This window comes from Photinus pyralis, unplaced genomic scaffold, assembly GCF_008802855.1.
Source record: "Photinus pyralis isolate 1611_PpyrPB1 unplaced genomic scaffold, Ppyr1.3 Ppyr1.4_LG6, whole genome shotgun sequence".
Lineage (NCBI taxonomy): Eukaryota > Metazoa > Arthropoda > Insecta > Coleoptera > Lampyridae > Photinus > Photinus pyralis.
Genome location: NW_022170663.1, coordinates 32,573,770 through 32,717,948, shown reverse-complemented (window position 1 = coordinate 32,717,948; position 144,179 = coordinate 32,573,770). Strand labels below are relative to the sequence as shown.

At 35.5% G+C, this 144,179-nt stretch overlaps 10 protein-coding genes and 1 long non-coding RNA gene across 18 annotated transcripts in view; 7 read left to right on the top strand and 4 right to left on the bottom strand.

The window, feature by feature from the left end:
- The first annotated feature begins 27,137 nt into the window (after positions 1 to 27,137).
- LOC116175082 lies at positions 27,138 to 28,058 on the top strand. The gene is made up of 3 exons (XR_004146240.1): positions 27,138 to 27,280; positions 27,336 to 27,794; positions 27,891 to 28,058. It is a non-coding gene; the product is annotated as an uncharacterized LOC116175082 (long non-coding RNA).
- Positions 28,059 to 43,378: 15,320 nt separating this feature from the next.
- Positions 43,379 to 48,479, top strand: LOC116174601 (dipeptidase 1-like). Its single transcript, XM_031492542.1, has 6 exons — positions 43,379 to 43,529; positions 44,686 to 44,836; positions 44,890 to 44,959; positions 46,163 to 46,424; positions 46,798 to 46,873; positions 47,035 to 48,479. The coding sequence occupies exons 1-6, from the start codon at positions 43,379 to 43,381 to the stop codon at positions 47,270 to 47,272; spliced, it is 948 nt and encodes a 315-aa protein (XP_031348402.1). The 3' UTR covers positions 47,273 to 48,479.
- A 2,576-nt stretch (positions 48,480 to 51,055) lies between these two features.
- LOC116174984 (cysteine desulfurase, mitochondrial) lies at positions 51,056 to 53,391 on the top strand. Of its 2 annotated transcripts, none has more exons than XM_031493022.1 (6): positions 51,056 to 51,259; positions 51,313 to 51,389; positions 51,438 to 51,692; positions 51,737 to 52,361; positions 52,749 to 52,881; positions 52,927 to 53,391. In XM_031493022.1, exons 1-6 carry the CDS (start codon positions 51,157 to 51,159, stop codon positions 53,078 to 53,080), a joined length of 1,347 nt encoding a protein of 448 aa, XP_031348882.1. In that variant the 5' UTR covers positions 51,056 to 51,156; the 3' UTR covers positions 53,081 to 53,391. The 2 variants fall into 2 exon arrangements, with proteins under 2 accessions (XP_031348882.1, XP_031348881.1); XM_031493021.1 differs by having other exon boundaries at positions 51,307 to 51,389.
- A 977-nt stretch (positions 53,392 to 54,368) lies between these two features.
- Positions 54,369 to 56,197, bottom strand: LOC116174987 (ras-related protein Rab-30-like). The gene is made up of 3 exons (XM_031493026.1): positions 55,703 to 56,197; positions 55,411 to 55,655; positions 54,369 to 55,363 (listed from the first exon to the last, which is right to left on the bottom strand). The coding sequence occupies exons 1-3, from the start codon at positions 55,880 to 55,882 to the stop codon at positions 55,162 to 55,164; spliced, it is 627 nt and encodes a 208-aa protein (XP_031348886.1). The 5' UTR covers positions 55,883 to 56,197; the 3' UTR covers positions 54,369 to 55,161.
- A 953-nt stretch (positions 56,198 to 57,150) lies between these two features.
- On the bottom strand, positions 57,151 to 60,957 carry LOC116174986 (activating signal cointegrator 1 complex subunit 1-like). The gene is made up of 6 exons (XM_031493025.1): positions 58,712 to 60,957; positions 58,574 to 58,664; positions 58,266 to 58,521; positions 57,697 to 57,860; positions 57,474 to 57,649; positions 57,151 to 57,419 (listed from the first exon to the last, which is right to left on the bottom strand). Exons 1-6 carry the CDS (start codon positions 58,863 to 58,865, stop codon positions 57,163 to 57,165), a joined length of 1,098 nt encoding a protein of 365 aa, XP_031348885.1. The 5' UTR covers positions 58,866 to 60,957; the 3' UTR covers positions 57,151 to 57,162.
- A 2,685-nt stretch (positions 60,958 to 63,642) lies between these two features.
- On the top strand, positions 63,643 to 69,546 carry LOC116174985. Of its 2 annotated transcripts, none has more exons than XM_031493023.1 (2): positions 63,643 to 64,045; positions 66,593 to 69,546. In XM_031493023.1, the coding sequence occupies exons 1-2, from the start codon at positions 63,973 to 63,975 to the stop codon at positions 67,840 to 67,842; spliced, it is 1,323 nt and encodes a 440-aa protein (XP_031348883.1). In that variant the 5' UTR covers positions 63,643 to 63,972; the 3' UTR covers positions 67,843 to 69,546. The 2 variants fall into 2 exon arrangements, with proteins under 2 accessions (XP_031348883.1, XP_031348884.1); XM_031493024.1 differs by lacking the exon at positions 63,643 to 64,045 and adding an exon at positions 66,098 to 66,539.
- Positions 69,547 to 76,354: 6,808 nt separating this feature from the next.
- Positions 76,355 to 84,449, top strand: LOC116173385 (eukaryotic initiation factor 4A-I). 3 transcript variants are annotated; one of them, XM_031490826.1, is made up of 4 exons: positions 76,360 to 76,551; positions 77,089 to 78,186; positions 83,624 to 83,813; positions 84,389 to 84,449. In XM_031490826.1, exons 1-3 carry the CDS (start codon positions 76,529 to 76,531, stop codon positions 83,766 to 83,768), a joined length of 1,266 nt encoding a protein of 421 aa, XP_031346686.1. In that variant the 5' UTR covers positions 76,360 to 76,528; the 3' UTR covers positions 83,769 to 83,813; positions 84,389 to 84,449. The 3 variants fall into 3 exon arrangements, with proteins under 3 accessions (XP_031346687.1, XP_031346686.1, XP_031346685.1); XM_031490827.1 differs by lacking the exons at positions 83,624 to 83,813; positions 84,389 to 84,449 and having other exon boundaries at positions 76,355 to 76,551; positions 77,089 to 77,962; positions 78,012 to 78,183; XM_031490825.1 differs by lacking the exon at positions 76,360 to 76,551 and having other exon boundaries at positions 77,045 to 78,186.
- Positions 84,450 to 111,538: 27,089 nt separating this feature from the next.
- On the top strand, positions 111,539 to 112,803 carry LOC116174900. Its single transcript, XM_031492925.1, has 2 exons — positions 111,539 to 112,198; positions 112,255 to 112,803. Exons 1-2 carry the CDS (start codon positions 112,004 to 112,006, stop codon positions 112,549 to 112,551), a joined length of 492 nt encoding a protein of 163 aa, XP_031348785.1. The 5' UTR covers positions 111,539 to 112,003; the 3' UTR covers positions 112,552 to 112,803.
- A 1,916-nt stretch (positions 112,804 to 114,719) lies between these two features.
- On the bottom strand, positions 114,720 to 115,998 carry LOC116174742 (corepressor interacting with RBPJ 1). Its single transcript, XM_031492716.1, has 4 exons — positions 115,825 to 115,998; positions 115,428 to 115,773; positions 115,136 to 115,376; positions 114,720 to 115,075 (listed from the first exon to the last, which is right to left on the bottom strand). The coding sequence occupies exons 1-4, from the start codon at positions 115,894 to 115,896 to the stop codon at positions 114,904 to 114,906; spliced, it is 831 nt and encodes a 276-aa protein (XP_031348576.1). The 5' UTR covers positions 115,897 to 115,998; the 3' UTR covers positions 114,720 to 114,903.
- Positions 115,999 to 119,389: 3,391 nt separating this feature from the next.
- On the top strand, positions 119,390 to 120,471 carry LOC116174600 (cytochrome b ascorbate-dependent protein 3-like). The gene is made up of 6 exons (XM_031492541.1): positions 119,390 to 119,417; positions 119,485 to 119,590; positions 119,637 to 119,724; positions 119,776 to 119,848; positions 119,936 to 120,113; positions 120,160 to 120,471. Exons 5-6 carry the CDS (start codon positions 119,940 to 119,942, stop codon positions 120,469 to 120,471), a joined length of 486 nt encoding a protein of 161 aa, XP_031348401.1. The 5' UTR covers positions 119,390 to 119,417; positions 119,485 to 119,590; positions 119,637 to 119,724; positions 119,776 to 119,848; positions 119,936 to 119,939.
- Positions 120,472 to 125,639: 5,168 nt separating this feature from the next.
- The window catches only part of LOC116173806 (cytochrome b ascorbate-dependent protein 3-like), a 96,839-nt gene continuing 78,299 nt past the window's right edge, over positions 125,640 to 144,179 (bottom strand). For 2 of the 4 annotated variants that reach the window (XM_031491511.1, XM_031491514.1), the window contains 4 exons: positions 133,832 to 134,061; positions 127,719 to 127,921; positions 127,107 to 127,276; positions 126,563 to 127,032 (listed from right to left, as the gene is read on the bottom strand). In XM_031491511.1, the coding sequence (XP_031347371.1) occupies positions 126,879 to 127,032; positions 127,107 to 127,276; positions 127,719 to 127,921; positions 133,832 to 134,061 (757 nt within the window). In that variant the 3' untranslated portion in view covers positions 126,563 to 126,878. Of the gene's footprint in view, positions 126,246 to 126,562; positions 127,033 to 127,106; positions 127,277 to 127,718; positions 127,922 to 133,831; positions 134,062 to 144,179 lie in introns of those variants that run through there. The other 2 variants (XM_031491512.1, XM_031491513.1) reach the window with 2 other exon arrangements.

The following is a 144,179-nucleotide window of genomic DNA, read 5'->3' as shown; positions in this document are numbered from 1 at the left end:
TTTTCCTTCTCGAAATTCGCGGCAGCGCCTATATACAAAATACAAAAAAATGGATTACGTAAATACAAAAGTTATCGGGCACACGGATAGATAGACGGACAGACAGACAGGAACGAAATACAATCTCGAGGATCGTTAATAAACGGCAAAAGTGTGAAATTATGGTACATTCTGCATATATGACAAAAAAATTGATCTTTACCATAACTGTTTTCGTAAGCGGCACTTCGTTGGTACAAACCTCGACACCATAACGACCAAATAGCGAAAAAAGTAGAATAATAGCTCTTCAGATAGAGAACTAGTAGCGACCGAACGGCGGTAGGGGCCACAATAGCACATTTTTTGTTTTTGTAAATGCGCTAAAAAAATGTCCATCCATGTTGTATTATGCGATTTTTTACTTGCATCCGTTAGGTGCGCTCTTAAAAAACTTAAATTTTGACATCAATCCCGTATTTTTAAGACGTCTGGGATGGACGTAATTAATTACAAACGGTTTTAATTTCCAGCGCTATCGCAAGGACATGCCGTAGAGCAGGAAAAACCATCGATCCCGCCACGGCATAGCCGAACTTTATATAAGGTAAACGGTTAATTTTGCCATTCTTACCCGAGCTCGATGTTCCATTTTCTTACCTTTATTAAATGTCATTTTGTAATTATACCATTTATTTTTTTGTGTAAAAAAGAACCGAAACCACCGTTGGTGCACGAACTTCCGGCAAAAATTCGTCGCATCTTTTAAATTTGCACTCATGTTGTCGTATACGATTTTTGGGCTTCCTAATAAAAAAACGCCAATTCCAATGGAATTTTCGCGAAACTCGAGACACCTGTGTTTCGAATTTGGGACCCATGTGTGTCCAAACGCATTTTTTCTAATAAAAAAACTATCAAAGTCCTCGTGTGAGATCGAAGGGACTTTACCGCATTTTTGTGGTGGATCAGTATTCTGTTAGCCACTTTTGACTCAACTATCAATAAAATCTTGTCGAAGGCTATCACATTCCCTTTATAGGCTTTCGACTTTTGATATCCCGTTCACTCGTAATTCGCGTTTGAAGTTTTTACTCCACTATCAGTAAAATCGCCCACATGAAATAATAGTGCTCATTTTTTGGGGCATATCTCATAGCCCTTGGCGACACGAGAAAAAGAGACCGCGATTCAAGCCCTAAGAAACTTTTAGGCACACACACAGTCGACTTACACAACCTTTCCGACGGCCAATTTGAAAAAAATCGGATCAAACCTGTAGAAGATAGGAAAGGACTTAAAAATCACACCGTTAGTACACGCTCAGGGATGGCGCCCAGGTGTCGCCGACCGCACATCATGTAGCCCCCGCTCCTAAAGTTGTTAATTACACGGCCCCGGTAGGGACAAGTACACTCCTCGTTTTTTTACAATAACGAAAATTCCACGGAAAATTCAAATGAAATTTCCGCGAAATCGTGACGCTTATGTGTCGAATTGGGCATCCCACAGCCTTTTTTTTTGTGAAAAAAAACTCTTTCTGTTAAAATTCGAATTTTCATCCATGTCATATGCTATTTTTGGGCTTTTTAATAACAAAAACGAATATTTAAAGGAAAGCCCCGAGGAACTCAAGAAGCTTCTGTTTCAAATTTTGAACCCGTTTGCGCCCACCAGATTTTTTTCGTAAAAAAAACCTTTCCTGTTAAAATTCGAATTTTCATTCATGCTGTCATATGCGATTTTTGGGCTTTCTAATAAAAAAACGAAAATTCAAAAGGAATTTTTGCGGAACTCGGGATGTCCACAAGACTGCGTTATTGTGATGATATTGTGAATAACAAAAAAAATTGTTTAATCAAAAATGCGACACCAATAGATACTGCTCATTCAGACCTTCCATTTCCTGTTTAAGAATACCCTCTTGTGGCAATGCGCTGGGCCTGTTTTGAGTCTTCCTGAATGTGAACCGTTGTCGGTCTATTCGTTACAGATTCCAAAAATAACTTTATGATACTAGAAACTAGTTTTTCCTTAAAGCGGTCGTTAAATTTCTCCTATTCCTATACGAAATAAGTAACGTTATTTCTTTCAAAATTGTCATATACCTATTTTTGAAAATTTTCTCGTCCGGAGATCAAAGCACTGAAAGTAGTAAGAAACCTGGTAATTAAAAGCTCTCCCTCGTCCAGTTTCGTTCACATCTTCGCCTACAAATTTGATCACAATTTCTATTCATTAACCGATTTTGTCACGAAAACGATAAAACGCATGTAGCGAAGATTTCGACTATCCGAATAACATAATTTCGCTCTTCGAAGCAGCATTTGTATTGCGAGCCTGAAACAATATACATTTATCGATCTCGCTTCATGGAAAAGCCTATAGCGAACCAATCCCATTGCTATTTTAGGCGGACTGGCGGAAAGTAATTGGCTTTCGGTATCTGTTTGTTCGTAACCCTCGCATTGACACAATTTACAACGGGCAACCTTACATTTTAGCGGTGATATTTAATTACATAATTAAAGATAAATATTGTTGTAGTATATTTTGTGTGGTGGAAATATTAATAACGTATGATTGATGGAAACTGTAGATTTATGTTTTGAAATTAACCAGCATCGCGTGCCGAGACGTAGGAGCAAGCAAATGATTGATAGGCAACTGAAAATTGTGTATTTTCGAGAGACGAAAGTTTTCCGGTAATTTTTAGCCGGCGGCGGCGGCGGTCTGTTTTATTTTCCATACGAATGTGTAGGTCGGATATACGCACGTGTGGGGATGTCACAAAACATAACAGGCATAACAGGATACATACCTTTATGTCAGAAATAACATTTAAATTCATGAGTTTGTGTATGCAACGTACGTGACGATAGCTGGAATTTTATTGACTGAATGCAACGCACGGCAGGGAAAGTTCCCGAAGGTACCTTTTTTTTAAAAATTAAATCAACTGGTATTTCCACTGACACACATCTTGAGGGGGGGAAAACGATAGGTAGCGGGGACATTTTCGTAGGTTTAAGTAAAACAATCACTTTTTATCACGGCGGCACAAAGTACGGTCGGATAAAAGTTCCGGTCGAATTATCTCGGTTTTATGATAAGTGACCACGAAGCCACCGATTATGGTGTGGACTGGTACGCTTGGCGTACGACAACTTTTTTTTAAATGTTGGTGCGTTTACACAGTTAAATTGAGGACGTCTTTAATTTTCAAGCAAATCCATTTGCATCCCAAAATTTGTATACCTAATTCATTATTTCTAACCCAAAGTTAGGAATGTACTTTATCTTGAACTGACGTAAGTTCCGTTGCGATTTCAGACGTAATGAACCCCGGTATTTTATTAGTTCCATCATTTACGGGTGCGTGAAGTAAGTATTTGAAACCACCAACAGAATATCTCTTACCCAATTTTGGGATAACTGGTAATCTGAACAGCGCTCTAGCGTCTTCTGGGTGCTTATCAGAGCATTCTAGCACTTAAAGGTCGGTTTACACGCTCAAGCCATTTGCACAAACTGGGTTGTGCAAGCCGGTTTGTGAAAACAAATTGAATAAAAATATCGCCGTTTACATGCTCAGTTCGGTTTGCACAACTGTGAAGTGAGGAATCCAGAATTGTTTTATCAGTATTTCAGTTTTTTCTGTTTTTGTTGTGTTTTCCATTTTGTAGATATGGTAAATTCGGACGAAGAAATGATCATGCTTGCCACGACTGCGTTATGCATAATAAAAAAAGCTAAATTGAAAGAGAAAAAGGAAATGGTCAAAACCATGGTTGCTAATAAGAGATACGTTTTCCCATACAAATTTAATAGCTCCCTGTTAGCTTCTGGGTCCAAAGGTCGCAATTTCTCTACTAATTCCTGATACGCCGGGGATTTAGCATTGCGGTCGCTGTATTCCCTACTCTTTACTTTCCACAAGCAAGGGAATGACTTGTACCTATGCTTCTATGAAATCACAAAGATATTCTTTTTCGTTCGGCATTTTGAAACACAACAACACAACTAATTAATAATGCAACACGAACTATTAAAATAATGAAGTGAAAACACTGCTCGCGGTAACAATTGATTAGGTTGAGTAGAACACGTGGTGGAAGATTACGTCACCAATGCTTCATGCGCATGCTCAAATTGGAACTGAGGTTTGAACATCGTTCAGACGCACAATCTTAACACCAACCGCAAGCCGATTTTTTTTTGGCTTGTGCAAACTTCAAACCTGTGTTCATATGCTCAAATAATTTGCACAAACCAGTTTGCGCAAGTCAGTTTGTGCAAATTATTTGAGCGTGTAAACCGACCTTAAGACACTTATCAGCGCTTCGCAACCTTAGCTTAGACAAATCGCTAAAACCCAAAGAATGTTCAGGAATAGAAGATTCTAATAAACCGAAGAATATGTTAACGTGTCTAAAAAATCTGAAGAAACAGTACCTGTATGTTGAAGCAGAATAATTAGAAGCAAGGGAAAGGGAAGCAGGGAATGTCCGAAATTAAATTTTCGTACAAAATATATACAAATATACAGTATGTTTCAAACAAAATGATATTTTGCTTTTATGTTTACTTCTTCCTACCGTTGGATCTGTAATAATAATAATAATAATATTGGCTTTATTTGAGGAAATAGAGAAAAAATAACAAAAGGACTTTCAAGCAAGGGCGAAGTTCAGTGCAGCAGAAAAAAACCGCTGCCTGTTTTTACACTTAACCCTAGAAATTATTCCGATACCTAGTATAGACATATTCTATTTGGTATGAAAACTAATTAGAATTACTAAATTAAAATAAATAAAAAAGTATGAATGTGAACTAGAAAAAAAAAATAAATGTAACAAACAAAAAAAATAATATTTGAAGTTTAGGCACGTGACTGATTTTCAAGCAGGAATTTCCGTAGCTTACACTTGAATGAAATTAAAGAAAGTTTTTTAAGGTTTTCGGGTAAGTTATTGTAAATATTTGCAATGCAATAAGAAAAGGAACGTTTAAAAAATTGAGTAACATGTGTTGGCGGTGTTAATAGCCCCTTAAACCTTAAATTCAGATTATGGACATCCGTCCTAAAGGTAATCTTTTCATACAGATAAGATGGCGACCTGTTGATTATAATATTATGGAATACCGTGGCAGCATGCAAAAACCTCCGATTTTTCATATTAAGCCATTTTAATTCCTTTAATTTGTAACTAATTGGTTCAAATTTCCTGACTCCAAATATAAGTCTTAGACAGGAATTTTGCAGCAATTGTATCTTTCTTATATCTGCTGAGTCAAGGAAGGGGCCATAGACAGTATCACAATAATTTAGACCAGACAGCACCATGCCGTTACATAGAGTAGCTTTCGGCATACGAGTAAGCAAGTGTCTAGTGCGGTAAATAATCTTCAAACTCGCATAACCACGTTGTATACATCGGGATATATGATTTTTAAACCGCAGATTTGAATCAACCACTAATCCCAAATTGTTTACACAATCTTCTATGGATATTGCCTTTCCACCTATGGCTATTTGTACGTAACCCTTCGCTTCTAATCTATGTTTATCCCTACCAAAGAGAATCGCTTGCGTTTTGACCGAATTAAGGAAGAGTCCATGATCCTTCGAAACATTAGCAATACGCGTTAGATCTTCATTAATTCTATGGCATGCTAACTGTACTTCCGATGGGTCAAAAGAGTAGTATAACTGCGCATCATCCGCATAGAAATGAGAAGTACAATGCTTTAGTGCAAGGGGAAACGTAGAAATATAGATGTTGAACAAGATTGGACCCAATACGGAGCCTTGCGGTACACCGCAACTAGTGTGAAGAAATTTAGACATAATACCTGCAGTCGACACCGCTTGGACTCTATCCTCCAAATAACTAATCATAAACTTCCTGGCTGTATGTGATAGTCCCGAGTAATGTAAGATGGAAATGAGCAGTTTGTGGTTAATTGTGTCGAAAGCTTTCGTAAAATCTAACAACACCAGAGTAGTCAAGTGTCCCTTATCTGAAGCAATCATTATGTCGTCCACTATTTTTAGCAAGGCTGTATTGCAACTGTGACCAACTTTAAAGCCTGACTGTACGTTGGGAATAATTTTATTGAAACACAAATGCGACGAAAGTTGCAGGGCAATTACTCTCTCCATAACTTTAGATAAGGTAGGCAATATACTAATCGGGCGCAGGTGTTTAAGTAAAGTGGGGTTTGAAATTTTAGGCAACGGAATTATTCGTGCCTGCTTCCAACATTTTGGAAAAGTGGAATGCGTAATACAAAAATTTATTAAATGCGTAATTATTGGAAGCAGATACGGAATACACCAGTTAATCAGATTAATCCCAATCCCATCAATACCAATTGCCTTTGATTTAATTGACCGGATTATCCTAAAGATTTCATCCTCGGAAACCGTGTTGAAACTGAAAATTGTGGATATAGAACTTGCTCTATGTCCTTCATAAAACGTTTCCAAAGCGGTAGTGTCACCAAGTAGTCTAGCTGCTGAATTTGTGAAGTACTGATTCAATTTCTCTACGTCGGACAACTCGTTGGGTATGGGTTTTGATTTATTTGTTTTATTTAAATTACGAAACTCTTTCCAGAGATTATTATGATGTTCACTGAAACGCTCTTGGTAATATTTGCGTTGCTGCTTTTTAACAGCTACGGTAACAAAGTTTCGGATAGATTTATAGACGTTCCAATCAACTTGATGCCTTGACTTTTTATAATTATTAAGAGCAACCTGCCTAATTGCAAATAATTGCCTTATACCGTCAGTGAGCCAAGGAGCATGTGGTTTTGAAAACCTAGACGTTTTCAGAGGCACGTGCAAGTTAAAAAGTGTCAGTAGATTCTCATTGAAAATGTCTACTTTCGTATTTATATCTGACGCCTCAATTACACATTTCCATGGAATCGACATAAGATCGCCTTTAAACCGGGTGTAACTAAACTGTGTAATATCTCTGTAAGTGTATATGTTTTGAGCAGAAGTCACCCTTTGCACGGGTATGTGGCAATAAATCAATTCATGGTCAGATACACTTGGCAAGTGAATTGTCCCTTTAATTTTAATATCATTACATGTAGTTATAATAACATCTATTAGCGTGATTGATCGATGCGAGATACGCGTCGGTTCATCAATTACTTGTACCAAACCCATATTTTTAAGAAGCGACCTCAGATCCCTATAGCTGATTTATTATTACAATCAAGTATGTTAATGTTAAGGTCACCTAAGCAAAACAATTCATTGCAAGTAGGGAGTAGTAGAGACAAATCTCCTTCAAGATAGTGGAAAAATTCTCCACAGTTACCGTTAGGCGGTCGATAGACTACACCAAATTACACCAATATGGTTCTACGAATTGCAATTTTTACCCACAATTGCTCTATTAGATTATTGGTTCTCAAAACCGTATAATTAGTAAATTGCTTTTTTATATACAAACAAACACCACCTCCTCTACTCAGCCGATCTTTCCTACACAGCACATAATTCGGTATACTTACAGTAGCATCATCGGTATTGGAATTAAGCCATGATTCAGTAACAGCTACAATATCATAATCATTACCAGTCACACAATCTCTAAAATCTTCAAAATTAGATGTTAGCGATCTGACATTCAAGTGCGCGCATTTGATGTTATTCATGCCTTAAAAAAATGCCAAATAATAATTTTGAATAGGAAGATGTGAAAAAGAAGTAAAAAAAAATAAAAAATTAGTACCCAATTGTTACATTCATGTTTGAAGAAATGGAATGAGCATCATGAATTATAAACATAAGTAAATGATTGCGAACATTATTGTTACAGGTAATCGATAAATTGCTTTATGCTGATATCACTTCATAATACATAGAATACACAAAAATTACAAAATAGAAACACGTTCCTGTTATACGAGTAAGTATATACAATTCAACGAAAAAATGCAAATCAAGGATTACAATATTTCTATCTCAACAAGTTGCTTGTAAGAATGCACAAAGAAAAAAAAAACGTAACTCTAATTAATGTAATAGAAAATCTAATTACTGTTGTGTGAATATAACTAAAAAAAACGAAATATAACTCTAATACAATATAGTAGGCAAAAAATTTGATTGTCTGTGACACCAAAGGATTAGGTATAGACACGTATAACCGTATGCGCGCGTGATGAGCACCTATTCTTTTATCTTATCCAGCTCTTCTGATGACGTTACGACGTACAGCTTGTTCTTCAACTTGATAAATATTTTTCCATCATATGTCCACACATTTTTATAATTGAATTTGTTTATAGCGGATTTTAAAACATTTGCTCTTAGTTGAGTGAGATTTTCGCGTATTATAACACCTGAACTTTTTAACAATTTTTTATTTTAAAAAACTTTTTTATTATACCTGAATCACAATCTCCGTTTTAAACACTCAAATGCGTGCGAAAAAGAGCTTTTAAAACACACGTGCTTTAAAGTTGCTAAGTAACGATACTTCAAGTATGACTTTTGAAACTGTCATCTGGATGAAATAAAAAATCCTCTTAGGTCGCTTTCTGTAAATGCGGAACATTTCTTTGGCTTTTGTACCTATCCTTTGGTTGAAGGTTTCACAAACGAGCGTAATTTAGGGTATGCTTCCAAATCTGTTCCACTTTTTAATCGCAGCATTGCTTTGAGTTTTGAATGAATGCACCAAAATATAGAAGATTTAAATACCTTTGACATTTCCTTCATATATGCCAGCATTATGGATGCATTTAAGACTTTATTCGTAAGTAACTTCCTATTCATCCATGGAAACAACTTTTCATATTCTTTATAATAGGCTTTACTGGAGTTGGATTTTATACCTACCAACGTTTGTTTAGACTTTACAACAATCGATTTAATGGACGGTGTATTATCTTTTTCAACGGAAATCGTTTAATTCACAAAGACGATGATTTTTTAAGCAAACGTCAAGTGACATTTCCATGGCAATCGTGAAATTACGAACACCCAGCCCACTTAATTAGACATGTATTCGAGTATAACGTCAATATGACTTCATTGTATTTCCTATATTTAAATTATACTGCAGGTATAATAAAAAATACTATAAGATACACGTGTATAATTGGTCTTTAAAGCACTTGAAACGTTAAAGGCACTCCGCTTTGCGTCGTGCCCTTAAACTCGTTGCGCGTGCTTTAAAGACTTGATTATACACTTGTATCTTAATATACTATTTCCCTCGCATTATAGGAGGTAAATTTGACAATTATGGGGCGGCATTTAACCTTGGAATTGGAGCGCGTTTGTATGCTGTCCATGCGTCCTGTGCGATGTGACCTATCAATATCACTCGGCGAAATTGATAAGTGCATATGATTTTTAAAGAGGTCTAACAGGACCTCATCTGTATTTTCTTGTGGTGTTTCTGGTAAACCAAAAACCTTCAAACAATTACGTCTAGAATATTGCTCCATGTTATCAATAGCGATGTTTAGGTTGGCATTCATTTTCCTGAGGTCTTTGTTTTCCTCTTCTAAAACTTCCACTTTTTTTGTTATTTGCTCCAACTCCGCATCTAAGTCCTGAAGGATTAGTGATGATACGCCTTTCACAACTTCGTTTAAAAATGTCTCTTAGTTTGTAACTAAAGACAGAAATAATTCAAAATTAAGTAGAACTGGAATTAACTTTTATTAAAAGCTCACGCAGCGCACGAAATACACGTCTACTCTTGATGACCGCACATATCGGAATCGACCGCACATATCGGAATATAGAGACGAGACAACAAAAACGTCACCCTCTTAGCTTAGCAACCATCATACATTTTCTATTTCCCAATTAATTGCTTAAGTGGTCGACGTTGTCCTTACGTAATGTATTCGCCTTTGGTATCTTTGCAATCTGGATACATTGTCCTTTTTAGAGCGCGATAAGGTTTATTAAATGTCTAAAATTTAACTTCTAATAATCTGTATGTACCTATGTCAGTCATTGACAAAAGTAATAATCACCGAATGGGTACATCCTGCAGTATACCCATCAACCAACGTTTGAATATATTCCGCAACTTTGAAATGTGGACAAACAAATGAAGGTATCTCTCCTCCTTGAAGAAACCTACGGAACCCAATAATAGCCATGTTGGTTGCTTATGCTGCAAAGTTTACCTATTAGGTGATCATTACTTTTGTCAATGACCATATATTACCACTTCATCTAAGTAGGTACTTGTAATTGATCTATTTCTGAGATGTGACGGTAGAAAAAAGTCCGCATGGAGTTATATCGCAGGATATAGTAGTATGAACATCTTTCCCGACTTCATTCCCACACATTGTTATACTGAATGGAAATAAAAATATATTGGTTACCATCAAAAAGTACGGGTCCAATTATCCTCCTTAAACTAATTGCACCCAGACGCCTATATTTTTTCAGAATATGTAAGGTGTTCCAATGATCGCATTGGGCCATTGGGGTCTTCACACTTCAGCGCTCCATATGTTCATATTCTGTAGGTTTATATAACCAGTTTTGTGGAACCACGCTTTATCGTTAAAAAATGTTACTGCAAAAAGGTCGTACAAATTTTGCATAACGCATTGGGAATAAATAAGAGAGCGCAGGGATAAATCTAAAAGCTCCAACTCTTGCACTGCCGTCATTTTTTTAAGCATGAGGTCATAATGGAGGGTTTATACGATCATTATCATTAGTTCATGATAATTCCATTCAAACGACTTTTTATAAGTACAGTCATTATCATTAAGGAATTACCAGTAGAAACAAATGTACCTGCGCATATCATTTTTGTGTACACATCACTAACCTCAATTTCCAAGTCTATGGATGCCGATTTTTAAGAAATTGAAGATCGATATGAATCGAAAATAAAGCAATCCAAGAAAATGGACTACTTGCAATACTTTACAATAATAAGTAATATACAGAATGTTCAGCGAGGAATGGGACAGCGCGATATCTCGGGAATGACACCAGATTTTAACATTCTTTAAACTTTTACATGTAAGCTAGGGCCATATATTTTGTGACAAAAGGTTTTTTAATTAAGTGCGTCACCGTCAGGTGGCGCTGTCTAACTTAATACTTTTACATGGAGTACCTATTTGTTTTTGGAATTTACCACATATTTGTGATAACTTTACTTATAAGTGCAACCTATCTTGCTCTGCTGTGATGCTGTGATCAGCTGCTAAACTCAATGCTACGAATATAAAGTTGACTTACCAGAGGGATTTGGTTTATAAAAGGAATAGTTATAATCTTCCTTCGTAATATCATTACCAAATTGAGTCATATCGCAGATTGCATGAACGCATCCCAAAATGCTTGTGGGTTTTCATTATTGCTAATTTTGCTATAATAAACAGCCCAAAGTAATTAATTTAAGTTTTTCTCAATAATCGTTAATTAAAACAAAAGTTATGACGTTATAGTAAAAAAAAGTGAAAATCGGTAACCAATTTCAAAGATGGCGGCCGAAGCACAGAATGCAAGAGTGTTGATTTTTGATATGTTGACAACATATCAAAAATCATAATGTTGTTCATGGGTACTAGTACAGCACATATGCAAGGTAAGGAATTATTTCTAAGGAATTTCGTAACATGACGACTATATGTGGAAATTTTAAGGAAATGCGAGAATATTCTGGTGAAATACCAAGGAATCCTAGGGAAATGTGAACAACGATTTGAAAAATAAATTAGGAGATATAGTACGAGAAGCTTTGACGATGTTACGGGAATTTTGGAGAAGATGGTTAGGATGTATTGGGGGAACTTAGAGAAATTATGTGGTAAGAGCACATAATTTGGTGACTGGAGAATTACATAACGCGTAATAGAAACAGGCATTTTAATGAGTCATCCCCTTTAATATGCTAAGTTGGCCCCACCCAAACCACATCTGTTTATGGCAACTAAATTTGTTATCGACACCTAATTAGTACTCAATTAGCATCTAATTAGAAAACATTTAAGAAAAAGATGTATGTGTAGTAAACAAACAAGCAGGACGAAATTGTTACGAAGACAATCACGATTGCAATGGCCTGTCGGCCTCTAAACCCGGGAACCCAATGTTGTGGTTCAAAACACGTTTAATGTGTCTTTTGCACACATCTTTTGTTCAAGATGGTTCGTAGAAACCATTAACTTTGTTCATAAATCAAGTCGTTAAACCTCGTTTTTGGTTTCTCTTAATTTTTTCTAAGCAGCAAAGGGAGGTGGGACAATTATGAACGGATAGGCCTCCCAGTTTCGTCGCTGAATATCTCCTTTCATATCTACCAGGTCAAAGAACGCCAGCCCACTCACGCCTTTTAATCATGATACTTGCTCAATTAAATTACCATAGTATCCTTCCCAAGGCGCAATATGCAACTCCGTGGGGATATTTGTTTCAATGGAAAATAAACAAATTTAAATTAACTTTCGCCGTAGAATAGCGGGCCAGAATTTCGATGTTTTTTTATCACAACTGTAAAGATTTTTTCGCCATTGTCAAATAATAACATAGATTGGATTAATTTGACTATCCAGACTACAAACCTGGCCCTTCTCTCAAAGAAGTTGTCGAAACAATAGGTTTTGAATACACCTAACAAAATCGGTTTACTATATTCACCGTTTACTAGGTTCATAGTCTCCAAAAGTTAGGGAAGCACCTTGAAGCCAATCGGCATTGAATACAACTGCCTTAAGATTATAAACAGCGTTAGGATTAATCAGTTATTAATCATCTGCATAAGAAATTTGGCTATAAATACCTACACCTTTCCACTATGACTATAGTAGTATCGAAAAAGCAGGATGTAGTTGTAGTCATTGGGCACTCCAAACGAATGTACATTTTGGAGAGAGTCGGTGGTTGCATCTAAAAGGTATCTAAAACCGTATGTCGAGAAATAATTTGTGAGATTATTAGATCTTTTGAGTTTCGACACACAAATTTAAAGGGGGAAAAGTATAAACGAAATAAATTAGTTCAGGGCTATGGCAGAATTCCTCTAAAAGTAGTTCAAAACCACTAAAGTGGGACAGAGCAAAAAAATCGGCACGTTATATCAAATATCAGAATTTGAAAAAACCTACATTTAGAAAATTTACGCACTTACGTCTAGATAAAGTACATAGCAGCTGCGTCAGCATTTGTTTGACCTTGAATTAATCACATATTTAGGAAAGTAAGTGGATTCCACGTGATAAATAAGATTTCTGATCAATGGGTATCAGCTGTTGCGGCGTGCGTATCGTCACGTTTTCCTAATGCTGGATTATTTCCAATTTTTATTCGAGAAATTAGCAAAACGATAAACGAATCGCGTCTGCCGTAGTATTCTAAACTAATGACGTTTCACACGTGCTCTCAGTGTTGATGTAGGTATAATAACTGTATTAAATTTTAAAAAATGTGTCACCTAATTAAGCAAATTTTATTCCAGGATTTCTTGATTTTTTTAATTCGGAACAAAAACAAAAACATTGGTGAAAATTAGGCATCACATCACCAATGTGAAATTGTGGCACCCTTCATTCTAGTGAACCTCAATCTGATTGTGACTGTGTCGCTACTATGGACAGGCCATGCAAATTATTTGACCTTGCATGTCTTAATTGCCTGACCACATTCTTTCGTCCTTTGTTATAAACGAGGCAGGTACCTACCCTTTGTTAGGTACCGCATTTTTGAGTCACTTGTCATTTAGACTTGCAAACAACTTACATTGTCTGTTCGTCAATCAATATAAAGATTTGGTTTGGTGCAGCCATGGCCGGCTCGTGGGGTGAGGCGCCATAATCTTAGGGGCGGCATTTTTGAAATTTAAAAATAAAAAATCATGTTTATTATAATTAATGTAGTATAATAATAAATCTTTGTAATGTCAATTGAGTGAAAGCGATTATAAAATTGTAGTATCATGATGCACCAGTGTCGCTGCTTCGCTTATTACTGCTTAATCGTTATGGACGGGAAGTCAAGGAATCGTGCAAAGCCACAGAGGTAAAAAAAACCTAGAAAAAACCTTTAGAAATACTTCAAATACTGAACTATATAAAGCGAGTGATAGCATTCCTATTATAGTAGTATCATCATCATTGAATTTATAGATACCTAGTTATAAATTCAATGGTAGTATCTCTCTTACTCTCATATTAATTTAATAAAAGAATTAGCAAATGAACCAGACGTTTCTATCCCTGAGCTGTTTGGATTTAGGGTTACCATCGTATAATTTTAGAAACTAGAATTTCAAAATGTAAAAACCCGGACATTTTACTATATACCCCGGACAGGCAAAAAAAAGTCAAATTTTTGTCTTATGACGTTTTTTTATTAAACATATATGATAAATAGATATGCCAACCTATCTAAATAAAAATAACATACAAAGAATATAAAAATAATTGTAAATTACTTATTTAATTCAACATTATATTTAAGTGAACTGCCTATGTTTTTAAGGACATTTTTGTCTCCTTTTAAAAGGTAATCATAAAATTGTTGACATGTCATGTCAAAATTATATTTGGTTTTTAAAATATCTGCTATAGTTTCAGGTAAAAGTTTATTTCGTTCAGCGCTCCACTGAGACTTAATGAGCGAAAATACTCGCTCCACGTTGGCGTTGTGAGCTGGTAGACAAAAGAAAAATGAAGCTATCCTTTTAAGCAAAATACAGCATGAATCACGAATCACGATTCGCGCGCGCGCCGCACCGCGTCGCGCTAATCACGAAAAAAATGAGAGGTTAACGGCGTTACTCTTATAAAGGACCGTAAACTTGATCACTGTTGAGTCATTGATGGTTGATTTATCAATATTTTTGATCAAGTTTTCTGTTTGTTAAATCCCGGACAAATCAAAATGTTTCCCCGGACATACCCGACGCGCAAAAAAAAGAGGACAGTGTCCGGGGAAAAGAGACGGAGCAACGCTGTTTGGATTTAACTTTCCAAAGACAAGGAAAGGATTTATAAAGCTCAATAAACTGTACCATGAACTCTTTCTCTTTCTTTGACATTATTATCACTAGGGCTAGGATTTTAATGACTTTAAAAATCAGCGAAAATGCAAAATAAAAAATGCAATTATGACTTAAAAATCTGGCAAAAATGACATAAAAATTTAACAAGTTAAAAAGTAATCGTAAACGATTTACATAAAGCGCATTTCCACTTGCATTCATTTCCCATTTGTAAGATGCAACTTCTGTTAAAATCGTAAAAATCTGGCCACAAATATGAAAGATAGCGTTGCACATGGGCAATCCATTATTGACGTGCTACTTCAATTTCAGTTTAGGAGAAGAATTTCATTTCAATGCTTGTCTAAATAAGAAAGTTGGAACTGCGCATGCGCAAACCTAAATTTTATAACTAATGTTATTTCCTTTGTTCCAAGCGCCTAAGTATCAAATTTCACTTAAATGGTTCCATAGATAAAAAAGTTGGCACTGCGCATGCGCAAAATAAAATTTTGAAACTGGCGCTAGATTTTCCTTTATTCCAAGTGCCTATGTATCACATTTCATTTAAATTCTTCCATAAATAAAAAAGTTGGCACTGCCCATGCGCAAAGCCAAATTTTGAAACTGGCGTTTGATTTTCCCTTATCCCAAGTGCCTATGTATCAATATTTCGTTTAAATTCTTCCATAAATAAAAAAGGTGGCACTGCGCATGCGCAAAACCAAATTTTGAAACTGGCGTTTGATTTTCTTTTATTCCATGTGCCTATGTATCAAATTTCATTCAAATACTTTTATAAATAAAAAAGTTTGCAATTCTGTTTATAAATGGCCGAGATGCGAAAAGGGCACTGTGAATTTTGAATCGATTCGATTCAACTTTTGGCATTGCGTATTATATGGCTAAAGCTATGCCCATATTGAATATCATGCAATTCAGTTCATAACTAACGGAGATGTAAAAGCGATCGAACATTTCTAAACAAAGTTATCGTTCACACGGACAGATAGATGGACAGACAGACAAAGGAAGAGACGGACAGACCAACCGGCAGGCGACAGATAGCAATGCAAAATTATAAACGATCTCTAGGATCGTTAATAAACGGCAAAAGTGTAAATTGACGGTTTTTTGTTTTTTTTACAATAACTTTTTTTGTAAGCGGTACAGAAAAAATTCCTTCCTTGGTGCAAGACGACACCATAACGAACCAAATAGCGAAAAAAGTAGAACAATAGCTCTTAAGATAAAGAACTAGTAGCGCCGCAAAACGAGCGGACGGACGGACGGACGGACAAAGTGGCCACAATAGCGCATTTTTTTTATTTTTGTGGAAATGCGCTAAAAAGATGACATTTTAAATAACAAATAAATTTATTGATGAAACTGAATCAGACCGCAAAATTATGTTAAGAAGCAATTAGGTAAGATAAGAGAATTTCATTGGTGGTTCATTACCACTCTCTGCAGGCCAGTCGTAAAAACTAGAAATTTAATCCCTTAGTGGGCATTCGTTTGTGGATGACTTAAGCAGTTAAGCACGTTCCAAGAAAACGTTAACTATGCATTTAGCTTATAATGGAGGTTTTAGGCTTCATTCCTAAACAGGTAAAGATACCCGGAACTACCGAGAACAGACAAATATTGCATTGTGTTTTAGAAATCTAAAACTGCATGAAAAATAAAACTTTAACAAAGGTTTATAAGTTCACCAAGAGAAATACCGTAAAATATCAAAAAAATTAGCGCTATTCATGAAAAATTCAAAGTAAAACACACAAAAACTTCAAAAAATGCTAAAAATACCGTAAAAATTAGCAAAAAATGACCCATTGCTCACAAATGGCAAATAATGCAAAAAATGCACAAACAAGTTGCTGTCATTTCATTCAATTTATCCTGAAACACGTTTATATATAACAGAGCAATGTCTCAGACTTTCATAAAAAAAGATACAAAATTATCAAAATCCTAGCCCTAGTTATCACAAATAAAACACAAAATAACGTACAACACAGTCTATTAAAGCCACGTGCACGTCGGAACAACAATTCGGTTTACTATTATTCACCCTCTAAGCATGCGTCGAATTGGTGTGTCGTTTACACGTTCATGGATTTGCACCAACCACAAGCAAATTATCTGACCATTCACATTTTACTCAAACCAAATTTTCTGGCTTGCGCAAGTATACAGTTTTCGTTTTCATGCACCAATTTACTTGCACAAATTGGCATGCAGAAGTCAATTTGTGCAAATTGCATGAGCGTGAAAACGCACCATACTTTTAACTACTACTATCTGTGGTCAGTGGAGAACGTTCTTTCTAAAAAAAATGAAAAATTATTTATGTTCAACAATGACACAGGACAGATTAACGGATCTGGCCCTTGAAAATGAACTATGTTCTAAAATAGACCTCGATGGTATTGTTAACATTTGCAAATGAGAAGTTAAGAAAAGTTCCTATATAAATATAGATATTATTACACTGTTTTGGTATTTTTGTTTGAATTTCCGTTTTTTGTATGCTCATGTAAACGTCATTTTTTGATTTCTACGATCTCGTTGTTTGGTTGTACCTACTTATATTAAAGAACCAATTAACAAACAATTTCATTCGGGCGGCAAAGTCAGTGCTTGCCTGGCCTCACCCGGCAGTTACCCCAGCGACAAAGTAAATTTCTCGATGCCTCACCCATTTTTTTTTCGACGAGCCAGCACTGGGTGGAGTAGCACACATATGTAGTGTATCATTTACTTATGCAATTAAACAATCACCTCAAATGAAAGAAGTTCATTTACGAGGCACTATAGTAAGACTCATTTAAAATTTAAAAACTTGGAAAGTACTCGTCATTTGTTAGTATTGACAGCCGATTACTATGACAATGGGCGAGGCGATCGTGGGTAAATTGATCTGTCCAAGCGTTGCGTGTTAAGGATACTCTGTTTTTTAACGTAAGTGATTTATGAACGCGAAGATAAAACCAGATATATACCACGAGAGCAAAGTAATAAGTATAATTTCCTCCCTTGGTCACTTACGACCCACCGCTTCGCGTCTGGTCGCAAACTTGACTGGGGGAGGAAATTATATACTTTGGTCTTTTGATATACAGGGTGGTGACTTGCGTAACGCATCATAGGGATTTCAATGTAAAATTCATATCATGCGAATATTTGCCCCCCAAAAATGTATTAAAGTTTTTTGTAGAAAAATTTTTTTACGCCAATCGGCCGTATTAGTTTTCAATTTTTGCATAATACTAACAATTGACGAGTAGGTACTTTCCAAGTTTTCAATGTACATTTATAGTCCAGTGAAATTAACTCCAAAAGTAGTCTAAACTGGATGTTGTTACTACTTCACTCAACGAGACCAAGTGTATTCTATGTAAAAAAATTCGCTGAATCCGAAAATCATTGTCTCCCTGGCCGGAAACTCCCGGAACTCATTGTTATAAAGAAAAAACGAAGAAAAAATGGAAAAACCTCGTTTTTTTCGCATTTCACTTTATTTTTTATTAAGTATTTATTTTTGCCTTTATTTTTATTATTCAATTATCTCGTTAACTATTGCTCTAAGTGAAAAAATGAAGAGAAATGAATTTGTTTAGAATGGAATGGAATGGAAGCGTTCATTTTCAAATGTTATTGTGTTTACGGAAAAATTCAAAAAGGAATCCCGAAAGTTAACAATCTTTACAAGTAAAATTCATCCGATATTTTTCAAAATCCGCGTGTCACTTCTTTTGATGACAAAACAATATTACAAACCCGATTAGCGTAGCTAAGTCATTGATTAATTAAATAAACAAATTAAAAAAACTATGCTTTGTCTCACACTAAGCGACTCCCAGAGTGTTCTCAATTTTTATACATGTGGTCGAACCCTAAGACAACAATAAATTGAAGTCAAATGCGACATTTTGCCATTTTTTCTTCGTTTTTTTTTATAACAATATGTTCCGGGAGTTTCCGACCAGGGGGATTATGATTTTCGGTTTCAGCGGATTATTTTACATACAACACACTTGGTTTCGTTGCGTGAAATGACAACATCCAGCCCAAACCGTAATTTGACTGGACTATTAAAGTAACCCGAGTAGTTTGGAAATCTTTTAATAGCGACAAAAGGGATTTTTCTGGACTCTGACTCAAAATAGGATAGGATGCTCAACATGCAAAATAATTCATCACGTGCACACTTCCGCAATCCACGCAATGAATCCTCGTGATTAGCAGAAAAGGTACCTAAGTTAATTATAGCCGGACATGTCACGATACCGCGAAAACCTCATTCTTCCTGTCCAAGATCTTTTTGCGGTTGATTCTCCTAACTTGACAGTTCCAAAAGTAAAGTATCTGGCAAATATGTTCAATTGTTTACCACAAGGCTTACCTATCATTGTAGTAATGCTTCAAATGGAATTTCGTCAAACTGATGCATTGAGTAATATATATAAATTTGTTGTTATTGTTTATACTTCTACCGTGTAATCAGTAAAAGTGTGCCACTTTATATTAAATTGTGTACACGAAAACAGTGGCCTTGCTTCTTGTAGCAGTTAACAAATTTGGTAATTACATGCATTGTAATGCCTACACTTTTTGTTTATCTTGTTTATCCGAGTGGTTTTTAATTGTTCTTTCGCCATAGTAGCACGGATCGGTATTCATGGCCAGAAAATCCTCCTACTAGAAAGAGTAGGTTTTTGCTTCATAACGGTCCTGTGACGGCCTCTGCTTCCTCCAGTTCAGTTTGTTGTCTAATTTTATACTTATCCAGATATTTCACAGACTCTGGAAACTGGGGATTCGTTTGAAAGAGAACTCGAAGACGCCCGGCCTCTCTTTTTTTCGTGAAAAGAATCTCGGTCTTTGCCGGGTATATCGGCAATAAGTGTTCCTCACATCCGTCTGCTTAGTGTAGCCCCAGCTGCCATTTTTCTTTCATTATCGACATAACGTTGTTTATTCTATGCCGTCAGTCGTTTGTTTCTAGACCTTTTACTAATTGCGCTGCAACTCAAAGCTGATTTTTATATGGAAATTATAGTTGACCGTCTTTTGTTATTTACTTTCAGACACGATGTATTGATAAGAAACATTTATTGTAGAGAGCTTAATATTGAAAATAACTACGATATATACATTTTGGGTTCGCTCGTAAGACAATAAATCTTTTAAAACCATGGTAAACTGTAACTTCCATTTAAAAAAATCAACTTTTGTGTTACTAAAAGGACTAGTAACAAACGACTGACGGCATTGATTTCTAGATTAAAAAGTGCCTGAATAATGCTGTTCTAGCTTCAAAAATAAAGGAGTTACAGCAAATTGAAGGAATCGGTCATTTTTCAGTTTTTCTCCGAGTGAAACAACAAAAGACGGCAGCTTATTTCTGGTAACGGTAATAAACATGAAAAAAGGAGTCTCGAGTACGTTTATCTGCGCTAATAAGAAAGTTACCCATTTTAAGCCCATCGAAAATGGACCACATTGTATACACATCAGTGTAATCAATGACTTTGTTTCCAGTGCACTCTTGCCCATTTCAGAAAATTCAGTTTCTAAAAATCACGGCCAACTTCAGGAGAGCACTATACTGCATTCATATAAGAATGTAGTAGAGTAGATGCCGCTGCGTTGGAAGACAAGCACACACAGCCCACAGGAACAATATAAAACAGCAGCAAACTATTGTAAAGTAGCAATGCGAACAGAAATAAATCAAACGATTTCACGCTTGGATCTTTTGACATTAACAACTAATAACAGTTCGAGTTTATTTGGCAACAGAAACTACCAGCTTACAACTCGTTTTATTCAATATGTAGTATGTTACTAAGAAACTTGGCGACAGCGAAATTATTTAAAACAAAGCAAAATGGTTAGGTATATCAATATTCAACAGAGTGGTTTTCAAATTAACTTTCTATACGTTTGTAGGCAAATACGTATTTTATAGGAAAGTGAAATTCTGAACAAAAATGTGAATTAACAAACGTATCACAAACATTGTAAGTTAAATTGCCTACCAAAATACCCAAAAACCCAATAGATTCAATTAAAAACAGGTTATTCTGTTATTAAAATAACAAAAAAGTTGGGATTAGTACCTGCTCTCCTGGAACAATCTGTAAAAGTAATACACATTCAAAATAAAACATCTCGTATTTTTTTCATCAAACTCCACAATTGATACTTACCTGTACAAAAAATAACGAAATCCAGCTGCCAATGTTTAGGTACATTTCACGAAAATAATTAATAGGTAACCATCATGTAAATTGGTTTGTCACATGGCAAATAAATGTTGAAATGTAACCGAAAAAGCTGAAAAGAAATCAAATATGAACCAATAGATTTGTATATTACAAAAATATTTATTTACATGAAATTTCAATAGTAAATAAATCGTAACTTTTATAAAATTTGTAACTTAACAATAATAAATTGTTTGAAACTCTTTGTCAGGAATTGCACATAGTTAGCATTTGTACTAAGTACTAACAAAATATTTGTGCGCCAAACTTTTGATTGAAAATAACTCCCTAGTATTGAAAATCTAATAATATTGGGAGAATTTACATGCTATAAAATCAACGTTGAATAAATAATACGATATTAATAAAGTAGAAAATCTAACTGAATAAATATTAAAACTAAATCTTTGTTATTATCACAAAATATAGTGATCAACATTACAGTCTTGAATAAATGGTGATCTAGCTAAAACTTATTCTGGATACAAATAATTGATATGTCACAGATTGTTAATGGAATTTGGTCTTTGAAATAATAATTTAAACAGTTTCTTGAGGCACAAAGTGAAACGGAAGCAATATGATCCTTTAACAATATAATACTGAGCTGTGTCAGCTCTACAATATGTTTCACATTAGTGAAAAGAATGTTTATCTAATTACAGGTTAGCAATCAACCTTGGTGACCTTCGAAGTTGCTGATGTTCTGATATGGTGTCATCTAGAATTGCTTTTGAGAATGAGTTACAATCCCAAACACTTACACCTAAACATTTTGAACAATCGTCATCAGCTAAACCTACTAAGTTTTCCAAATCTACACTTTTTGCGTTCACCAAATCACTATCACTTAATACCGTTTCACAAATAATGGAGTTCGTTTCCAGAATACTGGCAAAGTCGTCCACTGCACTGACAATAGTCGCCTCACTGATTGTCCGTTGTTGAACCGGCTCACTGGGCTTGTTCACAAACGAGCTGACATTAATCCTCTCCAACCTGACGCAGACGGGTTTGCAAACGTACTCCAAAAAGTGTTGTTTCAACGATTTGTGCTTTTGGTAAAATTGCCTCTTGGGATATGTGTATGTTCTGGTATACCGAGACCTTTTATCGTAGCTAACCACAGGATAATCGTGATTGGTGCATCTTGGTGCGTCTCTATTTAGGTACCAATCGGTGCGTTCGATTTTTTTCAGGGCGACATCTTCCGGCAAACAGTGACGCTCCCTCAACAGCAATTTACGGCCATAAATTGAGGAAAACGGGATAGCTACGGTTTTTGTTAATTTAATTGGATGGGTGGTCTTTACTTCCTCGATCGTTTTCGTGTTGGTATTATCCAACGTGTCCAATTCGAACATACTCATAAAGTCATTTTTGTCGACGGTTTTCTCTTCTTGTTTTTCTTGGGGAATTTCTTTAAGTACGTCGAATAACTTAACGAACGGAATTTTACTAACACATTTATACTGTAAAATTAAATTTCTAGCTGAAGTTCGTTTTAAAGAGACACTGCAAGAATTTAAAGTGTCACATGTAACGTCAAGTTTAGGTTTTTTACTGGGTGGTGCCAAAATTTCTAAGTCAGCCGTGCTTTTTCTTTTAATAGCTAAATTTCCCGCGATAATATTGTCAGCGTTTTGTTTTAAGGCTAAGGGAGCTAATACCTTTCGATGATCCGTTTGCCGCCAATTTAGCGCGAACGCGTTGCTGAACGTATCCCTCCCGCAAGCAGAAAGCTGGGTGCAATGCGAGACCAACCCTTTCAAAATGGAGTTCCAAGTCATAAATGCTGTGCTTTCCGTTGAGCATACTGTCGAAATCGGCTCCTTTAGCGCAAGATCGTCATGTTTCAGCTCCCCGTTAGTGGATTTTTGGCAGTTGATTGTACCATTGCACTTACACTGAACTAAATGCGTCACCATACTTAAAGATTGTTCTATCATTCTATATTCTAACGCGGATACAACGCGACGAAACTCATGTGGCGTTAGTCACTCGTACATTTTTACATGACAGTTCGGTTTCCCGCGATTTTCATTATCACAAAGCAAGCAAGTACGCATATATAATTACAAAAGCTGGGTCGTTCACATCAACAAACAGCGCCTGTCGACGAAATCCGAGAACTCCCGTTATTGAAGTGAATCCGGTAAATTTCGCAGGGCGCAAGCGCGAGTTTAGAAATTAAAATCTGGCAATTTTTCCTACTAATATAAATATTGCGTACTCCTATTCCTCCTGGGATGAATACGCTAAACTCTCCGTGCGTAAAATCATATTTACACGTTCGTGTTCAGTTTCATATCGGATTATTGTGAAATGCTGTTCATTTTAACGTAATCAATAAGTTTAAAGTAACTGCGCACAACGCAAACGCGATATCCACGAATTCAAACCGCACGTCAGCAACCAACAAAGCGAGTTAGTTCAAGAAGTTCAAGTATGGTAGGCGGAAGGAAAACGGAAAAAATCCTTGCTTTGCTTTTGTTTTGAAGAAGTTATAATGACGATAAGTGAAAAATAGGTCGAAATTCTTCACATTACAATATCCGAAGTGGGATACGATAATTTTTAAAGCATTACCTTACATTGAAGAGGTGCACCCGTTTTCGTAATTCAAAGTATTGCAATTTTGAAGTACAGACGCAGCTTTTTGCAATCGATTCTGTCTTCTGTTGCAACTAAAGACTTTTTGTTTTTACAAAATGTAAGTCCGAGATGAGGAGGGGACGAATTTTTGCTCACGCTCGCAGTAGGCTTGTACTGAGGAAGTCGCAGGAGGGCGCACACTGCACCCTCTGTAGAGATACCAACGCTTTTAGAAGAATCCAGTGTCTCAAAAAAGCGAATCTCATTGTACACGAGTTATCTAATCCATTTCAGGGCTTTTTGATATGTCACCGATTTTCTTACCTCTTACATTTACCTTAGCAAGGGATGATCATCAAAGTGAAATAGATGTTTAGCGTGTTACATGACTCGTCGAAAATTATTGGATTTTCACATTTTATTGATCAAACTATCTGTGACAATAATTCTTTCGCGTTTTTGAATTTTAGACTCACAAGCGACTGACGATCAGTCCTAATGGTCGGTCTTCGTCTGATGCCCGTGCGTATTTGATCGATGGTACGCACGGCGTGTGAAAAAGTAAACTTAAAACCATGGTCTTGTATCATCAGGACTGATCTGATCCTCACTCAGTCATTTGTGTAACGAGCCATGAAGTTGATTATTTCCTTATGTAACGTGGCGCAATGGGTATTGACGATTTCTGAGATGCCACTATCCAAATATGAGTAAAGTGGAGGAAATCAACCGCCCAGTGATGAATCAACGCACCTTTTGCGTTAGAGCGTATCACCGATCGGAGTCTGTTATTGAGTTCCAGCGACAGTTTCGGCGCAAACCAGATTTGACCAGCCCTGACTTTTTCTTATGTGGATATTTGAACGCTAGGGTTTTTGAAAATAGACCTCAGACGCTAGAAGTTTTAAAAGTCAACATTACTCGCGGAATCAGAGCCATAAACCAGGAGATGCTGCTACGAGTTACACAGAGTTTTCATTCACGACTGCAGAAATGTTTAGACAAACGTGGTGGTCACTTAAAGACATTATTTTATAAAAAATAATATTTGTTTTAAAACTGCATTATATGTGTAATAAAAATATATGTTTCTGACCTTAGTCGTTTAATATTAGTATAGCCATAATAACACTCCTAAAACGATCAATACCCATTGCGCCACCCTTTATAAGTAAACTAACCAGAATTGCTATGGTTACCCACCTCTACTGTCCATATTAATTATATTTGAGCAATTAGGTATTTTCAAAGTCAACATTTGTAAACATAAACTGATTTACCTATGTTGTCGTTTTTCGTCAAATTGTTTTGCAAAGAAGAAATATTCTTTTCCATTTTCCACCCAAAATTTTGCTGGCAAATTGACCCAAAACATTTAACCAAAAGGTCAACATTTCTTCCGCTATATCGATGCACTTGGGATATTACGGTGCACCTTTTAATTAAGAGCCAATTAAATCATGATTTTAACGGAAATTCCAGTAATTCCAGCGGAAATTTTTCTTGACAGTAGAATGTCAAAAACAAAACAATTAAACAAAGTCATTATGTTACATTAATAATTAGGTTTCTGAATTCCGTCATCTCAAATTGGATTTGAATATTAAGAAACACACTATGTTGTCTTCCCCAATTAAATTTATATTTCTGCTATGGTATTACAGTTGTTGCAGATTAAGATGTACAATGGCTGACATATGTTTCGGTCTGGTTATCACCAGACCATTATCAAAGCAAAAATTATTAAACGGCGAAAAATTAACAATAATAAATTAAACAGCAAAAGCCGACTACTAAAAACTTCGCTGTTTGAATATAATCAGCGAAATGTCAAATTTGACGTACGTATAAAAAACATTTTTTTAACGTAGGTACGTCAAATGTGACATTTAGCTGATCATATGACATTTTCCCCTTCTCTACTTCTTTTTATTTCTATATTTGTGTTGACTAGCCGTTTATGTATAACCAATTTACGCAATACTTTTCTCCGACAAAGTGTTTTCGAGATATTCGGTCGTAGTTTTGACATGACCAACATAATTTCTTCCAGACGCCTCAATCGCCTTTTATGAGTACCATCCTCCGACAATGTGTTCTTGAGATATAAGGAATTATTTATATCCAATCACGATAAGGAATCGGGGAGGAAGCTATGGTTGGTTCACCCCCGCTCCGCCCCCCCCCTTTCCAAAAAATGTCTTGGCAACCAGTTGATTGTCGCATGTAAAAGTTATGTAGGTTTTACATTCAAAAACAGCACCTCAGGAAATAATTCATGGGAGGGCTCCCCCTTGAGACACCGAAATTTCATGCCCGTCTGGCACACCTACATATTGCAAGAAATTCCAGGACTTTAGCACCATTCCCCTAAAAGTAGTTCAAAACCGCAGGTGGGTCCGGACGGACAACAGACGGACGGACGGGCGGACTAAACGCAAACAATAGCACATTTTTTAATTCTTCAAAAATGCGCTAAAAATCACAATTGCAGGTCAATGCTAAAACGAAACCTCTAAATTAAAGTTTCCCATATCTATCTAAATGCAATTTTTGATTGCTTATCAAAATGACGAATTACAATTGCCGGTTCATTTTGAAATAGATGCACTATATAAGCTAAAAAAACTTGTATTGGTCAAAGGTTTCAGATATGAACGTATTTACCAGGTTTTATTCAAATTTAATTTTCAAATTGCCACTCATAATTGGCTCAATTAATTAATTGGAGTAAATTGACTTGACGCATGTTACAGAATCGGAAAAAAATCGTTCACCATAGACGTAAAATGGTTCATTTCGAGTTTAAACAATTATTACGTACGCATCCCGCACACAAACGGCAAAATAAACTGCGTGGCAAAAATTTCAATAATCGCCCCGAGTTTTTGGTTTATTTGTAAATAATGAAGTAATTGCGAATATCGCTCAAAAGAAATTGCACGATAAATGAAATTGTTATTGCTTACTTTACAAATATGTAAATGTTTGCGTTTGTTTCGCAAATAAAATAGGTAATATTTGTCACTTGCAAAACTTCGAAATTCATAACCATTTTAACGGCAGCACTTGAAATTAAAATCTATCCTGCCCATAAATTTTAGAAGCGGTGCCAAACGCACGCTTGTGACACGTGGAAAGTGAGCCATGAGCCCATGACATTATATTTTCTGGACACGCAAATTTATTTCGCTAATTTATTCAAGGCCATATTACATCATTAATTGTTTGCGTTGGATTTTAATTTTTGCAGTATTTCATTTCTCCTATTCATTATGTCTATCTGTTCTATCTACATCTTTGCCAGAACTTACTATAAATTACTAATTATTACTGAAATTAATGTGTTTATCAATAACAGTCGTCCTGCGTCATGAAAAATGTTGGCAAACAACAAAACTGTAAGCAAATATTTACCAAGTATATGTATGTACAACCTATTGATTTTTAGAATGTCTTTGTTTTAATTTATATTATTTAGACGAAATTATTCCATCAAGCATTACACAACGTGTTGTAACTAGTTATTACTGCTACATGATTAAAAAAACAACTGTTACCAGGCAATTCACATGATAACCACATTAACCAACTCCTAGCCCAAGATGCACGCCAAACCGACACAGAAAAATTCTAATTTTGACGAAATGAGGATTTCCAACATCAAAATACGGAATCGAAAATTATTTTTTGAAAATCTTTGTGCTTAAGAAAAAAAATGTCGAACAGTTCTTTCACATTATATTCTACGAGTTTCCAAAGTTATGCATATTTTGTCATCAAAATCACCTAGAAGAAACGATATTTTATGGTCCTTAAAGTCAACCAACCCTTATTTCATAAATGTGGCGATATTAAAAACTGGTCAGGGAAGCGAGATTGGGCATACTTGCACAGATGGGTGCGAGAGCTATAGTGTAGTCATACTCACCTGCAGGTGGTAAGTAAAATATTATTGGTCATCGCTTTGACTATGATGTTGTTGTGATATTGTTATGAATCATAACTTATGATTGTTATTGTTATTGTTATTCAGAAAATGGTAAACCTTCAGAATGTCAATGAATTGGGGCTTTACGACATTAATGAGGGTGGGAAGAGGAAACAAATAGATGAAGAAGATAATAAGGACGAATAGAAATGCATAAAAAATATGATGTACCTAGTAATACATGTAATTTTAATTTAATGTAAAAAGTGTTTGCCAAATAGCGTAAATAAGGTACGTACCTATCTATAAGTTGAGCTTTAGGGCCAATAATAAATAATAATAATAAATGAAGGTATATACCGAGAATAAGCTACCTAGAATAAATGTCGACGGTTGCGTTGGTTAACATTGTGTCAACCAATGCCATACATGTTGCTATGGTAGTTATTCCAAGAATATCTTATTCTCCGTAAAAGTGTAATCGTAAAACCGGCCCTAAAAAATTAGATAAACGGAACCTGAGAGTATACTGAAATTCCCTTCTGAAAACCTTAGACCCTTAGTAAAATGCTTGATTCTTGAATAAGCGCAAGAGATGAGGAGACATGGAGAACCGCGAAGGTGTTCGGGGAGGTATAAAGAAGAAAGGCCTGAATCATTGAATAAAACATTTTTTATACGAAAGAAATGCGAGCTGTATTAGATTTGAAGGATGCATGAATAAAACGTGAAGGAGAAATAGATCGTGTGAGAAAGATGTGAGGGAATTGAAGTATGTGTGAAGAAGACTTCAAATAAACGCCAGAGAGGCGTAATGGAGGCACGAAGACGGAAGAAAACACAAAGAAGATCTGAAGGTGGCGTGAGTAAAGCGTGAGCAGGTCTTTCTTTCTCATTTGTATAAAACATGTACCTATTCCATCAAATTCTTGGTAGAGGTGCCCTCATATAAAGTAAGTATTGTCATGTTCTCCTTTGTCTGGGTCAAATAAACTGGTGAAATCTGCATTAAAAATAGAATACAAAAGAAACCTTCAAAATGGCAAGGTAACACTATATTCTATGTTCAGCCATACAACCGAAAGTAATACCATTGACCATCAACCATGTTCAATCACTGAAACCATTTAGTTTCTAGCACAGTAGGTCACTCGCCACCTCTGCATTGGCATATGATGTACATGAATTACATATAACGTTTACGAGCGTTCAATTATAATCTTAATTTAATTTTGGTAAGAAGTTAATTTAATCGTAAATTCGATACTAATTCGAAAAGGCGCTTCCTACGCTGTTGGTTGATGAGGGAGAAATTTATGAGAAAAGGCATAAATTAATTCAATCTGAAATATACTGGACTTTTTTACTAATTTTTAACTATGCGACTCTACTACAAACCCAGTTGTAAATCAGCATATGCATGATGAAAGCGCATTTTTAGTAATACAGTACAGATCAGAATTTTTTAGCAAAGTTTAAAATAGACTAGAGTCCGCACATCTACATTACAGCAGAAACCTTTTAGTGCACATTTGAAATCTCTAGGTATTGTAATTACTGAGATCTCAGTCCGACAGCCAGCCAACGAATATTTATTTTTCATTTTATTTTTCAAAAATGCAATAAAAGTGTACTTTGCTGTTTCCTAAAGTTAATAGTATATTATTATACGAGCATGTTATGACGCTTATTATTCACGAGGTTGACGTTTGCGACGCGAGCGAGCTTGCGAGCGAGTGGAGCAAGTAAACCGAGTGAATAAGAGCCATAACATGCGAGTGTAATACTATACTTTATCTACGACTATTACTTCAATTAGATTAATATTTTATTAGCATTTACATTACAAATAAATAAGCAAAAATAACTGAAATGAAAACTAAGAAGATTTCTTATTAACGTCGAATTATGGCGGAGTAAGTTCTGTGGTAGATCTTGAAAAATTAACTGTCATGGTACTGTAATTAACAAATGTTATAGAATTCGGTTGCAAGTTGGTTTGAGCATGGGTCTCAAAATGTGCATTTGAATTTAATACGTTAGTACTACAAGATGTTCCGGATGATGATGCTGCAGGTTGTGGAGCGATATTGGAAGTAGAAATCACCAGAGCTTGAAATTTTTTTAGCGGTATCCAACTTATTTGTCAAGGAAGTATCAACGTATCCTTCGGCTACGGCTGTTGACTTCCAGCCACCGTGTCGTTTCAAAGCCATGATATCTCCACCAGCATCAATTAGGATTGTTGCGGATGTTCTTCGGAAACAGTGACCGGTGTATAAATCAGTGTTCGTAAGTCTCAAAAAGGTAGCAATATCTTTGGGCATTTTCTCAAATTTGTTAATTCCAATTTTTTGGCTTGTGCATTTTCCCTTTTGGAAATTTAAAAAAAAGAAGGGGGATTGAACGGTAGGTGGGCGCAATTTCGCATATTTCTGATATATATCAAACAATTGACCCGTAACTGTAAACGTTCGGACAATTTTAGTTTTAGTTTTAGGTATTGTGATAATAACTCCCCCTTCAAAATTCTTAATATCCTCGACTTTCATGTCACTTAACTCACAGGCTCGACATGCACCCATTAAACCCATTATCAATGCAACCTAAAAATACGAAAGATTAAACTAAGAACCGTACTAAGAAACGTCAAAAACCTTTGTTGCAAGATATACTTCGTCAGGTGCATTATTCAAAAATGCATTTATCTCCTCGGGGCTGAAGATTTTAGATTTCTTCTTAAGATATCCATCCGATTTACGTTTAAGGAAAGTACGTAGTTTGGGATATTTATCAATTTCCACTTCATCATGAAGATTTAATGTAGTTCGTAACATCGAATAGAATGTCCACAGTGAAGAGGAAGAATACTCTTCGTACTTCGAAGTATACAAGAAGAACATTTTCAGATAAAGATGATACCTTTTTTTGACGTCTCCATTCCATAAACTTTCCATATACGTGTTCGTACTTTGTTCGAGACTTTTCGGGCAATAAATTTGAACACACTTCTTCTGCCTGTTGCACAACCTCAGGAGGTGTACCCACGGCCACGAGTTCATTATTTTCGTTCTCACTATCGAGATCCATTCCTAACTTATGAATAAGCTAACGGAAAAACACTAGCGAGAATGATTGTCACGATCATTAACATTTTCATGTTTTGTTTTCAAGGAGCGCGCTATTTTGGAACCATTGAGTTATGAATATTATTCAATGGTTTGCAACCAATCATGGCCCAAGTTAGATTCCATAACTGCATAGCAATTAATTATGGCTAGCATTATTTATAGAAATAGAGGCATATTATAAGCGCATAATTTAATGGTCGTAGATAAAAGAATGCTTCTTTGAAGTGAATATTTTATTATTAGTAGGCAGACATCTACAATTTTTTTGTGACCTCCCTCCCCATCACAAGACGTACATGACTTTTAAATTATACGACCAATTTGTATAAATTTTTCGGGCACATACCTTCAGTGGTGCCAAATAAAACTTTTAAAAATAGAGGAGGGGGGAGATGGACACGTTCTAGCCTTTATGGTATTTTAATGAAAGGTCTCATCGAAAGGGATTGGTTTCTACCGACTTATGTCGAGAGTACGTGGTTGCATGGGAGGAGGTTTGGTTTTATCTTTCATGGTATTCTAATTAATCCAATATTACGGAGAGCTTCTCTAAGAGCTCGATTCTTCTGTAGATTTTGAATGTGTACCGGGCGGCCTTTAAGTCTTTATGTGTAAAGAGCCTCTATCTCCAATAAATCATACACCAATAAGCTAAACATCAACAATTTTTCCATGCTACTATCTTACAGCCCAATAATTTATTAAGCTATTTTTTTTTTTTATAGGCATCGGCTTCTGTGGCCATTAGCTTTACTTCACTTTTCGAATTGGCATATTTTGACGGTTATAGCCTATTCAATATACCGATGTTTCTCATGAAATTTATTGTGTTTACACATTCATCTCTTCCTTTCAGGTTGTCTTCCCAATTCCTTTTAATATTAAAGGTAACGCGTTGTGCGTCGTATTGTGTGCAATCACATAGTATATGCTCCGCCGACAAGGCAACGTCGCATGTCTCACATTCGGGAGCGTTCTCTCCCATCAGCAAGAAACTATGCGTAAGGGCGGTGTGCCCTATCCGCAATCTGTATAGTTTCGTTAGAGCGTATCTTCCCAACTTTACATGCAGTAATGGTCCTGGGTTTGGTTTAATCTTCTTCAGTTTCCTTTCTGCCTCTGTCCACATTCCCTCCCATTTGTTTTTCACTTGACCCCCAGCAATCATCCGCCGCGATTTTTTGGTCGAGTCCGTGAAATCTACCACATCTAAATCTAATTCTTCCAGAACTTCTTTCGCTCGCATGCCCAGAGATCTACAGTTATTCAATCGCGCAGTTCCCGATTGATTCACGAGTATTCGGTGGTTCGGGTGGTTGTCGTTTAACAACACATTTAAATAATACAGCGCGGAGATTTGCTTTCTACGCAGGGACAGCGGAAGAACGTTTACCTCGACGTGAAGGGCGTCGATCGGACTCGTCGGAAAGGCTCCGAGTGAATACCTCAGTGCGAGGTTCTGGACTTTATCGAGTTGTCCTAGCAAAGTGTTGTTACAGGTGGAGTAGACGTTACATCCGTAGTCTAGTTTCGAAAGTATCAGTGCCTTATATTATATATATATATATCGATGAGTGTCTTGGAATCAGCTCCCCACCTGTGATGGGCGAGTACCCTCATGATATTTAAGAGTTTTCGACATGATGTTAATAGGCTTTCAACGTGACTAGTCCACCTAAGCTCACTGTCAAAAACCAGGCCTAAAAATTTAATTTCCCGAGACACTTCAATGATTCGGCCGTTCATGAACAGTACGGGATCATAGTGCGGCCTACGGAGCCGGCAAAAATGCAGTGCCTTCGTCTTCTCTTCCGAGAGCACGAATCCAACTTCGCTCGCGTTTCTATACGCTCAATGGCGACCTGAAGTTTTCGCGTCGCACCACTGACCGTCTGGTTCGGACAACTTTTTCCCGAACGTTCTGCTTTCCTTTGTGCAGGAGTGTTGCATAATAGGTTGGCTGGAGTGTTGTGTTCTTTAAAGTGAATAAGAATAATAATAATATATATTAATTCCCAAGACAAATTTTGAATTGTATAGGATACGTCAGACACAAAAAAATACAATTAAATACAATTTAAAAAATGTTGGTCATACACAATACAATGGACAAAAAAGAAAGAATGCAATATAAATTACACTAGAGATCCGCAATTTCAATCAATACAATTTAGAAATTCATCAATTGTATATGGTGCATTGACTAGAAGAAATTTTTTTAAAGAAGAAAGCACTTTATTGTTCCCTGACTTCTAAGTGTACCTGGAAGAGCATTAAATAATTTAATACCCATTGACGTGGGATAATTATGGGCAAGTTTAAGCCTTGTTAAAGGGATGATAAATTGTTGTTTATTGTGCGTGTTGTAATTATGAAAACTGCTATGGCGTAAGAAATGTTGCTGATAAAGAATAAGAAGAATGCTCCCAGAATCCGAAAAGATGGCAGTCGTCACATTTCTTGTTGATTAACAAACTCTGAACTTTACTAATGGTGCTTCTTCTTTTTTCCATCGGCTTCTCTTTCGACAGATGGATCATAGTACAAGACGACAGAGAGGGTGTTTGGGGGCCCACTTTGCAAGAAAACCTGGACTTTTCTTTTCCCATGTTAATTGCCTATGTTCGGTTTTAAAATATTCACCCGGTATGTTAGGTCAGGACTATTTGTCGCTACCCTTGTAAAGTATACCTACTGATCTGTAACTGCAAATTCGTTACTGTCGTTTATTGGGCACACGTTCAACATGTTTACTTACACTGAATTATACAATTATCAGTTCTGGAGTAAATTTGTAATAAATCAAATAGAAAGCGTAACTGCAACATTTGATGGAAAAATTCAGTAATTGCAATGGAAAAATAGTGACAATTGGACAGTGCCTAGGTCTCCTTACCCCAATAAACAAATACGTGTTCATTTATTATCCGAGCATTAACGCTATACAAGTGTATAGGTAGTGGGTCAGAACCCAACGGTTAAATACGCGAAGAAAAACGTTCTGCAACAAAGTTGTCCGCAATTTATGACACCATCCACTCCCACAGGATCCTAACTGTGATCAGAAGGGATTTATTTATTTTCACTAGCATTTTTCGTTTGCTCACAGAGAAGATTTATGTGCGAGTCGTAAGTTAAATTTCTTTCTAAATTCTTGCTTTTTGTGTACCCTCACCTTGTGTAAATAATGTTTACACTTTATTTTCTCTGGGCGCGGAAAAGAGTTATAATTTCATTATTTTGTAATTTAGTTGATTAAAGCACGATTCCCCATTACGCTTTAATCTTGATTTGTCAATTTAAACTTAAGGGCCGTCCTCTAAACTTCTCAGCGCGTTCATTATTCATTATTATTACGGAGAAAGGGATGACACTCGTGGGTTTTTATAAATGAGTCTTTAATGTTGGAATTCTAGATTCATATCTGGACTTCTTTATTCACTGCAAACCGACGTACATTATGCCAATGAACTTGAGGTCATCATCATGACAATTTTCCTGGTTGCTAATGACCTAATGTTTTCAGCGGGTCATTGAGCAATAAACAAACAAAAGACTCGTTTTGAAGCCTTCAAATATACTTAACAAAGAATCCAGATTTTGCAACGGAAATTTAACTAAATAAAGCATTATGCATTAAGTGAAATTACTCAATGAAAAAATGTGCTCCTTGTACAATCCTTCCGCATTCAAAATGAAATTCAAAGTTAAATTTGAAAAGACATAATCGGTATTATAAAGCTGGCGTTTTTTTTAGTGGCCACTGATTTCCTTCTTTGAACCTAACTTATTAACCTCCAGGTTTTATAAAAATGGAGAGTAATTATGACCTCTCTTTTACAAATTAATTTGAACCTTAGATCTATTTTTTTTTCAACCCAGTTAGAAACTTAATTAATTAAATTTGTCGCGAACAGGACGGATTATTAGCGACAGTTGGCCGTTTGCACCGACAAATTTAAGCAGAACCAACCTTTGTCTCAATAATCGTTTCCATGGATTTTAAGCTACGCTTAAGCTAAGCTCTGCTTAAATTTGTCGGTACAAATGGCCCAGTGTGTTCCTTTTAGAGCACGGATTACAATTTGCTTATAGTTTTCGTCATATTTTGTATATTGGTCATTGTCATTCACGACTAATATGCAGCTAGTTCTATATGGAGATTCTAAAAACTAAACGTTTTCTGGAAAGTACCCAATGATGTGTGAGGGCAATAGGGACATTTGGTAACCCAATTATGATTTCTACATTGTGGAGTTAAATTTATTACTTCTCGACGAAAACAAAATATCGGCAATAAGGTAAATAGATAGCAACCGTGATGTTTTATTTCCGCACATTTTTTTATAAATAGGTATATGTATATACTGAAATTTTAATAAATCGCCTTTCGACGCTAGTACAAAAATGGAACCATATTTCCCTCTATTTCCACTCAAAGTAATATTCATTCTTCTACACAAAGAATTCAAACATTAATCTCATTTCATTACAGCTTTTTCCCTTTATAGTGCACGTATGAACATTGTAACAAGGAACCCCTAACTAATTTGTAACTTCATTGCTATAATATAAAGTAATAACGATCGTATTATAATTCCAATTACTACGAAATTCAATGAATATTAGTTAAATTAATGGAATTATGCAGATGGAAACCCAATAAATATAGAGAAGTAGACAAAAGCTCTTGTTATGGATTAATTACGATTCTATTAATATTCTATTGCTATATTTGACGGGGTGTTTCGTTTAAATTTAAATTACCTGCGTTATGAACATAGTTTAGAGGCGTTCGATTTGGGAATTTCGGGAACAATGAGGCGAGTGGTGAGAATAGATTAGGTGAAAATTGTGTTGAATTGTTCGATTTGTCAATATTGAAAGGGATGATTACTTACCTGTGTGCTTGTTTCCCTTGTTTTACACATTTACTTCAATCTGTTTATATATTCATACAACATAATTTTGGATCAAATCTTTGTAATTAGGTACCTTTTTTTGCACATATACTTCAATCGCTTGGTGGTCATCCTGTGTCCAGTGATAAGATAACACTGATGTAGGTATAATGGATTCATTTATAATTATTCTTATTGTAGGATTCAATTTAATTTAAAAATGAGATACACTCTAGCAGAAACTACTCAAATAATCTGTACACATCTGAAAACCGATGTGCTCAAGTATTCAATGAAATTCATCCGAAGGGGTTATTTTACTCATGAAATTATGAGAGTGAGAAGAAAGTCAATAGCGGCGGCGGATTGTATCTGATTTTCCTCTTTGGGCAGTTGAGCGCTACCAGTGAATAAGTAGGTAACATTACTTGTTCAATGGCGCTACAGAGTTTATTTTTTACTCGTAAGTTAAACGAATAAAAATGGAGCCATACGAGGAGCCATGCTCATAAATGAAGAAAAATCGCATTTTCTTTTCGTTTTTTTAAATTTAATTTTTGATTAGAGCAAGTTAATTTTCTGCACGAGTATTTTTGTTCTTCGTGGATTAAACCAACGTCCTTAGTCTATTTGAGGGTCTAAATAGTTAATTTTTTCGACATTCACTTGTAATGTACCTATAGTAACATTACAACTAAGGTATTTTAGGCCTACAATGAAACAATATTATTTCTTTCTCCGGAGCACAAAAAATAGCGTATATGCCACAGCATTAAGTTTGTGTCTTGGGTGCTTGTTGTACTCAATATTACGAAATACCGGACAATTCACTAAAACAACTTACAAAATGTTTGTTTCGTTCCATATTCTACAAAAAAAGACTACAAACTGCCGTCACTTTTCAGTGCAGAATTTCCGTAAAAAAATAAGTTTTCGCGTTTTTAAAAACTGCGAAATGTGACATAAATTCCTGAGCACTCTATTCTGTGTCAATATTTTCGGCTTATTATTGTAGCGAATATTACAGAAATCCCGATAGATATCGAGGCGCCATGAAAGATTAGTCATCGGCGATAAAGTACGAAGGCGGATGTGACGTAATCTTTCCGGGAAATATGATGTGTTTTGTTCTAGAATGTAGGAGAAAATTCGGGAAGACTCGAGAACACTCAAGTGTGCTACATAATCAAATCGAATTGCGTGCCAGAACAGTTTCAATTTCAACGTCAAAATCATAAATAGTTCGCGTAGTTATACATTGTGTATAGTGAGTCATAAACAATATTTTTATTGTTATAAATCAATTTATTTCAAGACTTATAAATTTATTAATAATTAATTGTAAATGAATACATAAATCACGTAATTGTATTTATTTGTTACTCTGTTGTAAACGTTGGTTAACAAGACAAAACGCAAACGGGTAAACGTCATGTTTAAACGCTACTGACTTGTAAAACTGACAGCTGACCTGTAAAAATTTTACAAGTTAGTAATCTAGTAATTTCATTGGCCAGAATTAATGCGAAGTCTCTGTTACATGGATAACATATTTTAGACATTTCTTCAAGATCAATTTAAGAACTAATTATTTATGTTTACTATTGTGAACAAATGAGTTACAAATAAAATATTGTACATTATACGACAGGTAACAGTTTTTACTGGCTCTAGGAGATGACAGGCTCGCCTGACGCCTCGCCAGTCAACTTCTCCTATCGCCAGTAAAAACTCACTTACCTGGCTAATAATGTAAAATACTATTACGTTACAGTAGTTAATCAGATCCTACAATAATGAGTCTACGATTCCAAAAAGTTCTAAAAACTCAATTACTACAAAAAAACGTAAACATATTGATAGTTATATCAAACTTGATCCCAATTTGTATAAATTAAAAAAAAATTAATAAAAACTAAAGCATTTCTTTTAATATGATAAATTGTGAATCAATTTCTCGTATTACAAAATTCGTAGAAAATGAAAATATTGATTAGATTACCGTTCAAATTGTCATGAGCGCCATTGTATCGAAGTATCAGTATTGTTATTCTTTAGATTTTTAACGTTTTTTAGTTGCATAATTTCGTTGTTTTTCTTTCGCATATTGTATTTTTTACGGCCAACAGGTCGCATGGATTAAACGTCGTAACTTTTGCCTTTTTTGCTTTTCTGTTTTTAATGTGTAATCTTTTAACATCGTTGTCAACGTTTTTATTATAAGAGTAATGTTTTACCAAATTGGTCTACTTAATGTTGTGATCACCAGTTTCGGACCAATATAATACATTTTTCTGATGAATGTTGCAATGCTAACCGAAATATATAAAATTCATTAAATAGGTAACATTTGGCTTACCCCCTTAACGCCTACTGGACTATGACTTCCCCATCTTAACCGCCTTATATTAGTTACCAGTACCTAGTGCTGAGAAGGATAAGTAGATAAGATAGTAGGGCTTCTGAAATAAAAGTTCTGCATTACGAATAGGTATACCGTTATAGGGTTATTTTACTGTATGGTAAGTATACTGCAAAAACCTGTGTTTGTAAACTTTATACCTATGTACATACAATCCATTTAAAAAAATCTGAACGAGAGTCCTAAAGCGCAAACATTGTTTTATTCGTGATCAACACCGTAACTACAAAAGACGGACGTTTCATAACGCGCGAAATAATTCAGATGGCAATTCAGGCATGTGTTCTAGCTTGACTACGATTCTCTTTTTATTTATTTTCAGTGCTTTTCTCTTCTTTTATTACCTTCTCTGACATGGGTTTGAAATATTCGGGATTCTCATCATTTATTTGTGTACTCATTTGAGACAGTTTCCCTTTTCTGATTTACTAGAGTGGGCAGACTTCCTAGTTCTGAAAAGGTGTTCGCTTGTTCGGCTCTGTTTAAAACCTATTATGGTTCGACATACAGGGTGGTGCCTAGCGCAACGCAGCATAGGGATTTCAATGGTAATTTCTTTATAGTCAATTACTAGCTCCCCTAATTATTTTATAGCAAAAGTCTAAATAAGTTTTTTTAGAGAAAAAAAATACTGCATCTGTTCATACTTTTAGTTATAATTTTCCATTTTTCAAAACAGTAGAAATCGACAAAATAAAAAATTACATTTTTATAAATCAGTGATGCTTTGGAATCTTTGAACAAACTACAAGCGCATCGCATCTAAAGCGCGGTTTAGACGCTACGATCTTGGCTTCGATAAATCGTAACGATCTGATTGTCCAATTTATCGTTCAATAAATCGAAAGAGTGCGTACTGTTTACATGTAACGATTTCTTGTTCCAATCTCATTGTCGATCACGGTTTAATACAGTTTTTATTTTTTACTTTTCAACTTGTCTTTTTGTTCTGTTAATAGTATAAATTTTTTGTTTGGCTTAATCCATAATTCCGGTGCGCATTAATAGAAATGCTAGTACCTTTACAAATTCCACTGCTAAATCTAATTTCTGCGCAAAAGCCTGTTATTTATAATCTCTTATAATTTTAATTTAATTTCACAAAATTGTGATCATTACAGTTCTTTACCGGAAATGTTACGCTCGGTTACTAACATTAACAGTAATTAATTTTAATATTTCCATAGAACATTATTTGTCGTATAATCGATTATGATTAATTACACTTTTGGTATTATTAGTCGCACTTAGTAATTATTCAAGAGAGCCGATAGATAATTTTTCTTTTTCTTTTTTTGTTTGTTTGTTTGATTTTTTTTGTTATTGGTTTCGGTAGTTTAAGTACTGTTATCAATTTTACTAGACATATTTTTTGTTTTTGATTTATTTTTAACTCTATTGTACTCTGGCAGGTTGTAAAATGTTGTTTTTGCTCTGAAATTGGAAAGGTTATGCCTTTCTGTTGAGAAAATAAAGGATTATTATCATTATTATCATTATCATTAACTACTGATCTACAGTAGTGCACAAAAAAATAACAGAATAGGAGTACAATGTGTAGCTAAGAGAAAAATCCGACAAGTAGGTGGAACTATAGACCAAATGAGAACGAGGAGACTGACAATAAAAATACCTTCTGGGAAGAACTTACGTATAGGTAATGCCTATAGGTACATAAAGTAGATGAAGAACGTGCACAAAGAGGACTTCAATGCTGGAGCCGGAAATATAAATTAACTTTTTAGCAAGGTTTTTTCAAACACAGCTGTCCTACAAAAGAAGGCCAACGCTATAGCGACTCTAATTACGAATTTACGCAAATTTTGTCAAATAGGTACAATTTTATGTGACACTAGTTTCAGACTTCCCCGTTAAACTGGAAATCAATGCAATTTTTGTTTTTCATGTGTTTTTTTAGATCTTTGAAATTTGCTGTACGACAAAAAATATGCATCTGGTTGATAAACAAAAAAATTTGCTGTGGCTAGCATAGATACCAACCGCACATCTGCGCATACGCGATTCTGCCCTTTTATGTCTAAGAATATGTGAACCAAATTTGGTTCCAATCGGTGCAGCCGTTTAGCCGGAAATGAGAGTTTGACACACTTGCGCATGAGCGATTCTCCCCCTAAAGCGTTTCGGCTCTTCTTTTTATGTCTAAGAATATGTGTACCAAATTTGGTTTAAATTGCTTCAGCCGTTTAGCAAGAAATGAGGGAACAAACGGACCGACAGACCGATATAACAGAGATTCGGTTTGATTCGGATTTCTGGTGCGTCAAAACGTGTATTTCTGTAAAAAAAAAAGGCGTGGGTCATTCTTTATCCCAATGCAATACCTCCCTTACTAACGTGCGAGTGGTAAAAATGGAGTATTTGTTGCATCGATTCCCGGTCTAGCGGGAAGTGGTGTCGGAAGTTTCAAAATGCGTTCGGAGAGATCGTACATAATGTAAGTCGCTATAGCCTTGGGTCCTTTTTGTAGAACAGACTGTATACTAATAAACAGAAAATTGGACAATCATATTAAAGAAGAAGTGGAAAAGGAAATAGAAACAGTATGATTCTAACTCTGCAGAGAAGTCATAAGACTATATAACTATATAACACCATTGACTAAGGTAATGCTAACACAAAGAAACAAACAGCATGGAGGTCTAATACAGTGAAAGAACACGTTAAATTGAAACAAGTTAAAAAGTAATCGTAAACGATTTACATAAAGCGCATTTCCACTTTTATTCATTTCCCATTTGTAAGATGCAACTTCTGTAAAAATCCGGCCACAAATATGAAAGATAGCGTTGCACATGGGCAATCCATTGTTGACGTGCTACTTCAATTTCAGTTTATGAGAAGAATTTCATTTCAATGCTTTTCTAAATAACAAAGTTGGAACTGCGCATGCGCAAACCTAAATTTTAAAACTAATGTTAGATTTTCCTTTGTTCCAAGCGCCTAAGTATCAAATTTCACTTAAATAGTTCCATAGATAAAAAAGTTGGCACTGCGCATGCGCAAAACCAAATTTTGAAATTGGCGTTTGATTTTCCTTTATCCCAAGTGCCTATGTATCAAATTTCGTTTAAATTCTTCCATAAATAAAAAAGTTGGCACTGCGCATGCGCAAAACCAAATTTTGAAATTGGCGTTTGATTTTCCTTTATCCCAAGTGCCTATGTATCAAATTTCGTTTAAATTCTTCCATAAATAAAAAAGTTGGCACTGCGCATGCGCAAAACCAAATTTTGAAATTGGCGTTTGATTTTCCTTTATTCGAAGTGCTTATGTATCAAATTTCGTTTAAATTCTTCCATAAATAAAAAAGTTGGCACTGCGCATGCGCAATACCAAATTTTGAAATTGGCGTTTGATTTTCCTTTATTCCAAGTGCCTATGTATCAAATTTCATTCAAATACTTTTATAAGTAAAAAAGTTTGCAATTCGGTTTATAAATGGTCGAGATGCGAAAAGGGCACTGTGAATTTTGAATCGATTCGATTCAACTTTTGGCATTGCGTATTATATGGCTAAATCTATGCCCATATTGAATTTCATGCAATTCAGTTCATAACTAACGGAGATGTAAAAGCGATCGAACATTTCTAAACAAAGTTATCGTTCACACGGACAGATAGATGGACAGACAGACAAAGGAACAGACGGAGAGACCAACCGGCAGGCGACAGATAGCAATGCAAAATTATAAACGATCTCTAGGATCGTTAATAAACGGCAAAAGTGTAAAATTATGGAACATGTAAAAAACGGTTTTTTGTTTTTTTTACAATAACTTTTTTTGTAAGCGGTACAGAAAAAATTCCTTCCTTGGTACAAGACTCGACACCATAACGAACCAAATAGCGAAAAAAGTAGAACAATAGCTCTTAAGATAAAAAACTAGTAGCGTCGCAAAGTTAGCGGACGGACGGACGGACGGACGGACGGACGGACAAAGTGGCCACAATAGCGCATTTTTTTTATTTTTGTGGAAATGCGCTAAAAACGTAAATAATAAGATAAAAAGAAACTACGGAAATTAGTCAAGGAGACGGTATTTGAAGCAAAACAGATTGTATGGAGAAAATTTAGTGAAAAAATGGAAGAGGTTGAAAAACAATCAAAAAATGTTGTACATGCCGGTAATAGTACTCCAAAAAGGAAACGGATGAACTGTTTGCACTTAAAACAGGAGAGACAGATCCTGAAAGAGGAACGGAAATAATGCATATAGGTAGAAAGAATAGTTAAATATAAGAATCACAGAAGAAAAATACCATGAACGAACTATAATTGAACATGTACTACCATTGAGTAATTCCTTTCAATGGTAGTACAGAAGATCACGCGTTATCACATCGCAGCAAGTAATTACTAAAACATTACGCAAGTGGGAAAAGGCGTGCTTTGGCTTCGTCGACTTGGGGAAGCCATTTGATAAAGTCCCAATACATCAAATATGGAAAACCCTCTAAGGTAGAAGAATAGATCCTAAACTGGTAGGTGCAATTAAAGTCTTTACAAATGTAATACTAACTATTGGGCGAGAATTAATCGAATTAATGATGATATTATTGTAACAGTAAAAAGGGAAAAATGGAAAAATTAAAAACATAAATGGGGCTCGCTGGAGAACAACTGATTACATTCGCCTTCTTGAGACAACTAAAGTTCTAATTACAATCAAAATTCCGCTTCAATAATGCGAACCTATCTTAAATATTTAAAAGTCCAAATTTAAAATTGATGAAAAAAGTGGAGCACCTTTCAATGCTTAAAAGACATCACTAATGAAGTTAAATCCAATTATTAACTTAATTTTTGTGCTTCGGGAATGTCTCCAATACTTTTAGCCGTAAAATGAATTATAAACTCTCTCGACGCATACGAAATCAATTACAAGGAACGAGAAAAATTATTCGTGAAAATTCTGCAAAATCTGCTTCTTAATGCTAACTTTATGGGTTTGAGTACTTGTATTTTTTCTGATCAAACGATGAAATTCTTGTTAAATAACTGGACTAATATATTTTATCGTAACAGCGCCATCCTGGCACAAAAAATCGGATGCGTCGATTTTCTGGAATATCCTGTTACAAAGAATATTTAGAGTTCCACAAAGCACATTGAGTAAAATGTTATTTTTGTTTCAGTTTTGGGCCGCCTATGTACCTTGTGATTCGCAAAACAGAGACGCAGTTCAGCTTACTTTGGAACAAATTGATGTTATTAGAAGATTAACAGAATTATACAAGCCGTCACTCACTTTATGCACTTCAGCTGAGGGTAAGTAGGCTTTGTTTCTTTATATAGAGTGCGTCAGACGTCCCGGATATCTACGAACCGCTAGAGTTAAATGCAAAATAAATATCCTATTTTTAAATAGAACAGCCTGTAAATTTTTTCATTCATGAAACATGTTGCTAGTATTTTTGAACGTGGTAATTATTTTTGACAAGTAGGTTTACTTCCGGCCAAACCGGATGTTAAATTGTCACTATGGTCACTGACTTCTTTGCTTTTTACTCTGGTTTAATAAAAGTAAATAGCTATAATTAATACAGCTCAAACAATTATTTACAAAAAATATTGTACACGTGTGTTTAGAAGGTATGCTCAAACTTTGTTGTCCCAAATAGTGTGTTAAAGGGTCGGTAAAAAAAAACGGAAACTTTTGGAAAACCCCCGTTTTTTCTCAGAGGTAAAAAAATTGACTTTTTTGGGAACAATTGAATGCGTATATCCAGTAATATAACTGTGTTACGCACTTCCGTTCATAAAGTAAAAACAAAGAGTGAAGAAAGTCTGAATGTGACATGAAAGGAGCAAGATAAATACAGAATACATGTGTAAGAAGGATGTGACAAACAAGCGTCAACAAACGAAAGGTGAAGGTTAAAAAAAAGTACAGGGTGGTTCAAATTCGTGGCTCACTATTGGGATGTCCCGATGTCCGTAACAGTGAGAGATACAGTGTAGGAAATTGCTCCTTTTTGCGTTTATTTTAGAAATAATCACTCGGCTTGCCCAAATTAAGATGAAACTTATAATTTACTGGGTACACGTGAAATAATTTTTTGAAACAATTACCAACACCTCTATTCCAAAATGAAACCCTCGCTTTTCCAAAATTACCTACTACTTCGAAATAAATTTAATGTTCATAAAACAACATGAAAAAAATTGTCACTTACTTCGAAACACACAGAATACTTCTTTGAGGGAATGTGGTCGCAATACTCCACGTCTTCTGGTTGTAGAATTTAGTTAGGTGCATTTGTAAAGTAATTGCTTTCATCTGTTCTAATCTATTATATAATTGCCATCAACATCAACAATATAATTGTAAAAATCCTTGAACTCGTAGAATCACACAGTGTTTTTGTCGGAGCGTTTGGAAAAACTGAAGTTTCGTTTCAATTTGGAGTTTTCTCTTTTACAGATATAAAAGCTGCCTACGGAAGACATCAACTTTGCTCATTAATCGGCGTAGAAGGGGGACATTCGCTAGCGGGAAGTTTGGCAGTATTGCGAACTCTATACCACGTCGGAGTTAGGTACCTTACCTTAACGTCAACTTGTAATACACCATGGTAAGTATGATAACTTTGAAATCGGCAGCTTTTAACTTTCGTTTTAACTGCAGGGCGGATTGTTCTCACGAAGACATGCCCGGAAAGAAACCCGAACATGGCGGTTTAACAAACTTCGGAAAGGCAAGTGAAAAAATTAGATTAATTCCAATCTTTCATGACACACTGTACTCTGCGATGAATCTTAAACGTTATTAAAACTTTACTTAGCAAACCACCGTAAAGAGGAAATTTAATTAAAAACGGGCCGTACCTTTTGAATGCCCATATTTGAAATTTAATATTAAAAGATAGTTCACGCTTTAATGGTTACCTAACATAACTCAATAAATTCTCATCTTTTTATTCATTGTGAGGTTGATTCGGTGAACATCTTTTAATAAAAAAATTTTTAAGATCAAAATTAAACAGTGCAAACACACAGTAATTACTAATTACTGTTAATTTTATAAGATTGAGAAACATTTCACACACATTTTATTTCGATTTCATTCACGCAATAAGTCAGTCCGATTTAATGAGGTTTGCTATTTCTAAATAAATAAAATGTATTTAAGAACTTTTCCTATTAAATACAACGAGATCCATTTCTCCATAATTGGGTATAATTGTCAAAACCAGTATATGATTATCTGTGGAAAATAACCGACCATTCCCACGTTGCCTGAATGTTTAGGCATTTCGCGAAATCCCTAAAGAGAGGCAGGAGAAGTGCGAACTTGAGTTCCATTTATCACTTTGCCTGATGCATTGGTCATTTCGCCAAATGCCTAGGGCTAGGGATTTTGCAAAATGCCGGATTTCGCAGTTTGCCGGTAACACATATAGTGATTTATAACATTAACGAGTTATAGTTATAGGTACGTAGGTAAAATGTAAAAAGCGCAAATAAATCATAAGCTATAAGAAAGAGGTATAGGAATGGCTTATATGAAAAGAAGCAAAATTCCATAATAAAAAAATAGGCATTCTATTTAAAAAAATTAAATTTGCATCGTTTTTGTAATTGGATGAACGCCATTCCTTCTCATCCCAGTTTCTATGTTCTAGTTCTAACATCAGATCGGATACACAAAAGACTTAATTATGGAAAAATATCAAAGCGTGAAAGTTTTACAATCAAACAGTATGAATAGAATTCAATGCATGTATTTCAATGCAGTTTGCAATGTCAAGTCTAGCACTAAATTGATGATGTGTTGCCTAATTAATTTATATCCACAGTCGCTTCCTCACAAATGCATTCAAACTCGGTGATCTGTGCATCCTGTATTCTAGCACTACTAAAACCATTAATTGTCTTATTTGTTAAATGGTTATTTTCAGAGTGTGGTGAAGGAGATGAACCGTTTGGGGATGATAGTGGATTTGTCTCACGTATCCGTAAGGACAATGAGAGACGCCCTGGCCGTATCTAAAGCTCCCGTTATATTTAGCCATTCGTCTGCTCACGCCCTTTGTAATTCTACTAGAAATGTGCCGGACGCCACTCTAAGAAAGCTGGCGTTGAATAAGGGCGTTATAATGGTTAATTTTTATTCCCATTTCCTTACCTGCAAAGATGTGTCAACGGTTGCCGATGCAGTTGGTGAGCAATTTAGAATGTAGATTCCTTTTCAATAATTTTTTAACGAAAATCGATTCAGAAAATTCATATTAAGATATCAGATAACACAATTCTCGTGAAAATTTATTCTTATGGTGTCCCAGTTTGAACGCCGGATTTAATTTAGACAAAAAACACTTTTTGAAATAAATGTAAAATTTAAATAAAAAAAGCAGGCGAAACTTGACGTTGTTCATTCGACTGCCCATGCGAAGGATTGGCCCCTGAACTGATTCAGTCCGTTGCAAGATTTGAATAGGTAGCCAAATTTCAAGACTTTAAATCCGGTGTTCATGTATAAAATTATTGAAAATGGTAGAAACTTTCGCTAATAGTAATTGTAACTTTAATACAGCCCATATCAATCACATTCGAGACGTTGCTGGAGTGGACAATGTTGGTCTTGGTGCTGGATATGATGGCATTAATTAGTAAGTACCTGGCGCTTCATTTGTTGTAACTTTTAACTTACGACGCTAAACTAAAATTTTGCGGCATATCCAGACGAAACGTAGTGTATTCTGAATACTACCTGTTCTGTTTAAATCTTTGCATTAGGGGTCATGTTAAGTATAGATTTTTTTATGTTCAGCGTACCAAAAGGATTAGAAGACGTGTCATCCTATCCCACGCTGTTTGCGGAATTAATCGGAACTGGAAGATGGAGCACTGAAGACTTGAAGAAATTAGCCGGTTTGAACTTTTTAAGGGTTTTTCAAGATGTGGAGAAAGTCAGAGACGAATTCCAAAAGGCTAAAGTACCACCGTACGAAGATGTAATGGTACCTAGGTCTAATCCCAATAATTGCAGCTCTCAGGATTTATTTTGATTGTGGCGAATTGTAGCATTCATTCCCATAACAAACCTCAACCAGTAACTGTTTAGGCATTTTAAGATAAATATTTGTATTGAATGTATTGTGATTGACATGTTGATTAAAAAATGGTGCTATGTATTTTTAAGACACTACCTATTGTAGATATTCCCAAGATTTGTTTATGGCCCAAAAGTGTTCATGACTATAGTATCCCTACCATGAAAGATTATTCCTCCATCACCGTTTGTTACATCTTCTTCTTCATGAGACCGTAATGATACAGGGTCAAACTTTCGTGGCAAAGATAAGACGTTTGTGTCCGTATGATCACGAAGTTGGTTGCTAATGGCAGAAGTAGGTGTCGAATAGGGTAGAAGTTGTTTTTAGGATAAATGGATAGGTACATTATGTGGTGCATTAGCATCTTCCTGCCAATTTTTCATTTCAATATTAATAAGTGTCTATGCGAGATGGATAGGGGTGAGATGATAAATAACTAGTGAAACGGTAGAAACGCCAACCCATTCAATTGACAGATAAAATTGCTTTCCCAGAATAAAATACACATTAAAAATACTTTAAATTGCTTAACCTTTTTTTATATGGTTGTGTACTTACTAAACCAAATCTTCAGCTATTAGTGTCTACATATTTAAATGCTTTGATAGTGCAATGACTGAATAAAATATATAAGTTAGTATATTAAAACTGCTAATGCATACAAAAAGAGGAATTAAACTAGCTTGTTTTACTATTATAAATAGGTCGTTTATCGACGTTAAGTGAAATATATAACTAAGAAAAATGTGATTAATTAATTATGTATTGGAGCACGGGGAAACCATCGACCATGTGTCCACACCCATAGGTGAAATAAGTTAGATATATCAATTATTAAATTGCGTAATAATACATAAAAGCCTTAATAATTGTTTAAGAATAGGTATGTAAATAAATATCTCAGTGTAAAAAGTAAAATTCTAAATAAGATGTATATAATGTAGTAGATCCCTGTGTGTAATTAGAAATTGACATTTTGATCTTAAATGGCTTATTGTTATAATTGTGTAAAAAAGTTGTGTTAACATTAATTATATAATATAAGAATAGGACCAATTTCTTACTATTTCTACATATTTTAATAGTTTTGAAATATCATGTATCCTAACTAAAGTATATTGCCCCTGAAATACTGACATATCATAGATTATATATTGTTGCAACCCATATGTCATTGTAAGCAATATTGTTATAGAATAATAGGTAATCATACAGTATTTGTGTTAGATTATGTTTGCATTCCTTTTGAAAAATAAATAAATAAACCAATATCGGTGTATTGATGATGACGGATAACGAAAATCGATCAAAAACTTCTTCTTCTTCTTTTTCATTCCATTCATTCGTGTACGAGATGACAAAAATACCATTAAATAAGACATAAATAAATAAGTAAATAAACAAGTAAGTAAATAAATAATTATAAATTAAAATTTGCCGTTTTCAAATATTTAAATCAAATAGGTACAAGGTACCAATCTTTTTTCTTACCTTGGGTGGAATCTTATAACTAATCCACTGTAATAAATGACATTTAAATAAAGGAGCATACTCGCTCTGTTGTTCTGGACCCCCAACAGACTTTACGCCTAAATAGAGAGACCCGCTTAATGCTTTTTTAGAGGTGCCTCTGCAGAAGGTCTTAAATTGTTCTATACTACTCAGGTATTTACCTTGCGAAATGGAAAACTACAGGAAATTCGAAGTAGCCGGCAGAATGCTCGAAACTGATCTAAGCAACTTCCCCTCTCCGTCCCAGATGAAAAATTATTATCTCAGCCCAGCTTCGAACACCCGAACTCCGGCTATGTAGCTCAACGCTCTGTCACTGAGCCACATAGCCAGTTTTACGACTCAACCTTCGATTTCTCAACCGACTCAGACTCGATTGATTGCTTTTCTCCATAATTTCTTCCTTACTAGAGGGAGCTACAATAAAATAATCATTTATTTTGACACACCGACGACAAAAGGCTCTTACAATGTTGCAGTTTATCAATAGCAAATACTTTATTTTTTTTCAAGACAACACAAGAAACACCGCCCTGTGTGGCGCAAATTTAATTTTCTTACTTCACCTCGTCGCTAATGTTTTTCAACAGATTTGGGAACAAGTGTGTCGCTCCGACGACTCCACTAAAAATGTTTAATGGTGAGCTGTCAAAACAGTCACGTCAATCATCGCAGGATCTGCAGGAAAACCTAATTCTATCTAGCCCATGCGAAGAAAGAGACATAAGTTTTGCAGTGGGGGGCTATCTGCTACTGTTTTTATACTAGAATATGTATATAGTAGGTTTACATTTTTAAAATCGGAACGTGCATTCATCATGAGTATCGCTTTTGGTTTGTGTCTTCTGCTTTAACACTGCTGCCTACAATAGGTACTAATAAAAAGCATGGACGACAATCAAGATGGACTTAAAAAAACGAAGCTGTCGACTGTCGAGTCTTTCAGGCAACGGTCAACGGCAGTCGGCCTTTATGCATAACGAAGTTTTCTCAACGTTTTTCGTGATAAATCCTTGAAGTACTTATACCTCTATCTGCTCTTGTTTCCTTTATATCGCATATTAAACAAGGCTTGGTGTATTTTTGGAGAAAATGCCTCATCCTTTACAAACAAAAATTCAATGGTTTTTTTCCACTTCAACATGGCAGTGCTAATCATGAAAAGCGGCAGATCGGTGTGACCCTACGGAGTCATTGGATTTGATCCATTTTGAATAAGCTTGTTATATGTGGCATATAGGTCAACTGTGCAAAGTTTGAACGAAATATGTCCAAGCAGTAGTTATCGTGTTCACAGACAGACATCAGACACCATCGACTCATTTCAAAAGTTTGCATCGCAAAAAGGTTTAAGTCTTTTCGCTACTGCCTATAACTCGCATACCATTGTAATATGCTCATACGAATGATACTTGGATTCAATTGAGCTGGTACGTTTCCTATAATAGTACAAGATCCCACATCATAAGGTAAGGTCAACCTTCGCCCATCTATTTACCGAGTGAAAACATTTGTTATAATCTTAATACGTAAATAAACACAATGGAAATGGGTTGCCTAAAAAAATGAAGTCAAGAGTAGGTATCCTTAATTAAAATTATTTCTCTTTGCTTCTACCACATGCAGAGAGCGCATGCGCACTCTCTTACATCGATGCGTACACCACGACCATTGTGCTCTCGGGCGGAACGGGGATGTAGGGTGTTTCCTCAGCACTTACCTGAATAGTTTGTGGCCAAAAATAGCTTCCGATTTGCTTGCGCATTCATACTTGTGCGCATTTGCTCATGGATTTGTCTGCATGTGTATGGGCAGCTTTTGTCCCAGGTTTTGATTATTTAAGGTCCCAGGCAACCTTTACCCTAATTTACCCAGCATCGAGATCCTATTGGTACGAAAAGCGGGCACCTGTCACTTACCGTTTAATATAAACCCAATTTTTTTTTAATATGCATAAATGCATCTATTTATGCAAACCTTCAGAATATGGATTTATGTAGGTACTTTGAAATCCGTATACATACAGAACAATTTAACTGTGCATATGTCTCGAACGCAAGAAAAGCGTGCAATTCCATAAAAATATTGTATCAAATTATAATTATTGCATTGTATGAAAAGAAAAGCAATAACAGGGCTTTTATTATGTGGGTTAAAGTTTCCCGCTATTTTGTATTTTAATTCTAGTCTATTTCAATAGGTGGCAGATAAATCGAAGCATAATCGAAGTAACAAAAGTGAAGAGGAAAGTGATTACCTCCTAACCTAAAAGTATAGAAAGTGTTTTGTATTTTACCTTTGAGATTATATAAATTTTAAAGAAAATGTATCGTTGTATAACTAAAATAAACCTTTACAACTCGGCCATTCTTTCAAAAAAGTGCGAGCCGCTGACATTTCTTACAAATTCTCGTTTTCTTCAGACTGGTAGTAATATTGAGGTTATCTAAATGTCACCTAAACTAATCGGAAAGTTTTAGAAACAAATTACAACATCAAAGAGCAAGTATTCGATGGAAGACCATTATACCTGGATGCTCAAGCAACAACGCCCTTGGTAATTCATTTTCAAATTGTGGCAAAATTATAAAGCATCGTCTTTTAGGATCCTCGAGTTTTAGACTCGATGCTTCCGTATTTGACTTCGTTCTATGGAAATCCCCATTCTCGAACACACGCGTACGGTTGGGAATCCGAGGAAGCCGTGGAGAAGGCGAGGACGCAAATTGCCAATATAATAGGTGCAGATCCTAAGGAAATCATATTCACATCTGGAGCGACTGAAAGTAATAATATATCGATTAAAGGTGTTGCAAGATTTTATGGTGCAAAAAAGAAGCATGTTATCACAACGCAAACCGTTAGTTAGACCTAGTTAAGCCATTTTACAATACATTTTTTTAGGAGCACAAATGTGTGTTAGATTCTTGCCGTGCATTAGAAGGAGAAGGTTTTAAAGTCACTTATTTACCTGTTGGCGAAAATGGTATACTTTCCTTGGAGGATCTTGATCGGACTATTACACCTGAAACGGCTCTTGTCTCTGTAATGACCGTTAACAACGAGATCGGTGTTAAGCAACCGATATCAGAAATTGGACGAATATGTAAAGCGAAAAAGGTCTTTTTTCACACTGACGCCGCACAAGCTGTCGGAAAGGTGCCCATGGATGTTAACGAGATGAATATCGATTTAATGTCGATCAGTGGACATAAGATTTACGGCCCGAAAGGAGTAGGCGCTCTGTACGTGCGTAGGAGGCCGAGGGTAAGACTAGAAGCATTGCAAAGCGGTGGAGGACAGGAAAGAGGACTGCGCAGTGGCACCGTTCCAACTCCTTTGGCTGTTGGAATGGGAACTGCATGTGAAATTGCCACAAAGGAAATGGCTTATGATCACAAATGGATGGAAAAATTAAGCAAGCGATTAATAGATCAAATTTTTGGTAAACTTGAGCATGTTATTCGAAATGGAGATCCCGTTCAGACTTATCCTGGCTGTGTTAATCTATCATTTGCGTATGTTGAAGGTAAATCAGTGGGTCAAATCTTTCTGATGTACAGTTAGGGAATACTTGATAGTCCAAAGGATTGTCATACTACAGGGTGTTTCCTGTTTCCCCGACTTCTCACTAATGAGACGGAAATCATTGTTGCGCTTGTTATTCTGGGTTCTGATCCAAAAAGGTCACATTTGGATTTTTTAGCGCATTTTCTCAGCAAAGCACTTTCTTTGTATTTCTGAAGCCATATCTCCTTGCACTTTTCAAGAGGCTTTGTTTGTTTTTTTTAATTTAGTGGTTTATATCCAAAAGAAATTTTTTATTCTAAAACTTAAAAGGTTGATCAAAATCAGTCAATATTTCTGGACCAATTTCAGTAGGAAATGTACCTATTTATTTTATAACATTTTGTAGGAGAATCTCTTCTAATGGCTCTGAAAGATGTTGCCTTGTCCAGTGGATCAGCTTGTACTTCGGCATCATTAGAACCATCGTATGTGTTGAGAGCAATAGGTGCAGATGAAGATTTGGCGCACAGTTCCATAAGGTTAGTTGTAATCAAAATGATGTTAGTCAACAAAAATTCTCTTAGATTTGGTATTGGTCGTTTTACAACGATCGAAGAAGTGGATTACACTGCACAGAAATGTATATATCATGTTACAAGGCTCCGAGAAATGAGCCCGTTGTGGGAAATGGTACAAGAAGGAGTCAATTTGAAAACGATCCAATGGTCCCAACACTAAAAAGTGGGTGTGAAAGAAACAACATTTTATAAACTTACCGTGTACCAATGCACTATGCAACTGAAAGAGAAGCCATTTTGTTGCATATCCTCATTAAAATATATTTTATAGGTTGTAAAATTCCTCGCTTTACTATTGTAATAAAATTGATTATTGCTTATATAATGTAGTACATGAATGTACTCTTATAAAATGTGCTGTGATGTTTTATTGCTTTCTTTTACTCATGGCACCATCCGTCTCTCATTTTTGTTTTGATAGGTATTATTTAATGTTAATAATAAAATACGTACACATATTGCTATGTGCAATAGTAGTATCTGATCACTGCACCACACACACAGCACCTCTCCAGCTACCTCAAACAAATCAAAATTCAAACTTAGAATTTTATAATCTCTCCTTGTACACAACCAGCATCTGCTACAAGAGAACTCCTGATATTGACTTAAATTTCACAATTCGAGAAACTAGGTGACCTTGATCAACTTTGTGTCAACTTTGTTGACAATTCCAAGAAATTCGTAGTACGTTTATTTGTACCTATTTTAGTTTTTAACACAACAGCTAATAGTTTTCTTATATAAAAACCAACAAGGGGTTTTCATTAAACATATGTGTCGTGACAAATGTGCGCACGGTACTCAACTTCAGAATTACGACCTACAATAAAAACATTTTAATCTATAAACTACAATAGTACAAATAATATTTAATATAAATATAATAAGTGATGCATCAAAATTTAGGAAATTTGACGCTTTTTTCAAAAACTCCAAAATATCTAGGGTGGTCCGTATGAAAAAATATAATTCAGGGTCGTACAAAAAAACCAAACACCCTGTATAAAAACTATATCGCAATGGATTCCACATAAGTAAGTGCTTTAAGAAAGCTTTTACCAAAATCAATTATTTTTACTAATAAAAGAAAGTTATGGAGCATTAAGGAAATCGACTAAATTTGAGAAACGCTCCCATTAGAGATAGCAAAATTCTGTTTGCATCAGTGATTTTCTCTTTAAAATTGGGCTCCAGACGCCTAGGTCCATTTCTTTTGGTTTTGCTTACTGTTTGCAATATGCTACAAATTATGTGCGAGAACTTTGTGTAGAAATGTATTTGGAAACTACCCTGCATGCGTCGATCTTATAGAGGGCGTTACATTTGACTTCACTTGCAAATAAAAAAGATACCACAGCGAATATTTTTTTTAAATGTACTTTCGTCTCTAAAAAGAGTGAAGAAAATGTGATTTTCCTCCCTAGTGCAGAAAGCAAAAAACAATTGCTGCGTTAATCTTAATATTTAAAATTGAAATGTACCCATATCTAGGTTGCTATATTGTGTCAAACTTCATTATTGCATACGATAATTTTGATTGTAGTTTCAGAAAAAATGTGTAAAACTTGAAAAGAAAGTGTTTCTCAACTACGGTTGTGTGTCAAATTTTGACCTCAAGTTGAAAAACTCCACTTTCTTCTCTAGTATTACTATTGCTTATACAATTTCACCATTCACTGGCTAAAAACTCGTATTACAAATCATTTCGTTTATTTGAAAAAGCTCAATAACATGAGTGTCTATGCTACTCTTCATTATAGTTTAAATGTGATGATTGCTATATGTGTTATACATTCAGAATTATAAATATATCAAGTTCTTCTCTGTTATATTGTGCTTGATTATTATATTATACATCCTCAATTCAAATGACTTGATTTGACAATGCGTACTGCCATCCTTAGCAAAAAGTTAAGGACGTTTTTGGAGTTGTTACACTTGCATTTCGTTAGAAAATAAACATCTTATAAATTTGGCTTAGAATGTTTATTTTGTAGGAAATGGGCGTGAAAAACTTAAAATAAGATGATTTTTAGTGTAGGATGGCAGTGTAAATTAATTTAAAAAATTTTCAATATGCATATTACAAATAATACTCAGTCAGCCTACTTGAAAGCTATGTAATGATCACAGCATGAGAGGACGTCATGGATTCATTTGTTTGATCAGTTGTGCAAGATTATTGGCAGGCAGTTAAATAAAATTAGTGCGACTAGATAATCTTTGACAAAATAAATATTAACATAAGCATGAGCCTTCTGCCGTCTGTTCGTCAGCCGGTAATACTTTGAAACCGTGGTGCTTCATTGTTTGTAATTCCAGACGTGATCTGTTCGATTCTGCCAAGTGACAAGCAATATCGGTAAACATCTCCTCGATTCCATCGGCAAGTTTGCAAGATGTTTTGTACACGCCGCTGATTAGATTGTGACATTGTTCACTAAAATTCGTAAATTTATCTATGAACAATAAAAGTTGACTTTGTACCAAAATGTTTCAATATCGGCATCAGTCACTTGCGGTTTCTCCCCTTCCAAATCGGACTTATTTCCGCAAAGAAATATTTTGGCACTTTCTGCATATGTCACCACATCTAATAAATGTTGTGACAAACTATGAAAAGATGCCGAATTGTCTAGGGAGAACACTATAATCGCTGCTTCCGCGAACTTATAGTAACTCGACGTAATAGACGCAATTCTCTCCATGCCTCCAGTATCCCATAACTGAAGCTAAAAGACTCGTTTATAATTGCGATGTCGGTGTAAAGATGACTTACTTTTAAGCTTTTGTCACCGACGTTGTAGGTTTTATCGAAATGATCTAGCCCTAAGGTGGATTGTCGATCTGTAGCTGTAACGAATGTGTTATTTGTAAATCTTCGAAATAGCGAACTTTTTCCCACGCCATATTCTCCGCAAAGTATTACTTTTTGCTCGGGGATTTTAATTGTTGCCATTTTTATTTGTAAATTCACAATATCATCACAAAATACTCACAACTTTTGTTAAAATAAAAATAAATATTGGACTTGCTTGGTCGATAATCATACAACTGTGGGAACATTTCTCATACAACTTTGACGGAATTTATAAATCCACAAAGATTCATAACAGCAAATATGTTGACAACAGAGGTGGTATTCTTCCGAATGCATCTGATCTGTATCAACCAATAAAAAAACGATACTAAGTTTTACCGTTTACATCATGACCCAATTTTTAACGTTGCAGTTCTTGAAAACCGCCAACACCTCACAAGGTAACATTTTGCGCAGCAGTAATACATAATACCCCCCACTCAAATACATGAAGTAAGTAAATCAACTACGACAACAAAATGCAAAAGAGAAAATACACAAATAAAATATCTCAACAAAACACAGGAGACATCATAAATGCAAATGAAAAACATACAAATCTATTTAGTACAAAAGCACATCATGATATTGTGTACGATTAATTGCGATAAAAGAACTCGTAAAGTGATAAATTGCATGTACATAAAAAAGCATCAAAATGACGTGGCTCTACTCCAGCCTTGATTACCATAAATTCAGATGAAAAGTACACGTAAGAGTATAGCTAAAAGTAATGAGTATTCATGTTAAAATCTATCTTCGCACAAGTAAAACACATAAGTAAAAAAAATGTTACTTTTGGAGAACCCCCATGTCGTATAGCTTACGCACCGTCCCACGAGTAAGAAAGTAACAGATACAGCGAAAAATCGGACTATATTAGCTACTTCTTTCACGGATTATAGTTAAATCAAATCGTACAGAGCAACACTGATAATAAACTTCCTGGTGAATACAAATACTGTACAGTAAGTATAACAAACAAATGTGGTACAGGACACTTCAAATAGGTATCAGCATTTTATGCATACTGTAAATAATAACAAATTGTAACATAACATTGAATGGTTAATTAAGTACAAGAAACAATAACAACTATAGTTAACCCTTAGATCATATATATTGACATGTATGTACTTTCTCCCCAAGCCTAATTATGAAAATCCCCTGGTCTTTAGCATCTGCGCAGAACGATCGAAATCGAAAACATAGCACAATTGGTGTATACAGAGCGCAACGTATTTTTGTATCAAATGTAAGTGTGTTGCCTAACCGTAGAGGTAGGCATAGACAAAGCAGGTAGGTTACCACCACAGTACCTGTAGTCTTGGCTAAGGTTGCAAAGGAGAAGGAATGGATACAAAAACTCTCTCTACTCATTACTTTAATGAAACAGTACATAACGCATCATAATAGGCGCCCTCTGATTTTGTAAAGCGAATCGAAAGGTGAATAAAATTTAGAACTGCTTCCCCGAAATTATAATTTTTAAACTTTTTTAAGATATAACTGGCATCAAAAGACTTCCTCCCCTGTTTCTCTTCTCCCTTCTTATTTTGCTTGTCTGCTTTTCTAAATATCGAGTTGATTAAAGTTGCGTGCAACTTCACATTATCAAACTGTTTTCGAACTAAACCTATAAGTAAAGGATTACTACAGACTGTAGACAGGCACATGGTGAAATGCATACCTTTATTTGTAAAGTAAGTATAAATTTCATCTGCCATTCTCTGCAGTAAATCGTTATACTTTGGAGGTTCAATTCTTATTTTGCCATACAGGACATCTACATCAGTTGGATCGTCGTTCATTATTTCCACTCCTTGCAAACAGATTTTTAACGGCTCCGCGTTTTGAAAAATAGGCCTGCAAAGTTGTAATTGAAGGAAAATAATATTTCACAATGAACTTACCTAATCACTGTTTCATTGCACTCTTTTAAGATTCTAACGGCATGTTCTTCTTCAACGTTATCAACAAGAACTAATGGAGCAATTGTAAGATGAATTTTGTTTGGATTTTGAAACATCGATGGATGTAGTCCGTTTATTTTAATGGACTCGTTCAGTAATGTGGACTGAAACAACAACAACCCCATAAGAAATGTATTGAAAAATGACTTTCAAAAATAATATGTTTGTTACACCTCCAACTTTCTGACCCTAAGTGGTAGTGGCGAAAGGGCCCCCTGACTAAAGTCTAAGCGAGTACAAAATCAACATGTAATAACCCTGAAGAGAACCACAAGACTCTTGTGGTAATAGTGTAAGTTCAATTGACTGTACCCACTGCCCATACAATGCATCAACCATAAACTGGACTCACTTTTGCTCCTTATACTAAAGATACATACACGGCGATTTTAGCTAGAAATTACTAATTGTGAAATTTATTTGAGTTTTGTTTTATGACAATACACAAATCAAATCTCATGTTGATGAGAAAAGACTTTTTATCCAAAAATATTATAAGCAGAACTTACCTTAAATGAATCAAAATTGTACTTGATTAAATCACTAATTAAGGGAATTGAAATAAAATGAGTCAGTCGATGTTTATCCCTCGCTTGCCACAGTATTAAATCGATTCTATTCTTTGCAGTAATCACATCTCGTTCATTTTCCCCATGGACTGTAACATCAGTGCCACCTTTTCTTATTTGTATAGCAGTTCTTGTTTCCTGTTCTATTCTCTGACGAACTGATCCTCTGGACCCAATAACAATACCCATAAAGCAACTACAAAACGTACCACAATAATGAAAAATCATGGCAGACATAAGAAACTTACGAGGGCACATGAAATTTGATAACAAATTTGCCCGAGTCATTTACACTCAATTGGAAATTGTCGTCTATCTCAGTACAGTTTACTAACTCGTCTAAAAAGCTGAACTGATAAAGTGTTCGTACAGAAATGTGCATTTACCATGTTCTTCGTAAGGCGCCAGGTGGTCAGTTGTACTGTTGTCAGCTACATCTAATTTAAAGTTCTGAAAGTCCCTAAAGCAATATCCATCGACTTTTATCACATTGGGCCTAGTAATATCTAGAGGTTCGCTGGAATTAAAAATGGGATCCATGTCTCTACGTGAAGTGTTTTATGACAACCAGAGACAGTCCTTGCTGCCGTAATTAAATCAAACATTCGGCTAAACCGTTCCTAAGCACCCCCTCGAAAGGGAACACAATAAATTAAATAAAAAACTGAAGAGTAAAACGTTTTGTATTTGTCTGCAATGGTAAAGTAAGGTTAAGTTTCTTAAAAGGGTACATTATATACTGGGTGATACAAAATATGCAGGTACTGGGTGACTAACGTTTGAGTGTTGCCAAACGTAATGTGACACGAACTGTCAAGAACATCTACACAAATTTTAAAAGGTGGAATACGGATACCTAAAATAAGGCAAATTTATTCGCAATATTAACATTGATTTAAAATTTAAGATTTGAGAGCTTAAACGTGACGTTCAGCGACGGCGAAACCGTAGGACCCAAGGAAACCGCGGCGCGGCACTGGCTGCTTTAGTATAATATTGATTAATAATTATTTATTTATTTATTATTCCTCTCTTGTTCTGGGCCCTCAACAGACTTGCGCCCAATTACAGAGTGACCCCGCATAATGCTTTTTAGAGGTGCCTCTGCAGAAGGTCTTAAGTTGTTCTATACACTACTCCGATATTTACCTTACGAATTAGGAAAACTGCAGGAAAACCTAATTCGGAGTAGCCGGTAGAATGTTAATAGTGTTCTCACAAGATATGGGAATGGACCATCTAGTACCAAAGGATCGGGGATAAGTGGACGCGGGAGAACTGGGCAGCCGATCGAGACAACTACATGGGCGGCATGGGCGCCAGAACAACTGAAAACAGGGACAACAATATTTAATATTTTTTTTACTTGGGATCTTTGATTAAGTCTATACTCAAAACTTGGACTAACTATATATATAATTGACTCTGCCGCCAAACATTAAAGCCATCGAAACATGAGTTGATTATTTTTAAATTTTCTTAATGACTTGCATAGGTTTATGACTTATGAGGTCCTTGAGGGAGATCTAGAAAATTATCTCAGTATCACTTGTCCAGATACACGTAGGTAATCACAGTGTACGGCAGACAATAAAAAAAAAACAAAAATTAGAAACTGAATTGGTTTCGACCTAAGGTTTCGACAGGATAGTGCACCCGCTCACAACCCCCTAATTGTGCGAGAAAACCTATCGGACAAATTTTCCATTTTCCAGAATGATATACATAGATGATGTCTGATAATAGGTATTCTGGCACGACTAGAGCGTTGTGCACAGGTTGAAACCAACGACAGTTTACAACTTTTTTTAAAGTGGCATACCTACATCGTTGTATTCGCATTTAACTAAAGATGTTGAATAGCATCTATAGTGTTTGAGGCGGCTGTTGTGTTCACGGTTAATCATTCCAAAATGTCCAACGAATGTAAGAATGAAAAAGACGCATTTTGCCATACTCCGCTATTATATGACCGCATTTGAAAATGTTAATATTGCTGTTAATAGACAAATAGTCAAATACATAAGTAAGAGGGGAAGAATTGTTTCTCAAACATCGATTACCTACTATACGTGCGAAGCAAAAAGTTTCAAAAAATATCTCTACAAATAAGAAAAGTCCTTCAATTGTTAGAATATATTTTACACTTGTAGCTTTCTCATAACACAACTCATTTGCATATACAATGTTAAAATCCACCCACTACAACAAATCGTTATATTATTTTCAAAGAGGGCGTCGACAGGCAGGAAGAACAATAGCCTTGATTTCTATGGAAAATTGTGGTCCTCTTTCCAGAAAAATGAACGATGTCTTTTGTAACGTAATGATCATTTTCTCCAATAATGTCGTAACAGGTCCCCATGATTGAAACACAGTCGCCAATCGATCACGCAAATGTTCGATAGCCAACTAGTATTGCGGCAAGATTATCCCATACATAACGTAATCGCAACAGCGCATTTTCGAACTCATGTTGGTAGGTGCTATTATGACCACTTCTTCCGTCAGTCCATCCGTCCGAGGCTTTAACTACTTTTTTTCACTACTAGCGTCTGATGACATGATTATTAACCTTTTTTCCACTTGTAAAGTAGGTTTTCTCGGCATTTGTTCAAAGTGGTTAATAATGTGGACATTATTAACTAGTAGCATAGAGTAATTAGTCAATAATGAGAACTGTCACTTTTAGAAAACACAACCCGAAATTTCGCTCAATAAACGTTTGGACAAGTTCTCTTAAATGAATAATTGCCACCATCAGCCATTTCCAGAGAAATTACATACCTAAAATTATCACATTTTGAAAAAATTCGAACGAAATTACTCTTTGAAAATATCTCAATGACAGAACAAAATATGGCCTGTTTGACTTGTACTTCTACTTGATGGACATATTAAATTAATAAACAAAAAATTCTGTCCAACCGTTCATTTTCTTATCAATATAATATGTTAATTTAGAGGATTTCAAGTGCTAGTAGTGAAAAAAATAGTATATATAAGTACCACGGTAGAGAAGTCTATTATTGCCTTCGCACCTTACACCCCTCGGCGCAAGCGCCTCGAGATGTAATCTTGGTGCTCAGGCAATAATACTGTACTTCTCTACCTTGATATATAATGTACTATTACAGTTTTCATGATATTGTAACGGAAACGCTCCAGACATGACGTCGCCTTTGGCGCTCTGGAATTTTCTACGCGCGTGATAGTGGGATTTGTATAGGAATATTCCAGACTTATCCGCTAATTACGCGAGTGTTCTGGACTTACATTGCTTGCGTGTATAAATGGTTGCGGACCGAACATCGCAAGCAGTTTTACTACCGAACGAGATCGAGTACGGACGAAACATTGAGCGCGAAAATCTGATATAAATTGCGAAGTGTGTAATATAAATAGTCGAAATAAATTGTACAGTTTTTATAGTGTTTTAGTTTTGTTTAATAAATATTGATATAAATCGAACCCGAATTTATAAATCACGTTACAATATTCAGTTTGTTGTATCGCATATTTTAGACATCTTGATCAATCCATGGAAACTGCGCTAAAGTTACTTGCCTTAAGTAGAAAACATTTTTTTTATTTTTTATTTTAAGGAGACAAACTTTTATTTCGAATTAGCGCTCAATAAACTCCTTTCCATGATAAATGAGTACTTAATAGCATAGTGTAATATGCTGATAACTAAGTCAATTAACTAGGAATACCTTGCCGGATTAAAATTTATAATTTGGACTACCTGCACTGTACAAAACATATACCTACCCGCCGCGAATTACTTAAAAAAAATGTGCGATGCTCCACATGTTTTTAAAAGGAGCACGTTTCCGTACCGAGACGGAGTGAGTCTGACTCACACTCACACAACATGTTTTTAAAAGGAGCACGTTTCCGTACCGAGACGAAGTGAGTCTGACTCAACATGCCTCAGACGAACCCTTGCGACCCCCAAAATACATGCTAAATGCTTGCAAAAACTATCGAGTAAACTATAAACATGACGTCACTGCAAGGCGTTGCTTTACCTAAACATACTGACACTTCAGCATCGCTTAAACCAAAATACATTTGACCTAGGGGGTTGACCTCCGAAACCCAACATCTAATCACTTGAATGAATGAACAAAGGTTACACATACAATCTTTTTGACACAAATATTACAGTAATTTAGGGATAGTAGGTACGTCAGACAGCTTTGACTAGCGCAAGGAATCAATCAATTGTTGTTTTTTCATACCTATAGCACAGATATTTTATCTGTGCCTATAGATTGAAAAAATTAACTCTTTTGTAGAAAATGAAGTATGTGGTTCCTACCGTGCCGCAAAACATAAGTGAATTAGTCGAACACTTTGCAAAAGCGTAGGTTGGCAGGTATATGCAGTTTATAATCATACTGAAAAATTCAAACGAGGTATCTGCACTCTGACTCTGGTAAACACTTGCTGCTCGCCGTAGTCGAGCTACAGTTTCGGTGCAGGAATATCTTATATCTCTTCCCTTAGCTACAGTTTATTCAATGAATAAAGTTTATTACATGGTACCTACTCAACAAAAACTTAACAAAAACCCTCAATTTCTAATTTTAAAAAGTGGTTGTACACGGACTGGTTGTACAAAATTTGCACCGTTCAAATACTGTATTTTTGTTTGTTATAAGTAAATTTGAGCAGACGTTATCGCATCAAACACTACACTCTCCTTTTATTGTCTAAAACGATGATAGCTTTTATCGATTTTAATTTAAAATTATATTCGACCTTCATGAAAACGTATAGTAAATAATACAATCTATGTTTACAAATTACCTAAATGTCTCCACTTTTTGATCATAAGACACATTACGACGCACATAGTACCTATAGGAATTGTCCTAATCCGACATTCCTTATTTGAAAAAAAAAGTAGGTACCTACCCATGATACTTGTTAAGTTGTAGTATCATGGTAGGTACCTACCTACTGATGAACTTTATAACAGTTTGAAGCATAGACGGGTACCCTACAAAAAAAAAATGTTTTCACTTCGTCCAAAAGTAACGAATAAAGAAGGGCAGAGTAGAAGAGGTTGATTTACAAATACAGGTCCCCATTATCAAGAGGTACACTATGTATTCAAAACAAATCATGAAACATGCAGTATAGAGAATATGAATCAGTGATTCAAAAAAAAATAGATTTGATTACTTTAGAGTGTTAAATAAACATTTTCTATAGATTAACAACATCCAAACAAGGACATGTATATAAATAATAATCAGTTCCACCATTCTTACTTGTGGAAATTATTTCACTTCGATAAATTATATTTTTATCAGTATCATATCACGAACTTCGAAGTAGGTACATAAAACAATGTGATAGACAATTAATAAAGTTTTATTATACACCTATATGTAGGTGCCTATCGTTTGTGACGACAAGTTTACCTGTATAAACGAACTACTCTTGTCATTTTCTTAATGAATTTTAATGAGCGTTAGGAATTTCCAGAAATTATAATAACATAGATGTACTAACGCGAGTTACGCAACGCAAATTGTGAAAAACATTAACAGAATACTTAGTACCTACTTTAAAAAGTGTCTATAGTGTTCAGTGTCTTAAATTGAAAAACGGTACCTATTACACCCTCATAATGAAACCATCTGCGGGTGAAAATGTTATTTATTACAATGGAGTTCGTTATTCTTCAATTACTAACTTGGGGAGTAAGTATCTATACAATACACGACCAAGTGTTGCAATGTTACAAATCTACAAAATAAGGAAACCTTGTGCCATTCATTATCATGGTAACACGACCTAGGTTAATCAAATGAAAATTAGTTTGAAAATCCGTTAAAACCACTATGGTACTTGATCTTACAAATAAAATAGCATGGGCAGTAGTGATAGATAAAAATTAACTTTTAATATGTTTGACGTAACTGATATAATCTATGTAGGGATCTAGAGCTAGAATAATAGCGATTTCTTAACCCAGGTCCCATGTACCTAATACTGTATATTATATTGGCAATATTAGGTCAATATTGAAGGACTATCTACCTGAAGGAAACTGTCTAATTAATAAAATGTAAGGAAAACTATAACTATTACAAAACTATACTATGCAGTTCTAATAACCGAACGTAGTAGTACATACAGTGGGTATATTTTGACAAAATTGTAAGTCGTTTATGTTCCTTTCACACAAAAGCTCTAGGTGCAAACATTCTACCTTTTACTATAATGTCGGATACTAAAGAAATCACTTAACAATGGTTATATAATGTGTTCAAAGGAGTCTTTATTCTTAGCATAATTAATTACAGATCAACGCAAGTGAAACCATCTATTTAGGTGTGTGTTGATTAATTTTATACGTCATATTTTCATTTAATAAACGGTTAAACAGATCACTTTACTACACAAGAACTAAATTTGGGGGTCTTCCTGCCTTGGCAACGTTTTGATCAACCCTGCAAAATGTTCATGCATATACCAATTTTATGGAGGAAACGACAAAATTCATTGAGTTGAACTAACCACATTTTGGCACCTTTATGGTAAACTAGCTGACCCGGCATACGTTAACATCGTTAGGTATCCATTTTCTCTTTATATAACTCGAAATGTGGAGCAATGATAATCCACGTTTAAGAACTCAAAACCTTCCCCATAAAATTCAATTTATTCAAAACATTTGATGTTGAATAATAAGGCTAAGGCGACATGTTTCCGCTAACAAGCCATCATCAGGTCCTAAAAGTTAAACTAAATTAGCTAAAGTTAAAACCGAACTTTTAGGGCGTGATGATGGCTTGTTAGCCGAAACATGTCGCCTTAGCCTTATTATTCAACATCAAATGTTTTGAATAAATTGAATTTTATGGGGAAAGTTTTGAGTTCTTAAACGTGGATTATACGTAAACATGTTTTACCTATGAATATTCAATTCGAGCTCGAATAAATAATAAAAAAGATTATTTCAAAAACATGTGTCAGTACCTATTGTAATACTTTTTAAGGCACAACATTGTTAGTTTTGTTTTTTGAGGTGTAAATAAATAATGTTGAAAGTTTTTCGACACGGTAACAGGCGACATGCAATTGACTATGTGAAAAACACGGTTTTTCCAGATTTATCTCACAAACACTTATGGGCTGCCTTTTGTGATTTATTTACCGTACCTTGGAAACGCATCTGGAAATTGGAGCCGTTTGAATTCGAATGGCATGTCGTTTGGAACCATTAGGGATGCGTGAAATCAAAACGTCTTCCCCTTTGTACTTCCCTTCCAAAATTGTGACTGACGTTGTCCATTACTTTCTTCACCGCAATCCAGGTGCCATTAAAACAAATGTGGCTGGTTTACATTCCGCGACATCATATGATTACTGATCCAACTTTTAATTGCCGATTATGTGGTGGTGGTTTGCACCAGAGCTGATGAGTATTTTGCTTACGCTACCGAAAACCAGTGCGTATATGGTCAAAGAATTGTTCTACACGTTTCGAGTACCTACTTTCTACGCTCCTATCTCCGCCATCGCAAATATAATAAACGTTCTTACTATATCTTGTATTTATTGTTTCTATTTTCAATCTATCGACTTAAAAACTTAAAATTTAATGAATAAATTTAGACATTCATTTTTTGTTTGGTGGAGTATAGCTATTGCTATTCATTCGTTAGTAAATTCATTTGAATTTGATAGTCTCTACAGTGAGCGACTAAAACATAGAATAAATTCATTTAAAAATCAGGTCTCTTTAGGTATAATGTGTGCGAGCGATTTTTTTGAAACCCTGATTTTAAATGAATTTGTGCCATATTTTAGCCGCTCACTGATTTATTTCGTAGTGAGACTTTTGGGTTTGGCCATTGATTGTTAGTGTGTATAATCAATGGTTTATGGTTTGGCTTTGGCAGTACCATTGTATATTTTACACAATATGGCAGTACTTTTGGCTTGTATTCTAGAAAACTTTTGCAATAGGCGTAGTTCAAACGTAGAAGTAGAGCCAATCAATGGTAGTTCAGAGGTTATGCACCTTTGTATGCAATAAACATAACCTCAAAACCTAAACATTGAACATTGTGCAAGAATGTGTTTATCAATTCCAAGTTTATGCATAAAAGTTTATCAGTTTTCCAAACCAATTTAAACTTGATTTTTAGATATGGATGTAGTTTTTTTCAGTTCATATTTAACCATGTAAAACGATTGCAATATCTTTTCGAATCATTTTAATGCTTGTTACATTTCAGAAATTGGGAGCATGCATGGAGTCAAACGCGTTGTGGTCTTCTGCATAATGACAACAGTTCTACCTGCAGCACTAATTATTACCCCTTTATATCTTCGACATGTTGTATTTGCTGACGTTCCGTATGCCCTAACTGAATCCGACGTGGTCGAGATAAAAAATGGAATATCATCCATCTTTTGTGCAGCACACAGCTTACAAATGAACGCCACGTTTAACGCTATACAACTGCATAAATCGCCCATTTTAAGTGATCAACGTAAGCATATACGTCTTCGTAAAGCAATGTCTCTCCCAGACGACACTTTAGAGTATTGGGGATTTTATTTGTTAAAAGGCGCTACTGTTAACCTGAAAGTGTGCTCACGTTATGATGGCGCACGAATATTGGTCGTTAGAGGTGAGAAAAATCTACAAACATGCGGATTAATGGAACGCAATTTTTCCAAAATTGGCGCAACAATGCACCGTGAATACAAGCAGGTTAAAGTCACCTTTGAGTCTGCCGAAGATGCAAAAGATCACATATTGACCGAACCCCCATTAATGGATGGAGGAGAAATTGTGGACGATTTTCATCCTCATTCAGAAGATCTCTTACTTGATAAAACAAAACATCACTCTTCTAAAATTACGAAGGACGAGTTGCAGCACGATCTGTTGGTGGATGATGACAAAGACAAGGTGAATCGAGTGAAACGAGACACCGGTCACCTTCTTGATACAAAAATTGAGCACGGCGGAAACGCTCTTAATTTTACTGACAGCAGCTCAGAGGAGACTAGTGCATCTAGTTTTGAAACTAGCCTATTAGACTGCTACAATGGGCAAATCCTCCTAACCGAAGCTTTCCCCCCGAGCCATTTGTGTACAGGCACTCATTATTTAGAAAATGGGGAACGAATGGAAACAATTCATAGCATTGTGTCTGATGGGTATTACTATTACATTTTTTACTCGGATAATGATAGGGAAGTGAATGATATTTACGGTGTGTTTGATATACACAAACCGACACTATTGGTCCCTACTGGGTCAGAAGCAAAAACGTGCAACAATATCACAGAATGTGTGTTTCCTATGGAATTTTGGACAGATGAGACTGTAATAGTGGAAGTTCCCACGAAGGAAGGTATAGTATACCAGCAAAATGACACAATACTAATTAGCACTTGTCAACCCAGAATGTCGATATACATTATTTTTCCTGTTGCCATAATGTTTCTTATTTTAGCATGTGCCTTTATATGAGAAATGGTGTTTTACAATGCTCCATGGTAGGTAGACAAATTTGTACAACATTTATTTATCTACAGAGTGTTCCATTTTTTATACTTTTATAGGGTAATTGTTTATGCTATCCAAAAAAAGCGTATATGCGTCATGTGCTCTTTCTGGGTCAAACTTAAAATGGTGAAATCAAAATTTGAAAAGAGATGCAGGATAAAATCAAAAAAATTTCAATTTCAGAATGACCTGATATTTTGTTAGTTAAAAAAGAGACAGAAAAATGTTTATTACAAAAGTCTCTTGAAAATTATTGTTGAACAATTTTCCATTTTCAAAATAAATATACAGAGTCAGGTATAAAATCTATTGGACCTAACATCATTTTTTGTAGTGGAACACTGTATATTTTAATCTAATAAGATAGCATATTAAATTCTCACGTCAAAAATATAACACACCAGCACATGACGCCTATATTACTTTTTTGATACCACTAACAACTACAGAGATACCTTATAAAAGTGTCGAAAATTGAACACCCTGTGCTTCCAACATACACATATTCATTTAAGAGAATACCTATTCTTCTATGAATCCTTTTAAATGGACATCAGATGATTAGAGAATTGAGCAATTTGCAATAATGTATATGATTTGGTATAGGATTAAACAAGAACTTAAATTTCTAAGAGACTGATTCACGCATTTAGCACTACTTGAGAAACAATTTACATTACAGTGAAGAATATATGCATCATTTTTATGTTTTATTTATTATACCTTTTGCATGTGTGCACAATGCACATCCTTAATTCAGAGATTATCATAAAATAAGTACTAAATGTTTAAAGCTTTAGTCCCAATGGGACGATACATGCTATTTAAACTCTCGAAAATCTGACCTAAATTCAGTAATGCTTTGATGTTGTACATTTAAAAGGATACATAAGGACGTTTTTGTGTGTATTAGACCGAATCGACCTTAATCCAGTGTAATTGCTAAAAGATTTATGGTGGGTTTATATCGGGCGATCAAAAATGAGTGACTGTCGAGTCGCCTTTGGAAGTACAAGTTAAGTACGATTTCCCTTGTAAACAAAATTTCCAAAGGTGACTCGACGGTCACTCATTTTTTATCGCTTTGTACAATCATTATCATTAGTCCACCAAGCTCAGGATGGTTTCGTTGGCTAGCAACGCGCCAAAAACCTTTGTTTCTATTGGCTATTTCTTAATGATTTCTGATTGTCAACTAATAATAATGATTGTAGGTATAAACCCACCATTTCTCATTGTAACATTAGTAACTATATTGTATGTACTGCATGATAAAGAAAGGACTTAACGTTTATCTCTAATAACATCTATCTGTGATAACTACTATTAAGTTTTAGCGTAAGATTTCTGTGTTTGCCGCTCTCCTAAACAGTCTTTCACTTTAGTTTTAGAATTATTTTGGAACTTCCCTTGTATTACAACGCAACTTTTTAATATTTTTTGCCACTAATAATAATTATGTTTTATCGTTACTATTGTTTTATAATACATATCCCAAAGCATTTATTTTATGCCTTATGATATTTGATCAGAATTAGTTTATATTTGTGTTATGTTACTTATGTTGCCATTTTGAATGTATAGTATTTCAGTACAAAATAAAAGACTGCTTTAATGTGAAAATTAAACGGAAAGTACAATGAACTTTATTTTTTTTCAGTTCGTATTTAAGGTTTTTGTAAAACTAAAACAAATAAATAGCCTACCTAACTAAGCAATGAGTGGAATTCATAGATCTGTTCCTTAGTCTGGCTATTAGACTGCACCGCATTGCCTCTTTCCTGACGTAAGATTATACAAGAATCTGTAGCATCATTTACTGCTTTCCATTTGAGTGCGCGAAGCTCTGGTGCAGTTCGTTCGGAGCAGCTCATTTTGCACACATTTGAATTGACATTCACAGTACCTAAATAACGACAAAATTGTTTCAAGCCCCAAACGAATAGGTGGTGCATATGGGGACAAGGGCAATCCAATTTCGGGCGCGTCAGAGCTCGAAAGAACACAGGACATCGTGCACGGTACAGCTTAGAGCTCCTCTTTCACTCAGATGGAAAGCAGTATTTGTGTAAAACAAAGAGGGGTATAGGAGCGCTGCTAGCTAAATTGTGCAACCATATTGTGGTAATGCAGTGTAAGAAAGAAAGACGTGAACAGCCTTGACTCCGTCTACCCTTTGATTATATACTAATCAAAGCGTCTACCATACCACACTTACCATTTCGATTTACGCGCGCGACTCCTCTAGTGGAAGTGTGATAACCTGAGATGAGGCTCTTTCTTCCACGATATTGCTTCGTAGTTCCTACACTTGTCTTTATTTTACGCCTTGTTGTAAACTGAAAAGAGGCATCGATTGACATATAACTTTAGGCCACCCTCATTTCAGCCAAATACAGGATATGAAGCACTAGCGCGAAACCGTCTCTTAACAACTCAGCGTCTTATAATGTTTTTCAACCACCATTGATCATATAGGTAATATGCGTGTGTTTAGAAGGCATTGTAAGGTATTTTCTTTCCAATTTTGCCAACATTCCTCCAAAATGCTATGTAGGTATCCCAAGGTGGCACACAACATAAATACAACGATACGTAAAAATTCGGATCTCCACGTAATTTTGGCCCACCACCGGAAAATATGACATATACAGAGTGGCCCAACGAGAAGTATACAGAGGGCTTTTAGGGTATTAAATTTAGAAATTTCGAAAAATCCTCGAGCACGTCAATTTTGTATTCAAGAGGGACAACTTTTGGAATACAAATCACCAACCCAAGTCTTCACCCCTCTACGTAGGGAGCTTAACCCCTAAAATTTTAAATGGAATCCTATGGCAAATGGCACATTATTTGAAAGTCATTTTAATCGTGATTACTAATCTGCTTTGCTTTTTAAATTCTATGCATTCGTTTCGGAGTTATTCGCATTTGAAATGGTTTTTTCCCCTGATTTAAGTCCTTTAGATTACTTCTTGTGGGGATATTTAAAGAATAAAGTTTATGCTACTCCGCCCGGAACATTACAAGGGTTGCGAGCACGTATAACCATAGTGTAAGAATAGAATACACTATGGTGTTGAAAGGTTCCACCCTGTATATACAGCTTACGACGATACATACATTTTTGAGAGTTGGCAACCATGCAATTTCTAGGTGGGAAAAAAAGTTGCCTGCGCCACCTAGAAAGCACGAACGGGAGTTACGTTTGGCATCTGGTCTTGAATGGAGGTAGTGAACGTTTCGCTCCATAAATGTTTGTTGTTATTTTGTGTTATTTAATGCAGGTAGTAATTTTTGCATTTCTTTATATCGTATTTGTGTTTTGTATGTCGCATTTTATATTTGTTGTGTGTTTGAATCTCTGTTTTTGAAATTTGCTTTGTTTAACCGCAATGCAATCATATATGTGTGATACCGTTATGCTATTGTTTTTAATTGTTTACATTTTTGGTGTAATGTTTGCTTAATTTATGTTTATTGATGTTGATTACTTGGTCTTGTCTTTGAAGTTACATTCATATAAGTTTTCATTTTATTTTAATACTTATGTGGAAATTGCTGATTCGTTTGATGTATGTACTGACTTGTTGTATGTTACTAACAATTTTCTCCGTGAATGAAGCAGTCTCGGGAAGGTGGAAAAAGAAACTGTAGTATATAATTATGTGTTAGGGCACCTAATTCCGTGCACTGTCTTCGACATCCAACTGTAGGTTCGAAACCCCGAAACCAGGGGCGGACTACCCATCTTGCAGGAGCGAGATTACGCTAATCAAAGCTCTTCAGTTTAGAATCTATGTGTGATAAATGAGTGGCGATTCAATAATTTCCACATATTTTGTTTTTAGTCAAATTTGCCTACAAGGCCATGTAGTTTTCCATCTTGCTTTCAACAAAAGGACTTTATTGCACCAAAGATGAGTCACATCCTGTACTTTTAACCCTTTCTCAGAATCTTGGTACCTGCTTCTACCTGACCCATTGTCCCCAAAAACTTGCTTTTAACCTTGAGTGTAACCATCCTTGTGTATATGCATTTACTATCTTTGTTAACTACTGCTTAAACTTTTACAAAATATTTTGTTAATTAACTTTTGGACTGTTTTAATCAAACTGCAAGGTTTTTCTTACGTCGTACTCTTTTTATCCTTGGCAGTGACTTTTGCGAGAGTACGACACCTTTTGGCTTTGTTTGTTTTGTTTATATTAATGTACATCAACTAAATTTCCGGGTTTTCACAATCATAATAATTACGATCATTATTAAACAAACTTCTCACAATTTCAGTGTTTTATTTAAAATTCCTTCCCTACTGTGCTTCAGGTCAAAGCGTTGTCTACAACTAACGTAAGGGGGCCCTGCCTTAGATGTTTTATCACGTGCCACTTTTCAAATTTAAGCGGGATCTTGTTTAGTTTTAGAGGGAATAGTCATTCGGGTGGCCATTTTTTAAAACGTTGCCGGGTTTATTTTATTTCCGTGTTCTTGTAGTGTGAAGTGAGCGTAGAACCTGGGGGTTAAGTACACTACAGTGTCAACAATTTCGAGCGATTACTCCTGAAATCTTGCAACATGTACGGCAATGTTTTGAAGCAAACCTTTATTATTGCATGGAAGCAGGCGGAAGGCAATTTGAGCATTTATTGAAATAAATGTTGTCTGTTTAAAGTTATTTGTTATTTTTTGCACAATTTAAACCTTTTTTAATACAAGGTGACTTAGATCGCATTTGTGTTGTTTTTTAGAAGAAACCATTTCAAATGCGAATATCTCAGAAACGAATCAATAGAATTTAAAAAGCAAAGCAGATTAGTAATCACGATTAAATTGGCTTTCAAATAATGTGCCATTTGCCATAGGATTCCATTTAAAATTTTAGGGGTTAAGGCTCCCTACGTGGAGGGGTGAAGACTTGGGTTCGTGATTTGTATTCCAAAGGTTATCCCCCTCGAATACAAAATTGACGTGTTCGAGGATTTTCCGAAATTTCTAAATTTAATACCCTAAAAGCCCTCTGTATACTTCTCGTTGGGCCACTCTGTATACTGACTCATGTCAGTCAGTGCACCAGCATGTCTAGCACAAGGGTGAGTTAGTATACAAATAGTGCACATTTTTTAACCTACTGCTTATTTTTTGAAACTTGCTGTAAGTATATGAAATCACTCAAATTAAGAGAGAGATGCCGCAATGAGTGTGTTGGGGCGTAAGGCCGGAAAGAAATGGCGATAGGCAGCGAGATTCTTGCCCCATTCATTGGCTTTCAAATGAACCGCCTATGGTAGAACTCTGTTAAATTTCACACAAGTTGTGTCAGTTTTTCATATATAGTTACCTACATTAAAAATACCAACATATATTCGTACCGTTGATTGAAGGAATCGAGAGGCGCAATGCATATACTAGAAATCGTCGTAGGTTCTGAGATTTGCCCAGCGCTTATCAAATCTCAGATTCCCACGTCAAGTTTCTGGTCGGCGTTTCAGTAGGTACATACGTTGGATAGAGAACGGAAATGTTTAATAAGAGATAAGTGACTACTATCTGGAGAGGTTGCGTTTCTATCTGATGTCTTCACTCAACGCTCGAGCATATGTCAATTGTAAAGAAAAGTAACCCCTCTAAAAAAGCGACGAAGCATAGCCTCTCGGTGTGACACTACCGAACCGAACCGGCTCAAGCGTTTGGTAGTTATCGTGTTCACAGACAGCATCAACACCCCTATAAAATAACTTATTTTGCTACATATATAAGTAGTAGGTACTACTTTATATTCAATTTTTAGCGCATTTTTGCAAAAATTTTTTTTTGTAAAAAGTAGCTTTTAATCTCGCTTTGGCTGGCTGGCTGGCTGGCTGGCAGTAAATGCGCGCCCGTAGAAAAACGCTTGTAAAAAGACAAGGAGTGTACATGTAACTATATCGGGGCCGTGTAATTAAGAACGATTTGGAGTCGACGACATCTGGACGCCATCCCCGAGCGTATTATACTAACCTGGAGATTTTTCAGTTTTTATCTATCTTCTTCTACAGTTTTTCCCGATTGTTTTCAAATTGGTGTCGTCGGGAAGATCTTGTCAACGCGCACAACTCCTGCGTGGCGGAATTTTGTTTCTGTTTCCTAGGGGCGAAATAAACCACCTTTTGCGCGGCGCGCTTCGAGGGGTAGTCGACTTTGGGCGCCCAAAAGTTTCTTACAGCGCGAATCGCGGTCTCTCTTTCTCGTGTCACTAATAGAAGGTCGAGCTATGTGAAGTACCCAAAAGTTGAATACGATTTTATGCCGGGATTTTAGCGAAATCTACCAAAATGTGAATTACGAATGAACGGGACGTCGGAACTGTGTATCGACAAATCTTACTGATGGTGGAGTCAAAACTTCAAACGCGAATTGCGAGTGCACGGTAAGTGAGAAAATGGTACCGACAAAGTGAACGTGGTAGCTTTCGGCAAGATCTTATTGATGGTGGAGTCAATATTGGCTAATAAAACACTGATCTGCCACACAAAAATGCGCTGAAGTCCCTTCGATCTCACACGAGGACTTTGATAATTTTTTTAAAATAAAATCAACTACGTATAATATCAAGCGCAAACAGAGTACAGTACACACCAATTCTGTCAAATCAAATTATGCGCATCTGCCTGGTACTCATAACTTCCAGCTCTCTAAAACATTTCTATTTATTATTTTTTATTTTTTCAAATAATCAAATAGCGATTGATCAAACATTTCAAAAAAACATTTTTTCTATTTCGATGTGGAAACAATACAGAAACCGTACTTGATTGGCCCAGTTTGCGTGCGTTTCTAGACAGAAATGATGCTGAAAGAAATAGAAACGTATTATTTTTTTTATTTTGTTGGATTGGTACCCCTCGCTTTTCTGCCGTCAACGGTATCCGTCAAATCAAAACTAAACATACCCTGTAAAGTGTAAATAACGTACGAGGAACTTGACCGATTGTATTAATTCCGATTAATTTTGAATATATACTCCAAAGGGTAGAACTTTTTTTAATTTTTACTTAGCGTAGTAAAATATGCCGCCAGTACATTCTTGCTTACTTTTTGAACTCCATTCTCGGCCAGCCAGTTTTCAAAAATGTTGTACTCCTCGTACTTTACTTTCGATTTCACAGGCAGTAAATTTAACGTCGCTTCATTGGCAATCTCTTGGATCTCTGGTGGGGTATGTACAAGAGACGTGTTTGTCATCCGTATTCATCATAACTGCCGCAAAATGGAATTATGACCAAATAATTAAAAGTTTGAAGTTTGAAAATACAGGAATCAGGTTAGCCAACGTGAAAATAAATTAACTGTGTCTATTACCAACATACACTGAATGATAGTTTAAAACGAGGTTTAAAATTACCTAACAACGCCTAAAGGCAATATTTATAATTTGTATAATTTATTATTTAAAATAAAGTCGAAATAGAAAAAATAGTATAAAGCACGCGTGTCATTTGTCTACTTGTCGCACTCGGCTTTTGCCGCATTCGCCGCTACGCGGCTTATGCGGCAAACTACCTCGTGCGACAATCTTCGTCAAATGACACTTGTACTTTAATATACTATTTTGATAACCACCCTATCGATTTTTGAAAGTAAAACATTTATAAAATCCCTACACTATATTTACTACAACATTATACTAAGGCAGTTTGGTTCGTCAATGAGTACCCAGCTTCATATTGCTCCAATCACATGATGGGCCGAATATGTACCTACTCCCCGACGCGACAGTGCAATATAGTGTATAAATTTGACCAATAAAATAAATGTGGCGAGAATTTTTTAAGAGGAGCTTAACTGCATCTGTTGGGTGAAAAGATAATAATCTAATTGAAAATAGGTACCCACCCATGCACCCATGACCCATGACACTTTGGCAATCATTTTCATTTTGAAACAAAACAATGTGATGGTTGCACAAGGTGCATTTTATAATGTCACTCATAAATCAAAGAATGCTATTTGATACATCAAAATTATTGCACAGATATATCGGGCGATCAAAAATGATTAGCTGTCGAGTCGCCATTGGAAGTTCAAGTTAGATACGATTTCCCATGTAAACAAAAATTCCAAAGGCGACTAGAGAGCCAATCATTTTTGATCGCATTGTATTGTAAACCATGGCTTTCTTGGTGCAAAAAAAAAGTGCTAAAATAATACTCGTACGACAATTACGAGAAACAAGTTAATTACCTAATCGTTACAGCCAGAACGCGTTTCAATTTTAAATTAGATATTCCTGACAACGTTACAATTAATCTTGACGGTTCCAAACGTACAGAAATGTCATTTAAAAATAAATGAATTAAATAATATGCTTCCCAAAGGATTTGTCAAAATACTTGTCATTTGAATTTTCGCGCACCTCGCGCACAGTATCGGAAAACTACAGCAACCGTCAATACTCCGCCCGAAAAATAATCACACTAAATTTTTTGCGTATATTTACCACACATCGTATCAATTTTTACAAAAAGTAAATAAGCAATTTAGAAAAAAATCAACAGTTCTACAAGAGCAAAATATCCTTTATCGTAAGCAATACTTCATATCGAGTGTAGGAATATAACACCTTGCGGCGATTAGTAGAAGTCTTTTACTTTCAGCGATCACTACTAAAACATGTCCTATCAATCGGAGACGAGGTAAGTTTAGTGTTTTTTTGTTAAATAGAGCGTTAGTTCGTTAAAATATAACACCTAAATTGTAAATGTAGCTTTAAATTTTCATTTAGAACCGATTTTGAGGCCAAGACATCCATACTTAACTAATAACTCCTCGTGTAATTCGGCAATATTTCTCACGATTCCCTTGCCAACATGGCGAGAGAAGTTCGATAGCGTGAAATATTTAAATTTAGCCCATCGAAATATGAAAAGAAGGATTAGTAAAAGCTATTTGCACGAATAACGTGATACTAAAAATAGGTGCAATATTTTATGTCCCGTTAACCTTCCCATAAAAAGAGTTTTGAATGATTATTTGCATGCTGTTTCTGATCCACGTGAAATTCCACGCCGGATTTTTCCATGGGGTGTTAATAAAATTGCACTTTTTAAGCGAGAATGGCTGATTTGTGAGTGCAGTGTAACTTTGGCACATTTTGGTAACTTATTGGTTAATTTGGAAACTATAACCTTGCATATGTTTCGTATGAGTCATGCTAATACTTTTGTTCTTAGGAACGAGGAATGGAGTGGCGACAAGAATGGGCCAGACAGCGAGAAAGATCAGATGTACGATGGGCCCCCGGGTATGAACCCCGATGGTGTCATCGAGTCGAATTGGGAAGAAGTCGTCGACAACTTCGACGATATGAATTTAAAAGAAGAACTGCTTAGGGGAATTTATGCATATGGTTTCGAGAAGCCTTCCGCTATCCAACAAAGAGCCATCATGCCGTGCGTGAAGGGACATGATGTGATTGCGCAGGCACAGTCCGGTACCGGCAAAACAGCTACATTTTCTATATCAATTTTACAACAGATTGATACGTCAATTAGAGAGTGTCAAGCATTAATCTTGGCGCCGACTCGAGAGTTGGCGCAGCAAATACAAAAGGTGGTCATCGCATTGGGCGACTTTATGTCGGCACAATGCCACGCATGTATTGGAGGCACGAATGTACGCGAAGACATGCGTAAATTGGAAACGGGGATGCACGTTGTCGTCGGTACACCTGGACGGGTATACGACATGATTAGTCGACGAGCTCTGCGTACCAACAACATTAAAATGTTTGTGCTGGACGAAGCCGATGAAATGTTATCTAGAGGTTTCAAAGACCAAATTCACGACGTTTTTAGAATGCTAAATACGGACGTACAAGTTATCCTACTATCTGCAACAATGCCCAGCGACGTTTTGGATGTAACGAAATCGTTCATGAGGAACCCCGTCCAGATTTTAGTGAAAAAAGAAGAATTAACATTGGAAGGCATTAAACAATTTTTTGTGTATGTTGAACGTGAGGACTGGAAATTAGAAACTCTTTGTGACTTGTACGATACTCTTTCTATAACTCAAGCTGTAATATTTTGTAATACCCGCCGTAAGGTGGATATGCTTACGGAGAGTATGCACAAACGTGATTTTACCGTTTCAGCCATGCACGGTGACATGGAACAACGGGAAAGGGATGTTATTATGAAGCAATTTCGAAGTGGATCATCCCGCGTTTTAATTACAACAGATTTGTTGGCTCGAGGAATTGACGTTCAGCAAGTTTCGCTTGTAATTAATTATGATTTACCTTCAAATAGAGAAAATTATATTCATAGGTAAGAGATTTTTGCTATTCACTAACAATTCTATTCACCTCTACTTATCACCGGGTAAAAAGATGGAATGGGTATCAGTGTTATTCTTGTCTTTTGACTCGGTTTAATGTGTGGAAGCAGGTATATAAAAAAAGACCTCATTTGGCTTAAGTTTATTATAGAAACAAGAAAATAAGTAAAATGAAAACGAAAAACACTGCAAGGAGGATACAATGCATTCTTTTTCTTGTTTTAATGTTCTAAAGGTGATTGTAAGAATTTGCTGCTTCTTTTTCAGTTCCTTTATTGGGTTATTTAATATTTGCTAAAGGACTCCATGTAATGACCACTTCTATCCTTGTTATCACTATTATCAAAAGTGTGGACACTGCATAATAGGCGTTTATGAAAATTCAACGTAAGTTGTTAATAGTATGATGCCAGCATGATCAGCAAAAATCAAGGGGTGCCATTGGATTAATGATTTATTTAAACATTTTATTTTTTGTTACTAGTTTGCTGCTTATTATGGATGCAATTTCACATTTTTGATAGATGAAAGTATACAAAAGGCCGGTGTTCATGTTAATTCAGAGCAGAACTGGGGATTATAAAATATTACATTGCAATTTAGTTTATCGATCACATTGATTTGGTAGTAATAGTTCAATGATCTATCAATACTAATACCAAACGAGTTGGGCCCCAGGGGTCCACTTCATATATTCATATCCCTTCCTATGACAGGCCTCCAGAACTAGTAAATGATAAATGAGTTCTTGAAAAAAGTAAAACTGAAATACATGCTAAACAAAAAAATCAAATCAATATCCAGGATGTAATTTAAGTTTTAAAAAAGATCGGGTTGTAAGAACCAGTACAATATTTGCTCAACATTTTTTCCCATTTCCACCATGTAGGTACATGAAGAAACAATTCATTGAATCGATCAGTTCAAATAGGACTGAACTTTGGAGTCTATACTCTTAGAAGGCAGACAGCATTTTTTCCACTGATAATACATTCCATACAAACAATTTAATTTTCTTTGTTAAACTTGTGGTTCTTCATTATAGTCTAAACTTGATACATGTCCAGAACTGTGTGACTGGTTTGACCAGAATTTGTACCTGTTAGCCCCAAGGCTGAATAACAGGCGACAGAAACAAAGTAAACACTGCAGAAAGATTGAGCATTTGTGTGCAAAAAAAAAAAAATTACACTTCCAAGGTCACACCTTGTGTGCCACCCATTTCTTAAATAGCAGACGAGATATCTCTTCTGACAACTCCGCATCATTTTTGTATGGCTTCCAAATATCCAACTCCGCTGAATTAGGATACACATGTTTGTAAGAAAAAAAAACTTTGCAAAGAATCAAACCGGAGTCGCCCACTAGACCATTATGGCGCACATTCAATCGTTTTTAAACTGCGATCACATTCCGAAATTGTTGTGGGGAAGGGTGAATTTTCGCATGCAGTTCGTAATGCTTTTTCTGTGCATGGACAAACATGGCAAGCTCCAGAGAGCGTGTTATTTGTTCATTTGGTTCCCTAAAAAATTCCAAAACTCATTCTGCAAAGCATCATTTCGGCGTTTCACACATCTTATGGTACTTGCAGAAAGTTTGAGGACCCTATTGCAGAAACATTGAAGTTATTTAAAAAGATATTTCAAAATAAATGAAGTTAAATGTAGCATCTTGTAGAGGGGAAAAAGTGGCCATAATAATGTGTCATTTAATTCGAAATATATTTTTAAATAACTTTAGGAAAAAATAAAAACGATTTTGCAAAATTTCGTTTTTTCTGGGTATCTCTGAAAGTGGTCGGAATTTTTTCAATTTCAAAACTGAATTTTTGTTAAGCATCAAAATACGCAACTTTTCCAAATTTGAAGTACCTACCTATCTGTCTGGTACAGTTCCCAAGATCTCCATGGTGGCCCTCAAATTTGAATCGGCCTGTATAGATTGTTGGGGATCTAGAGAAATCATTTTTGAATGTACAGGGTGTCTCATTTTTATAGTGTCAATAAATAACTGATTTTTTAAATAGAACATCCTGCATATTTTTACTTGTCTCAATGTCATTTGTTCAAAGTGCCATAATTATTCTTTTTCAACTGGAACTACCACTCTTATTTCGCTATTCGATTTTCTTTTGTGTTCTCTTCAATTTTTATAAGGGTGTCCCCATAGTTTAGGTTATTCAATATTTTTCACAGAAGTACCTACGGATTAATTAATTACATGTTTATACATTCGAGTAGGCTGTGATAATAAACAAGCTGTAAAACACCACATGCATGATGAAAGTGCATTTTTGGTAATGCAGATCAGTATTTCATCAACAAAGTTTAAAATGATCGATTAAGAGGTGAATTTCGAAAAAATGAACAAATTATTTTAGATAAATGCGGAGAGCTACAACTTTATATCAAAAGAACCGCATCGCGAACCGCAGGTTGCCTACTCCTGACCTAGATGTATCGCTAGCCTCGAAGATATAATGTATTTTGGAAAACGAAGTGTTGGAGCATGGCATAAAGTGAAGATAGAAGTTCTTTGCTAGTTTTTACTATTGTTTTTAAATTTAAATTTACAAATACAATTTCATCAAAAATTTCCCTTCTGAAAGACATTTGATTTTTTATATTTTGTTATTATTTATTATTTCTTTTAATTGGAATTGCATTTTTGGGCTTTACATTTTAAATTGACTCACCATGCGCCAGAAGATTAAAACTGATCACCAAAGTGACTGAATTCTTCAAAAGTATCTAAAAATATCTTCTTTTTTACAAATTTAATTTATCACTGTAAACATTTTACTTGGATATTTAAAGTACAAATGAACTACCTTCCGTCCGACGTCACTGGTGGGCGGGGATAGGTGAAGGTTTCCAAACAATTCAAATTCTCACTTATAATTGCACAAGAGGTTTGTATTTTACCGAGTAAATTTGGGTTGTTTAGGTAATGAAAATCTGTTGCCTAGCAATTAGACGAGAAAAACTGTCAACTAATAAAAATGCGACACCGCAGGTGGAGCATTTTTAGGTTGACAGTTTTTCGAGTTCAATTGCTAAAAGGAAACAGATTTGAATTGCAACAACCCAAATTTACTCGGTTTAAATACAAACCTCGAGTGTAATTCGGCAGGACAATTTAATGAACAAGAAATTCACCAAACTAATCAATTATTGACAGACGTCAAACTAGTCATATGGGTAAGGATAATGCGATTATTGGTTCGAAAATGAATAAGTGAAAAAACCACTAGTGCATTTGTCGCTGGAAAAGTTGCAGGTAACTTTTGCCGCTGTCAAAGTGACAATTCCACTGCGGCTTATGCGATTTTTTAGACATGAGTTGAATTGTCATATATAATACCATAAGTAGTCGAAGTATTGTCGAATATTTTTGAGGTGCTGTCACGAATGCTAGTTACGCTGATTAATAACACGAGCGCTTGCGCGAGTGGTATTAAAAAGCGTAACTAGCATGAGTGGAGCAGCAGCTCAAAAATAATCTACAAATACTTCGACTACGAATGGTATTCGGAGGACTATTCAATGAATCAAAAGAAAAATTAAGCATAATTACCCACGCGAATGTATTTCCATGACAACAATAAACGTCAAAATAAATTGTGGAAGTTGCTTTTCCTTTTGCTATTGATTCTATTCGAACTTTTGTGCTCCAAGCTAATTCGTTATGAGTGATTAAATTAAAAGATTAAAAGATGTGGTGAATGTTCTGGTTAATACGACAAAATTTCGCGTCATTTCACTGGTGGAAGTTTGACAAATGTCATTGAATAATCGCATTGAATTGTCGCTGAAATACCACACGTGAAATTATCGCTGAAATACCACACGTGAAATTATCGCTGAAATATCACACGTGCAATTATCACTATAATTCGTTCCCATTGGCGCAGCAATTTGAAATCGAGACATTTCACTGGTTGAAATGTGACAAATGTTAGATGAATTGAATAGTCATAGAAATTTCCATAAAAAAAATTTGAACCGTTAGTTTAATGCTTTTTTGGTATAAACAAGGTTGATTAGAGTAAATGGTATTATGTATAGTTGAAACATTACTCATTTATATACGTTTCACAGTGCTATAAAGATAAATAGATTGGCATAAGGTGAATATACCTCAGCTCAGAGTAAGAAATAAAGATAGAGATGCCTTGATGCTTATCAAAAGGTGCCATCAATCTGGTCATGTTTGTAAACATTGCAGGAAGCGAACTTGCCACATTTCACGAGACTATTTTTAAGGGAATATTAATAACACATATATTTGAAAGGATCTAGATGGATTTTTAAGAGTTGTGCAAAACAAACAATTATAAGTTAAAAAATTAAACAGCTTAATAAGAAAATGTATGATTGTTAGTGTGTCACGACGGCAACGCTGTAGCAATTTGACACATGAGAGGATTTCTGTTTATTTCTACAAAATGTAATTTCTGCATTTTTTAGCTCAGTTTATAGATTAAACCTTATGCGTCCTCTATCTTTCTATCTTTATTTCTTACTCTAAGGAATATACTATGTATTTTGAGTTTATGTTTTAATTTTGTACCACAGTACGTAAAAATAATGGTAAATAGTTATATTATTTTAAGAGAAAATCAAATTTGTGCACTAAGCAACCAATAAAAAATTCCATTTTAAGAAACATCTGTTAACTGCCAAGGATTTCAAATGTGCACAGTGTGATTATGCAGCCCATGGCAAATCTAATCTTAGGTTACATTTTTTAACAACGCCAATACGCAATACGCGTGCTTGACTTTTGCAGTTTGTCTACACTTGCAAAATGGAGCAATGAGTACTTGTTTATAAAATGCTATGTTTATGTTTCATGTTCATCAATGTATCTATAATTCTGATGTTTTTTTCGATTCTGATACAATAACTATAGACTTAATTTATCAAGGTGAGAGACTGCTTGCAGAACAAATTTTATAATTTTGATAACACCCGAAGTGCGAGAGAATTTGTTCAAATGATAAATGCTTGAGCATTTTACAACACTAATGGTATTTTATTTTTGTGTCATGGTCATTGATTATCTATTTTTGTTACCCGCTTTGAAACATTCAATAATACATGATCATTGTTAATAGGCATTTTACACAAGTAAAAGTAGCACAAGAATGCAGTAGCAAATCTAGGTTCATTGCTCACCTTGATTGTCGAAATTTCAATAACTTATAAATGTATACAATTATACATTTCCGATCTTTCAGAATTTAATTTTTATTATTTATAGAATTTTGGTTACTAGTGTTACATGATAACTGAGGGATGAAACCCTTAAATATTAGGACCTCTGTTTTGTCTGTCTTTGAAGCGCTTCCACACATTAAAATCTTAAATCCTATAAGCTTAACTGTCACGAATACTGTTAAAATTGGTTATTACTTTACAGGATTGGTCGTGGTGGACGATTCGGTCGTAAAGGAGTTGCCATCAACTTCGTCACAGAAGACGATAAACGTACGTTAAAGGATATTGAGCATTTCTACAACACACATATAGACGAAATGCCGATGAACGTGGCCGATCTAATCTAATGCGTTTTACTGCTGTGTCCGACGTTGCCTAGAGTTTGTTATGGTGTGAGTATTAGGTGTTCTGTGCTCCAATTGCGTCTTATCTAAGTATTGTGCGCCATCACGTTGCTTTAGGACGGCGCCGTGTCTCAGCGCTGTGAGGTCGTTTGACCTACATAAACTATTCAGTGTGCAGTTTTTATATTTATCATTTCTTGGATTAATTCAGTTAGTTGGTTTTGTATTAACCATTGTAATTATTTCTAGATTTAGTGTATAAATAGTATAATTTAAGTACGTGACAGTGAGACTGCATGTGCAGTTCGTTGAATTTGCATTATAGCCTTCGATTCAGGGGCGGCAACCCGCAAATTAGTGGTATATTTGTCGGGTTGCCGCCCCTTAATTCATATGGTCTCTTCAAGGGTTTAGTTGGCTTCTGGAAAGGTTCTAATTACGAATATGTAACAAATTTCGTATTATTTTCACTTGTATTTCCAAAATTTGTAAAAGTTACGTATTATCTAATAAACTTGTAAAAGTTGTAGTTTTGTCTTATTCTGTCAAAGCCTCTCCAAGAACCAAAACTCTGTGAGACTTATTTGGTTAATCGAGAGACTCATTTCAGTTTTCCATTTCAGAAAGCAACGTATACTTCGGACAAGAGAAATTTGCAAATAAATAAATTACCATATAACATCTTGCAGTGGTTTTGCTTCTATACATCAAGATTTCCATTATTTATTCCATCTTGGTGTTCCCATCATATATACTTCGTTTGTTTGACTATTTTTACAAACTTTTAATTAATTTTAATTTTCAAAGACACGTTCATAACTTATATTTTTATTTAAAATGATAACTCCGATGTTAAGCTCGTTTGTGAACATTTGTTTTTTTAGTAAAAAATAAATCTGTTCCAACTTTTTTTATTTTGAGTCCTTTTTCGTTTTCCTAATAAAATGTCTAAATTATTTTAGAATCGCATATGGTTAAATTAAAAGTAATATTAAAATTAGGTTGATATTTCATATTGCTTTATTTTTATTTAAAACCTCTGGTAAATATATACAATACGTATATACAAAAATGTTACAACTGTTCAAGAGAATTTTGGGATTCCATCAGACACGTTCATTGCGAGTTGTCATGGTTTGACGTGCAATTAGTATTCCTGAAATCTTTCCTTTGTGTTTTTTTTAATGGCTAGTTATTATTATTGGCTTGTCGTGCATAGTAGCATGCTCAAAAGTCGCATGTATTAGAACAGCACACATAGTGCTTATTGGGTTTCTTTCTATCTCATAAGTCAGACCCGCAGGCCGCAATAATTTTTTTCCATACCTGCATAACCAAAGAACAGCATGAGACTTAACTTCGGAGTTGACGTGAGCCGCGGGCAGGGGCTTTGTTAGACGTGTCGCGTTTGTTTACCTTCACCATCTCGTTAGTATCTTAAGTCAGCAACAATTCGTGTTTTTATCGCATAAAATAAAATAAAATATAAATTCTAGTTTTTATCAAATTTGTAATAGTACATATTTACCCTTCTGCTTCCGCAGAAACATATTTTGTGTTCTGTTTCCGGTTCCATTATAACACTTCCATTGCATCAGTAATCATCGCACCAAATGGGTATTTTCTACTATTTCTTCCCTCCACTCTCCTACCTCCCACATCTTGTATGTATTATTCCTTTATATTATGTTCTTTATTAGGTTATTGCTTTCTATGCCATCTTTCACTGTCGCCTTTTCTTTCGGAAGCCTTTTTAATTGGCCCCATCTCTTGCCTAATTTTTCATTGTCCCCTCATCTACCCTTCTCTGCTTTTCTTATAGCACCTTGATAAAGTGCTTTTGTCAGTTGTAGCTGTATTTTTGTTCTTCCCATCTTCTTGTATTTTCCCCTTACTTTATTTATTAAGAATACTCTGTTTTGAATCCCTTGATTTCTTTTTCATATTCTCATACACACGCCGTTCCCTTTCTTTCCATCGTTGTTTTGTATCTATTTTTCACTTCCATAATTCCCATGATCCATCATTTTTTTCTTTATTTGTCTTTTTTTTGCATTTCTAGTAGGTATTTGCCTACATCCTTCACCTTCTTGTGCCACTCTTCTATATTCTGACGTTATATTGTGCTTCTCGTTTGTCCGGCCTTTTTTTATAATTCTTGACACTTTCTTGGTTCATATATCTGTACTGCTTTTCGTTTTTGTGTCGTTAAAACGTGCTTACTCATCTTATTTTTCTTTATAAAACGATCGCTATAGCTAACTAGAGATTGGATTCCATTGTTGTTCCTACCTATATCTATTTCATCTATATTGTTATTATATAATTTATTATAATGCGGCCGCCTTCCCACTATCATATGCGTATTGTCCTTTATGTGCACCTTCCATATGTTTGTGATTATCCTTCCTACTCTTTCTGTCCATCTAATAACAATTCTCCCTCTCGGCTGCATTCTTTATCTATTGTTGATCCTTTCCCATTGATACTATTCATAATCCCCCCTGACCCCCTAATTATCATTTTTTTTTAAATCAAATAAATAAAAATTGTAAATCGTTAATCGTTATCTCTCATTATTTTTACTCTACTTCCTAACTAATTGTTATTGCACCACTTTTCGTTCTTCTTTTTTTATCCCTCTGCGGATTAGTTATTTTATGTCAACTCTTTGGGTATCCCATTCTTCATTTTTTCATCATTTTCCAGCAATTCTACTACATACTTCAAATCGAGTTCAACATCCCAGAAATGTATTCTTACTACCTCTACCGCGCTCCAACATATAATCTTTGTGCTCTTTTTCTTGCGTCTCCCCTTTTCTCTCTATGCCCAATATCCATATATTTTTTTCCTCAACGTCTTCTCGGTTATCTGATTCTGTTTTCACCAATCAATTTTGTTTCATTTTACTTCCATTGTATTTTTAATAATTCAGAATTACCTATTCCCATCTTACTTTCTTCCTCCTTTCGCTCTTCGCCACGTTTCTTATCTTTCACTACCAGAGCTATACTTCTTCATCTCGAATCTACAAAATATATTGCTGCTCTTCAGTAGGTATATAGTACATACTCATAATTTTGCCACACTTCTTCGATATTTTGAAAAAAATTAATTGACGTTTTTAAACAGTTCAAATATTTTAGTAACAAAGAGAGCTATATAGAAAAGAGTTTCAAATAAAAGTTGCAAGATGCGATGGGATGTAGAAAAAAATTTTCAAAATGGCGGTTTTCGAGATATTGACATCGGATTTTTACGTCACTCGATAGAGAAAAAAATTACAAAACCAGTAATATTAATATTTCATTTGGGAATCAAGCTTGCATTTTTGCTTTGAAGTTTACAATGTATTTCTTTTGGCAATAATGACATGGCTGGTTCTGATTGAAACTAAATTCGTTCGTTTATTGTCTCGCCTAGTCAACCACGGCACGGCCATGGAATTATTGCCATAAGAAATACATTGTAAACTTCAATGCCAAAATGCAACGTTGATTCCCAAATGAAATTCTAAAAGTGTTTAGTATCACTGGTTTTGTATAATAATATCAAAGATGGCCATGTTATTCTACTCTATTTAAGAGGGCACTGGTCGTTTTGGATAGCCCATTATGTTCGATTAAATTTGCAACCCTATGATAAATAAAAAAGTCAATTTCTTTCTTAAGCCGTACACTTTTATTGGAAAATGTTCAGGACTAAGTGAACCTATGAATTTCAGAAACTTCAACATATACTAAACAATCTTTTGCAGTGAAGCTGAACATTTTGTAAAACAGCACCGCTTGCGACGCCACTGGTAACAAGACAAAAATTAATCGATCTGCTTTGTGCTTGTTGTGTTGCCTATACAGCCATATATTTTCAACTTGTGAACCAAAACCAAACTATTGCTGTATCTATACAGTAAGGGTTATCAATTAACGAATGTTAAGCAAAATCAGGGACTCTCTTTTAAATAAATTAACAAAAAAATACAAATAATAAACTTGGCGCAATCACATTTGTAAGGTTGGTAATAGCGCGACATTAGTGTAGGAATATAACCGAAAATGCGCATGTAGGAGCTGTCAGATTCTCATTCTACGTTTCCGCTGCTTCATCGTGAGCGGCTTCAGTGAGCAAGTGCAAGTAAAAGGATATAGCTTAAGATATTAATAAAATTCGCGTGTGCGGAGTTAGAATAATAATTTTTAAATCAAAATGAGCTGGCAGGATTACGTTGAAAAGCAGCTCTTGGCTTCACGTTGTGTAACTAAAGCTGCAATTGCGGGACACGACGGAAATGTATGGGCCAAATCAGAAGGTTTTGAGGTATGTGCCTTTAGTTTCTTTTACGTTAACGTTTAATCACGCAAAAATGACTCCGGTGCTATTCATATTTCTTACGATTTGGTTTGAATCAGGTTTGAGTCATTTGAGAACAATGACAGGTAAGGGCTGGGCTCTGAACATCTTAATGTGAGTTAAAAATTAGTCTTTCTTTAACAGTTTTGTGCCGTAGGTGTTGTTTTTGCGGGAAATTATCTTGTAAGGCCATTTTAAGGTGATTTCACCAGTTATATGCAGAAATTAATTGCTTCGTGAGACAATGCAGCCGGTTTATAATCAAGATGGCGGACACCGCTGAGTACGTGTATTTCGCGATTTTAGAGTTTATGTTGGCGATTATTTTTACTTGTTCAGGGAATGTATATTAATCTCGACGGTATTTGCACATTTTCGCTTTTGCCGGTCGTATTTCGCGTTATTCACATTTTGCGATTGCACCTGTAGCGATTTTACAATGGAGATTGCTTCATTAATTTTCAACTTTGCTTAATGATGGAAAGAAAACGAAGCTATGCCCTTACTAGGATATCGTTAATAATTCTAGATATTTTTAGAATGCGAGTTTTTAGATTTGAAAAGAAAATTCCCTACATCTGGAATATGTCGTTTTAGAAACTATTTTTATATCGACCAACCAGCAGAATTTGTTGTAAATGTTGTAAATTTATTGTTCGGGCATGATTAGCGAAAGTTATGTCTGAACGGCATAAACCCCGCCAGCATCTATTGATCGTATTTCTCTATTTGGCGGGTGGCGGTCAATGCGCTTTTGCAGCCTTCACCTTCATGTGCTCCAAGGTCCGTACGTTCTCTTTATAACACTGCAATGTTTTTTTTTCTCGATTGCCGGAAAAATTAAAAGAAAATGATATGTGGGTTATTTGCAAATCGCACCAAGTTCGATTTTATCCCAAAACTAAAACCTGTTTCGCAATGCCATGTCTGCCGTGCTTGTCTTTACATCAATATACCCGAAGCGCGTCTTCACGAACACATTTGGCCGAAAACAAAGGTCGGGGTTCAATTGTAATTCTTGTCACTGGAATTTGAGCTGGAATTAATGGTGTTTGTTCTCAGCAAATTCGAGGGTGGAACAAAAAAAACACGTCGAGGGGCCGATGATCAACTGAACCGAATATTTAATGTACAACAAAAAAGTGTCTATGAGGATAAGACCAAATGGGGTTTCCAAGGTTATTGCTATGGCTTGCTGGAGCCCAATTTAAACATGTGCACACAATCCGTTTGAAAATTCTAATTTCAAAGACCTGCACGATTCTCAATTAATCTTGTTTTGTCTTTTGTTAGAGGTTTATGGTAGGTATAATTAGTATCTACATGCAATTTATGTTTAGTTCTTTTATAAATTGTTAAAGTCGGTAGCGTCTCGTCCACTTGAGTATGAAATTAGATCTTGTCACGGATATTGTCAGGGTGACATCCCTCAGGACTTCTTTATTTTTAGGAATTACCTACAAGTCTGAGTCAATAAATTAATGCATTTTGTTAATGCGCTCAACATACCTTATGAAACCAGTTTCTCTAATGAGTCATTATTCAACAAAAACATTTGTAGATAGTGATAATATAATACAACTAATTCAATAAATGACCGTAAAACAGAATGTTTTCAGCGATTTCTTACTATATGAGTAAAAAGTTTAGTCACCTCACTTTAGACGTTTACAAAAAAAGGAAGATATTGGGTAGGAACGAATTTGATATGAATCACCATTTATTTATATGTGTTATTCTTGCCACCATGTATGAATCAATTTCAGACAGTTTTCTGTACAGGGTGTCCCAAATTCGAAGATGACCATTGGAATCTCTATAACCGAGAGATACGAAGTCAGTTGAAGCAAAGCTATGTATTTTGAGACCGAATCAAAGCTGAAAAAACCGATATTCGCTAATTTTTAATTGCAACTCCCTACAAGCTGGAATAATTAGATTTTAAGTTGGACGTTTCGGTTTTTTTTGGGGCATCAACTTGATTTTTTAAATATTTTATATTTTGAGAGTTTCTGATTCTAGAGAAATAGATGTATCCCAATTGAAATTACCCTCTTCTTCAAGGCATTTAACGTTAATCCTTTTTGGCAAACTGAGCATTGCACGTTAAATAAGGCAGGATGCAAGCCCATCAGGCGACGAGTAGGCCCGATTAGAAAGTTGTAGTTTATGGCTCATAAAAAAGACAGAGTGCGCACTAATTTATCAAAATGACATTCGCTTGTTTTGCGAGGACTGGCCTGGGGAGGAGTGGAAGAATTAATTTGAAAGGATTAATAAAATCTTCAGTGCAGAGCTGGACATTGAACCTTATTCTTGATGTTACTCTTTGCTTCCAAATTGTCAAAACGTTTATCATTTTCAATATGGTTGAAATTATAATTCTGAAGTTTTGCGGTTATGGTTAACATTTCAAAAAGATCTAAGTAAGAAAGTTGACATTGCGCTGTGTGATAACGGGCAATCAAAAATGAGTTGCTGTCGAGTCGCCTTTGGAAGTTCAAGTTAAGTACGATTGGATATCTAAATATTCTACACTAATCACACTAATATAGGTACACTAGAAAAGCTAAAGAGCATAGGATTTTACCTAAAAATTGAGTTAAGTAATTTGAATACTTATTTTAATATCAAAATGTCGAAAGTTGATATGGCGTGTCATGGTACACAGTGGGGTACAGTGGCGTATAGGGTTTCACCCAAAATTTGTTTCATCTTCTCTTACCCTTTCCGATTTTGTACATAATTTCTAAAACTCCGCCTCCATTGGCGTATGGGGGTGCAAACAGAAATTCAATATTCACGAAATTTGGGACTTTTCAACACGAAAGTAATGAACTCAAAATTAGATTTTCAAAATATTAGAATAGTTTTTCCACACGAATTACAAAAATTACGGGTAATTTGTCGGAATGGCCTTAACGTTCGTTACACTTGTGCTTTCCAATGAAGGTCTGCCACAGTCGAAGTCACTGATTTTTCTGAATTGTCATTTTCAAATAAGTATTTAGAATACCGAATTTCGTCCTCGATTTCGTCCACATGAGATTTTTTGCTGCAGCTCGAAGGAAATCTTTCGTAAACAGTTTTTGTACAGCGCGTTCGAGATAAGAGGGTCACTTCAATATCTCTTTTATTTGATGAGATATGAACTATTTGTCAAATATAATTATGTGACATTACGATCTATCCGATCGCATATTGAAAATTCCGGTTTAACGGGAAATCGATGCAATTTGTATTGCAAATGCAATGCGGATGTTGTTTTAAGATATTTGAAAAGAGCAATCAATTTGCTGTACGACAACATAAAATATGCATGTGGTTGATATACTCCGCCCTCTTCAAAAAAAAGTCGGATAAAATACTGTTTGATGCTTCTTGGTGTTCACCAAATGTTTCAGTTTGTGCAATTCTCGATGTGATGTTTCGTTTTCTTGCGATCATGATGACTTATTAAAATGCAGTAAAAATCTACTTTTATTGCCACAAAATCAACAAATTCTTAAGCGCCAACTAGTAGACTATGGAAAGGGCAAAGAATAGTCAAAACCGTTTCAGTTGTATCATAGACCAATGGTCTATGGTTGTATGCAAGGGTAACTAATCTGAACGTGCACTATTACAGTCAACTAGGTACTTGACCTTATGGCACATTATTGGAAAACCCATCAAACAGTGTTTTCCTCGGTCTTTTCTTTCACATCATATAACACATTTTTATACGTTCAGAGTATTTAGCAAAGTGCGGAGTATTCTGAGAATAAAACTCCGTTTTGTAGCGCATTTTTGAAAAATATAAAATTATATTCGTTATCGCTGGCTGGCTGGCTGTCCGGCTGAGATCTCGGCAATTACAATAGCTAGCCTTCAAATTTTCACTAAAAGCTTTCTGCTATAGTGTAGATGTGCAGGCTCTTGTCTATTTTGAGTTAGATTACTTGTGAGATCGATGATTTTTACCTTTACTAATAAAATACTTGTTTATAACTAGTTTTTACTTAAATTGGATTTAATTGTAAGTTTGCCGAATGTAAATTTCTTGATAAGAGCTACAGATATCACTATCACAAATAGAAATGTCGAGGTGGGGGCGGTTGGGGACAAGTAAATTGAGATGATACTCCATGTTTAAAGTGGTTGCTACGATTTTGAGCATTTTTGATATCTCTAATCGAAAAACAAATACGGCCGATTGCAAATTTTAAAATGGTCGCCTGATGTAAGAGTAAATATACAGAGTGCCCGTTTTTCGCGTTCGGTTATTTGAAGAGATGTATGTAATGTAATTTAAATTGGGGAAAATTTTGCTTTTTCTTGTCTATTTGTTACAAGTTTCTCGATAAAATTCTAACAAATTTCCATAAATAATTTTTCAACAGATTCGACATAATTCTTTTAATTTTTTTTCAAATATAATATTTACCGACGAGTGTAAATTTATATACTCAGTCATGTTTAATCGTCGTAATGAGCACGTCTGGTCCATTCAGAATCCTCATGAACATCAAGGACGTCGACCACAAAGACGATTCGCTCTCAATATATGGTTGGGTTTATCGGTCCATACATGCATGAAGACACTTTACCTTCTAATGGATACTTGCAATGTTTAAAGACATATCTCACGAATTAGATTGACCGAGAGATTGATAATAATATTTGTCTCAACCGCTTGAATAACATCTGGTTCCAGCAAGACGGTGCTCCACCACATAACGCTAGAAGGGTAACTGATGATTTGTCACAATTCCCCCGTAAAGTTATGTTATCTCTAATAATGGAGACATACGTTCGCCGCGACGCTCGCCGGATATTTCTCCGTTAGACTACTATTTATGTGGAACTATGAAAAATTTTAACATTGCAACTGTTTATGCTTTCAAGAGTGTTTTCGTATATGGGTACAAAGTTATGGGTTTCGTTCAAGCTGCGAAAAGACAACGGTGTCGCATCAAGTGACGATTGTACCGTAGTCGACCGTGATCGATAGGTGAAGGAAAAGTCGCGGATGCTGTCGGTACAGTACTTATTAATAGTGCTCAATTGTTGTACGAAGAAGAAACATTTTAAGAGCAATACAAAATTTGAGGGGACGCATAAATGTGTGTTGCGAGGTGGATGGTGAACCCTTTGAGCATCTTTTGTTAATGTTCTTCTTTCGGTTTATGTTTATTATGCATTTATAGTTTAGTTTTATCTATTATTATTTAAATTAACTCTTTAATAGTTTCCATTTAACCAAAATCAAAATGTGGTCTTGTGTGCGTTAGAAAATAGTTTTGAGCAGGTTTTCCCCTTTCTTCTTCATAAAAGAATTTTTCCAAGAAGCATAATAAGTTTCTAAAAAATAAATAATTTTTGAATTTCATCAATATGTGGTTTTTTAACAAAAGAATGCATGTTCTTTCCAAAGCACTTTTCACAAAAAACGGTTTTGTTCCATATTTCGACGGAATCTTAAAGTTGAAACCTCGGTTGAAACACATATGGTACATCATTGTAATCACAAAAACGAGCTTTATTCAAAAATGCTAAAATCCAATATGGGTGCCATAAGAAATAATAAAGTTACCTACTTAACTTCCAAGTCTAGAGTGCCTTGGATCTTTCGATAACATATTTGAATTCCCCATAAAAAAAGACTTTAATAATGTTATAGTTTAAAACGTCCACTTTTTATCGTTTTCGAAATAAAAGAGGAAAAATTTAATTTTTCTACAACTGTCAAAAAAACCTGTCATTTTCTGACGGATTTCGATACGCGAAGTACTAGAATTTTAATCGGTTAATTAATAAGTAAGGTTGCTCTTGACAACGTGCGCGAAATCGTCAACAGTGAAAAAAAGTATTTCGCGCACGGGACAAAGTTGAACTTAAACAGCAATTTAATTAACAATCGGTTCAGTTGTAGAAAAAATATTGTATATAACGCTAGCGCGAAGTTCAATTTCGCGCATTTGACTATTTCGGTTTTTGTTAAAAAATCTCAGCAACCTCTGAAGACATTCGAATTTTCGTAATTGCATATTATTGGGCTCCAAAATACGCAAATTTTCCCCATTTTAAACTACATTGCATCTCTCTTTAAATAACCGAGATTCCCATGATGGCGCTCGAGAAACTGGCACCCTGTGTAAGTGTATATCACCATCAATTTTGCATGTACTCAGGCTAAATGATGATTACGATACTGGTTATTGAAATGGAATCTTTGGCTGTTATCATTCACAACTGTAAAGACCTCGGAAGTAAGCTTTAGTCCGTCGGTTTCGCCATAGCTGAGCTTTAGGTAGGAACTTGTCGGCATCTCCAGATGACCAGATGTGCAAGTATCAAAAAAATCTGTTGTCCCCACTATGTTCTCGCCCATTCCATAACTTGCTTTTGTTGTTCAATGCGTTTTGGTTTTGTCAAGTTTATGTAAAACAACAAATGGACTGTGCAGCAGAAACGGTCGATGCGACAGTTGTGTTCAAGATGGCAAGGACGTAAAAACGAATGTAGGCAGATCATTTGGGCCGCTACGTATTTTATATTCACCGTTATTAACGTGGGGACTGGGGAGTATCGTAAATTTTCTACTTAATCAATTAACGCGCTTATACTAAAGTGCTGTAAAACATTTTGTACGCACAACAAATAATGTAATCGTTTACAACGGCCACTTAAAATTTCTATTATGTTATCGTCACGATTACATTCACATTTAAGCAACCTTCTTTTTTAACCGTAAGTGGCAGCCGCGTCAGATGAGAGAGGGTGGTAATGGGTCACGCACTGTTGACGAAGACAACGCGGTGGTTTATGTGTTAGTGCATATACCATATGGTAATGGAGATAACATTTAACGAAACTCTGATGTGGTTTATAAATATGTATTAAAAGTAGTATGTCACTCGCCCTTGCATTATTTTACATCACGCCTCGCCAGTTGGAAAGAGAAGTGCAACGTACTATCTCCGAAATGGAAGAAAAAGCGATGGAGTTTGTTTTAAGCGAAAAACGGGCGGGGGCCGTTTGCCCGTTAAAGGTTAGGGAGCTGCAGGCGGGCGACATTTGGATTGCACCTTTCCTGCGGTTTTATAACGAAATGCCACCGAATCCAGAGCGTTGTTTTTAAGCTCATTTTTTTGTAATAAACGTTTCATCTATTTTTACTCTAGTTATTTTCGTACAATTTGGCATCGGCAAGCCGAGTCGAACGTTCATATTTCCTTCTAAGACAATTTTTGAATAAAGATATCGAATTAATTATGACCTACGTAAAAAGCTTCGCGTGCGAGCAAGCCACAAGTTATCCAATTGATTGACTTTAAGCACCGCAATTATTTCGATTCACTTCCGATTTCCCAATGTTTGCAGTTTCAATTATCGCACTCATTTGTAAGTAATTATCACCACATCTGATCCAACATAGTTCACCTAAATAGCTTGCATAATTTGAAATAATTTCCATAGGTACATTGAGCTGACAGATGGACGTAGAATATATTCGTAACCGTTGGCGTCGAAATGCGTGGAGATTAAATTATAATGTCAGTGGAATTTATTAGTCTTCGTACTGATTAAATTCCACGACGTAACTAATCATAAAATTAGCTAATCATAACATGAAGATATGCAGTTCGATTAAAAACGTGATTACGTTACGAGCACATATTCAATGTACTTATTTACTCTGCTTGTAGGTACCTGAGCTCGTACACGAGTGATGAACAAGCAAAACTGTTCTCATTCTGGCAATATGTTGATGTATAATTTCAGTTTCGAATATGGTAAGTTTTATGTTTAGTAAAGGAATGTAGTAGTTTGGGGTAATTCGGGTATTAGGGTTTTTGCGTATGCGCATGAGCATAAACGTACTTGATCTACTACTGGTCTAAGAACCAATTACGCGAAAATATGACTATATTTGCTGAGAGTTCAGATAAAAAAATTGGAAACTTGGAAGTGAGATGGAAATTCCTCTGATTATTTTGCGTTGGCTAACCAGTATCGAATCATGTAAACTGTGAGAAGTGATACTTTCACATTGTAATCAAGAGCAACCATTGTTTTTGTTGAATATGCCTCTCCGCAATATCCAGAAGTAAAGTGCATATGTCCTTTTTGGTTTATTGTACTGATTATTAAAATATGCACCGTTTCCAAGTAAATTCGAATGAATCGTACGTAGTATGCCCCCCCCCCCCTCCAACCACTTTTTTGAGACGTCACAAGGTCGCGGCCTTGACGAATGAGATTCCCTGGTTACGTATCAAAGGAGTGACCTTGTGTTGTGGTGCAAGGTCGTACCCGTGGAAGTCCTACCGGTGAAGTACGTGGAATTTGAGTTTATGAATCCTTTTGGTTTTTTTGCTTGATAAATCGATAGCGAGACGGAAAGATTTTAATTAATTAAAAATTAGTTGTTGATCCCTGTACCATTTCTTCAGAATTTGTAAAATTTTGAGGTTTTTAATTTTAGAAAGATATTTCACATACGTTTCAGAACTTTCGAATCGAAATGTCGATATTAATTTTATCATACAGGGTTACCCGACATTCGTCGCAGCATACGAAAATGCCGTTAGCTGCGTGCAAATATGAATTACAATACGGCGTACACTTATATAGTAATGCAGGTTTCGACGCAGCATCGGCCGACACGTTAGAAATTCCATGGAAAAGGGAAGTGATCATGCAGGATGAGCACAAGGAAACATAACGAAAGAAAAAAATACATCCTTGGGTTACATTAAAGAAGAAACAGCCTTCGGTAACACAAAAAAAAGAACAGAGCAGTCTAAGAAAAGAAATCGCGTCGCATCTGCCGTTATAGTATCTAAGTGTTCAAATAAGTCCCCGCCAGTAGGAATCGTGTAATGCAATCGGTTTTCAAATTCTGCAGTCACAGACATGAGTTGGGTATGAGTGATACCCGCAGAACATTCACGGATGGCATCTTCCAAAGCAGCAGTGTTCGGAAACGGTCCACGTGCATAAATGGAATCCAGGTGACCCCAGTAGAAGAAATCGAGAGGATTCATGCATGTTGAGCGTCAAAATTGCGACAGGAATTATCCGATGAGTAATGACAAGCAGTGACGAATCCTAGTACCATCGCTAACTCGTTGACCAATGCTGCGTCGAAACCTGCATTACTATATAAGTGTACGCCGTATTGTAATTCATATTTGCACGCAGCTAACGGCGTTTTCGTATGCTGCGGCGAATGTCGGGTAACCCTGTATAAGAGAAATGGATTTTTTAATTATTTAGTAATTCACAAGTTAATTTCTCAAAAAAAATGACAAATTATGCATTTGAAGATTTACAAAGAAGAAAAAGCAAAGAGTTATGCACTTACTTCTAACGTCCTCATAGTTCTGATTTGAAAACTATTATTTTTCAAAGCTTACACAATATTCAAACGTGAAAGGAATGCACTATAATTGCTTCAAGAGATGATGAAAAGAGCTGATAAAACTGGTAATAATACGCGTTGACGCGTCTGTGGTCTGTACACAATCGCATACTAACAAGAAATAGAAAATCGATGCAAGAATCATAATTAAAGCTTCCCCATAGGTTCTATAAGAAATCTATGGGGAAGGTTTAATTATTCTTACATCGAAAAGAATCAGCGTACTGGACTGTAACCTTATGGTTGACTGGAGGGTGTTTTCTGTGATAGGTCCTTTTCATTCACTTGTAAGTGTCTCCCACTATTACTATTTACCCGGAGATATACAAAATCAATCATTTTGGTAGAATCTCTGTTTGTACACTGATAGAAAAAGCGCAATTGTTCACTATTAACAATGTTATATTACTTTAAAGACAATTTTCGCTGAATAAAAACCAAGATACAAACACTTCAGTTTTTAGTTCCTGACCTCTTTCTTGATGAAATGGAACTATAATTCAAAATCAGAATAAAGCATCATTTTGTTCTAGTAAATTATGGACTACGAAGGTGTCCTTTGGACTTCGCTGAGATGCTCTGATCTCATTGGGAAGTCAGATAAAGCTAGTACTAACAAAACTAAGTATAAAAAATGCCCCGCAAATTAGTCGTCTATTGCACAGTCCATATAGGGTGAAAAAATGAGGATTGATTCTTCATGTAGGAGTTTAATAGCTGCAAAATGAACAAATTTAGTGAAATGAAAGATAATTTTACGAAAATATCGTGATTTCTTCATATACAAATAGGCAAATGCAAGAATATTTGAAGAGAGAGAAATAGACAATGCAGAAATGGTTCCGCGCATAGGAAAGAGTCGGAAAAGTGTTGCAAATATGAATAACGAAGGATTAGAGGATTCTGAACAAATATAGAAAAAAATTCGCAACCATTGGAGAAATTGGAAATGATAACCGTATTATTCATCCGGGCTTGCTCCACTCGATCGCAAGCTCGCTGGTGTCGTAAACGTAAACTTTCTGAATAATAAGCCTCATAACATACTCGCATTCCTATTAAAGGAGATGTGGGAGAATTTTAGATTGGAATTAACAAAACAATCGTACAATATTAAGTAAGTACCGTATCGACAGTATCTGCGGCTTTTTCCTAACGGTACAATAAAATTATCACTTGATGCGCCACCGCTGTCTTTTCTGCTTGAACGAAACTGGTAACTTCATAACCATATACAAAACATAAGCATTTACGATGCTAAAACGTTTTTGACAGTCTTAAATCCTTTGTGCTTAATATACACTGCCAACATTTTGACGAAATCAAAATAACTGTTTTGCGGAAAAAGTGTTTCAGTTTCCGTATGCCTAATATCCGTCTAACCATTTATCTCCGAAAATTTCCAACCAAGTTGCTTAAAACGCCGACATTTTTGGAGGAAAGTTTAACATGTCTCAAAAATGGCGATCGCAATAGACACCTAGCTCGAACTACGAAGCTAAAAATTAATCTTGAAATTCATTATTATGAGCCTTTCCTCCGTGCTGTTGTCTACTCATTGTATTGCCCCACCGTGAGATTTATTTATTAATTTCATGAGTCATTTGACTTCATACCGAGGGTTCAATCGCCGGTCAAAATGAAAATGTACGGCTTTTCACAGACTTTTTATATCCAAGTATTCTCAGATATTGTCAAATTTTCCCAGGTGTGATATGCTTGAAATTAAAATTATTGCTATTTATTGTAATGATGGCATGTTTCGATGGTATCAATGATGTAAAAAACAATGTCGGAAGCAGATCAACCATATATTCACCTTGTGCGAATTTTTTGGAAAGGATACTTCGAGTGGAGCGTGATCTGATAAATCTAGTTTCTGCGGGCCTCGGTAATCTAGAAATGGTAAGAGAGACAAATCGTTTATCAGGGTCATCTAAAAACTGACGAGATCGACACGGGTGGGTATACTTTTTTAGTAACATTTTTGAGGCCACTACTAAAAGAAGCAATGTTTCCGATTTTTGTAAATATCATTTCGGGAAGGATGTGGGATTCAATTTCAGGGTCTTTGACACTAAGTGTCTTTGCATCTTTTAGGTCACATGTCGACTTTGGGGTTTCTTTGCTAATTTCGTGGAGATTTTTTCCGCCGCCTTGGTCCTTCGTCCTTCTTTTCTGAAAAAATTACAAAATTGAAAGGAGCACGCAAAAAATCTAGTAAAATCGTTTTAATCTGTTGTATCGAAAAATATCGAACCCTGGTTTATTTGAACCTACTCCATTATTTTCTCTTCTGTTTTGTTATATATACATATGTTAAACATCATTCCCAAACATAGAAAGTATGAGCAACACATCGATTTTAAAAATTGGCCGATGTGAATTCAACCAACATTCACCCCATCTTTGATTTAGGTCTTCGGCCATTTTGACCAAGATATGTAACAATCTGATGCATTTCAAGCACTGCATTAATTGAGCCGTCACCATGAAAAGTTTTACGCAATTGAAAAATAACACGTAGCATGTATATATCTGTACAGTTTTTTAATCGACCTTGCAAATGTTAAGAAATGTTTGTAAGTTTAAATACTGTTAAAGTAAATATATGAAGGCGTATCACGGTTAATCTCATAGTATAGATTAATTGTATTAAGATTCATCACAGTTCGATCTTGTCTAAGGACACTATGTTATTTTTTCTAATCCTATGTCTTAAACATACCTAAAATGTCACCCAGTACTGCACATCTAAATCGTTCATTATATCATATTATATTATACGTTTTAATTAAAACACTCGCTCGCTCGTGTCGCAATATACTCATGCGAAATAGGCTTCTTAGCACACTCTTATTCAATATTGAATATACTATAACCTGCGACGGTGTCATTATGACAGATTTAACGTGACCGCTTCGATGCCATTACGGCTTTCATAATAGCATCAGTGTTCTTATGAATTCATTAAAGCACGCAAAATTTTTCACCGCGAAAGTCATAATTGAGAATCGTGACATCCTCTAGTATGGGTACTTCAGTGCTTGATAATTTTCAATTTTAATTTACGAAAACTTTTTCTACAACTGTCAAAAAAACCTGTCATTTTCTGACGAATTTCGAAACGGGAAGTACTAGATTTTTAAACGGTTAGTTAATAAGTAAGGTTGCTCTTAACAACGTGCGCGAAATCGTCAACAGTGAAAAAAAGTATTTCGCGCACGTGACAAAGTTGAACTTAAATAGCAAATTTAATTAACAATCGGTTCAGTTGTAGAAAAAATATTGTATATAACGGTTATTTCGCGCATTTGACTGATGCGAAATTGAACTTCGCGCTCTTGTTATATAAATAACTATTTTCTACAACTGTCAAAAAAACCTGTCATTTTCTGACGGATTTCGAAACGCGAAGTACTAGATTTTTAAACGGTTAATTAATAAGTAAGGTTGCTATTGACAACGTGCGCGAAATCGTCAACAGTGAAAAATAGTATATTAAAACATAAGTTGCAGAAGGCCCTCTATTCTAACACGAGTTCAAGTTTCGAACCTGAGCCGCGTAGCGGCGAGGGTTCGAATGAACGAGTGCTTAGAAGGCCTTCTGCAACGAATGTTTTATACTATTTTCTCTGTTTCGGGCTCGTTTCGCATTGTTTATTAATTATGGATAAATTTAAAAATATTTTCGATGTAAATTGTGTTGGCAGTACTGACTATTTGCTTGGTTTCCATAGTAACCGATCTTTCAAATTTCTTCACGAGATATTTTTGCGAAATTATCTTTAGATTTGAAAAATAAAATCCATTACCTACATTTCACTAAAGAGCCTACAATGTCAGACGAAGAACTAACTTCAACACCACCGGAATTGCGTGAATTAGCTGATATAATGCGGTAAATGATTTGGTGCCATCCAAGTCTAAAAATGAGTACCAAAAGGAGTATGAAAAATTTGAATCTTGGCGCATTGAAAACAAGGTACAAACCCTCACAGAAAATTTTTGCTTGCATACTTCGAAATTCTTAGTAAGACTTACAAAAGTTCTACATTATGGAAGACATACTCGATGCTTCGATTGATGATAAACATCCGACAAAACGTTGACATTTCAAAATTTATGAAGTTTCAAGCATTTTTGAAACGATTATCGGTAGGGTTTGTACCCAAGAAATGGAAGTTGCCGAAATGTTGTCAAACAGTGGTGGACCTCCATCAGTTAGACAGTCTACCTTTACTGCTCTTCCAGCAACAGCTTCTAGTTCCAATGCTGGTTTTATACAGCCTGAATTAAGTAACCCGGAAAATACTAATGTGTCGGAGCAAAATCTGCCCGGCATTTCAGTCAATGCAGGAGTAAATTCGACCGTTACAATTACTATTTAGAATAATTACAACACCTCTTCATAATGTATAATTTTGTACAGTTAAGCAAGTGTTTAGTTTAGTATACTTTCTGTTTTATTCTGATTCCGCATTACTTATGTATTACTGACAACTGAGCGCAGTCACTCGATCAATCGTATTGACGTAGGTTGCTAAAGCTAGCACGGCTTTCTGATATCATACTGTAAACAAAATGGGCTCCCGAAATCTCAAACTGCATACGAAGTGTAACGCAATTTGGCTTCAGTCAGTTAGTAGAGGAATTCCGCTTCAATCTTGACAAAAACTCCTTATGTGAATGATGTAGCTTTCGATGTGGATTTTTCACCAAAGTTATCCGATTATAGTAACTGAAATAATTTAGCCGTGAAGAATTGTTTGCACCTAACAATTGGAGTTATTTTACCCAACTTACAGCTTACTTTACGATATCAAAAATGTGTTCATTTTAATAAAAATGGTTTCCTTTACAGTATATTTCGAGGTCTTCATTTTATGATAATTACTTTGCCCTTGCAATCAGTTCATACCTACAAGTAGGGTTAGTCAAGTATCAACAACATATTTATGACAACGAAACCATACGGCTCACCGTAACATATGTATATTAACATGGACATTATCGATATTGTTAATTACATTACGTATCTTTACGTAATTTAGAAATGATGGATGTTCACGGCACATAATTTCAGCTTCCGTCATCGATAAGCCGACTGTCAAACTTATTAATGCAAACTGTCGAAAAAAAAAGTCACTAAAAATCGTTTAAGAATAGAGTTCAGACTAACACTAAAATACGTGCTAGAATGACGTATTCTAACACCGAAACAGAGAAAAGTATTTCGCGCACGTGACAAAGTTGAACTTAAACAGCAAATTTAATTAACAATCGGTTCAGTTGTAGAAAAAATATTGTATATAACGCTAGCGCGAAGTTAATTCGCGCATTTGACTGATATTTAAACTACGGCTTCGCCTCGTCAAATATAACTTCAAGTTCAAATGCGCGACATTGAACTATCGCGCTCATTCGTTATATAACTAACTATTTGACCCGGGAAAAGTCGTAGTTATTAAAGTTTTAATTTTTGGATGAGCAAAACCGAATATGCTGTGGCGGTTGGAAAAACCACGGTTCCCTCATGGCATAGTCGAATTTTATATAAGATAAACACTTAACTAAGAGGGAATATTTGGCATTTGGTCGTTTACCGAAACGTAGGTTAAACCAAGACCTTTGGTGTTTAACCGTATTTAAATATTTGCATTTGGTGGTTAACGTTTTGCTTTCTGCTTTTTGTAAACTACCTTTTGTAAGTACAGTAATTTTGAACTTTTCGGTAAATGTATTTTGCATTTAGACCATTTAATTACATTAAGTTTACCGCACCGTATGTACAGCTTTTGATTTTTCTTGCACAGTATGAAGATCATCAGGACCAACAATTAACAAGATAGCGTCTGAATTCCACACAACATCAAGTTCATACAATATGTATAGATAGGGTTTAACTTTAGGTTCAAAGTGTTTGTAATTGCTTCTCAATTTTGTCACATGTGTTTACAAACCCAGTAAATTTAGAATCTCTTGTAATGTGGGCAAGCCGACAATTTCATAATTGTTTGTGAAAATAAATGTAATAAAACTTTGTTTGTAAATCTAGTTTCTGTGGCCTTTGGAAGTCATTTTCAGTGGCGAATATAGTGGAGTGACGGTCTCATTTTAGTCTTAGCCCTAAAGCTTTGCGTGGCATTTCAATATTTTGTATTTCTGTGTGTGGGTCGTACAAGGGGACCAGGTGGTTCAAATTTAGTCGCAACTTTCAATTTCTCAGTTTCCAAATTTGCATTAACTTTCATGTCATTTGAAATGTATGTTTTCACAACAGTTCATATTTGCTGAGTAAAAAGCAAACAAAGATTTTCTGTGCTTTTCCCTATTATCGGTGGTTTTCTCTACAAATACGCGTAACGAAGAGCGAAATAAAAGAGGCATGGCGTTCGTTGTATTCATTTAGATTTGATACTTTCTACATTGTCTCTCCGAGAAAAACTAGTCAGTGCGACCGTGTTGCGGGTTTAGCTGAAACCGAAGCTTGAAGAAGAAAATGTCATCAACTCTTTAAATGTTTATGCGGTGGCGGGGTGTTTTATAATTTCACTGGACAGTTGACTATGACTAAAGAGCTTAGTGGTTTAGTAGAATCTGACAAGTCTGCTTTGCCATAATCCGAGTAGCGGAATTACCCACAGTCACGTTTGGGAAAGGATTTAGCGCCTTCCAATTAGTAGGATGTGAAAAAGCGAAGTGATCGATCTTCGGAAAATTAACCTCCTCGTGATTATGTAGCTAACTTGCGGTCACTTCGACCCCGTACCGTATCGGTAATTAACATTATTGGAAAATTTAAAATCTCATTTAAAATTCATAGTTGGCAATTTGATCGCGCCGACTAACGAAACTTTCTAGGAAATTGCTCTACTTGAACTCCTCTCTAATTGCACCATATAAATGTTCCAGCATTGCTACAATGTAATTTCACTTGAATGGAAATGAACGTTTAACTAAAAGACATCGCAAATTAATTATATCAAATGGCGAATGTTAAGCAGTCCATACCGAAATCGTATAGCGCAACGGTGTGGAAACTGAAAAATTTATCTCGGTTCGAGTGAAGTCATTTTTGTAATGCGGAAAATCAAGAAAATAGTCCCTTCCGTTCGTTATTTCGTATCGGACTAACGTAGCCTTAGATTTATTTTGATCGTTACAGTTCTGACTCCTGAGTGCCTGTAGTGATTGATTGCCAAGAAACGTAGTAGCAGGAAAATCTATTTGGAACCGCACTAACACTTAATAATGACCATCAATTCTGCAAGAGGAGATTTCGTAAATACCATTCCTTTCAATAATTGAGACCTTTTTCATGTGATTCCCATGCTAAAACAAATTCAAAACGATCCACTATAAAAGAATATTCAAATGGCAATTGACAATCTAATTGCCCAATTATATTTCATAAATCGATTAGCTTTAGGTACTTTCCCTGTAAGAATCTCCCTCCGTATACGCCGAACTCTTTCGTACCATAACGTATATACACTCAAGTGTACCTACTCAAGTTGTTCTACATTTCCCTAATGAATTCTGTACTTTTATAATTTATTTATCAAAGAGCATGGAAGAAAAACTTCAATTAAACTTGCGGTAACAAGTCATTGAATTTGCAACTTATGAAAACTATGTAAATTTGTATAAATTTTGTCAAGTCACGTAATCGTTCTTAAAAAGGCATTATTCTACGAGTACTGTTTTTTTTATTAATAATTCATAATAACAGTGTATAGCTGTAAGTATTTCTATTACGGTATCAAAACATTAATATTTTTCTACTTTAATTATTTATTATGTACCATAAATAATCTTTTTATAAGCAACCATTTGTAGAGCTTACGCTCTTTTCTGCTTTTGTTGATAGACTAATCACTAATTTTATTAGGATTCCCCTTAAAATTAAAAACATATTTTCTTCAGCCTAAACTTTATTCGAAACAGTTGTTTGTCAAATTTCTAATCACTTGTGGTACGTCCCCAAACAAAAATGCGTTCCTTTAATTATTCTTTTGAAACCACTCAAAGAAATTATCCTTAGCACGCCCTGTATATAACTATTTCTCCTTCCCTGTATATATTCCCACTTTTTTTGTGCGGCGCACACGAACCGTCGAAGTTAGAATTAATCCTGTGCATGAGCATTCGTCGAACAACAATTGAAGAGAATGAAGAGAATACAAGATGTCGTCGTACAACCATTAATAGTAATGAGTTGAGTGTGTCTGTTACGAAGCGTCGAACTTATTTTAACACACCGTGAAGGCTTTTATTGTTATAATCGCCTTCGTTTGTTTATTGACCTTCTTTCAAACAAGTAAGTCATTTCACTAGTATTCCTTTCGTAATGGTTTCAATTTCTAGTACCAATCGACTGCACCAAAATTTCTCGGGAAAACACTCTTTCTTATTAATTTTGGGGCGTAGAATCCAAAACGATTCGTACTTTTTCGATTTGACCTCTCAATCAAAAGTTATGGACTAGAAATCAATTTCGAAAGAAGATTCAAATGGCTGTAACTTTTAATCTTGGAACTGTTTGAAATTATGGATTCTACAGGCCACATTCTATAAAAAAATCTTTTTTCCCGGTCGATCTGAGACAATTTTTTTTTCGGGCCCCCAAAAAAAGGCAGTGTACAACCTTCCTTTTTTACCAAAAATCGACTGCACCAAAATTTTTCGGGAAAACACTTTTTCTTATTAATTTTGGGGCGTAGAATCCAAAACGATTCGTACTTTTTCGATTAGACTTCTCAATCAAAAGTTATAGACTAGAACCAAATTTCGAAAGAAAATTCAAAAGGCTGTAACTTTTGAACTAATATCCCAATCTTGAAAGTGTTTGAAATTATGGATTCTACAGGCCACATTCTATAAGAAAATCTTTTTTCCCGGTCGATCTGAGACAATCTTTTTTTCGGGACCCAAAAAAAGGCAGTGTATAACCTTCCCTTTTTACCAAAAATCGACTGCACCAAAATTTCTCGGGAAAACACTTTTTCTGATTAATTTTGGGGCGTAGAATCCAAAACGATTCGTACTTTTTCGATTAGACTTCTCAATCAAAAGTTATAGACTAGAAACCAATTTCGAAAGAAAATTCAAATGGCTGTAACTTTTGAACTAGTAGCCCAATCTTGGAACTATTTGAAATTATGGATTCTACAGGCCACATTCTATAAGAAAATCGTTTTTCCCGGTCGATCTGAGACAATTTTAGAATCCAAAACGATTCGTACTTTTTTTCAATCAAAAGTTATGGACTAGAAACCAATTTCGAAAGAAAATTCAAATGGCTGTAACTTTTGAACTAGTATGGGCTACTTCCAAGATTGGGCATCTTGGAACTATTTGAAATTATGGATTCTACAGGCCACATTCTATAAGAAAATCGTTTTTCCCAGTCGATCTGAGACAATTTTTTTTCGGGCCTCAAAAAAAGGCAGTGTATAATCTTCCTTTTTTACCAAAAATCGACTGCACCAAAATTTCTCGGGAAAACACTTTTTCTTATTAATTTTGGTGCGTAGAATCCAAAACAATTCGTACTTTTTCGATCGGACTTCTCAATCAAAAGTTTATGGACTAGAAACCAATTTCGAAAGAAAATTCAAAGGGCTGTAACTTTTGAACTAGTAGCCCAATCTTGGAACTGTTTGAAATTATGGATTCTACAGGCCACATTCTATAAGAAAATCTTTTTTCCCGCTCGATCTGAGACAATTTTAGAATCCAAAACGATTCGTACTTTTTTTCAATCAAAAGTTATGGACTAGAAACCAATTTCGAAAGAAAATTCAAATGGCTGTAACTTTTGAACTAGTAGCCCAATCTTGGAACTGTTTGAAATTATGGATTCTACAGGCCACATTCTATAAGAAAATTTTTTTCCCGCTCGATCTGAGACAATTTTAGAATCCAAAACGATTCGTACTTTTTTTCAATCAAAAGTTATGGACTAGAAACCAATTTCGAAAGAAAATTCAAATGGCTGTAACTTTTGAACTTTTATAGACTGAAACCAATTTCGAAAGAAAATTCAAAGGGCTGTAACTTTTGAACTAGTAGCCCAATCTTGGAACTGTTTGAAATTATGGATTCTACAGGCCACATTCTATAAGAAAATATTTTTTCGCGGTCGATATGAGACAATTTTTTTTTCGGGGCTCAAAAAAAGGCAGTGTATAACCTTCCTTTTTTACCAAAAATCGACTGCACCAAAATTTCTCGGGAAAACACTTTCTTATTAATTTTGGGGCGTAGAATCCAAAACGATTCGTACTTTTTCGATTAGACTTTTCAATCAAAAGTTATGGACTAGAAACAAATTTCGAAAGAAATTTCAAAAGGCTGTAACTTTTGAACTAGTAGCCCAATCTTGGAACTGTTTGGATTTATGGATTCTACAGGCCACATTCTATAAGATGTACATGTGCCGTATCGATCACCAGATCAAAATTTAGAATTTTGTATTTTGTATCAATAAACACGTTAACCATTCCATTTATACGAAAAGCATAGCAAGCATATCATATACAGTCAATTCAGAATAAATATCCAAGCTCCTTTTGTACACGCAACAACTTGGTTCTCTCTTCAAAATGAAGGTCTTATTGTTTTGGAGACTAGGTACCTCGTTCAAGGCCATCCTTGAGGTAAAATGTTGACTTTCTGTTTTAACAATATTTGTAGGTCTGTGTGTTAAAAAATCTGTTTGTAACAGTTTTAATTTCGCAAGTACGTATTAATTATTGTTAGGTTGATGGTCACTGTAATTTTTTGTTTGAGATTCGCTTGCACATCTAAATCGTAGGTGTCATTTCGTTAGGCAAATTACCATCGGTCCCTTCGTTCTGGCCGTGGTGGCGCATGTGGGAAAATTTTTTTTATACGTACGTCAAATATGACATTTCGCTGATCATATTCAATCAGCGAAGTATAGTTTCGTTGCTAGGGTGCAGAGGCGGAAAACAGACAGAGGAATTTTACTTCTCTACCTCCTTTTCACTTCTCTGCCTCTTTTGATTTCTATGCCTGTCATCAAGGCAGCGAACCCAAGTTCGTAACTACCCGAAGCCAACTGTGATTGATCTCAGTCTGACATCATCGAGTATCTCTGACTCACGATACACTTACACACGGTATGCTCATTATTTTTCTCAAACGCGTTTTCTACTGCGCATTACGTCACCTGCGAACGTGTGGCGCCAAAATTCAAATGTTTACGCACGGAAAAATCCAGTACAGATGTCACGCGTGACAGTTTGCACCTTTTCAGTTGTATTTACGAGTTTTATAGCGTTAATTTGTTGATAGCTAAGCATTAATTTGTTGATAGCTAAGTAATCATTAGTGAAAATTCCAAAATGCCAGGTTGTGTGTGGAAATAAAATAGGTACTTTCGATTTCCGAAAATTGAAGACTTTTCTCTAAAATGGATTGTTGCAAGTCGTCGTAAGGACAAAATTACCTTGAAAAATGGTGTTGCATTATTATTAAGTGGTGTGTTTAAGTCTTTCCATTGCTGTTTAATCCTATATCCTGTATTTGTTATGAACATTTTGAAGCCAGCCGTTTTGAAGCACCGCAAGGGAACGACTCCTTAATTAGACCTACTTTTAAAAACAGCGGATGTTTGAAACCTGATGCTTTACCTACTTTAAAACTACCGCGTAATAATGAAAATCAAAATAAAAGGGACACGGAGGAGCGATTAGATCTTTTGATAATGCATTAATTATATAATTTTTACTGAAACAGCCGCATTTCATGTTTAGGGCCAATGTTTTTGGTTAGAGTTTATTTCATACGATCACGAAATCCCAGAAATAACTTACGCGAGGATCTCTACACAAATCAGTATGATTTGTCAACTAACCTTGTGATTTGTCGATCTAAGCATCGTAATTTTGCTCTTATATTCTGTGGTTTTGTTCGCACGTGACGTCACGCTAGATGCGCAAGAGCATACCGTTGTACTGGCAAGTCACTCCAGAAGCGACCATGTCAGATCATAGGATAATTTCGTTTGAAATTAAATGCAAGGGAGCCCGTGCAAAAGGGTTATGGCAACCCTAAGGTAACAGATATTCCCCTTTACAAACATCTCCTTGGAGAAAAACTTAGAAAGCACCCTTTCGGCAAACGCCTCTCGAGTCCTGCCGCCTTACAGGACATTGTAGATCTTACCAACTCCATTGTGGCGCCATTTGAACATGCATGCCCGTCCTCTGAAGACTGCCTAGACGCTCTATAACCATCCCTGGTGGTGCAGGGCGCTCGAAAAGCAGAAGACGCAGTTGAGCAAACTGTTCAATAAGGCAAAGAAGAGCAAAACTATAGCCCATTAGGAGGCCTATAAGAAAAACGTAATGCTATATAAGGATATACACATTCCACACAGGGAGTATACATATAGCTTAAAGCTTTAGAAGGGGCGTTTGACAAAACAACCTTATAAACACGCCGTAACGAAGTTGTGCGAGGCTGGATTGCGCAACTGCTGTATCTCATAGCAGTACACATCAGCGTTGGCGACTAAATACTAAAGTGCACAGTGGTTAGAGGATGCCCCCAGGGTGGAGTGATATCGCCACTTCTGTGGAATACTGTAAACAGCCTCCCCTGTCGCCTCAATGACAGTAAGTTTTTCTCATCAACCCCTCAAATATGATCTTCCATCATGCTTCCAGCTTACTGGCCTTGGTAACGTGCCTAAATTCCATTACGTCCTGATGAAAGTGTTGTCCTTGTTATTACCAAAAAGCTCCCACATTATCCTTAAATGAATCTAAATGAGAATGTAACCTGTGCATCTTTAGAGACATTCTATACCCGATGATGCAAAACCAAATCCTGGCAGCTCGTCATATCTTTCAGCTCTATAGTTTCCCAGGAACCACTGAACGGGAAACCATGGACTATTGCCTTAAAACTGTTCCAGGATTTTTTTCCTCTTCGCTAAGTAACCGCGGGAAAATATCAAAATATCACACTCCATTGAGGGAAAACAAAGACTCCAGCTTTAATTTTCGCCCCTGAATGCTTTCAATCAAATCGCTATAACTTTTGTAAAAGCAAATATTTTCGATGTCTAATCGCACTTTTTATTTATTTTTGCTTATTATAGTCAGAATATACAGGGTGACAATTTGAAAACTTACCACCCCTCATATCTTAGTAAATAAACGAGATATTTAAAAAAATCAAAATCCGTTTCGGTAATTCGGAGGGGGAATAACAATGACATAGTTGGCGACGCACCCCCTCCAACCCCCTGCGCCCCAGCCACCCCAACTTTTAAATCTTAAATAGTGACCCCCCATGTGTGATACGTCGTTGGAAAGCTCTGAAAAAATGCTTTCCAACCATACCAAATAGCATTACATTTAGGTTAGTAATTATCGTGCAAATAAAAAAATAAACTAATATGATACATTTGAAATCTGTCGTATTTAAAACGCAACCGGCGAACATAGACGAACCAAGACAGATAATAATTCAAGAATGTCAAAATATTGCAAAACCAACATTTGAAAAGGTTCGACAAGAGTTTGAGAATAGATTATAACTGGCGATCAAAAATGAGTTGCTGTCGAGTCGGCTTTGAAAGTTCAAGTAAATACGATTTTCCATGTTTATTTTTTGATTTGCACGATAATTACTAACCTAAATGTAATGCTATTTGGTATGGTTGGAAATCATTTTTTCAGAGCTTTCCAATGACGTATCACACATGGGGAGTCCATATTTAAGATTTAAAAGTTGGGGTGGCTAGGGCGCAGGGGGTGTGAGGGGGTGCGTGACCAACTATGTCATTGTGATTCCCCCTCCGAATTACCGAAACGGATTTTGATTTTTTTAAATATCTCGTTTATTTACTAAGATATGAGGGATGGTAAGTTTTCAATTGTCACCCTGTATATTAAGTAAATCCCATGCGCAAAAAATAGCTATTTGTATAACAAGGGAGGAAAGTTAAAGATGCCCTCCCGCGTGTGAAGTTTAATGCCCGACGCGAAGCGGAGGGCAGTAATCAGACAAGGGAGGGATATGTACTTTCCTCCAGAGTTATACATATGATTTTTTCTACTACCTCAACTTTAATTTAGCAAAGATAATTAATTTTTACGGTAAGATAACTGCTTGCCATCTAGTTACACTAAAAAATTTAGGATGTATCCATGGTGAAGTTATGTTGCCATGGTAGCGGTATAAACAGTAGCTTGTGTACTGGTCGTTTCTGTAATTTTTCATCAGGAAATATGGAAATAGAAAGTGATTTAGAGGAAAATATTCCCTCAGACATTTTAGAAGAAGCTAATCAGGCATCGCTTGATCTACTGCCTGCAAAATCTAGGGACAGATACGAAAAAGAATATAATGCTTTCAAAAATTGGATAATGGGGAGAAAAGTCAAGAAAATTGCTGAAGAGGTAATCATTCTAAAACGCTTAAACCATCGACGATGTGGAGTAAATATTCAATGTTACGTACCACATTACTTATAAACGACAACGTTGACATTAAGTATGCAAAAGTCATAGCTTTGCTTAAACGTCAAGGAAATGGGTATAAACCAAAGAAAGCTAAAATTTTCTGTAGGAATGACCTAAACAGATTTCTTTCGGAGGCGGCCGATGACTATTACTTGCAAATGAAGGTAATTATGAGATGATTTGAATTTGATACATTATGAGCGCTATATTTTGTTCGTAGGTTGCTTTAATTATTGGACTTTCCGGAGCTTGCCGTTGCGATGAGCTAATTAAATTGACATTGCATGATATTCGGGATAATGGAGACATATTAGTTGTGAAAATACCCGATAGCAAAACAAAAATGCAAAGAACATTTGTAATCACTAACGAAACCATTAATGGAACAAGTGTACATGGAATTTATAGAAAATATGTTTCATTACGCTCTGTTAAAACTGAACATACAAGATTTTTTGTTAATTACGTAAAAGGGAAATGCACCATCCAAGTCATAGGGAAAAATACAATTGCCTAAATACCATATAAAATTGCAAAGTACCTCGAGCTACCAGATGCAGAAGGTTACACTGGGCATAGTTTTCGGCGCACGTCCGCATCTTTGTTGGTTGATGCTGGAGGAGATTTATTAAGTTTAAAGAGACACGGAGGATGGCGCTCTACCAACGTAGCCGAGGGCTATTTAGAAGAATCAATTGTAAAAAAAAGTAAAGTTTCTAACCAAATTATATGCGGAATGCCCTCCACAAAAGTTTCTGGAGAACATCAAATGAACTCTACAAACATTGAAAGTACAGGCATTGAATAATAAATCTGAATATTATTCAATGGTACAGGTTTCAATGTTAATCAATCTTCCTCGCCTTTTTCTGGTAACATTACTTTCAACAATGTTACTAATTGCACCTTTAACTTTGGTTCTTCTACTAGCACTGAGAATAACAAGTACCTACATATAAATAAAGTTAGTTGTAATTGAAGGGTATTTTGTTTACTTATAAGCTTACGTATATATGGAGTTGAGGGAGGAAAAAAGTTTTTCCTCCCTTAGGGAGGAAAAGTGCAGCTTTCGACCCTCAAAACGGGGCGAGAAATGATATTTTCTTAAGAGGTAGTAGGAAAAAATTATTTTTTTGTTGACCGGTGTAATGCTTCTGTCTATTTGCTGAACTTGTCCTATCAATAGATAGGTACCTATTCTTTCAAATGGACTACCCACATTATCGGTGCCTTCCTGGCTTTCCCATTGGTCCGTTGCTTGTGGCACAAAACTGTAGGTACATTTTCCGCACCATTGCTTCACAGATTATTTGCAATTTATCCAATAGAATCGTTCCCGTACCTTAACCAGCGTTTTCGTCACTTCTAGATATCCTCGCCCGATATATCAACGTACCTACATCTGTCGTAGTATAGTAGGTACCTACTTCCAGATTTCCTGTTCTCCCAGAATCACTATAGCTGCGCGCAGTTTATCAACAGACGCAAGTTATGGTCATTTTCTTGAGCTGTCGGAGTCCGTGTGGTGCCCGGAGTTATCATCCAAAAGTGTAACGCGTCGGGCGTGTTGTTCTTTATCTTTGCGCTCCAGTTGTAAGTAGGTAGTGTCGATAATCCTCAGGACATGGTCTTCCTATATGACAAGGCATCGTCATTATGATGGTTTCCTCCCGCGCGGTGTTCTGTAACGATGTTGCCTGGCTTTCTGAACTCTTAAATTGCAATAACCATTCCAATATGCGGAAAGGTTGATCTTTAACGAGAAACTACTGGCCATACAGCTACTTATGGAAATGTTTGATTGACTAGATGACAACTAACAGTTCTCTTCGGGTAGAACACGCGGTAATTACGTTCCGGTTTAGAGAATACTTATTGTGCCCATCCTGCGTTTGGCAAACTACAGCACCCATGCTAACGTTGCTAGCGTCCGTATCTAAGCAGTAAGCCCGCTTACATCCATCATCCCATTTCAAATATCTGTGTTGCTTCTGTTGGTATAGTCAGCGGCTTTCCAATATAAGCAAATCCACGAACAAATCACGGGTGCAGTCCCAGAGAACTCCGTATTTTGAGCATATCTTTTGGCTGAGGCCATTCTTCTAGTGCACGAATTTTGTCGGGATCCACTGTCACTCGCATTCTCCGAAACCAAACGACCAAGGTATTTGACTTCATGTGTCTTCAAGGTTCTTGAGGTGATGTTCGAACGTTTGCCAATTACAATTTCTTACAAGACAAACCTACTCAGGAGTCAGGACCAGTTTCATTAATGTCTCAAACGTTGTGGGGCATTGCACAAACCAAAGGGCATGACAGTAAATTGCCATTTCTCTTACATTTTTTTTTCTTATAATTGCAGATTCAACAGTTAGATGTACATGGGAAAGCAATTACAGGAAGATCTGCCACCAGAGAATGATGTCTGTGAGAGACTTACATAGGTACGTTTTCTTTTGGGGGTGGTAAAAAAGAAAACCTCCTTTTCTGAACATTTTAATAATTCTTGTATCTTTTCAGTGCCTTTGATCACAATTAATTAATTGCGCTCGAAACCCAAACGCTTGGTGGATATCAATCTGAGAAGAGGCCACTGGAAAAGTACTGGCAAGAGGGTCCTCTTTCAGGAGTGGTAATAAGGAAAACTTCCATCTCAAAATAGACAAAGTTAAAATAAATATCCAACACCATCCACTTACATATATTTACAAAAAATTAGGAAAAGGCAAATGATTATCCCACAATTAAATAGGTAGGTACTTCATGAACATATTTAACTTAAGTCCAAATACACAGTCCTAAAAATGTGACCTTAAATACATTATTACAAAATATATTCTCGCAGTAACAGTTTACAGTGACTACCCACTTATCGTTTATAAGAATGTTTGGAATGTTTCCCTTGATCTTTCTCTCTGTGCTTCAAAAGTGTGCGGTGTTTCTTCTTCTTATCATTATCTGATTCGTTGCTGCTTTGTGAACTTCCCCTTAGCTTCCTCTTCTTCTCCTTTTTCGCTTTTTTCTCTATTTTCTCCAGCTTCCTATACAATAAGGAATAAGGTTAAAACAACATTAACTACGAGAATCCTTAAAGTACTTACTTCAACAGTGCTTTCTTCTGTTTCTTTGTAAGGGACTGAATGAACGTTACCTCGTCATTTTGATCATCATCCTCAACAATTAAGTTCTGTCTTGCAGACTCTGATATGTTAAAATGCTGTTTTTTCAATGCCAATCCGTCATCTAACATCTGTTGCACCAGTGATTTCTGATCCATAATTGGTGCAGCTTCTAACGAACGTGCCGCGCTCATCGACAGGCTGTACATTGGACATTCTTTGTCTGTAAAGGGCACGGTTAATAATCAAAACGGGTAAATAAGGGAAACCTTACCAGTATTAATATGGCCCCATTTGTGACACTTGATACATCGAACATTACGAACTTGAATTCCAAAGGGTTGATCTCTAATTTCTTGATCGCCTTTGCAGTAGCTTTCACGAGGTGCGTTGTATTTGCGTTGCCATTCGAATTTGTACTCGGGTTCCACTTCGTCTCGGTCGCGTTCTTTCTTCGCACCGGGTGGAGGTTCGTACATGAAGTTTATGCTCAGTTTATCCTTACTCTCCTTGCTAAGCATCGCCTTATTGTCGTGTAAGTCTTGCTCCTTCTCGTACTGTTGTCGTAATTCTTCCTGCTTTTTCTTGTATGCGTCCGACTTTTGCTCTGCCATCCATACCTAAAATTGTATGTTAGTGACATGTAAGAAGCAAAGACTAGTACGACTTACTCTTTTCAGATTATCCCTCGATGCAGGATGGAAAAATTTCTTGCACATGTAATTGTTAAATCCTTTCCCCATTTTTAAGTGCTTCTACAGGATCTTGGACAATAACACAACAAATAACACTCTTCCTGTCAACACTGAAAGAAAATAGATCAGATGGTGATTATGACGTCATATTTCTGGAAAATGCACAGAGAACTGTAATATCAATAAAGCTTATTCATTTTTTCTATAGATGTCCCTCAATTACATTCGTATACAGTGTCCTCCTAATTTAACATACCGGGTGCTGAATAACCAACCTCATTAGCAAATAAAATAGAACTCGTAAGCAACCTTTGAATAATTCAATGAGTAATTGTTAAAATGGCAGTTTGATATAATTTATGTTAATTGCTTCTCTCTCTTCCTTGGAAATGTATTTCAACTCTCCGAAAATTCATACCGAAAAAACTCTTAAACCTCATGATACTCCTTAAAACACTGAAAGCTTCTTCATCATTTCAAAAATTCCCGAAACTATGCCATTTCGTATTTCCCGAATCGCTCTTAAATTACTTAAACTGTCTTTAAAGATCTATATAAAACGCCTCACTTTGAAACCTTTGAAGGATCCTTCAACTTTTCAAACTGCATGATTCTTCACAATGGGGGTTTACAGTGCAGTTGAATTCCGCAGTTCTAATTTAATAAGCGTGTACCTGAAACCATAAAACATTTTTTTGGACAGTAAAAGTTTATTTAAAAATAGAGGCTGATTAGCAAAAAAATAATGAACATGTGCGGTTTTAAAGGTTTATTCAAAACGATATGATTGTGGCGGGCTCTGTGACGTAATAAGCCCGACCAATCAGCTCCTAGAACCATTCAGATGACATAACGACTTGGCAATATTGCAGGAGAATGGCATTTATAACTTGCGTCATCTGTCACAGGCACTTGTCACTTTCGTGCTAGATGCAGTTAAACATCCCTCTCAAAACGTCAAATGTGACAAACGTCAGACCCTCGGGTAAGGTTGCCAGCTCACTTCTACGTGATTGGTTGTAGGTTTGTGACGTATTTAGTCTGAAGCGTTTCAAATTCGGACTAAAAACACAGCTTTTCAATAATTTATTTTGGGTTTATTTTACTCGCAAATAAAAATTGAGGACACACGGGTCTTTTTATTTTTAATGTACTTTGTGGATCAGAAATAAAAAATGAAGGCGGGATGAGCCCATTCTACAAAGTATTATGAAACCATTATCCTGAAATCTGGGCTTTTTGAAACATTCCAAAAATCTTTAATCTACGCAACTTCTGAATGCTTTGAAACAGTGTAAAACTTTAAAAACCTTTAAACGCTTTTTAAGTTTTCCAACAGCGCATGTGAACATTTCAAACATTTAAAAAAAGGTTAAAAACATTTCTATACTTCTTTAACGCTTTAAAATTCTTCGATTTTTTTCCATGAAATTACGATCGCAAAGTTTCCTCGCTGCGGTTGCCCGAAATGGTTTGAAATTCTCGCACATTTTCATAGAGGGTATGTCGAAGTTTAAAAGAATGGCTAATTGCTATAACGGTTCAGAAAGATTTCTGGAGTTTCAAAGAGCTTCAGAAACTCTTCTCGTGCAATTTGAGAAATCTGAAGAAGTGTTATAAGTATTAGAAGACTTTAAACAGTTTTAGAAAGTTTCAAAACCGTATATAGCCTTTATTAAAGAGCTCCTAGCGAGTTTATAATTTTGTGGTGTCTGTCCGTCTGTCCGTCCGTTAGCACGTATCTCGATAACGAATGGACCGATTATGATAAAATTTAGTAGATGGATTCTTTATCAAATTTGTAGATCGGAGTTCATGAATTAGCAATGTTGCCGAAAAAATAAGGAGGGCCCTTTTGACATCTCCGTGAGTTACCAAGCGAATTGCATGAAATTCAATATGGGTATAGCTTTAGCCATATAAAACGCAATTCCACAAATTGAGCCTAATCGATCCACATTCACAGTGCCCTTTGCGCATCTCGACCATTTATAAACCGAATTGCACACTTTTTTATTTATGAAAGTATTTAAATGAAATTTGATACATAGCCACTTGGAATAAAAGCAAATTTAACACCAGTTTCAAAATTTGGTTTTGCGCATGCACAGTGCCAACTTTCTTATTTATATATTTTTTGTTAAGCCAGAGCAAACAATATTCAAACTAATTAATATGACAGCCAGATGTTTATTTATTATAAAAAGTTATTTTGGATGCATAAAAATACCGCTCTTTAGAAGCGATTTTGTATTTTAAAAGTAGACATACAGAAAAACAATACACATACATCCCTATCCCTATCAGAGCGCTGATGTGTCAACAACGGCACTATAATACCATTGGATCTTGGAGGGTTAGTTTAGTCTTTTTAATTTAATGTGAACTAGCGCCCTGTTTTTTAGAGTTAACGCACCTCAAGATGGCGTGCCTGTAAACGGAGGTTAAAAAAATTCTGGTCTAAACGCATCTTGGTCGCCACCTGACTTCGTGGTAGCGCTTCCCGTTAGGAAACCATTAGATATCCTGACGCTTGACCTAGTGCACATTGAATGGTAGTTGTAATGTATTAAAATTTCATTATTATCAAGTAATCAGATAACAAATATATCGAATGATATGTCATAAATATTTTTCATATTGAATCAAATAAAAAAACGTATTTTGTATAATTAAATCTAGGAGACCAGCACCAGAAGAACCTATACTACGGAGATCTGAGAGGTATCGACAACCACCTAGATACTTGTTAGAATATATACAGAAGAAGTAATTCAAAATATTCAATTTCAATTTTTTGATGACAGCGGCAATTGGTAAAAGACTCAGGCAAAAAACAGGAGAGTTCCGCTCAACCCAGTTTATTTACCAACGGATAGGTATAGAAATTCAAAAGGGCAATGCCGAATGTGTTTTAGGAACTTTACCTTTTTTTTGTAATTCTTTTGATGAAATTTATTATGTTTTAAAACCCCGTTCTTATATGTAAATTGTTCTTGTTCTATTATTTTCATTAAACGTTTATTTATTTAAAAAAAAAAAAAGAATCTGTAATGTATTAAAATTTCATTATTATCAAGTAATCAGATAACAAATATATCGAATGATATGTCATAAATATTTTTCATATTGAATCAAATAAAAAACGTATTTTGTATAATTAAATCTAATACAAAACAGTAGTGCTAGCGTTTTTCGAAGGTAAAAGGATTTATTACAAAAACTACAAATGCGTTAGAGGCTCCAGGCCAGAATTACACCAAAATTCCAATTTATGGAAATATTCCATCGCACTTCTCCGTCCTCCCTCATAAAATGGTTAAATCCATGTACTCCTCCGTAATTTTTATTAAGAAAGAATTCCTTTTATGAGTGGGAGCATATCCACTGAAGACGCTGACCAATGATCATCTTCAGTATAAAGCCCATGTCGTGTGGCAATCAGTTTGTTGTTGTTCCGGAACTATTGGCTCATTTGCACTAGCACTTCCCGACTGAATTTTTATCAATTTCTCGCTAATTTCTTCACAGGACAGCACAATAATCGTCCAGATCCTCTTAAATAACGGGTGAGTGAATCGACTGCCCAAAATACTAAGACAATTTTTTTAAAATCTGATTGATTTTGTCCTGTAGAATTAAAAAAGTGTACAAAAAGTGGGTTAATTTTCATGTTGCTGTCAAGGTGACAATTGAAAAGTTATTGCGAGAATATGCCAAAACTAGTTATAGTCAGACTCGAGTGAGGTAAAATCAATGTCAAAGACTTTTTTAAATACATTCTTTAGACCGGAAGACAACAGCATAAGGAATTGGGGGTGCATAAATTGTTGGAAATTCGTGGCTGTTTTTGCTTTAGCGATCCTACTACTACCGGTAGGCTGTGGCGGACTGTACTATTATGCACACAAATACTCTGATTTTAAGAACGACCAAGAATTTCAAGTGATTCTCCACTCCTCACTGATGCCATTAGGTTTAATTTCCATCAATGGAATGTGTGAGTCCCGCAAAATCTACCAGAAATCGGAAAATGTGTTTCAGTTTAATTCTCTTTTGCAGCAATTTTATCCTATCGCATTTGCAGATGCATGTTTCGAATGAACATTAAAATATTGCACGCAGCACTGCATACGGCAACTTTGGGTATAATAGGATTTGGTTTATATGAAGTATGGGAGTACCACTCCTCCAAAAGCATCGAGCACCTAGTTTCTCTACATAGTCAAATTGGAGCATTAACTGTTGGTCTATTCTGTGCTCAGGTAAGCAGTGAACTGTTTGCGAAGCGAAGCAAAAGTTAATTTTCAGTACCTCATGGGCTTGATGTCGTTCATCGGTCTTTTGGCTTGTGAGAATGTGACAGATACTGCTAGAGCTGACTTTATTCCTATTCATGCAGCAGTGGGGCGTATGATATTTTTACTGGCCATTGCGAGTTGTATCACGGGAATATCGCAAAAAATTTTTACTCTAGATGCCAAAACTAGGGATGATAAGCTTAGTCTGGCGTCTACGTGCGCTGGCGCTGTAATTGCACTAGGAATTGTTTCTATGTACATTCTTACAACCGAACGGTTACGTTATAAGGCACATATTCTGAGCAATACATCAGAGGAATAAAAGATTAATCCCTTTTATTGTTACCTAAACACATCGACACCGTGCTAATTGTTATTGCTTAGTGTACAGAAATTAATGCCATTTTTATCACATATTTACAAGATTCCCCTAAACTACCAAGAAACCAGAATTTCGAATTTCTATCGGATTATTCTACAGTCCGTAATCCTCCCACCTTTTAAGGGATACCACACTAAATCACAGAGTGACCCGCATAATGCTTTTTAGAGGTGCCCCTTCAGAAGGTCTTAAGTTGTTCTATACTACTCCGGTATTTACCTTACGACTTAGGAAAACTGCAGGAAAACCTAATTCGGAGTAGCCGGCAGAATGCTATAAGGAAATTCCCATCTCTGCCACAGATGAAAAATTCCTACCTCATCCCGACCTACGGTTTTGTAGCCCAACGCTCTACCGCTGAGCTACAAAACCTCAAAGGAGGAAACTAAGAAGTAAGCACTACTGAAACCAATATATTTTATTTCACTGCGATTAAGCTAAAATTTCTATCTATGGAATAAATAAGTTATCCCTTCTTTCAGTTGGGAACTTTGATAGTTCTAGTAGATAGTTAGTCAGTACCCACCTACTGTTTGATGTGGAAGGCTATGGGATAAGTTGTGAAACTCATTTTTAATATCTTTTGAGAGTAATAAAGGCCCAGCATACCTCTCCTCCTCCTTTTTTCTGACATCATTGGGGTGTTGTGATTTGCTACAGCAAGTTTAAATTTTTAAATTTGCCGATATTGGCCATTTTATAGCGGTAAGGTTGAATTTGTGCGGGAGACGAGTTTTTGAATTTCCGTGTATAATGATAGTTACACATTTTGTTGGATCCATCGTTCCTCGAAATGGGGGTTGAAATATATTATGTTATCAAAAATCTCTAAACCTTCCCCATATGTATACTACTATAACTATATGGGGAAGGTTTAGAGATTTTTGATAACATAAGATAGTTACACAGTGGATATTCAAGTAGAAATAGACATAGGGATTTCCTATGTCTACTTTCAAATGATAAAAAGTCTACTGAAGGACGCCTAATTTGATGCAACCAAAATAACTTCTTGAAACAACTAAAGACCTGACTGTCATATTAATTATTAATTTGAATATTGTTGGTTTGGCTTCACAGAAAATAAATCTCTTAAGCTCCTTTAATAGTTCCCGGCACTATACCAATTGGCAAAATCAACTTCTTTAGTTGAATACATCGCACACGAACGAAAATTAAAATACGGAAGTCGAAGCGATAATATTCAACTTAATTAATCTTCATTTGTTGTACGTAGATATTTAGGTTGCATAAAGTTAGGGGTCCTTCAGAAGACGTTTTATCATTTAAAAGTAGACAGGAAATACCTATAGTCCAGTCAAATTATCATAATACCTTGCATCAGATGTGCCATTTCTATTTTTTTTCATTGTTAGGCTGAGTATGAGTGTCAAAAATCCAAAGACCTGTGCGAGCAACGCAGCACTCGAAAATACGCCACTATTATTTTTAGGTTTTGGTTAGTTTTAGTTCTGAAGGACAGATTTTAAAGCAATTACTGCCGTACACTTTTTTAAACTAGACAAAATTTGTGACAATTCAAGCCCTTAACCAGATCTGTAAGTCTAATATGGAGATACAGCGTTTCAAAAATTCGTAAATTCTTCAGTATATACTCTTTGGTTTTAATCAAATTTGCCATAAAAACTTCATTAATTTTGTTCGTTTGGGGGACTTTGTGGCGAGGAGTCTCCATAAATCCGCACAGAAAGAGCTAGAATGTTGATATCCTCTGGATCCCCAGCATCTCCTATGATGATTCTTCAGCAAGATCCACTACCTGTTGCATGGATTGCGAAATCTGTGAATTTTTTCCTTTTGCCTGACCTTGCTCGACCATTCAAAAGGGACACCAAATATAGAAGATCTGTAACAGTAGCGGAAAGCTTACTCACAACACTATGGTTTGAATGAATAACGCATCATATATAAACATGGATATTTTTCCACTAAAAAACAAAAATCAATATTTAATTTGCTTTCATTATCCGCAATTTTTAGCACTTCTTCAACAAGTTTATTACGACTCACGACTTACGACAATTCATCGTGCATATTTTATAAGTTTACTTTCTGCGAAGAAAAAATGCAGATTTTGATCAAACTTGTAAAACTAATAAATTTACCAATAGTTGAAGCGTCGTATCTCCAAAACTATTAGACTTACAGATCCGGTTAAGAGCTTAAATTGTCAGAAATTTTGTCTAGTTCAAAAAAGTATACGACAATTATTGCATTAAAATCGGTTCTTCAGGAGTAAAACTTATAAAAACCAAAAAATGGTAAGAAAAATGACATATTTTCAAGTGCACAGGTCTTTCAATTTCGAAAACTTGGATTTTTCACATCCATATTGATCCGTTACAATTTAAAGGAAAAATTAGAGATGACATATCTGATGCACGGAATGCCCATTTTTTGGTCTAATTTGGCTGTACTACTATAAGAAATCACTATATTTTACCAAAAATATGTTGTCACCAAATTACTTTGGACCACTTGGGAATTGAGCAATCGAGTTCCACAAGAAAATTGATGCATAAATAACGATTTTGACATCCTTTGAGTAAAAATATTTTGGTCGCCAAAATTACAGTCATCGAGTTTGATCTTTTTCTCAACAAATTCGGTGAATAAATATCGATTTGGACCGATTTAGGGCAACAACGTGATGATTACAAAAGTTAATTTGTGATAGTTGTACACCCGAAACCCATAACCTTTCATATACCTAAGGAAAATTTGAAGTTGATACGAGGTCTAGGGACTGAGCTATGGCACGGAACGGCAGACAGGCGGACGGAAATGTGAAGACATAAGCACACCACTTTCGTGGGTTACGCTAAAAACGAATTTCTTTAGCGGGTGGTATCTGCGCGGCACGCAGCAAATTATTAATATTTCGCCCGCCCGCTCTGTAGATTTATTTACTCGCTTTTAGAAACTAATCTGGCTACGGCCCTGGCCTCAAGAGAAACATTTTCCCATTGAAACGTTTATAGTACATACCTACTACAGGATGATAGATGATGTTGGCAAAATTACGATACAATACGGATTTCTAGCGTTTACGGTATCCGATCCGATCTCCCTGTGCTGTTCAATTATATTGGACACCTGGTATACGTAATTGTCAGGCCCAAAAATTATCTTCTTTTTTATCATAAAACAAGCTGTTTCCTCCAAATTTCAAACCCCTACGACTTTTTTTTCGCAAAAATAAGAATAAACCTAAAGGAAATCAAGCCAACTATTATCCCATGGGAAAATAAGTGCTATGGAAGTAGAAGAGAACAAGTTGCATTATCAAGAATAAGAATCTGTCACACAAACTTAACACATTTACATTTATTAGGAAAGAGCCAACAACAGAAATGCAACTAATGTGATATCTATTTGAGTGTCAGACATGTTCTTTGTGAATGCCCAACGTATAACATACAGAGAATGCAAGTAGGTATACCAGAAACGGAACGAGAAATTTTTCGTGATGAGAAGCGTGCAATAGAAACTCTAATGGAACATTTAAAAATAACGGGGCTAATAAAAAGAATCTAAAGGCAAATAGTTACGGTGATTAGTTTACAAATAAAGGCAAATGACCATACCAGTCGAGCCTTAAAAAAAAAAAAACGAAAGAAATAGTTTTTCAGGTGTAAGAAAATTGGAGATTATGTGAAAATGGTGCAGATACAAAAGTTGCACCTTTTTTTAATCTCTATAACTGTTGTATTGAACATTTTCATCTAAAATTAAGTTTTACCACAATTTGCAAAACACCACTTTCCACCCATTTCAACCCCGGGATTTCATCCGCGGAAAAATTCAGTTGTTTTAATAATTTTTTTTACATAGTGATGAAATTATCGGACTTCTTTTAACGAAACATCGTATGGAAAGTGGTACTTTTTTTCACGATTTTTATTATGCCTTTCCATTGAGTTTAGTCCTGCCTATGAACAATAGCATCCATTTTTGAGCGACAGTAAATCGCGAATGTCAATCAAATTATTCAAATGTGGGTTATTATGGATCACTATGCAAAAACATTTCGTGTACAACACGTGTTGAAAGTGTCTTTTTTCCATGAATTTGCTTTTATCTTATCAGCCATTGATATCTATACTTGATTCCTGATAAACAAAAGGTAACAAATTCAAAAGGTTGCAGTACTTAGAGGTAAATAAATCGTGATTCGTGTTGATAATGGTGGAGAGAGTGTGTATCTGATTACAGAGAAATCTTAATCAGCTTCGTTACTTTTTATAAATTTTAAGGTAAAAAAGTACCAGGTTTTGAATAAAAAATGGTTTTTGGACGGAACAACGATTACATTTAGGTCTTTAGGCTTGTTATTGTTTCATGGTGATACCAAAGATCATTATCTTTGTTGATACTAATTTTTCATTGGCTAGTAAAATTTAGTCTCACAGGCCCCTACCATTCTCATCTCATTTGCTTTGAATAGAAAATAGATAAATAATATAAAACTAGTTACATAGGTACATTTATTAAAATTTTAAATAATTTTACGTTTATCATCTTATACTATAACATCTTATTTAGATATAATTACACGATACAAGCTACACATTATTAAAATCTGTTCTACGATCATGTAATGATAAAAGATATAAATTATAACAATTATATGTAGCAGGAAAGTAACAAAGTTGTAGAGTATTAATAATAGTTGGTCCTTCATAAAATATATAAAAAGTTATAATGGAATTCTAAAATATTCTATAAGAATCTTTCAATAGTAAACAACGAGGTGGTCAATACCTCTATAATATTGCTTTATATAAAATTAATTAAACCTAATAATACTCTTATACACTATGTGAACAACACAAATTTGATATTATAGACCGATTGCTATAGTTTCCATTTTCTAATTGTCTAATTTGTATAATATGCTGTATCTACTGTTCAGTGCTTTACACAGTTGCAACATTTTACGTACTTCTAACATATTATTACGTCGGTGGTATCAAATAGAATTTATGTTCTACACTTAATCAGGCAGTAAAAAAGTTGCCAAATATTACAAAATGCCAGTAAAGCTCTGCTTTGCGCTTTACCGTCGTTACCTCCATAGGTGGTTCTTACATATATTAACCTAGGTACTAAAAACGAAAACAGTCCCACAATAATTTACATCGTCTAAAAACACCAAGAGACATTCATTTATTACTAACATGATTAAATTTTGATTGTTTTCCTTTACAGATCTAGATTGAGCTTTTTAGTGTTAGGTGTGATACGTTATGGAAAATGTTTCTAAAATCGTATACCTATTATAGACGTTTAAAAAAAACAAATTGTGTGACACTTATTTTGGCAGATTAATATCGGTATTAGATCACAATCTAATGCAGTCGATTTCGGTTGACATTATATTTAAACACATTCAAGATACCAAGCACCAAAATACGCGTTTGGAAAGAAAATCTAATTACGAGTAAAGTTATTAGCTGTAGTTTGGTACTCAGTATCGCGCATTGTCGGTTATGTTAGTGTCCTTCGAGTTTTGATCGACGCCATTATGCGTATTGGCCGAATCCTATAACCGTTCTGTTACATACACCTTGGTGTCAACGCGCAAGACGGGACTGCGCACTGCATAGGATACCAATATACCAAGGGCAACCAACACCATTGCAAATGTATTCACTACTATAGCTTCGTGCGGCAGGTTTGAGTATTCAAATCTGCAAATGTTAGTAATTAAACATATAATTAATAAGAATGAAAATAATCATTAGAGCTTTTGCAAGTTTCAGTACATACCTACTGAAACTTGCACTGCAATTTAGGCATTAGTCTACATGAAGTGCATAAATCGTGCTTTTGATGCAAATGCAGCTAGTGGTCGGTAAGTGCAATCAGCAATGACATGCGCAATATAAAATAATGAGGTGGTAGGTGCAAGTTAGTTTTACTCGATTAAGGGAAAGAAAATGCTTGCTGGCAATAGGCAAATGATGTGAAAAGTTAAAATGGTATAAGTAGAGTGTGACGATGCAAATTTATATACAAGTGCAACTGGAACATATATAAATTTGCAACAATTACGTGTGAGTAATGTTTTATTTATCTAACTAAACGATTTCAAGGTACAAAAATACAAGTAACGTATTAATATTCATTCCCTTAATGTAAATATTGTAACAACATAGCATTACTGCACTGCCAGTGTTATTTTTACGTCACAAAACGTTTAAAATACTAAAGCCAACTAACTTATCACATTAAGATTCTAAAGACTCACATTAAATGAGTCAAAATGATACACACTGAAGCAAAATAAACACATTACAACATAACGCATAAGCATTTACATTCTACATTGGTTCTTCAATGACTGGAAGATGTGCACGATAGCGTAATTCTTCTTTACGAAGTGAGTAATTAAAAACAACTGCAAGACCCACTAGTGACATGCCTAGTACATTTACTACAATAATATCGTTTGGCAATTTTGAACCACCAAATCCGCTACATGAAACGAAAAACAAAATGTAAATATCTCGGTGATATTGTGCAAGTAAGGTAAATGGTTGTGTACATACCCGGGCATAGTGAAGACCTTCTCCGTCAGACCTGTGAGGCATGTAGCTATGGCCAGCATGAAGGTTGTTAGGCCGAATGATGCGTGTATCGGAACGAGAGCTGCTCTAAATGCCGACGTGGCACTTTGGCAACATAGAAGGATTAGGAAACTGAAGAATCCCACTACAAACTAAAAGAAAGAAATTACTTGTTTTACTGCAGCGTAAATGTATAAAATTCATTCCATCGTTTAATTAAGTTTTGAGACATCAAGGGTGGCATTATTCACATTCACCGTCAACTTACGATGTAAATTACCGTGGCCAATAATAAGAGAAAGAGACGCTACTAAAAATATTTTAAAGTAAAAAACGAACTTGAGAAGACTTGTGTACGCAAATAAGCGTTTTCAAAAATTTGACTCGCATCGCTCGAATTAATATTTCCTAGGCGTGAGAGTGCGTTAGTTAAATTAACTGTGTAGTTTAGCAATTACTTCCAATTTAACTTAAAGTGGGTGTACATAATTCTAAACCGCAAATGTTTATTAGGAAATAAGTGTTATAACTAAAAAAAGTATAAATTAGGGCGAAACTACGTGACTTTCCTTACAGACTACCGACAAATCTCACCTGAATGGCAAATAGGCCCATCGTCACGAATCCCAACCAACTATGAAGAGAGTAGAAGTTCGGTATGTTTCTGTATTTGTGGTATTCCAGTACGGCTATAAATCCGATGGCGACGCAGGGTATGGCCAAGGCGTGGAAAACCGTGTGCAAAAGCTTGACGTATATTCGCCGACAGCATCTGCATATTCTGTAGAGCAAGATCGCTGAAAAAGGGAGCACGCAATTAATTTTGCAATTTTTTCGCGAATAAACCTAACGCTAGAGGTGCACATTTTTGAAAAAGTAATTTCCCAGAAATGTCAAAGTCTCATTCCTATTCATTATATTCATAGTTTAAACCACACATCAACTCCTGTATTTCCATAAAGCTCCCATTCCAATTCAAATATTTATAAAATAAGGTTGCATTTGCAATGCTTGTGCGCCTCATGTTAATCAAGTGGCTATCCCGCAGTTATTAAAATTTACAAGTTCGCTCTTAGAATGTACTGCCGTATAATTTACTGATTCTTTCAATAGAAACGCGTTTATTCAGACTTCTTGAAAGCTGTATTTTGCGCTATATTTTTCTTTATTAGAGGCATCTATGGTTAAAATTTCAGAGAAATTTCTCCACAAATAAGAAAGTTCTTCGCTGAAAAATGCGCTAAAAACCTGTATTGCAACATCCATATTACATTACTTATCCGGTGAAGAATCCATTATTCTGGATTAAAAAAGAATTTTCGTTTGGTTGGGGCATTCTCAAAACCGGGAAATTTGCAATGAATTTCTTAGCACCCTGTATACATTTCTTTAACAGTTGTTAGATATTAGCTAAGGCTTATGTCAGTAATTTTTTTAATTCAAGTGTCTGTTGTGTTCACCTTATACAAAAAAGAGAACCTTCTCAATGTGCTTATGTCAACTTTATCGGTGTTTTAGACTACTATAGATTGATCATCTCGTGTAAAATATCGTAGTCTTCGAGGAATTAAGAAATCTCCAAAGTAAATGGAAAAAGTTCTCAAGAAAAGGGATCTCAGAAGAACATCTTGGCAAACCCTGAACAATATCTGACCAATTTCCTTAAAATCAATCAAACCTTTGTGAATAATTTTGGCAGAATCTCTGAGATATATCAATTATATATGACTGTAAAAAGTCCGTAAAAATTATCTAAGAGTTTCTGAATTTCTGTAGCGCGCTTCTACGTGGGAGTCTCTTAAAGCTCTTGAAGAATAATTAAACAATGATTTTAAACTGTTTAGAGAATCTATATCAATCACTAAGGCCTTTGATAATGTTGAGAATTTTAAGATTTTGTTAGTATCTGACACCTGACCTATTAAACACAAAAAAAAACAGCAGGCTACGAAGTCAGAGTGCTGAGATCTCAAACCTCCGCACAGGCAGATGGATGGAATTTATATTTTTTAAATTAATGATTGATCTTCACATCCTAAGGCTTGATTGAAGTATGTCACAATCACTATTTACGTAAACAATTTAGATGGACAAACAACGCAATGCATTAATGAAGAAAAAGTGAATGTTATTGGTTTTTTAAAATTGTTTATGAGATGTTTCTCCGTTTGGATGAGGAAAATACACTTTAAAATATTATTTTTGTACTTATTTTATGATGGTAATATTTTTAATTACTTTTGCACAATGCAATCTTATTATTTTGTATAATGTATCAGATCACCTCGATTCGTTTTACGAAATTCCAAATGTTAAAAGTACGTTAAGCAATATTGCACCACCACTAATGCTGTGGTTGTTTACTTTAACAAAAATAAGTGTGACTATTTCAATTCCAGGTATTTTAGTATCTAAATGAAAAATAAGCATTTTAATTATTAATTTCCATAAAAGTTTCACATCCCACGCAGCAAAAGCTGAATTTTTGTTTTTTAATTGACATATGTTGCTTCTTCTGAAGCGGGGTATTCGTTCTCCTGAAGACGATACATGTTAAAGCAACATTAAGTGCACGGCTAAAGATAAGAATCAATCCAATCCTTAGTCTGAAGATTGGCCTTATATTTTCCCTTTAAAGTTAAACCAAGCCTTAGATCAAGCCCATTCACAAATGAAATAGGAAAGGCTTTTTTCAATTAAAATTGAAGGGCACAACAAAGAAAATAGTATAAAAATTCGTTGCAGAAGGCCTTCATAACTCGTTCATTTGAACCTTTGTCGCTACGTTATTAACTCGACGACACTCGAAATTCTCTTGAAGTCCCCAAAACTGATAAAACCCTTCCATCGCTTATCTCGCACGTGACATTATTTGTCGAAAAACCAATTAATTCTTGTCCGGTAACACATGACCAGGTACAATTTTAAACTCACGTAAAGTTTTCGATTAAAAAAACTAACATAAATGACAATTCATCAGCATAGGAAAATTAACACTGTACCGCTTCATAGCGAACCAGAACAAAGGTATGTCTGGCGTAACCAGCGATACTAAAAAATGCTTTATGGAAAGCGAGCGCGGTTGCCACGATCTCTTAGGACCTAAAAGTTTCGTTTTATAGCCGAGCCCGCGGCGCAAATGCGGAATTACTATTGGTTTAAAAGGGTACTCTCGTTGGGATCGTTTAGTTCAGAAACGAAGGCTCGTTTAAGTATTTGTACCGGGCTAGATTTAAACAGCGAGAGAAGTTGGAGCTAATTCTAATCTGATTCTCGCCGAGCGATCACGTACCATGTTTGTACGTGAATTTTCCTACCGTTGAAGTTGATTTTTGCGAAAGATCGCGTACCATTTTAAATGCGCTGAAATTCCCATGATCAACAAAGAAATTTTTAGCGCGTTTTTTAAGAAGTAAAGGGGAGTGGAACTCGTTTTATCCTTCATGGTACCCTAATGAAAGGTCTCAACGAAAGGAATTAATTTCTACCAACTATAGCCCCCCTCCTGGACCTCTTATCGTGATCGGGTATATTCCCTTATACCTCAAGAACGGATTGTCGGCAGAGGGTACTCGCAAAAGGCGATTGAGACGTCTGCAAGAAATATATCCATTGGTGATGTCAAAACAAAAGCTATTTCGGTTACAAAAAAATGCGCTTTATCTGCACAAGAGTTGTGCACAATTTATACTTGTTTTCGTATCGTTAACAGTAACGACCTGCGATAAATAAATTTTTTTTCTAACTTTTACATTTAAAGTGACACTTTTTTAAACTCGTTGACGCTGTCAAATGCCATACTTTTCACAACCGTTGTGAAAAGTAAAATATTTCGCAACTTGTGATGAAAAGGCGTCACTTTAAATGTCAAAGTTAGAAAAAATATAGTGTGAAACACGTTTGGAAACACTACTATTCATAACTAGTTTTCTTTTAAGGAACTCGCTTCGCTCGTTTCCGCAGAAATCCGCGCTTTAGGAAAAATAGTGCTTTTCCCAACTGGTTGCACAAATAACTGGTATGCAACGGCATGGAATTTAAAGACAATTGATGGGTGCATTTACCCGCAACAAAGACTAGTTAATAAATGGAGCAAAATTAATATCAACTCAGCGCTATTTTATTCCTTTGCATATAACCACCACCTCGAGTGTTACTTCCTCGAATTTGAAGCCGGATTGCTGGAATTTGTAATACGTAGATATGTACGAGGGCCGTTTTTTTTCAACCTCCGATCTCATGCGGTGACGGCTAGACAAGTCTCAGGCCCGCGGTGTGCGCAGTAGTCCATCGCGCATCTTCCCCACCACAACATATGTCACTGCCGAGTTCAAGTAGCCAGCTTGTGCTGAGCTGCAGTCGCATAAACATTGCCGCGTCTATTGATTCTCCCGCCAAGTTGAGAAGTGTTATTCGTTTCTTGCAAGCAGAAGGAAATAGTGCAGCAGAAATCCATCGGAGAATATGCCGCGTTTACGCAGAAAACATTATGAGTGATGGTGTTGTACGGGAATTATGATGCCCTAAGTTTAAAGATGACCGAACTGACGTGCATGATGAAGGAGGTCAAGGACGCAAGTCTGTCGTTACAGACGACCTTATTGAACGAGTTGACAAGGTGATTAAAGAAAACCGTAGATTCACGCAATAAGTCTTTTGTCTGTGGAATTTCCAGAAGTGTCAAGATCTTCTCTGCACTCTATTGTTACCGAACATTTAGGCTACAAAAAGACTCATTTCAATTCACTGGCGGTAACATTTTATGAAGAGGGTATTGGAAAGCTTGTCCACATGTATACCAATGCCTCAATCTTCATGGTGATTATGTTGAGCAATAAGCATAAGTTTACGTACATTTTGGTAATAAAACAATTTTTTTCTCTTTATTTGTCTTTTATTTATAGCCCACCGGAGGTTGAAAAAAACGGCCCTCGTATATTTTTGGTTTTGCATTCATCACAGAGTCAACTGTACCATTGAAGCGGTCTGTTTTCATATTTCTAAAGAGAGTCGCATTTTCCAAGGAGAGATGGGATAAATGTGTAACCTGAAAGGAATCTCATCCAGTGTAAGTTATTTTAATTTTTTTATTTGTATGTAGTAATGATCGATTTATTTTTAGGAGTTATCATAATAATTTGGTTTGAAGTAGTTCTAATTTTCCTAAAAGAATCGGCCTATGAGAACAATTTGCATTAAAAAAAAATGCATTGATAAGAATCGAATCCAAACAATGAATTTTCGTCATTTTGCTTTTTTTGCAATTTAGGATAGCTCGTTCTTCTTTAGCTCTTACACCCAATGACCTGCATCTGTTTAGACTTTAGACGGTCGCAGATCCCGGTATCTGTGAGCAGTCTGTAATTGGGATGTTGATCGCAGGAAGATACTTTTAAATTACAGTTATCTGTTTACGGCTGAGAATCAGAGGGAAATAAGGTTTTAAGAGATTAAGTGCCAAACTTCCGAAAGGTAAGGGGCATAAAAACAGTTTTATTATTGAGCTAGCCGTGAGTAAATTAAAAATTGTCACATATAATCTCTAATGACTGAGGTTAGAGAGGGTCTTTAAATAATTCACTTTTTCTTCAGTAAATTCTCATTTCTATCGTAAAATAGCGATTTCTCATCTCTTTTCCGAAGAACATAAAATTTCGTCTTACCGGTTCTCACAACCCAAGAACCGAACAAGAAAACGAAGCAAGATCGGACGTATGTTTATCTAACAATGTATGCTTATTTTGAAGTACTGTATCTGCTATTACAGGGTGGACCTTTAAATATGGATCAACCTCTATAAATCGAAATAGTGTTAAGTATAGTATCTCGTATAGTATTTTACATTAATTTGTGCTGTGTAGTGATGATTTGTCATGGTTTATCGACAACCGTCATTCTTGCACAAATTCTAAAGAGACGCTTATGCAAGAATATAAAGTCTATGAAAGATTTGAAAAAGTGCGCCTTTCCCTCGGCCTCGACCTTTTCCTGGAAAATTGTCACTCATACATAGATTTAGATTATAAAATATGTCAAAAAATAGAGTGGTGAACCAAAAGTATATATTATAATTATATATGAATCAAAAAAACATTCCTAAAGAAAATGTTTTTTATGGGCTATTTTTGAAAGTTTCCCATATGCCCGTTGAAAATGTAGTTCTGTAAGCAAGATCCGCATTACGACATATTTTTTGATACTTCATATTATTTACAATACGAAAATGGCAATGTCAAGTGCATCAATCCCAGAAAAAGACCGTAACACGGTAACTGTGTCACCAAAGTTGGTCACGGAAATATAAAAAGCTCTGCTAATTATCTAATGATTAGTCTGACATTCAATTGAGGTAATTAGGCTCATCAAGGGCGCCTCATATGAGCAACACGAACACAATAGCAAGAAGGTAACAATAAAATTATTGACTTTCATAAACATACGAATCGAAAAAAATGAGACGCACTGTGCATAACAAAATCCTAAATGCCTACTCTTGATGAATAAAATGACATGGTGAATAGAGAAATCGGGTGTCGTCCCACTTGTAACGACTATGTTTTTTTAGGAAACCATCTAAAATGCGAAACCAAACACAACTCTTGTCAACAATAATGAAAATCAGACCGCGGTGAAAGTTCTCATGATGAATCTAATTAGACAAGTTTCTTTTTCGTAAGATCAAATTCAAAGCATGCGAATGTACTTACAGAATCCGCTGAATGTGATGAATCCCGCAACCATTAAAACCGGGTGCAAATTGAATTGTTTTTCAGGATTATTCGCATCTCTCCATCCGAATCCTCCGCGATAGCTCATAACCCAGAATATTGTTAATCCTACGCTTCCTAGCAATAATATACACGCTACAATCACGACGAATGTATACTCCATCCAATTACCGCAACCCCATTCTTCCTGTTCCTCATAATGCCGGTGCCTGCAACCAAAACGGTTTATATTAATATTTACTTTGTAACGCAAACAACATTTTTTTTAGGGCTTTTCGTGCTAATAACCTCGGGGTATATTGAAAGGCTTTTCATTTTTCACGCCACTTTTGACATTTCGGCGTACTACTTATTGATTTTGATGTTTTCGGTTGACATCATTTTATTAATTATCCGAACTCGCCCCCAATAATTGGGTTCTCGCAAAAACACGGTGTAGTACCACTTAACAGTACATTCTAATTAATCAAAATTCATCTACCGACGAAATTTATTTCCAAATCATTGAAATATGAGTATTCAAACCCTTCACTGGAAACCAGGGTACACAATACAAAAGCAATAAATATTAATCAAAATCATATGAGGTTTCTGATTTAATGGCGGAAAAGAACGTAAAGTTAAACAATAATCATAAAATTAATAAGGTAAGAGGAAAGGAAAACAAATATATGTGTTTACGATCGTTACGTCATTATGGTAATTACAAGCAACTATGTGATGAAGTAGATGTTACATTGTTTACAATTTAGTTATGATGTAAACCGCATCCTTTGAAATATTTGTGAATTTTTTAAGGTAACTTTCATCGTGGCATTACAAGCAGAATTTGTGCCTTCTTTTTATGTGAGGTTGGGTCTAAGGTCCATTTGATTAAATTCATCTAAATTTTGGAATAGACGCAATGTCATTAGTGTCGTCTCAATTTAAAACGAATTAACAACAGTACAGATATGGATCACGCCCGTTTAATGTGTCCTTCTATTCTCAGTGGAACAATTACTCATGTTACACGAAAAACAGTTCCCTAAACCTAAAAACCGATGGGTTAGAATTTTTAACCTGGCATTTCCAATTGAATTCAACTCTACTACGAATTTTTTAATTGTCTATTTCCTATGTTCTGGACTTTCTGGTCTTTATCCATTTACTAAATTTTAAGGTGTGTGGCACAAAAGAAACTCACCGATATATGTGATGGAGATGAGTCTATTTTCCCATTCCAATATTAGCTATTTTTTTACCGTCAATGAATTAATTGATTGAGATTCTCTGGCATACCTAAATTGTCACTGGGCCATCTGTCGAAGGATTTTTCGTCTAAGCTCGGTCGCTTTCTGTACTTTTCAATTGTTTAAAATAGAATTTTTAGTTCTGTGGCAATTATCAGCACGTATGTCCATCATTACGGTGATATTAATTATTTTCTACGCACCCTAATATATATATAATATTATATTACTCCAGCCAGATAGGTGAAAAACAAAAAATTCAAGTACATTGGAATTGGACCTAAGGGTTACCATCCATGGGTACCCGTTTTTATCTAATCAAAAACTTAGTGGTGTCGCGGCCACGTCCAAATTACATATTAAAACATGGTTATTTTGAAATTTGGAACACCCTGTATCGTTCCTTTCCTTCACAACCCCTTACCCCATCTATGCATTTCCTTTGGAAACCCGTTTATTTTAGATTTAGTTAGTTGGGCTTTATAGGGTTCATTTACACTAGTTCTTTAGTTCGCCGCTAGAGTTCAAGCTATGTACTTTTCGGCACAGAATAGTTCTTTGGAGTGTTTCTGTCTTTCTGTGTTATAGCTGCTCCATTGAATACACTTAGCGGATTTATATTTTTCCAGTATTCAGACGCTGTGGTGTATGTACTGGAAAACTGTTTTGATATTGATAATTTTCCAGACTACGAGCTATCCCTTTTTACTAAAAATTGAGTTAAATTAAAATGTTGACATCTCGGACCTACATATTACACTGTTCTATCTAAATATTTTGAGATCATTTATTAAATTACCCTCACCTGTAACAACAATTCTTGTTTATGTTCTACCGTGTCAATTATTTTCTTTCTTTAGCTTATCAAAACCAGGACAAGGACCTCTTAGTCTGCCTTGTTTCCCCTTTCGGTAACAGTACTGTAATGAATATTCTAGAAATCCCGATAGACATCGAGGCCCCATAGAAGATTAGTCATCGGCGATAAAAAAAAACGACAGCTGATGTAACGCATTCTTTCACGGAAACATGACGTGTTTGTTCGAGAATACTCGACAACGTTCGGAAGCACTCGAAAACATTCTAGAAAGATTGTAGTTTGCTATATAAGCAAATCGAATTGTGTTTCTGTTATTTCTAACAGTGATGCCAACGCGAAATAATGGTACGCTCGTGTTATGTTATAAATTGTAAGTGATAAATAATAACGAAATATTATAAATTATTTCATTTTAAGAGTGTTATAAATTTATTGTTAATTAATTGTAAATAAATAAATCACGTAATTAATTTTACGTTACAATACACATAAAGGGATACTTAGAGTACGTAAGTAAAATATACCGAAAATTGTTCGGCGTAAATGGATTAAAAATTCAATCGACGTGTTTAATTGATATCCAATTAAATCTCCAAAATGCGGGCGGCGTAGACTTGGGAAAAATCAAAAGGTAATGAATACTGAAACAAAAAGACGTGAAAATAAGTACCAGGGAAAAACGTCAAAGGTCGTTATAAAGAAAACTAAAGGTCTGACACAGAATGGTGAAAAAAAGGCATGAAATTGTAAAGAATTAAAGTGCCCTTTATGCAGAGTCTAATGTTATTGGCGGCGCTATTTACCATGGGCAACACGTAAATTCCAGGGTACATTACTTTTATTCGAGAAATAGTAACGGGCGATCAAAAATGAGTGGGGATCGAGTCGACTTTGGAAGGTTCAAGTTAAGTACGATTTCCCATGTAAATTTAATAAAAATTCCAAAGGTACATAATTATTATAAAACAGCTCTACATTAAACCGTGTTTAAATGTGTTTAGGGTAAGATCGCCTCCGAAAGATATTCCCTACAATATCCCTCCCCAGGATAATTGAACCATGCAAACCTAGCTCCCATGGAAATGCAACGCACTTAATTTACAATATAGTTTGCCGCAGAAATTGAAAGAATTGAACATTTCATTTTGGGATTGAGTTTTACTGCACGTAAACCGAATTTTCGGATACAGGGAAGGTTGTGTTGGGGAAGTTTTCCTTCTGAGGAAGCTTTCTTTGGCCGAAGACTTCCGTGAGTGAATTATCCTGGGGTGAGATGATAAAGGTTAACATGTTCTGGATAGTTTTTTTTACTGAATACTTCTGGGTGGTCTTTAGTCAAATACCTATATTGACGCCGAATATTACGAGACGAGTTTTCTGGGAAGTCAGTACCCTCAATTAAAATAAATAGCAAAATCCGGACTTTGCGACTTGCCTACACGAAATGCAGTACAAGGTCGATGGTGTGAATCTTTCATAAATTGTTTAGACGGACCTTAAACCTTCCGAATATAGTGAAGGGCACATCATACTGACCAACTGGTAACAGTTTTATTACTGGATTTGTTTGGACTGTGTTACTTTCAGTATCTTCTTTTTTCATCAGGAGAAGGAAAGAATGCATGTGTTCATTTTTGGTTCATCATACAATATTTATACTGGAACCTAACTTTTGAACATCTTCGACCCTGCTCGACGCAAGTTATGTATGGATGGTCTGGTTATGAGTGGACAAATGCAAAACAAAGGAATTTTACACACTTCGCTGTTGACTGTATAAAAGCTATTGTATTAAATTCTCAAAATGAACTCCACTAGTACATATAGTACAGTCTGCGTTAAAATTCCTTACGCAAGAGTGTCTCTTGTAATTTGTAGATCGAGGTAACCATGACACCCTCTCTGCCAGTCCATTTACCAGGATACCGTCAATACAGCCACTGCCTAACAGTCAGTGCATAATGTTGTGTAGCCCCATCTTGCTGAAAGTACAAATTTTCTTCGTCCAGCAGCGTGTCCACATTATCGTCCACTTGTCTCTCCGAAGAGGAATGGTTTCATGAGGTCTACCACTTCGTCCAATCGATTCTGATATCATTCCTCTTTCCCAAGAATACCTATACAAACATTGATTTTCTGCGGAAATTGCTTACGATCTTCTCTCAACAGGGGTGGATTTTCCTTCCTCGTTCCTACATTTTTGTATTCTTCACCCAATTCTTGAAAAACGGGTAGGTACTTATGTATAAAAAAGTTTGTTCTTTTTCAGAACCTTCCATTAAACTTTCATGAATGTGTGTTTGAAATTTTTGTCTGAAAAAATAGGAAGTGCCACAAAATGCAGCAAGTATAATTCGACTTCCTTTTACTTGAACCGGAAACATACCCAAGTGTAGTACTCTTTTACTAAAATCGGCGGCGCCATTGAAACCAAATTTGAATTGAATGGCTTACTTTCAAGGTTTGTTTTCGTCTCCCTTACGAGCGGGTTATTATTAACATGTGACTAACTTAATAATTGACGTATTATCTAACGGCCTCCATTTACATAATCGTGATAGTTCCGTAGGCAACTTTTTTTGACGCTCTTCACGGATGGCCACGTAGTAAAATAAATAACGTTACATATTAAACTGGTTCCATAATTTAGAAAGTACCGGGCACTCTCACAAGATAAATTGCCGAAGCACTGCAATTCTGAAAACGTTTGCGAGAGTTCGTCACGTTTTTTTGCGTCTACAAATGGGGAGACGACTTAGAAAGGAAAATTGGCTTCATAAACGAGTGGGTTAAAACTAAATAGCCGTGCGACAGTGCTTGTAATTGTAGTAGGATGGTACAAAGGCGCTCAGGTGTATGAATCCCAGTGTCAAATCTACAATTACCCCACACTTGTCTTCCGAGCAACCGTCCATGACCAAAAAATTAATGCGTTGTAGTTACTATGTTCACCGCTACTTTCCATTTACATTTTTATTCCCAAACTTGCTCAATCTCGCGCTGGATATTGATGGAACAAACAGAAAGTTAGCAATGAAGCGTTAAGGCCTGAAAAGGTAAGACGACTTCAAAGTTCAATGACTTTCTTCCATTTCCTGCGGCTCTTTTACTACAGATACGCTGTACACAAAAACTTCGTGTGCTGCTGCTAATAAAACTTGGGCGTTAGAATTTATGTCAAGAATGTGGAAGGAACCAAAGCGAATTGGGGAATTTCTGTTTTTCAATTCTCGTACTATTTGCTTTTTTTGTAAGTATGTTTCCTATAATTGCGTCCATTTAAATTTGCAAGGCGCTAAACGCTAAAAAGTGTTAATCAATTTAGCAGTTAAACCGTTACCGAATTGAGGATGGGATTTAATTTTCGTTTTGGAAATCATGTTTTTTAACAGTCAAACTGGAATTTTTGATGGGGTCATAACGGTATGACCGGCAACCTTGATTTTTATAACAAATTCAAATAATCGCATTCGTCGTCAATATTTTAGTATAATATTAACCTGTTCTTGGTCATTTAACCTGTGAATTCGCTTAAACAAATTATAAGTGCACATTTGTACTTCTTTATATCCCACTAACCTAAAGTGGCGACTAGTTTAATTGCTCATTTTACTAAAATGGCACTGGGTCAGTGTATCAATGAATGTACACCATATATAGTGTATGGAAGTAAGAAGTATTGATTTTATCGAAAATGTTTTAGATAAAATCAGGTCCATCAGTAGTCTTTCTGAGGGCCACATTTACAAAGTTCTCTTAAATTATTTATCTAATTGTTATTGCTATGGAAAAAATTGTATTTGCGCTCATACCATACACCTGAAAATAGGATCAATAACAAGTAATAAATTGTGCACAACTCTTGTGCAGGTAAAGCGCATTTTTTAAACCAAAATTTAGCCTAGTAAGTGGTTGGGTTATCAGGTAGTAACATGCTATATTTATCGATCTTTACATAGTGATCTTTACTTTCTTGGTAGAGATTAATGAGGAGGGGGCTCTTTACACATAAACATTTAGAGGCCGCCTGGCATACATTCAAAATCTACACTATGCATTTTCCCTTTATAGGTACCTTCCTCCAAAATGATCCAGATATTAACAGTTATGTTTATACAATTTCAAAATTAAGCCTAATCGATCAACATTCACAATGCCCTTTTCGCATCTCGACCATTTATAAACCGAATTGCAAACTTTTTTATTTATGAAGGTATTTAAATGAAATTTGATACATAGCCACTTGGAATAAAACTAAATTTAACGCCAGTTTCAAAACTTGGTTTTGTGTAGGATGTGCAGCGCCATCTTTCTTATTTATGGAAGCAATTAAACGAAATTTCATACTTATACACTTTAAATAAAAGCACAACAAACATCAGGTTTAAAATTTGGTTTTGCACATGCTATAACCATACCCAGGAGCTTGTTTGCTATATTTGTTTAGATTATTTCTGCTTCGAACACATTGAATAGAGATAGACGATGCATGCGCTCTAGCATAATTTTTCAGATGTTACTAAAATTATTTTAGTGTGTGTATAATTTTCGGTGAAGTTTTGGTTTTGGAGTTCTTACAACTGTAAAACGTCTGCAACCAAATAACCCAGCATTTTACAAAACCGGTTTGGATTATGCTGGACCAATCCTAATGAAGGATAAAAAGATATAGAGGTGCAAAGTTAATTAAATGAGTCTGCTTACACATGCAATTTACTTAGAGCTGGTCACAGACCTTACTTCCGATTGTTTTATCACGTCACGACACTTAAATGATTCATCTTCCGCAAACGAAAACCATTTAGCATTTCCAACGACAACTCAACAATTTTATTGGAGCACGAAATCAATTAAGGGAGCTTTACTCACCATACGTATATGAAATGCAAAAACGTTATCGGATTACTTAAGTAATGAGAACATTAAATGGCATACCTCATGCACCACACCAAGGTGGCATACATGCCATGTGGGAATCAGGTGTAAAATCTACAAAAGGGTACCTAAAAAAGGTGCTAGGTAATACACACATCACTTATGGGCTAACTCAAATAGAATCAGATTTAAATTAACGGCCGTTATCATGCTTATCCTCAGATCCGTCTGACCTTAACCCCTTAACTCCTGGTCACGTCTTATGGCCGTCAAATTTTGTTGAAATATACCGCATTTCAAAGTGACCGGCGGCTTATGTTTATTTTATTGCACTTTACGAATTTCTGTAAACTATTAGAATTCCGAAAACCGCCATTGGCGTCTCCTCTTCTGCATTATTTGTAGAGCCTTAACCACGTTTTAATCCCGTCTATTTCTTATTGTTAAGTCAACCGTTACCGCCTAAGGAGTTTCTATTCATTGAATTTTGAGAAAACTCATTTAAATACTTGTTTGTAATATTATCGACCGTCTATGCAGTTCCCTAACTCTTAGTCCTAGTAATTCGTCTCCCACGACGTTGTTAATTGTCTTCTATTATTGTTAGTTCTTACGTTGTTAGTCATTTTCCGTACCAAGATTTCTCTCTATACTGAGGTAGTTAGTTATGGTTTTAGGGGAAGTTTTCGAAATAAAAAAATTCCCCTTATGTGATGGTTTTGTCCGTCTGTTTGTTCCCCGTCTAACTCGAGAACGAAAAGAGACAGCGATATCAAACCTTCGCCAATCGATTTCTACGAGTTCAAAAATATGAGCCGGATCAAAAGTCTGGTTTCCGAATACGAGCTGAGTAGCAAAAAATTCGTATGTGATTCTTCGTATCTCGTTATTCTCGTCATGATATTTGTTTAAAAATTGTAACTGTTAATTAAATATAGTGTTCAGTTGAACTATCGCGTTTGTTTCACGAATTAACCTTTGAGCCAGTTTCCATCAAAGAAAATTGCATACACGTCGAAGAAATAGCATGAGCTGCTTATTTAGCACCTAATTACTACATATTTCATAAAATCTCATTGCTTCACAGCACTGTCGAGTGCCTCAGGATAATAATTTATCAATGACCTCTCGCAACATCACTCATCTTATGTTCTCTATGCAAATGATTTCAAAAACTCTCAACCGTGTGATCAGTTATCACTCACTGAACAGGCAAACCTTGTACTTTGGTGGTAATATTAATGTGAGAAAATGTCATTTAGGGTTTCATAAAATCATGTATTGCATAATCAGATAGAATTGAATTGAAAATAATCCTATCTGAGATACAAACTAAAAAAGCTTTGGATGCAGCATTTTCCAATAATCTTATTGTATATATTTTTCGCTACTAGGGTAACGTGAATATTACTTTCTTGGCAGCTTTTAAAAGTATTAGCACAGACAACATGTTGTCTGTGGTATTAGTCAATAATGTAATCATTGTTGCGCCTTACTATACAGTGGGAATATGTAACACGTCGATTAGTATCGAAATTGCGCAAGAAATAAAAATTCGTTTTCGAGATCTGGAGGAACATCCATATACAATACAGCGGTAGACAAACAGAGCAAACCCTAAAAGACTCATTTCCTTCACATAGAATCGCGTATAACTTGACACACAAATCTGTAAATGTAATGAAATTTCTACAGGCTATATCTTTTCGTCTTTTTCGCCATTTAACTGTCTCCTGTAGAATTTTCGATTATCCTTGCTTACAGGCATAATTATTTATTGATTATTCGGAATGTGTACGTTCATTTATTAAAAATTTGAGGGGGATGTTTTAGTTATTTTAAGTTGTATTTCTGTTTTGGCCGTTGTTTTTACATTTATAAAAGTTTGGTATTTACCCTAACAATATCAAATAATGTACACTATTAAAATTGCTTTGTCAATATTGCTGTTCGGTACATGAAAAGGGTGCTGCTTTCTGCTTGTTGGTCCCTTTGTATATGTACATTTGAAACTCCCAGCAATTAAGTTTATGAATAAATCCGGCGCTTTGTAAAATATTCTGTAGAGGATTTTCTTAATTATGACCATGCTGCGATGAAACAAAGCTCCTCATAAAGCTCGTTTACTTACGAAACAAGAATGGCTGGAAATATTGCATTAGCGGGTTTATTCCCAAATAAATATTAAATGTATTATCAATAAAGGTTGCCGACCTTACATTGTCTTGTTAAGCAAACGTATACATACGAGCATAACTGCCATTTAATTCGAATTATTCCACGGTTGATCGACATCAAAAATACATTCACCCAAACATACATACAAATCAAACGTAATTGTCCTTTTGAGTCACCTAATATTTTAATGTCCTTCAATTTTGGTTTCATTAGCCACAAATTACACCAACAAAGAGGGTAAGTGGGATTATCTACAATTGAAAGCTTGTTTGTCTAGGGGCGCGATGTTTAATTAGCGTCGTTAATGATATCCGCTAACGAGCGAGTGTAGGTAATTGGGAGCAGATTCTGGAAGGATATATCAAGGGTGTGGAATTGAATATCGCATTTTTAATCTCGCTAGAAGAATAGCCCTAATTTGCAGAAAAAGAAGTTCACTTGCCCAATTCCTGAACTTAAAGCGATAATTACGAAAAAAAAAACAATTTATAACAAGTGCTGTTTCTGCTTTTCGCGCTAACGATCTACTTCAAACTTTCTACCGTATTGCGTACATACATAATCAACCCGTTATTCAAACGTCAAAGGGAGAACTTGGCACTTTTTAAGATGCATTTACGTAAACGACTAAAAATGACTTCTGGCACGAAAATAATTACCTCAGTGGAGGTGATACGTCTGGACCTGGAGGTCGTAGAAAAATGTGTATTTATTGCGACCCTTTGATATAAATGAGTTTCTCACGAGGTGTTGGAAAGAAATCAAATACATGACCCGACCGCAAACAGGTCGTAATCATTTTTATGCCTTTAGTAAATCGCTTCTTAAAGTGTAGCAGTTAGTACAACGGAATCTACTGAAATTTGCCTAACAGAACTTCGAACGTGCACTAAGTTTTTCCACTAAACGCTCTATCACATTGATTTGTGCGTGAACCTTCACGTTTTGTGCGTCTATATTTTAAAGATCAGGAAGTTCGAGTACCATATCGGAATATCAATGCAATAATTTCGTCTATTTTTTGCAGTTTCATACAAATTTGTGCTGTAAGATTACAATGATCATTTTGTGCTATTGAATCGAACTCCAATTAGACTTCTTTCTAAAATTCTAAATCTTTTTGTAGCTTAAATTTCTCCTCGTTCCTGTGTCATAATATCATACCCATTCCATGGTCTTGTGTAGAGTTGGAGTTACTCATTTTTTATAAGGCAACCACTTG

Coding starts and splice junctions, on each gene's coding strand:
- LOC116174984 (XM_031493021.1), top strand. CDS start 51,157: ATGTATCGTTGTATAACTAAAATAAACCTTTACAACTCGGCCATTCTT. Junction 51,260..51,306: donor TTCTCGTTTTCTTCAGACTG/GTAGTAATATTG, acceptor CTAATCGGAAAG/TTTTAGAAACAAATTACAAC. Junction 52,882..52,926: donor TTGGCGCACAGTTCCATAAG/GTTAGTTGTAAT, acceptor AAATTCTCTTAG/ATTTGGTATTGGTCGTTTTA.
- LOC116174742 (XM_031492716.1), bottom strand. CDS start 115,896: ATGGGGAAAGGATTTAACAATTACATGTGCAAGAAATTTTTCCATCCT. Junction 115,774..115,824: donor CGAGGGATAATCTGAAAAGA/GTAAGTCGTACT, acceptor ATACAATTTTAG/GTATGGATGGCAGAGCAAAA. Junction 115,377..115,427: donor ATGGGGCCATATTAATACTG/GTAAGGTTTCCC, acceptor TGCCCTTTACAG/ACAAAGAATGTCCAATGTAC.
- LOC116174601 (XM_031492542.1), top strand. CDS start 43,379: ATGTTATTTTTGTTTCAGTTTTGGGCCGCCTATGTACCTTGTGATTCG. Junction 43,530..44,685: donor TTTATGCACTTCAGCTGAGG/GTAAGTAGGCTT, acceptor TCTCTTTTACAG/ATATAAAAGCTGCCTACGGA. Junction 44,837..44,889: donor TCAACTTGTAATACACCATG/GTAAGTATGATA, acceptor TTTTAACTGCAG/GGCGGATTGTTCTCACGAAG.
- LOC116173385 (XM_031490825.1), top strand. CDS start 77,051: ATGTTTCGTATGAGTCATGCTAATACTTTTGTTCTTAGGAACGAGGAA. Junction 78,187..83,623: donor AGAGAAAATTATATTCATAG/GTAAGAGATTTT, acceptor ATTACTTTACAG/GATTGGTCGTGGTGGACGAT.
- LOC116174600 (XM_031492541.1), top strand. CDS start 119,940: ATGTTTCGAATGAACATTAAAATATTGCACGCAGCACTGCATACGGCA. Junction 120,114..120,159: donor TTGGTCTATTCTGTGCTCAG/GTAAGCAGTGAA, acceptor GTTAATTTTCAG/TACCTCATGGGCTTGATGTC.
- LOC116174900 (XM_031492925.1), top strand. CDS start 112,004: ATGTGGAGTAAATATTCAATGTTACGTACCACATTACTTATAAACGAC. Junction 112,199..112,254: donor ACTATTACTTGCAAATGAAG/GTAATTATGAGA, acceptor TTTTGTTCGTAG/GTTGCTTTAATTATTGGACT.
- LOC116174987 (XM_031493026.1), bottom strand. CDS start 55,882: ATGGCAACAATTAAAATCCCCGAGCAAAAAGTAATACTTTGCGGAGAA. Junction 55,656..55,702: donor TCGGTGACAAAAGCTTAAAA/GTAAGTCATCTT, acceptor CGAGTCTTTTAG/CTTCAGTTATGGGATACTGG. Junction 55,364..55,410: donor GCCGATATTGAAACATTTTG/GTACAAAGTCAA, acceptor TACGAATTTTAG/TGAACAATGTCACAATCTAA.
- LOC116174985 (XM_031493023.1), top strand. CDS start 63,973: ATGAAACCATCTGCGGGTGAAAATGTTATTTATTACAATGGAGTTCGT. Junction 64,046..66,592: donor TTCAATTACTAACTTGGGGA/GTAAGTATCTAT, acceptor GTTACATTTCAG/AAATTGGGAGCATGCATGGA.
- LOC116174986 (XM_031493025.1), bottom strand. CDS start 58,865: ATGGATCCCATTTTTAATTCCAGCGAACCTCTAGATATTACTAGGCCC. Junction 58,665..58,711: donor GGCGCCTTACGAAGAACATG/GTAAATGCACAT, acceptor TCAGCTTTTTAG/ACGAGTTAGTAAACTGTACT. Junction 57,861..58,265: donor ACAATTTTGATTCATTTAAG/GTAAGTTCTGCT, acceptor TTGTTGTTTCAG/TCCACATTACTGAACGAGTC.